The sequence below is a fragment of the Peromyscus eremicus genome, chromosome 5, assembly GCF_949786415.1.
Source record: "Peromyscus eremicus chromosome 5, PerEre_H2_v1, whole genome shotgun sequence".
Classification (NCBI taxonomy): Eukaryota; Metazoa; Chordata; class Mammalia; order Rodentia; family Cricetidae; genus Peromyscus; species Peromyscus eremicus.
In genome coordinates, this window is record NC_081420.1 from 54,608,802 (window position 1) to 54,752,980 (window position 144,179).

The following is a 144,179-nucleotide window of genomic DNA, read 5'->3' on the forward strand; positions in this document are numbered from 1 at the left end:
CAGACCACTACAGTTTAATTTATTTCATTCTTCCTGCGAAGTAGAATATTAAGTATTTGCACATTATATATAAAACAAAGTTGAGAGGACTTTTTGGAGAGGATGAAGTCAGATAGGCTAAGGATCTCAGCACCCTAGTAGTGAAGGTGGTAACATTCTTGGTTTTCCTATTTTCTGATAGATATTGCTTTCCTTTTTTTATGGATATCAATAATCAAGCTAGCTTTTTTTCATTCTTTAAATATTAATGATTACAGACAATAAATACCCCTATAAGAGACCTGACTAAAGCAGTATTGTAATGAGAGAAGACTTTAAGACAACAACTCTATTTCTGCCAAATATCATATAAAATATATATATATATATATATATATATATATATATATATATATATATTAATAGGTCAAGAAAGCAATTCTAGATGAATATGAAAATATGAACCAAACATATTATGGAAGAAAACTATAAAGTCAAATATCACAGAACATTACAAAATAATTAAAACCATCAATTATAGTACAGGTTCCCACCATTCATATTTTAACTACCAATACTATGAGAAAGCAAATTAGCAAGACTATAGTAGAACTCTGTACAGCACTCTCACACCCCATGTAACTTAATTTTTAGAACACCCCAGGATAAACAACAGGATCTATATTCCTCTCAGGTGAGCACTGAAAATAAGGCTGATTGTTTCCTTGGTTTAAAACCATTGAAATTATGAGTTGGGATCAAACTGGAAATCAATAGCACAAAAATAACAGCAGAGTCTCTAAACAGCTGGAAACTATACTTCTAAATAACCTGTGGATCAAAGAATACTCAAGGGAAATTAACATTTTCTTTGGACTTAATGAAAATGAAAATGTAACACAGTGATACAGGTGAGGTAGTGTTAAAGCAACACAGGATGATAGTATACAATGCAAACAGTAGACTTCAGCAAAGAGGAAAAGGCCAAAATCAATAATCCAAGATGACACCTCAAGGAAAATAACCCCCAACTAGCAAGAGAAATAAAATCAGAAAGATCATGGCAGAAATCAATAAAATCTAGATCAGAAAAATAATAGATAATAATCATGAAGTGTTAGGGGCACTGTAAAAAGCAGCAAAAACTAATAGCAAGAATGACAACAGAGAAGAAAGGATATATTGGAATATCAACAACGAAACAAAGGCCAGTGCTACAAACTCTGAAGCTATGATGAACAAGGAATACTCTACACCAATCTGCACCCATGACTGAGGAGACAATTCTGATAAAGTGAAAACCACATGGTTTACAATTTATTCAAAATAAAGTAAGTCATTTGAACAGTCCTGCAAATATAAAGGAAATTGAATAATTTGAAAACTCAATACTAGATAATGTGTAAGCCTACATTTCACAGGAGAATTAGACAAATATTTGTAATGTTAGCACAAATTCTACATGGTCTCTTTCAGTAAACAGTGAATAAGGCTATATCTCTTGTTTTAGTTTACCAAACTAGCTTTACAGCAAAAGCAGACAAAAAATACAAATTTGAAAACTAAAGACTACCATCTCCCATGAAGACACATACAAATTCTGAAAATATTAATAAATAGAATTTAGCTGTATGTTGAATGATTATGTTTATTACCATAATAGTAACCCTGAAAAATCATCCAAAAGACAAAAAAATCCATGATTTTAACAATTGTAGCAAAAAGGAAGCTATTGATAAAATTTATCATCTAGTCTTTTTTTTCTTTTTTTTAAATTTTATTTTATTTTATTTTATTTTACAATACAGTTCAGTTCTACATATCAGCCATGGATTCCTTTGTTCTCCCCCCTCCCTCACCCCTCACCTTCCCCCCAGCCTACTCCCTATTCTCACCTCCTCCTGGGCAAAGCTTCCCCCGAGGACTGAGATTAACCTGGTAGACTCAGTCCAGGTAGGTCCAGTCCTCTCCTCCCAGGCCGAGCCAAGCAACCCTGTATAAACCCCAGGTTTCAAACAGCCAACTCATGCAATGAGCACAGGACCCGGTTCCACTGCCTGGATGCCTCCCAAACAGATCAAGCCAATTGGCTATCTCACCCATTCAGAGGGCTTGATCCAGTTGGGGGCCCCTCAGCCATCTAGTTTTAATTAATAGCTGTAAAGAAAAGCCAGAAAGATGCCTCCAAGGCTAAAAGCACTGATGGCTCCTGCAGAAGATCTAGGTTCAGTACTGAGCACTCTTGTGATAGCTCAAAAATAACTGTACTCTAGATCCAAGTGATCCATGGGCACCTGTGCACTTGTACACACAAACACACACACACACACAGACACACACACAAACACACAAACACACACACACACACACACAAATGCACATATACACACACTGCTGTGGGATGGTCTGTATGTCAAATTGCTCTGATTGGTCAATAAATAAAACACTGATTGGCCAGTGGCCAGGCAGGAAGTATAGGCAGGACTAACAGAGAGGAGAATTGAGGAAATAGGAAGGGAAGAGAGACACTGACAGCTGCCACCATGACAAGCAGCATGTGAAGATGCTGGTAAACCACAAGCCACGTGGCAAGGTATAGATTTATGGAACTGGATTAATTTAAGCTATAAGAACAGTTAGCAAGAAGCCTGCCACGGCCATATGGTTTGTAAGTCTCTGTGTTTACTTGGTTGGGTCTGAGCGGCTGTGGGACTGGCGGGTGACAGAGACTTGTTCTGACTGTGGGCCAGGCAGGAAAACTCTAGCTACAACACACACATACACATTAAAAATAAAATAAATATTATTTTTAATTCTAGAAAATACAATCCAGTTAATATTACAGGCAGCATCCATTCAGTTGAGGTTGAAAGAGATGAACTGCACAGTGCCATAAAGAGTCATTCAGGGGAAAGAAAAATGTTTGATATCTCCATTGTAGTGATGGTTTCATAGAGAATACATATGTCAAAATTCTTCAAGTTGTGCAATTTAAATATCTGTCAAGCACTTGACATAAATTATACCTCTGGCACCGTAAAATAATAAAAATTTCACCTGACATACAGTTAGCTCACTGAAGCAAATTATGGTTTTACTCTGTAACCTTTCAAGTGTTTGAGTGAAAACTTAGCTCAGGAAGCTGTTTTAAGAACAAGATTATTCCTTCATGTAATAAATTCCTTGGGGTTGCTTTTGGCATAATTTTCTATGGTGTAGTGCTACTTAGGATTCTAATGTTGTCAATTGTTCCTCAGAGAGGTATTGTGACTTTACTAATATAAAAGACCTGAACTGAAAAATGGAAACTAAGTTGTTTCCACTAAACTTTAAAAATGAGTCTTAAGACATGAATTAAAACTACATACACATTCAGTTAAGACAACAAAGGGATGAAGATATTAAATGTAATATCTAATGAATGAGAGAGTGAGTGAGTGAGGGTCACAGTGCTTCGCTTGCATGGTAAGTACCTTCTCTAATAAGCTAAGATTGATTTAAATGTGTGAGATACTACAATGAATAAAATAAAGGTGACTTGAAAACTTAATGAAACCTTTTCTCAAAATAAAAAGGAGTGTGGATATTGCTCAGCAGTAGAACATGAGACTATCACATGTAATACCTGAAGATATCATTTTTAATACTTTGCTCTTCTCAGAGAGAGGGGAGATCTGTATCTAGACATGTGTTGGACACACACTATGGACTAAAGTGGCCCTTATGTATTGACATCTGAATACTCCTGACATTTTGGGTGTGAACTAACCATTAATGACTGATCTTCCTCTATAGCCCTTAATAATCTTGTGTCCCTTTCTTACAGAGCATTACCTATGATCTAAGCAATAGAATGAAGCAAAACTGAGAGAAATCCCTGATCATAGATGTATGTTGATAACATCTCAGACTGGGTTGACTTCCAACTTGCTAGAACACATTTCCCTTTTGGTACTTGAAGAAACAAGTTTTGAACTATTAAATAGGGAGGACTACAGAACCAACAGGTTACAATAGTTGATATTGTGCAACCAACAAAAAAATGTTAATCTTATGACAAAATCCTCTTAATAGTAGTGGTGGCTAGCAACTGCTGCATATGAAAGCACACCCTTCCCCGGTCCAGACTCAGATGAGATCACAGCTCCAACTGAAATATTGATTATCATCCTGTGGCTTTAGGGTAGGTTATCCAGGCTCCATAACACAGAGCAACTGCCAATACTAAAACTCTAGATAACCAGGAAAGTGGCATTTATTTCTGAGTGCCTATGCACTGATACACTAGGCTACCCAATGCTTCATGCTCACTCATTTTAGTGTTTCTTAAAGTTTCCTGTTTAATTTTTCTCCCCTCTGTGGTTTCTTCTACATTAATAGTTAAGTGGCTGTGCTAGTTCCTTTTCCTGTTGCTGTGATAAAATACCTCAGCTAAAGCAACCAAAGAGAGAAAGGATGTGTTTTAACTCACAATTCCAGAACACAGGAACTTGCAGCAGCTGGTCACATTACTTCCACATTAGGGAGAAGAGAGCAATAAATCCATGCTGGCTAGTATTCATCTCATTTTCTCTACACTTACATAATTCAAAATTGGCTTCCTAGGACCCATAATCAAGAAACTTAATCAAAGTTATTCTCCATAGACATATTAGAGATCTGTATTCAAGGTGATTCTAGATTCTGTCAAGCTGATGGTTAACACTGATCATTAGATTAGACTAAACTGGGGAAGAGTTATGGAAAGAAATTAAAATTGTAACATCTATTCTCATCTATCCAGATCCCAGTCACTAAGTCACTATCTATCTATCTATCTATCTATCTATCTATCTATCTATCTATCTATCCATCTATCTATCTATCTATCTATCTATCTATCTATCTATCTATCTATCTATATAAAGAGAGATAAATATATTGAAATATATAATTTATATAAATACAAATGATATATATTTGTCAAAATTTAACAGTAATTTTAGATTATACTACTCTTCTAAACCTCTCTTGTAGAATAGAGTTTAAGGATACATAAGTATCTTTATCCATTATCACAAAACAAAGTATTCTAATTTATTGAAATAAAGTTAAACAAAGCTTTAGCACAAAAGATGTTATATTGGTTGCTTTCTATTTTCTAGGTAGTGTCACAAAGAAATTTGTACAACACAGCAACTCTCCCACCTGCCTCTGTCTCTCTCTCTCTACCTGTCTCTGCCTCTCTGATACTGTCTCTGTGTCTGTCTCTGTGTGTCTATCTTTCTCTGTCCCTCTGTCTCTGTCAGTCTGTTTCTCTCTCTCTTACACATATATCACATACATACATGCACACAAACACAGAGAACACACACTTTTAGTCTTTCTATCTCCTCCAAAATGTTTATTTCTGATTCGTGAGTCATGAGTCATCTTTCAGTTAAGTGTTTAATTCACTACTTCTCTGAAAACAATGGAGACTGTATGGAACCAAAGTCCTCTAATGCCAGCCATGATTATCCAAAATATTTGGGATGGCTCTCTAAACTTAAAAAAAAAAAAAAACAATGAATGATACTATTCTCCCAAAATTTTGCCACAAATTAGATAAAAATATTTCTTAGCATAGAATTTGATATATTATTACTTTTTAAAATGGTGGGGCTTTACTGAATTATTTAGTGGCATTTTAAAATGAGATGTTCATTTTATATCTTTATCACTTACCACTTATAGCTAACATTCCATCACATTAAATGACAATATGACACAAAATTTTGATGAACCTTCAAATCTAGGTTTCAAGTCCCTTTTCTGTGAAATTAGAGTAGGACTAAGGCTCCCAAGATTGGCTAGCAGCTACAGGAGCATGATGGAGAAGTAGCAATAGCAATCCCAACTATTCAATACAAATGAGCAAGGATTTGCCCTCAGGCACAATGCCATTGAGAATCAGTTCTAAGTTATTACAGAAGAAGATGGTGGGTTTTGTATTGTATAATATGCTTTTCTGAATGTCACATTATCAAAATCTCGTAAACTTTAATCTTAATAAATTATTTTTCACAAGAAAGCCAGCTTTTAAATTTTCTTGAAGAGTTTAAGAGGTTCCATCTCTACCACAATGAGAGATAGAATTTTCATTAAATTTGATGTTTAGATATATAATGTCCAAGTTCTAAAACTTTTCCTGAAACAATACAGATGGGGCTTCTGAGTTCTACTGTTCTTCATTTTCACTGTTATCATCCTTTACAAAGATTAGTGGAACTTAAAATCTACTCTCCCTGCTTTTGCAAATCAACCAAGACTTACCTTTAAAAAAAAATCCCTTTGTTGGCCATTTATTGCTACTAATTTTACTCTTCATTCCTCCCTAATTACTTTTAGAGGTTGTTTTCTTTGATCATTCAAGAAATTGAAGTCTTTTGTTCAACATGACAGAGTTAATACAGAGATAACTATGCCACATCTAAACCATGTTCACTGAGATCATGCCAGGTGAGACATTACAGGAAACTGTCAATCAATGTCTACATGCTCACACCTCCTCTATAGTCCCTCTCCTTTCTGAATTTTAATAATACAGTTACAGAAAAAAATGTAGTCAGGGAAACCTATGTGGGGTAACCAATCAGAGCTGTGCAAACACAGTCCCCAGTCCCCATCATTGTTTTGCTATGCAGCGTTAGTGATATTGTTTATTATGTTCACATATTACCTCCTATGAGCATCCCTTAGGACAAATCTACTTAATTCCAGGACCACTAAATGTAGTATTTATCCTGAATGATTGGCCTGCTTTTAACCTAACAGACATTATTAATTAAGTGGCTTTTCCTATAATATAATTGCCAAAGCTTCCTCTGCATTAGCTGCCCGGAAGCTGAGAAACAATCTGTGTTCTAACTAAAACAGTGCTTCCTCAGCTTTATCTGCAGATTAAAAACACATTGAAATCTCTGAAAGAAACTAAGATGGGAAAGAATCAATCCAGTCATATTTTCAGTGGAGACAAGCCTGGGTCTCAGTATTCTTTAGGCCATGCAATTTATTTTAATCTTAAAATATGGGAAAAGAGCAATGTTTTCATCCAAGCTATACATTGTTGAGGTGAGAATATGCTTTATTAGTCAAATCATGGTAACTTGTGTCTATCCTTTTGCTTTACAATTTATTAATACTTATTCTTTGAGAATCCCACATATGTATACAGTGACTTTTGATAAGGTCCACTGCTGTGGAGTATTTTTTTTTTTGTACACTGTGAAAATGTGTCACTCATATTAGTTTAATAAAAAGCTGACCAGCCAATTGCTAGGCAGGATTTTCAGGGCAGCAGGGATGCTGGGAAGAAGAAGGCAGAGTTGCCAGCCAGATGGAGAGGGTATATGTAGCAGGAATCTTAAAGAGTCTTATTAATAAAAACAAACCTGGAGCCAGGTACTGGGGTCAACGCTGGAAGATCAGAGAAGCAGAACAAGCCACAGCTACCTCACCTTGCCAATTCCTCAGCTGATCCTGTTTCTTTAGACTGGAAGCCTCTGAGTCCTCACCTACAATGAATCTCAGCTGAACTGTGCTGCTCAAAAGCCTAAAAGCTTAACCAGTCTAGTTCCTGGTTTTCACGCCTTATATACCTTTCTGCTTTCTGCCCTCACTTCCTGGGATTAAAGGCTCACTTTCTGGGTTTAAAGGTATTTGTCACCATGCCTGGTTGTTTCCAATGTGGCCTTGAACTCACAGAGATCCAGATGGATTTCTGTCCCTGGAATGCTAGGATTAAAGGCATGAGTGCCACCATTTTCTAGCCTCTGTATCTAGTGGCTGTTTTGTTCTCTGACCCCAGATAAGTTTATTAGGGTGCACAATATTTTGGGGAACACAATTACCACCACATTTTCCCTTTTTTGTCTAAAATTTAAAAAAGCTTATAACTAATACAAGAAAAACTATCCAATAAGTATATATAATATATACAGTCAAGAATACATTAACGATGTCTAGTCCATTAACATTTGACAGATTCAGATAAAAACTCCATTATATATATTAACAATGTCAAGTCCAGTAACATTTGACAAACTTAGACAAAAAATTTTATTACTTATCCTATTTAAAACAAGTAGTTCCTTTTTAAAAGTAGATTCAATAATCTCCCTTTTTATCTTATTATATCTATAGGTATAAGACATGCAGAAGGATAGGTAAATGTCACAAGTCATGTGGCAGCACATAGATGAATAGAAATGGGCTAATTTAAGTTATAAAAGCTAGTGGGACAAGCCTAAGCTATCAACCAAGGTTTCATAATTAATATTAAGTCTTTGTGTGATTATTTGGAAGATGACATGTGGGACAGAAAAAGTCCACCTACAAATGGTGTCCAATATGGGGACACATATTTCCACATAAGATCTTAGAAAGCTTAACAAAAGGTTCCAAACACACACTTGTTTAAGGTATTATACCTATGCTGCTCAATTAACAATGTAATTTTTAGTCCTTGAAAATTATTATTACAAACGGTTTAAGATAATTAAAAAATATAGGTTAGTAGTGAGTCATCTATAGCAATAAATTTTTGGCCATGTTAGATGTGTTTTCAAGGTCAAACAGAGATATGTTTCAGACAGACAGATGGTCTTCAAATACTTCACAGATCTATAGAATATTGTATTTAAGGTATTTTAATAACATAAGCCTTTTCATGACAATGAGACATGTCTACTCCTGACAGCCAAAATCTACTTCAGAAAAGATAATGGGCATCAAAGAATCTCCATATGGAGTTTGCTTTCCTTTGGAAAAGACTAGACACTGGATAAAGAAACTGCCCTTGCCTCAACTGATGACAGTGTGCTATCTAAACTGGACAAGCATGACACAAAAGAAAGTGACTGCCAAACTTTGCCAACACAAGGTAGGACTGTCCTTCAAAATTCCTGCTTTAAAGAAAAGTCTGTCAGATATTCTAGGCCTGTAGGCAGAAGATGGCTGCCCCAACATTACAGAGGAATAGGTATCAGGTAGCCAGCTATTTCTGTCATTTCTATAGTTTTGGAAGTTGTTTGCTCTGAACTTTCAGTTTACTCAGGTAATATTGTATCCTTCTTGGGTCTTTGATAGAGCTGAAGACTAAATAGTTATAGTTTTCCTTGATTACAGTAGAAGATAAATTATGTACAAAATTTTGGACTCATCAAGAGAGTCCAAATAATGGAGTATTTTCTCTAAAGTTGCCAAATATAAATGGACTGGTCATTGTAAGTGTAATTCTTACTTGATCATTGTTTTTATTGTATATAGTTTTATTTGTTAAACTTAATACCTTTCCTTTCTATTTAGACAATATCTGATAATTGTTCTTATTGTATATACTTATACTATTTTATAGTTAAGAGGTAAATGTTGTGGAATATTTTTTGTACATTGTGAAGATGTATCACTCAGATTAGTTTAATAAAAGCTGAAAAGCCAATAACTTAGACAGTATTTTCAGGGCAGCAAGAATGCTGGCAAACACAAGGGCACCCACATATGTAAAAGAAACATTATTAAAGCTTAAATCACATATAAAACCCCACACATTAATAGTGGGAGACCTCAACACCCCACTTTCACCACTGGACAGATCCCCCAAATCGAAACTTAACAGAGAAATAAAGGACTTAACTGATGTCATGACTCAAATGGACTTAATCGACATCTACAGAACATTCCATCCTAACAAAAAAGAATATACCTTCTTCTCAGCACCCCATGGAACCTTCTCTAAAATCGACCACATACTTGGTCACAAAACAAATCTAAACAGATACAAAACAATTGGAATAACCTCCTGTGTTCTATCAGACCACCATGGTCTAAAGTTGGATTTCAACAACAACAAAAACTACAGAAAACCTACAATCTCATGGAAACTGAACAATACCCACCTGAATCACCAATGGGTTAAGGAAGAAATAAAGAAAGAAATTAAAGACTTCCTAGAGATCAACGAAAATGAAGACACCACATATCCAAACCTATGGGACACTATGAAAGCAGTACTAAGAGGGAAATTCATAGCACTAAACGCCCACATAAATAAGCTGGAGAAATCTCACACTAGTAACTTAACAGCACACCTGAAAGTTCTAGAACAGGAAGAAGCAAAGTCTCCCAGGAAAAATAGATGCCAGGAAATTATCAAAGTGAGAGCTGAAATCAATAAAATAGAAACAAAGAGAACAATACAAAAAATTAATGAAACAAAGAGTTGGTTCTTTGAGAAAATCAACAAGATAGACAAGCCCTTATCCAAACTAACCAAAAGACAGAGAGAGAGAGCATCCAAATCAACAAAATCAGAAATGAAAAGGGGGACATAACAACAGACATTGAGGAAATCCAGAGAATCATCAGGTCATACTTCAAAAACCTCTATTCCACAAAACTGGAAAACCTAAAAGAAATGGATAATTTTCTGGATAGTTACCACATACCTAAATTAAATCAAGACCAGATAAACTATTTAAATAGTCCAATAACCCCTAACGAAATAGAAACAATCATTAAAAGTCTCCCAACCAAAAAAAGCCCAGGACCAGATGGTTTCAGTGCAGAATTCTACCAGATCTTCAAAGAAGAGTTAATACCAATACTCTCTAAATTGTTCCATACAATAGAAACAGAAGGAACATTACCAAACTCCTTCTATGAGGCTACAATTACCCTGATTCCCAAACCAAACAAGGATACAACAAAGAAAGAGAACTACAGACCGATCTCCCTCATGAACATTGATGCAAAAATACTCAATAAAATACTGGCAAACAGACTCCAAGAACACATCAAAACAATTATCCACCATGATCAAGTAGGATTCATTCCAGGGATGCAAGGATGGTTCAACATACGAAAGTCTGTCAATGTGATACACCATATAAACAAACTCAAAGAAAAAAACCACATGATCATCTCACTAGATGCTGAAAAGGCATTTGACAAAATCCAACACCCCTTCATGATAAAGGTCTTGGAGCGATCAGGAATACAGGGAACATACCTAAACATAATAAAGGCAATTTACAGCAAGCCAACAGCCAACATCAAATTAAATGGAGAGAAACTCAAAGCAATTCCACTAAAATCAGGAACGAGGCAAGGCTGTCCGCTCTCCCCATACTTATTCAATATAGTACTTGAAGTTCTAGCCAGAGCAATAAGACAACATAAGGAGATTAAGGGGATACAAATTGGAAAGGAAGAAGTCAAGCTTTCCCTATTTGGCAGATGACATGATAGTATACTTGAGCAACCCCAAAGATTCCACCAAGGAACTGATACAACTTATAAACACCTTCAGCAACATAGCAGGATACAAGATCAACTCAAAAAAATCAGTAGCCCTCCTATATACAATGGACAAAAAAGCGGAGAAGGAAATCAGAGATACATCACCCTTTACTATAGCCACAAATGACATAAAATACCTTGGGGTAACACTAACCAAGCAAGTGAAGGACCTATATGACAAGAACTTTAAGTCCCTGAAAAAAGAAATTGAAGAAGATGTCAGAAAATGGAAAGATCTCCCATGCTCATGGATAGGCAGAACTAACATAGTAAAAATGGCAATCTTACCAAAAGCAATCTACAGATTCAATGCAATTCCCATCAAAATACCAACACAATTCTTCACAGACCTGGAAAGAATAATACTCAACTTCATATGGAAAAACAAAAAACCCAGGATAGCCAAAAGAATCCTGTACAATAAAACAACCTCTGGAGGCATCACGATCCCTGACTTCAAGCTGTACTATAGAGCTACAGTAATAAAAACAGCTTGGTACTGGCATAAAAACCGACATGTGGACCAATGGAATCGAATTGAAGACCCTGACATTAATCCGCACACCTATGAACAAATAATTTTTGACAAAGAAGCCAAAAGTGCACAATGGAAAAAAGAAAGCATCTTCAACAAATGGTGCTGGCAAAACTGGATATCAACATGTAGAAGGCTGCAAATAGATCCATATCTATCACCGTGCACAAAACTTAAGTCCAAGTGGATCAAGGACCTCAACATAAACCCAGCTACTCTGAACCTGCTAGAAGAGAAAGTAGGAAGTAGTCTTGAACGCATTGGCATAGGAGAACACTTTCTAAATAGAACACCAGTAGCACAGACACTGAGAGAAACAATCAATCATTGGGACCTCTTGAAACTGAGAAGCTTTTGTAGGGCAAAGGATACGGTCAACAAGGCAAAGCGACAGCCTACAGAATGGGAAAAGATATTCACCAATCCCACATCTGATAGAGGACTGATATCCAGAATATATAAGGAACTCAAGAAATTAGACATCAAAATGCCCAACAGTCCAATTAAGAAATGGGCTATAGAACTAAACAGAGAATTCTCAACAGAGGAAACTCAAATGGCTAAAAGACATTTAAGGAATTGCTCAACATCCCTAATCATCAGGGAAATGCAAATCAAAACAACTCTGAGATACCACCTTACGCCTGTCAGAATGGCTAAGATCAAAAACACTGAAGACACCTTATGCTGGAGAGGATGTGGAGCTAGGGGAACTCTCCTCCACTGCTGGTGGGAATGCAAGCTTGTACAACCACTTTGGAAATCAATATGGAGCTTTCTTAGAAAATTGGGAATCCATCTCCCCCAAGATCCAGCTATACCACTCTTGGGCATATACCCAAGGAATGCTCAACCACACCACAAGAGCACTTGTTCAGCTATGTTCATATCAGCATTGTTTGTAATAGCCAGAACATGGAAACAACCTAGATGCCCTTCAACTGAAGAATGGATAAACAAAATGTGGTACATATACACAATGGAATACTACTCAGCAGAGAAAAACAATGACATCATGAGGTTTGCAGACAAATGGATGGACCTAGAAAAAATCATCCTGAGTGAGGTATCCCAGACTCAGAAAGACAAACATGGTATGTACTCACTCATAACAGGATACTAGATGTGGAACAAGGATGACTGGACTGCTACTCACATCACCAGGGAGGCTACCTGGAAATCAGGACCCCAAGAAAGACACAGGGATCGCCCAATGACAGAGAAATGGAATGAGATCTACATGAACAGCCTGGACAGGAGTGGGGGTAGTGAAGGGCGAGGGTCGAGGGAAAGAGAGCTTGGGTGAGTGGGAGATTCCAGCTGGATCAACAACAGAGAGGGAGAACAAGGAATAGGAGACCATGGTAAATGAAGACCACATGAGAATAGGAAGAAACAAAGTGCTAGAGAGGCCCACAGAAATCCACAAAGATACCCCCACAACAGACTGCTGGCAATGGTCGAGAGACAGTCCGAATTGACCTACTCTGGTGATGGGATGGCCAAACACCCTAATTGTCGTGCTAGAAACCTCATCCAACTACTGATGGATCTGGATGCAGAGATCCATGACTAGGCCCCAGGTGGATCTCTGGGAGTCCAATTAGCGAGAATGAGGAGGGTTTATATGAGAGAGAATTGTTGAGACCAAGGTCGGATAAAGCACAGAGACAAATAGCCAAACAAACGGAAACACATGAAATATGAACCAATGGCTGAGGGGTCATCAACTGGATCAGGCCCTCTGAGTGGGTGAGACAGTTGATTGGCCTGATCTGTTTGGGAGGCATCCAGGCAGTGGCACTGGGTCCTGTGCTCATTGCATGAGTCGGCTGTTTGAAACCTGGGGCCTATGCAGGGTCGCTTGGCTCGGCCTGGGAGGAGGGGACTGGACCTACCTGGACTGAGTCCACCAGGTTGATCTCAGTCTGTGGGGAAGGCTTTGCCCTGGAGGAGATTGGAATGGGAGGCGGGCGGGGGGGGGGGGGGAAGGTGAGGGGGGCGGGAGGGGGGAGAACAAGGGAATCTGTGCCTGTATGTAGAACTTAATTGTATTGCAAAATAAAAATTAAAAAAAAAAGAAAAAGAAAAAAAAAGAATATAGAGAGGGAGGGAAAGAGGGCTGGAGAGAGAGAAAGGAGGAGGGGACAGAAAAAAAAAAAGAAGAAGGTGGAGTTGCCAGCTAAATGGAGAGTGAGTAAGATATGCAGAAGGACAGATAAATGTTACAAATCATATGGCAACACATAGATGAATAGAAATGGGTTCATTTAAGTTATAAGAGCTAGTGGGACAAGCCTAAGCTATTGGCAGAACTTTCATAATTAATAATAAGTCTCTGTGTGGATATTTAGGAGATGATAGATGGGACGGAAAAATCTGCCTGCAGTCCACTCCCACAATTTCCTCCAACTTCTCCCAGATTGTTCCTATGTTCCCCTCCTGATTAAACTCTCCCTTTTTATTAAAAAAAAAATTGGTAAACGCAAAAGGATTGCTATCCAAATGCACAAATGTGTGAAGCTATCAATTTTAGCATTGCTAGCAGACCTAGAACCAACTTCTTGAAAAAAGAGACTGATTCTTCTTTCTCCAGCTACTATCAACTGCTTATATCTCCTCTGTGAGGGGTAGACACTAATGAGCCTCTTTCTCATCCATGCTGGAATGCTGAAGTTATTGATCTTGTGCAAGCATCCACAGGTGCTAAAATTTCATAAGTACAACAGCTCTGTTGGTCCAGAAGACAAGCACTGTTTTTTTTTGAAATCATTCTTGACCTCTGCCTTTTAAGTTCTTATGGTATTACCTCCACTCTTCTGGGATGTTCCCTGAACTTATTATTAATTATGAAAGTTCTGCCAATAGCTTAGGCTTGTCCCACTAGCTCTTATAACTTAAATGAATCCATTTCTATTCATCTATGTGTTGCCATATGATTTGTAACATTTATCTGTCCTTCTGCATATCTTACTCACTCTCCATTTAGCTCACTCTTCTGGGATGTTCCCTGAGTCTCAAGGACAGCATATGATAGAGATGTATCATTCTCTACACATCAACAAATAAGTTTTAATGTTTCATCTTGTGCTTTTTTATGCAACTTTATGAGCATTAATTCCCAAACCAAATGAACTATTCCACCTGATGAGTTTAACTAGGGAGAAATGTGTTAAATAGAAATGTAACTCTTAAACCTTAAATTGTGAATATAGAGCACAAAATTCTCCCATGCTTTCTTAGCTCTCAATAAATTAACTTCAAAGATAAATGATTTGATTCCAGTTTGAATTTTGGTATACTTCTTCAAGCAGAGTAATATTTATTAAATTCTAAAATATAAACTATAATCATTATGAGGTCCTTTCTAATAAAAATGGAATTAATAGACCATAACGAGATAGAATTGCTTAAGACAGAAATATCCTACATTTGGATTTTGAATGTATATACTTGGTGAATGATAGCCTAGCATAAATTAAATTCTAGCTTCAGTTACTAACAGCATAAAATCAAATGTAGTGATGCATGACAGCAATACCAGCAGTTAGGTGGTAAAGGCAGGAGGATCGGAAGTTTAGGTCCTCCTTGGCCACACAAGTTTAAGCCAGCTTGGGTAACATGAGACTGCTTTTAATTTTTTTTTTTACATTTAATAACTGGTACAAGCATTTAAAATGGCTCAACGATTACCAGTAATCTTAATAACTTGTGCTCCCTTCATAGTATCTGTGGAGTTGTTTTTGTTCAAAGATGGCCACATGGGGGACTCTGTAGATTAGAAATGCTTCAACTTAACAAATCATGAAATTTATGAAAACAGAAAACCAGCACCTAAGCAATATGCCTAGTTAATATTCAATAAATACTTATTAAAGGTAAGAAAGACTTTCCACTAGCTTGGCTGACCATCTCTGTATGTTTTCCCATCATGATCTCGAAGTCCCTTGCTCATAGAATTCCTCCTCTCTCTCTCATCGTTTGGACTCCTGGAGCTCTGCCTGGTGCCGGGCTGTGGATCTCTGATCTGCTTCCACCGGTTACTGGATGAAGGCACTATGATGACAGTTAGGATATTCACTAATCTGATGACCGGAGTAGGCCAGTTCAGGCACCCTCTTGGCTGTTGCTAGTAGTCTGGGGCGGGGGGGGGGGTCTTCTAGATAGGCAAGACAGTTATTTAGCTTGAACTGTTTAGGGGACCCCCAGACAGTGAGATTGGGCTCTGTCCTTTGTGCATAAGCAGGCTCTTTGGAGCCCGGTGCCTATGGTGGAACACCTTGCACAACTTTGGCGCAGGCAGGAAGGGCTTGGACCTGCCTCAACTGAATGGTCCAGGCTCTGCTGACTCCACATGGGAGAACTTGCCTTGGAGAAAGTGGGAATGGGGGGTGGTTTTGGGAGAAGACTGGGGTCAGGAGGAGGGAAGAGAGGGTGATCTGTGGTTGGTATGTAAAATGAATAGAAAATTTCTTAATAATAAAACTAAAAAATAAAAAAAAAAGAAAGAAAAATGAACAAGCCAGAAAGCAGCCAGTAAGCAGTGTTCCTCTGTATGTTCTGCTTCAAGTTCCTGCTTAAGTTTCAGTCCTGAATTCCTTCAAGGATGGATTGTGACTTAGAAGTGTAAGCTGAATAAATTATTTTCTCCCTGAAAAAAAAAAGAGAGCCCAAGGTATTCATATTTTATCTATACAACATGAATGCTAAATACTTATTTTTATGTAAGTGTCTTTAAACTTAGATGCAGACACATGCACACAGAACAAGGAAGAATATTTAATCAATTAGGAATGGAATTGAATATACTTTAAAGTGATTATTTACACAATGTGAGTAAAGGAATGATATTTTTCTTTCATATTTCTTGGTGTCAAAGTTACTATTTACTGTTTTAAAGTTAATAGAAAAATATTAATTTACATGGTCTAGGTTTCCTCCATAAAATTATGTTACCAGAAAAACTATACTAAGCAAGATAAAATAGTTGAAGGATTATACCCATCCATTAATGGTGCTTTAAAGATAATATTTGCATGGGGGGGGGTGGTTAAAGAAATATTGAGATCCTATTTCAGGCTAAAAGCCCATTTCATATTCGACTGCCACTTCATAAAGTGGCCTTGCATCAGTAAATCTGAAAACATTTGAAGTTGGTTACATTTCACTCCTAATGGACCTGGATGCCAAACGTTCTTTACTCTGTACTTGGAAGGCTTCCAATAGAGTGATTTAGGGTAGTCGTGCTTCAAACACAATGCCTCCTTGCTCAGATGCTTGGCAAAGTTTAAAAAACAAGCTTCCAAAATAGGAAAAGAGGAAACAGAGAGAGGGAGAGAAAAAGGGATATGGGAACATGAAGCACAAGATGACAAGAGAAAAAAGGAGAGATGAGGATGAGAAGAAGGTGGGGAGAGACAGGAAGCAGGGAGAAGAGGAGGGGGGGACAAGAAAACTATGAGTCAATTTATTTTTATAGTTTTAATTGAAAGGTTCCTTTTATGGAGAACTGATATTAAACATATGGTCCTTTCATGTCAGAACATGAAATCTAACACCGGGGGAGGGGAGAGCTTTTTTGAGTTTATTTTTCAGTCAAACCACGTGTGTGTCCGTCCCCTGAATTCCATGCATGTCCTCAGAATTTGAAACAATAATAGTGAGTATGCACTAGAGGGACAAAGTGATAGCTATTATTTCTATATAGACAGTGAGCTAATCTCCTTTTCATTGCTAATGTCAGTGACTTTTGGGCTAACTCATGATTAGCATTGAAAAGGGTGTTTTCTGATGCAGTGGGTATTTCTGTAGATCTACCCATTGCTGTTACTCTTTTTACAAATCTGTCTTTTAAAGGAGAGCCACTCTGTCTTCCAACGGGAAACAATAATTCTAGTTAGTTAATGGCATTCATAGACACTACACAGACCACAGAAATATGATGAGTAATACATACATTGAAATATTTTTAAGCCAAGCAGCTCAATCAATTTAAAATGCTCCAGGAAGTAATATAGTGTAGTTTGAAAAACACTGTGACAATGGCATAATTTGCATAGCACTTTTAAAAAATCAATAAAAAGGTAGTGTTTCTCATTTCTGTTAAATAATTTCTTGTACAAAATAATGATGGAGATTATAATCTTTTTTTTTTTTTGCTTTTGAACTCTGTCAAAGCAAAGAGGTAGCATGTGGCAATATCATGTACAAATAAGCACACTGAGACTCAATGTTTCTCAGAAGGGAAGACTAGCATGTTTGGAAGAAAAACAAACTCACCTGGAAACAAAATGGAAGAAGATGCTATCAAGTTCAACTAGGAACTAAAATAATTGATTAAATGTTATTTGGATATTTAGTTTAAATTCTTAAGTAGAAATATGAGATGTTATCTTTTAACAACATTAAAAAGATAAATGTTATGTTGTTTGAAGAACATAGTTTTGGTTAAATTTTTGTCTCTGAATATTTCATTTCTGTATATGCTTTATAGTCCTACAGACCTAGGGTCATGTAAAAATATTTTCACAGGCAAAAGGGGTTGTGAATGCAATAAGTTTAAGAAAGCATGATCTAGAAGGTCTGTGCTGTACCTATGTGTATATGCAAAGCAGCATTTATTCCAAAATTGACAAAATCAAAATGTCAGTCAACTCAGATAAACATTCAATGTGTGTTGTGCTTTAAAGTATCAAATATTCAGCCAAGATATAGTATTATTTACATTTAAAAAAAAGCATGCCTGTGGTTCATATTTATGAAAATTTATTTTTTGCCGTTAATAAGTGGTAAAATTATATGCATACCAAGGAACTGTTTTAAATTAAACTCCTCATTATGTATTTTCAGCATATCTTTTCTATAAGCTTATATACAATGAATAATGGGTTCCATCTCATGAAATGGCCTTAAATCCAGTCATATATTGGTTGGTTTTTGACACTGTTGCACTAGGATATCTTGCAGGCACATAGAAACATAGAAACCCACACATTCATACACACAGATCTTTGCTCTTTAGTTGTGTCAGATATGGCCATCTTATAGTATGGGCCTAAATCTAATGTTTAAAACTACTTGGCTGCTCCCATAAGAAACCAGTTTATCTTATAAATGGTTACTGTTGTGGGTATCAGTGATTGTAGCTAAGTTATATTGATGATTACTTTTTTTTCGAGTATGCAGAGTACCTTGCAGTACTATGAATGCTAATCAGTAAGGGTGACATTTCTAGTTGGGGTTCTACTCTATTACCCCATGCTTGATAACATTAATGATGTCTTTAGTCACCGCCCCTTACCATCAGGTTGTGGGAGAATAACTAGGAGCCTTGGCAATAGACTGATATTTTGAACCTTTTGGCCAACAAATTAACAATATGTCACCGTTGCTGGCACTGAAGGTTTTACTTGGTGATATAAGATGTCTAGTTAGGTCATTGTCTCCCCATTGTATGACAACTCCATTTAAATTTCTTTTGTATAGGTATATATTTTAGGAAGCTTCCATAGTAGTAAGTTTCAATACGGTTTTTCAGAAGGACTTTAGTTTTAGTTGTATCTCCCCACGTTCTCTCCTTTGCCCTGCCCTCCCATATCTGTCCCCATTTAATCTTATTCTAGTTCCTCCCATTTTATCTTTATAATATTATACTCTATTTCCCCTTCCTCAGAGACTCCTCTTCCCCCATCCTGGTCCTTTTCTATGTACCTAACAATCTATCTCAAGTTCCAGCTGTACCACTATTGAACCTGTGCTCACTATTCTAGTTCCTCCAATTTTATCTTTATGTTATTATATTCTACCTCCCCTTTTTCAGAAGATCCCCCTCCCCTCACCATGTCCCCTTCCTATGTATCTAACAATCTATCTCAAGTTCCAGCTGTACCACTATTGAACCTGTGCTCACTATTCTAGTTCCTCCAATTTTATCTTTATGTTATTATATTCTACCTCCCCTTCCTCAGAAGATCCCCCTCCCCTCACCATGTCCCCTTCCTATGTATCTAACAATCTATCTCAAGGTGCAGCTGTACCACTATTGAACCTGTACTCAAAAGACTCTACCTCTAACTACAGAGACACCTGCTCATCAGTGTTCATTGCTGCTCTATTCATGACAGCCTGAGACTAGAATCAGCCTAGGTGCCCATCAACTAAATAATGGATACTGAAAACGTGATACGTTTAAAAAATTGAATATAATTCATCTTTAAGGGAAAGGCAAAACTATTAAATTTGCAGGTAAATGGGTGAAGGTCGAAACAATCATCTTGAGTGAGGTAACCTAGACTAAAAAAGATAGACATGTCATGTTTTCTCTTACATTTGGATGTTAATATTTAGGGTTTCTATGTGTGTGTTTCAATCTGAGAATTGTACTTTTACATGAAATTATGGCAAATTTCATGCCAATTTCTTTGTATATTCCTGAAAGAAATGCTCTTAGGCCATTATGCATTTAATTTTTAGTATTATATTTCATGTACTTCAAGTTTTCAGTCTTTCCCCCATAAAACATATCAATTGGGCTTTAACAAAGCCAGCAATGTGACAAATTGTATTTGATAATTTATCCAAATTTACTTTTTACTCTTTTTTAGCTTAAAATTAGTTTCTCAGAAACTATATGATCATGTTGTTATTCTATCACCATTGGCCTCTAAATAAAATAACATCAGATGGTTTACAATAATGTATTTATTTTAGGATTTTATTTTCAAAAATTCTTATTTCCTTGGTAAAAGATGAGGACAACACAGATAAATTTATCTTCTTTATTCTAAAATACAGTAGTATAGTGCTAGAACAGTCACTAGCTTTGAAATCCCATGTTAATTTGTAGGGTCAGCTCTTTTGTCTATAGATAAGTATGAAATTTTCCGTAGATAATTTCAGGCATAGTGCCTCCCACATCAAGATCACTTAGTTAATACTAACTGTTATTACCAGAGATTAGAGAAGCAGAAAGAAGCCAACCACGTTCTTACCGCTAGGAAATCCTCAGCCAAAGAGAGAGCTACTTCCCGTATACTCATGCCTGTATCCCTTTCTGGGTCCTGCCATCTTACTTCCTGTCTCTGCCCAGCTACATTATTTCCATTATGAAGTGATTATCTGCTTTAATATCTTAGAGTGTAGTTAAAATATTTTTCAAGCATATTTTAAAGACAAAATACTACTTTTAAAAATAAAAAAGTTTAAATATTTTATTATGATCATTGACAAAGGGATAATAGTGATTATCTATTCCCTGAGCTTTTGTGTTTTTAATCTGCTCCAGAGATAATGTTCACAGTATGAATAATGGTTAACATAAAGCAAAATAATGTTTCATTTAGACATTGTGACAATATTCTTCTTATGTTTAAATCCCATCTAAGTGGATGAGAAAATATCAAAACTACAATAAAAAAGCTCCAAGTATTAAGATACAATGTGTATAAGAAAAGACAAATGATAAATAAACACATAAAATTCTATGGCTTTAGCAATAAAAGACACAGATTAAAACAGCAGTAAAATATGACATTCACTGCCAAACCAATGTCATTAAAAAGTCTAATGCCACACATTAGTATGAATGCATATGAACATACATTCTGTTGGTAAACGGACTATTAATAAAAAGCTTACGATTTGTCTTTTTTAGTGTCTATTGACACATTAAACATACAAACACTTTGACCTAGAAATTAATTAATAAAATGCCTAATAGCAACTTCATTACACAAGTTATGATAAAGTCAAAATCTAAGAATTTTTGGAAAACTACATAATGTGCACTAGAAAAGACAGATGTTCAAGACATAATAACATAATGTGCATTGGAGTCTCACATTTAAAATGTGAAGGTGGATGTCTTGTTCAATCATGGGAATCAAACTAGTGAATTCTCTAGTCAATTATAGCCCTGAACAGGGATAACATAGAGTATTTTCCTCTTTTCTTTATACTTTTTTGATATTAAGAAAACATTCTTTGGAGCTAGAATGGTGGTTCAGTGGTTAATAGCATGTGCTGCTCTTACAGAGGACCTGAGTTTATTTCCCAGAAATCACTCCGGGCATCCTATACCTACAAGAAAATTAACCTACAGAGAAATCTGATGCCTCTGAACATTGATAGCAGCTTCACTCATATGAACAAATCTAAACACAGACATGCACATATACATAGAATTGAAAATAATAAAAGTGAATCTTTTTTAAATAGAAAATACAGAGGAAAAAACATTGCTGGAATCATTAATGGTCTCATTTGTGCATATTTATTTTAAGAAATGTTTGCTAAAATTCAGGAAGCTTTAGATTCTTCTGAAGTGTAATAAATATTTAAATAATGCAATGTGACTTTACAACATTCATCTGATATGAAGGACTTAATAGGTATGGTGCTTAAGATATTTGAAAGCAATCAACAAATTCAGGAAGGACTCATAACAAAAAAAAAAAAACAGATAGGCTTCCTGAAGACCTTCTCATCTCTCTCTCTCTCTCTCTCAAAAAAAAAAAAACCAACTTTCAATCACCAGAAATGAGGAAAATAAGATATTCCATGATACAGCCAAATGTAAACAATATCTATCTACAAATCCAGCCTTATACAGAGAGGTAGAAAGTGTCAACATGTAGAAGATTACAGATAGATCTGTATCTATCACCATAAACAAAACTCAAGTCCAAGTGGATCAAAGACTTCTACATAAATCCAGTTACACTGAACCTGACAGAAGAGAAAGTGGCACAGGAGACTGTAGTTGGAAGCTTTCATGTTTCCCAGCCAGCCAGTGGTTGGGACAAATCTCTTTCACTCACGTACCTCAAGTAAACACACAGAGGCTTATATTAATTATAACTGCTTGGCCATTAGCTCAGGCTTATTACTGACTAGCTCTTACACTTAAATTAACCCATAATTCTTATTTATGTTTAGCCACATGGCTTGGTAGATTTTCTCAGTTCTACCTTGTCTTCTTGCTTCCTCTGTGTCTGGCTGGAAACTCCTGATGCCTTTCCTCTTCCCGACATTCTCCTAGGCTGCTTGCCCTGCCTATACTTCCTACCTGGCTATTGGCCAATCGGTGTTTTATTTATCAACCAATCAGAGCAACACATATTAACAGCATACAGAACAATATCCCACAGCAGAAGACCACTTCCTGAATGCAACACCAATAGTACAGACACTAAGAACAACAATTAATAAATGGGACCTCCTGAAACTGAGAAGCTTCTGTAAGGCAAAGAACACAGTAAGTAAGACAAAATGATAGCTTACAGAATGGGAAAAGATCCTCACCAACCCCACATCTGACACGGGTTGATCTCCAAAATATATAAGGAACTCAAGAAATTAGACATCAAAATAATGAACAATCCATTTAAAAAGATGAGCTACAGATCTAAACAAAGAATTCTCAACAGAAGAATGCCAAATGGCCGAAAAATATTTAAGGGATTGCTCAACATCCTTAGTCATCAGGGAAATGCAAATAAAAGCAACTCTGAGATGCTATCTTAAACTTGTCAGAATGGCTAAGATGAAAAACACTGAGGACAGCTTATGTTGGAAAGTGTGTGGAGAAAGGGGAACACTCCTCTACTGTTATTGGGAGTGCAAACTTGTATAGCCACTTTGGAAATCAGTACAGTGACTTCTCAGAAAACTGGAAATCATTCTACCTCTAGAACCAATGATACCACTCTTGGGCATATACCCAAGGCATACTTGATCATATCACACAGATACTTGCTCAAATATGTTCATAGCAGCATTATCCATAACAGGCAGAATCTGGAAACAGTTTAGATGCCCCTCAACCGAAGAAAAGATAAAGAAGAGCTGGTACATATACACAATGGAGTATTACTCAGTTGTAAAAACCAATGACACCATGAAATTTGCAGGCAAATGAATGGAACTAGAAAATATCATCCTGAGTGAGATAACTCAGACTCAGAAAGACAAACATAGTATGTACTCTCTTGTATAATATTAGAGGGACCAGCCTTAATATTATACATCCCAGGGGCTCAGGAGAGAGAACTACTAACAGCAAGGACTATTTTTGGGGAAACAGAATCTCAGCACACCAAGCTCTATAGTCCACCTGCTTTAATTCCTCTGGTATACCATCCTATATACAGAGCTTCAGTTCTGTTCTCATGCCTAGCTCCTTTCTTGCCTGATTTCTCTCTATATTTATCTACTGCTCCCTCTAAGTTCTATCTTAATTCTCTCATCTTAATTCTGCCTCATCTAGGTCCTTTTCATCTTGTTCTTACCCAGCTAGTGCTTCCCCATCTGGCTCTTCCTCATCTTCCATCTTGTTCCTCTAGTACTCTCTTCTAGCCCTTCAATCTAGTTCTTCCCCATTTCAGTTTGTTCCTCTCAAGTTCTTACCCATCTAGTTCTTTTATTCTCTTTTCGCTTCTCTGTCCTGTGCCCTGGAAGTCCTGGTATATATACACTTACAAACAGTAATCCTTTGGCAGTGCAAACCCAGGCTTTCAGGGTCAAATGAAGGGGTGATAAGAATCAGAGAGAGGCAGTAATAATTAATTATCATTTGCAACCCAAAAGGGAAGTGACTAATGGGGAAATTAATTAACTAAAGGCTAAATTCGGGTAATATCTAAGAAGAGGGATTTTATGTGCTCTACTATAGTCTTAAACATGATTGGTAGAAAATGTTAAGACTCTGTAAGTTGCTAGGTCAATGGGAGAAAATAAAACTGCCCTCTTTTTTCCTGTGGCTCCTATCTGTCCAAGCTATCTGCCATTTTTTTCTGCAGGGTAGGGGAAAGTGTGATCGGTCGCTAGGCAACCTGTGTACAGCTAGATGCCTCTGGTGATAGTTAAAGGGAAATCTGGAACTAGAGGTAAGATTTGGGAAAGGAGGAAGTTAAGCTTAATTGGCATATCCACCAGGCCTTCTCAAACAGGTAGTCTGGATGCTTAAGTCTGTTCTTAGAGAGTACAGAGATATCTCTGATAAGGTACTTTCCTCCATCTGGGGGAATGATGATAATTACAGGGAGGCTTGAACTGGGGTTCAGGCTGAGGATAGCTGTAGCAAAGAAGGTTATCTAAATATTCCTAGAAGTGTAAGGAGTTAGAGGTCTATAAAGTTAGTAAGATTGTAAGAAAGGTGTGTCCAAGCTAAATTGTGTAAAGCTATTTCTTAACATCCACCTGACCTAGTCGATGTCTCCTTGGGGAATTTACTTTAAATCCGGAGACTTGCATGTGGACTGTTATTACTGTTAGTCCTTGAAAGTGGCTAAGGGAGATATCTGATTCCAGAGGAAGCCTTTCCTGAGGCTGTTCTCCAAATACTTTGAATGTGTATATCCAGAGAGTCATCAGTCCACACTGTTAGTCCTTCTTAGAGAAAAAAATCAATGGGAAAAACTATGAAGGTGCATATGATTTTCATAACAGAATACAGCTGATATATAACAATCCAAATAACACCAAAAGCTCCTTGGAATTTGGCTTCCCCTGGAGGAATTCCTTGATCCCTCCAGATAGTGACTTTGCCATAACCAGCTGAGTTCTTATGATATATTCCTGTAGCCTGCAGCAGTACTCACTCATAAGTGGATACTAAATGTAAAGCAAAGTATAACCAGACTACTGCCCACAGCTCCAGAGAAGCTAGCTAACAAGGAAGACGCTAAGAGGGATGCATGGATCACCCTGAAAAGGGGAAATAGATGAGATCTCTGGAGTAAACTGGGGGTGAGGATGGCAATAGAGGGGAGGGATTGGGGGATGATATGAGGGAACAGGATGGTTGAGTTGGGAGAGGGACAGAGTGGGAGAGCAATGAAATAGATATCTTGATAGAGGGAGACATTGTGGGGTTAGGGAGAAACCAGGTGCTAAGGAAATTCCTAGAAATCCACAAGGATGACCCCAACTAAGACTCCCAGCAGTAGTGGAGAGGGTGCCTGAACTGGCCTACCCCAATAATCAGCTCGGTGAATATCCTGTCATCATAGAGCCTTCATCCAGTAACTGATGGAAGCAGATACAGAGATACACAGCCAAGCACAAGGCCAAGCTCTGTGAGTCCAGTCAAGGAGAGAGAGCAAAAGGATTCAAGGTCATGATGCGGAAATCTACAGAGACAACTGAACCAATGAACTGAGCTAGTAGTAACTTACGAACTGTAGACCAACAGCTATATGGAGGCTGCATGGGACCAGACTAGGCCCTCTGCATACTGAAGACAGTTGTATAGTTTGGTCTGTTTGGGGTGCCCTGGCAGTGGGATCAAGATCTATCCCTGGTGCATGAGCTGCCTTTTGGGAGTCTATTTCCTGTGGTGGGATGCCTTGCTCAGCCTTGATGCAGGGGGACAGGCTTGGTCCTGCCTCAACTGAATGTACCAGGCTTTGCTGACTCCTCATGGGAGGTCTTACATTTTCCCTTTTGGAGGATGGTATGGGAGTGGATTGAGGGGGAGGCTAAGGGGGGGGAGTGGGAGGAGGGATGAGGGAGAATATGTGATTATTATGTAAATGAATAAAAAACTTCTTAAATAAAAAAAGAGTGATAGAAGAAAAACGATACCCATGAAAACTTGCAGAAAATAAATAATCTCACACCAGTAAAACCAAAACCAAAAGAAGGAAATCAAACACACACACACACACACACACACACACACACACACACACACACCAACAATAACAACACCCCATCACCATCATAAACAAAATAATAATACAAAATCAAGGTTCACTGATACCTTTCAGTGATATCAGTGGTCTCAATTCTCCAACAAAAAAAAACACAGACTCACAGAATGTATGCTAAAACAAGACCAGTTCTGCTGCATCCAAGAAACACTCCTCAACATTAAGGATAGAAATTACTTCAGTATAAAGTGTTAGAAAAAGATCTACCAAGCAAATAAAGCCAAATATATAAGAAGCAAGCTGGTATAGCCATTTTAATACATAACAAAGTACACTTCAAACTAAAACTATTTAAAAGAGATAGGAAAAGATACTATATACTCAGCAAAGGAAAAATTTACAAAGATGACATTTCAATTCTTAACATTTATCCTCCAAACACAAGGACACCCAAATTTATAAAAGAAACACTACTACAATGTAAATCACACATTGACCTTTATACACTGATAGTGGGAGACTTCAATACCCACTCCAACCAATGGGCAGATCATCCAGACAAAAACTAAACAGAGAAATATTAGAACTAAGAGATGTTTTAAACCAAATTGTCCTAACAGATACTTGCAGAATATTTCACCCAAACACACACAAACACACACAAAAAATACCTTCTTCTCAGCACTTCATGGAACTTTCTCCAAAGTTGATCACATGCTTGGACACAAGCAAGTCTCAGTATTTACAAGAAAAATGAAATAACTCCCTGCATCCTTTCAAATCACCATGGATTAAAGTTGGATATGAACAACAGCAACAGACGAAATCTTACAAACTTACAAAAAATGAACAACCCCACGCCATATGGAAAATGGGCAAGACAGAAATAATAAATAAAATTAAAGATTTTCTAGAATTCGGTGGATGAATAGACAGCATACCCAAACTTATGGGACACAATGAAAGCAACACTAAGAAGAAAGTTCATCGCAGTAACTACCTACATAAAAAATTGGAGAGATTCCATACTGCAGCTTAACAGCACACCTGAAAACTCTAGAACAAAAAACAGTGAGGATGCCCAAGAGAAGTAGATGGCAAAAAGTAATAAAACTTAGGGGTGAAAACAATAAAGAGAAACAAAGAGAACAATTCAAAGAATTAATGAAATAAAGAGTTGGTTCTTTGAGAAAATCAACAAGATAGACAAACCCTCATCCAAACTAACTAAAAGACTGAAAGAGAATATCCAAATTTGAAAAATCAGAAACAAAGGTGGGGACATAACAATAGACACACAGGAAATCCAGAGAATCACAAGGACATACTTTATAAACCTGCATTCTACCAAATTTGAAAATTTTAAAGTAATGGATAGTTTTCTCTGTAGGTACCATTTACCAAAGTTAAATCAAGATCAAATAAACAATTTAAACAGACCTAAATGCCTAGTGAAATAGAAGCAGTCATTAAAAGTCTCACAATCACAAAAGAGCCAGGTCCAAACGGTTTTAGCACACAATTTTATCAGACTTTCTAAGAAAAGTAACACAAGTACTCTTCAAATTATTCTACAAAATAGAAACAGAAGGAATATATTGACTACTTCATTTTATGAGGCCACAGTTACTCTGATACCTAAACCATATAAATACTCAACAAAGAAAGAAAATTACAGACAAATTTCACTTGGAAACATTGATGCAAAAACGCTCAGTGAAAGACTTGCAAACTGAATGCAAGAACACATCAAAGATTATTCACCATGATTAAGTAGGCTTTATCCCAGTGATGCAAGGACGGTTCAGCATATGAAAATCAGTAAACATAGTTCACCATATAAACAAACTGAAAAAGTAAAACATGATCATCTCATTAAACACAGAAAAGGCCTTTGACAGAATCCAAACTCCTTCATGATAAAAGTCCTGGAGAGATTAGAGATACAAAAAACATACCTAAACATAATTAAGGCAATTTACATCAAGCCTATAACCAATATAAAATTAAATGGAAACTCAAAGCACTTCCACTAAAATCAGGGACAAGACAAGGTTGTCCACTGTCTCCATATCTTTTCACTAAATACCTGAAGTTTTAGCTAGAGCAGTAAGCTAACAGAAGGAGATAAAAATTTGGAAAGGAAGAAGTCAAAGTATTACATTTTGCAGATGATATGATAGTATATATAAGTGACAAGAAAAAAACCTACCAGGGAACTCCTACAACTGATAAACACTTTCACTGAAGTGACAGGACACAAGACTACCTCAAAAAAGCCAGTATCTCTTCTATACACATAATGACAGACTGAGAAAGAAATCAGGAAAATAACATCTTTCATGATAGCCACAAATAATACAAAATATCTTGGGGTAACTCTAATCAAGCAAGTGAATGTCTTGTATAATAAAAACTTCAAGTCTTTGAAAAAACAAGTTGAAGAAGATACTAGAAGTTGGAAAGATTCCCCCATGGTCATGGATCAGTAGGATTAACTTAGTAAAAATGGCCATCCTACCAAAAGCAATTCAGAGATTCAATGGAATCGCCATCAAAATCCCAACACAATTTTTTACAGACCTTGAAAGGACAATTCTCAATGTCATATGAAAAACAGAAACAAAACAGGATAGCTAAAACAATCCAAAACAATGAATGGACTGCTTAATTTATAACCATCCCTGATTTCAAGTTGTACTACAAATCTATAGTAATAAAATCTGTATGGTATTGAAATAAAAATACACACACTGATAAATGGAATTTGCCGGGCGGTGGTGGCGCACGCCTTTAATCCCAGCACTTGGGAGGCAGAGCCAGGCGGATCTCTGTGAGTTCAAGGCCAGCCTGGGCTACCAAGTGAGTCCCAGGAAAGGCGCAAAGCTACACAGAGAAACCCTGTCTCAAAAAACAAAAAAAAAAAAAAAAAGATAAATGGAATTAAATTGAAGACACAGACATATTTTTATTAAGACATTTTTAATCATTTTACATACCAATCACAGATTCCCCTCTTTCCTCCTCCCACCCCTCCAGCCTTCCTCCACACACTCAGTCACCCCCATTCCCTCCTACAAGGCCCAGACTTATTTTTAAAAACACACAAACACCTGATTTTGAAGTCAGAAATATACACTTGAAAAAAGACAGCATCTTCAACAAATGGTGCTGATCAACTGCTTGACTGCATGTAAAAGAATGCAAATAGATCCACACTTATCACCCTGCACAAAATCCAACTCCAAGTGGATCAAAGACTTCAACATAAAACAAGACACACTGAACCTAATAGAAGAGAAATTAGGCAATAGCCTTGAACACATTGGTATAGGAGATGACTTTCTGAAGAGAACATCAATAGTGCAGGCACTAAGAATCACAATTAATAAGTGGGACTTCATGAAAATAAAAAAAATTCTGTAAGACAAAGGACACCATCATTTGGACAAAGTGGCAGCCTACAGAATGGGAAAAGATTTTCAATAACTCCACATCTGATAGAGGACTAATATCCAAAATACATAAAGAGTTTTAAAAACTACATATTTAAATACCAAATAATGTAATTAAAAATGGGATAGAGATCTAAACAGATAATTCTCAATAAAAGAATTTCAAATGGCTTAAAGAAGTGTTCAACATCCTTAGCCATCAGGGAACTGTAAATCAAAACTGCTTTGAGGTTCTATCTTACATTTGTCAGAATGGCTAGGATCAATAACACAATAAGACCGTTCCTCAGAAAACTGGGAATCACCGGGCAGTGGTGGCACATGCCTTTAATCCCAGCACTCGGGAGGCAGAGGCAGGTGGATCTTTGTGAGTTAGAGGCCAGCCTGGTCTACAGAGCAAGATCCAGGAAAGGCACAAAGCTACATAGAGAAACTTTGTCTCAAAAAACCAAAAAAAAAAAAAAAAAAAAAAAAAGAAAGAAAAGAAAACTGAGAATCGGTCTACCTCAAACCCAGTTATTTCACTCTTGGGCATATATCCAAAGGATACTCCATCCTACTACAAGAACACTTACTCAACCATTGTGGCTTTATTAATAATAATCATAATAATCAGAAACTGGAAACAACGTAGATGTCCCTCAACAGACAAATAGATAAAGAAAATGTGGTACACTTACACAATGGAGTATTATTCAACTGTCAAAAAAATGACATCATGAAATTTGCAGACAAATGGATGGAACTAGAAAAAAATCATCCTGAGTGAGGTAACCCAGACTCAGAAAGACAAAAATGGTACGAATTCACTTATAAGTGGATATTAACCATTGGTAAATGATAACCAAGTTACAATCTGTAGACCCAGAGAGGTTAGGTAAAGAGCAAGCATCTAGGTGGACCTCATGGATCTCCCTGGCAAGAGAAATAGAATAGAATTTATAGGTGGATTGGGGTGGGTGGGAAGAAAGCTGAGAGGGATCAGGTGGGAGATAATAACATGGAAGGAAGGGATTCCGAGGACAGACAAGTGGAATTGGAGGGCATTTGGGGGTGAGGTGTGGAAACATACTGTAATGTAAACTTCTGGAATCTATAAAGGTGATCCTAATGAGGACTCCTAGAAATGTGGAATAAGGTGTCTCAATTGTCCATCTCTTGTAACCAAGAAAGGCTTTCAGTAAATAATGGGATGCAATCAATGGAGTTTTTGGCCAAGGGAGTCCCATGTAAATCCCCAAACAACCCAGGCTGATGCTAAGGAAAATACTTGTTCCCCACAAACTGAAAGCAAGGCCCCATTGTCAAGGACAACATCCACACAACTCATTGAAATGGAGAAGTCAAGCCGGTGTCTACATGGAGCCTTTATACCTATGTTCTAGTTCTTTGGCGCAGAAAGGTACCATTCAGGCTACTGAAAGAGAAACTTGGATACCAAATTAGCCAAAACAAACAAAAAACCCAAAACAACAAACAAACAAACAAAAAACAAAACCTTTGATCTTCAATCTGTCCAGCCTACAAAATATGTTGAGGCAATGGTGGCATGGAATTTGTGAGAATAGTCAACCAATACCTGATTTGATTACAGCCCACTCCACAAAAAGCAGCCCATACCTGACAGTTCTTGGCTAACCAAGAACCAGAGACTAGATAGCCCAGAAACCTAGGGTAATACCAAACACTACTATTCTAGGAAAAAAATCATTAAAATGGTTCCTAATAATCTGCTATACTCATAGATCAGTGCCTAATCAATCATCATCTGATAGGCTTCCTTGAGCAGCAAATGGGAAGAACTGCAGAGGCCCAAGCCAGACATTATACAGAGAGAGAGAGAGAGAGTCTAAATTGGAGGTCTCCATCAAATCCCTCCCTCATAGGTCAGGAAATCCTGTGGGAGAGGAGGTGGAAAGATGGTAAGAGTCAGAGGGGATGGAGGACATTAGAACACGGCCCTCTGACTCAACTAAGCTATGCATGTATGAGCTCAGAAAAATGGAAATAGCAAGCTCAGGGCCTACATGGGTCTACACCCGGTCCTCTGTGTATATATTATAGCTGTTAGCTTACTATTTTTATGAGACCCCTAAGTGTGAGAACAAGTGGATCTCTGACTCTTGGGCCTGCTCTTGGTACCCTTCCTCCTGTTGAGTTAATATGTCATGTACAACTTCTATATACAGGTTTTGCCTAATTGTATTATATTTTATTTTGTCATGTTTGGTTGTACTTGTATAAGCCTGTTCTTTTCTAGTGAGAAAGAAAGGGAGTGGATCTAGAGGGGAAGAGAGGAGGGGAGATACTTGGAAGAGTAGAGGAAGGGGAAACTGTAATCAGGATACACTGCATGAGAAAAGAATACTTTCTTCAATAAACCTCTCACTCCCCAAAGTATAGTTCAATAAATAAAACTGGAAAAGGCTTTGCTTTTCCTGACAGAGTGTGTTATTAACTAGGCTGTATCATTAATAAAAATTAGAATTGCTTCCACACCATACAACAAGAATCAAATGAAGTTACAGCATTAATAAAGGCATCCTTTTGTGGTAAAACTAGTTGGACAGAAATTTCATAAGATAATGACTTAGCCTAGCTACACAACACTTTTTAAACTCCCAACAGGATCAACTTTCTGGCATTGAGTAGGCGATGAGAATAAACCTCCAGGGCAAAGCCTTCCCCGAGGACTGAGATCAACCTGGTAGACTCAGTCCAGGCAGGTCCAGTCCCCTCCTCCCAGGCCGAGCCAAGCGACCCTGTCTAAGCCCCAGGTTTCAAACAGCCAACTCATGCAATGAGCACAGGACCCAGTCCCACTGCCTGGATGCCTCCCAAACAGATCAAGCCAATCGACTATCTCACCCATTCAGAGGGCCTGATCCCGTTGGGGGCCCCTCAGCTATTGGTTCATAGTTCATGTATTTCCATTCGTTTGGCTATTTGTCACTGTGCTTTATCCAACTTTGATCTCAACAATTCTTGCTCATATAAACCCTACTCTTTCTCGCTATTTCTTGATTACTTTCCCTGTTTGTGCTGCTTTGGCTGAATATTATCTATGCATAGGCTATCTCATTCATAAGAGATTAAGAAGGAGATACTAACATGTTTGGGTCATATATATTTTCCTGGGTCTTTAAGTATTTCACATCACTTGTTTTACTTAATATTCTTACTTTTAAGGATATTAGATATCATCATAAAATCAGATTCTTTTGCAATAATAGGTCTTATATCTAACAACTTCTTAATTTCTCCATATATAAAATAGGGGTAACAAGCCCTTACATTGCATCAGATTAAATGCAGTCTTATGAGATGATATTAGCACGTTGTCAGTTTTACAAGGATTATCCACTCTTAAAATCATTTAGTTGGCATTTTAAAACATCAAGTTATCCTTTCCAATCCATAAAACCATCCAGTGAACAATAAAAGTGATCCTCATAGAATATTTAATGTTTTATTTTACTATACTGACGCATGAACGACTTTCATAAAATGGAGAATGTTTAATACATATAAAGAATCTTCTCTCTCTCTCTCTCTCTCTCTCTCTCTCTCTCTCTCTCTCTCTCCAAACACACACAAACACACACACACACACACACACACACACACACACACACACACACACACCCTTCAGAGGGTAAAAATACATTTTTGAGGAGCTGGGTAATTAATAGAAACCACAGCTCATCCAAGCAGAGTGAAGGCTCCTGTGGGTGGGAAGCAGTGATTTGAGGAGAAAGAATAGGAATGAGAAACAACAACATAAATTATCAATAAAAACATCATAAATAAATCTATTATTTTGCACACTGATTAAAATAGATTAAAAAATAGTTCAGAATCTACCAAGCTATAATTTGCAGTTTCTTCCCCAAAAATGTTTAAGCCTGAGTTGCTATTGTCAGAAGCCATGTTTGGAATTATTTTTCTATATCTGCTCTAGACTGCATTATTACAAAAATTGGTTAGTTCATGCTCATTATGTTTTTCTTAGAGTTGAGTGTCAAAGAGAAATGGGGCTGTTAGTTATATCATTGTTTTTAATCTGCCATAGGAGGAACTCAAATTAATTTTTGTACCTCAAACAGTAAGCATTTATCAAGCATCTTCTACAGCAGTTTTCTAGCTTGACAAGCATTCTATCAATAAGGATATTTATTTATAATTCAGCAATCATTCATCATTGCTGATGTTGTAGCTTTCCCTTTAATGGTGCGATGGAGAGGTAAGGAAAAGAATGTTGATGGGTTAGAGAAACTGACTATTAAAGTCATTGTGTTCATAGCAATCCCATAGTGTCCTCTCCATGACTCTCCATAATAAAGACACTTCAGAACTTTTATTTTTTATTAACAGGCAGCTTCCCTCTATGAAGGTTGTTACAAATATGGACCACCAAAGGGTATTGTATTAGTTACTTATTGTTTGTTGCCGTAACCAGACAGCAGATGAAGGCAATTTAAGGTAAGGCTTTTTTTTTTCTGTTTTACAATGGGAGGAGTTCATTTCTTCATGGCAGGAAGACATGGAAGGAGGCAGATCAGGCATGATTGCTGAAAGAAGAGGCTAACTACTTAGCCTGCATCCAGCCTGGAATCACAGATGGAACAGAGAGTGACACCAAATTGTAAAACCTCAAGTTCCTGCCCCAGTGGCCAATTTCCTTCAGCAAGGCCTCACCTCCTAAGGTTCCACTACCTTACCAAACAGCCCTAGCAGCCAGGGACGATGTGTTCAAACACGTGAGCCTGTGGGGGCCATGTCACATTCACACCACAAAAGGTTACTAAAAGGAGACATCAGACCACTGCCTGACAGTGCAAGCCCACGTCCAAATAATCACATGGTACCTTTGGCAATCTACCAAAACCTTGTGTCAAGCTCCCCAAAACAGAAACAGAAGTGTCTACCATTCCTCCTATACAATGAACCAGTGAGGAAAACTGGGATGAAATGAGAACTAATGCTATTGCTTGCCCTTATGTGGTGGTAGGGGAGAGGTGGGACAAAGGATTTCTGACGTCCTCAGAACAACTACTAGAGTGCCAGCCATTGTTATCACAAGCACCATATCCCCTCTCTGGAACTGTATATCCCTCATATAAAATTTCCAATAATATGTTCCAAGAACAGGTCTTTTATTCAGGAAAAACATAATAGTTCAACCTAAGTAGAAAAATCTCAAACTTTCATTCAATAATAAGGCATGAAGTATTGCACTCGCTTAGAGAAATTTATGCGCAGTTTTAATATTACTGCTTCTGCAGCCTACTGGTGTTCTCTGATTCATGAGGCAATTCCAAATGCGACAAAAAGAGTCTCTGTTGTTTCTAGTCACGGCAAATAGTATTATAGCTAACAATTAGGTAGTAGAATCAACTGTCATAATAAAAAGAAATAGCTATTATTAGTTCCCCAAATGTCTTTGTATGTACTTTCCATCATGCACAAATAGCTGAGACAAGTACAATTTTAACACAAAGCTATTTGCAAATAGCTAAAGACTACACCTTTAAAATTACTGTGGCTTAATGCAATGTCTTATGTATTATAAATGCTAATTTTATTATTTGAATAGAAGATGCCTGTTTTGTTGCATTGTTTCTATTTTGGCCAATGAGCTTTTATTTAAAGTATGTAGTTATGTAATAATAATTTACAAATATCATACATTTTTTGGAGAAGTGGATTTTATTGAGACAGGTTATAATACTTCTCAAACTACATAGAAGAATATAGTGATTTTGTAAATTCTTTGTGTGAAAAGAATGCAATCTAACAGGATGCAACTGGTTTTCATTCTACCACATGTACAGTCTAGAAAGTTTCTTTTTTCTTAATCCAGGACACAGTATTTATAAAACAGTCTCTTAATGCTCGTAATTCTTTACTACTTCTTCCCAAAATATTGATGGCATACATCTAGATCATCTACAGGTCATTTCTTTAAAATAATAGAACAGTGATTCTGAGAATTAAATTTGTATTATTATACATGTGGCATTTTAGCAGCAAAGTGTGTTTCTGTATGTGTGAGAGCAAGAGACAATGACAGAGGAACAGATGTGGAAGGAGGCATCACAGTAAACTTAACCTAACAGATGTATGGAACTCAAAGCATGTTCAACTCTCATACCCACTGACACATGACATTACACTAATTGAAATTTAAAAGTTTACATCAGTCTATGATGTGATATTTACTCTTCTCTACTCTTGGACAGCTGTATTCTCTACATTATGTACCCTTTAAAGAAGTCATAAGATAATCATCTACAATATAAAAAAACAATATGTCTCCAAGCTACATAGAGAAAAGAGAAAGCATAAAATAAAATTGTATCATATACTTTATCAACCTTTAAAAACTTTCATACCAAAACTCTTAAGTCATCATGATGGTAGTCTATTGCATAAATTACATCTACCATACAGAAAGTATAATCAATGCCATTTAACCTAATTTTATTTAATCACAGGACACCTAGGACGTGGCTTGGATATCTGTTCTTATTTCTCTATGCTTGTTTCCAGTGAAAGTTACTGATATTTGTAATTAAACATGCAAAGACAGTAAGGGATTAAAAAACTTCCAATGAAAGTATTTAATAATAATATTGAAATTTATCTTCTTTGGTTTGTTTCATAAAAATGTATTTTAGTTATCAAATAAGGAGTTATAATTCAGGGGCTGGAGAGCTGGCTCAGTGATGAAAGGCAGTGGTTGCTTTTTCAGAGGACCAACAAGTAAAATTCCCAGCACCCACATGGTAGCTCACAGCAATTCTTTTCTCGAGTAATGACAGCCTCTTCTGGCCTCCATTGGAAGCAGGTACACAATAAGACATACATATGTGCAGGCAAAATGCTCATATAAAATAAAATAAAACAAAAAATCGTTTTAAAAAGAGGAAGAAAGAAATTATAATGCCAAATCAAATATACTTTGCCAGCCCATATCATTTTTTAACTTTCAGATTAAGTATGAAAACAGCCCAGGTATAGATTTCTTTATCAAGCTCAACACTCACATTCATTCTTGAGTATTTTTCATTCTTTCTTCTATTTAAGTGCCTCATAATGTATAGATTACTATATCAAATTTTTGTTCATTTTAAAGTAGCAATTTTAAAGGAGAGCATAGCAATGTTAAAATTTCAGGTATATTATTTGTTATTTAGTATTGTGAACAACACAAAGTAGTCTCAATATTTTTATATGCAAATAGGGAAAGCTTGACTTCTTCCTTTCCAATTTGTATCCCCTTAATCTCCTTATTTTATCTTATTGTTCTGGCTAGGACTTCAAGAACTATATTGAATAAGTATGGGGAGAGCAGACAACCTTGCCTCCTTCCTGATTTTAGTGGAATCGTTTGAGTTTCTCTCCATTTAACTTGATGTTGGCTGTTGGCTTGCTATAAATTGCCTTTATTATGTTTAGGTATGTTCCCTGTATTCCTGATCACTCCAAGACCTTTATCGTGAAGGGGTGTTGGATTTTGTCAAATGCCTTTTCTGCATATAGTGAGATGATCATGTGGTTTTTTTCTTTGAGTTTGTTTATATGGTGTATTACATTGACGGACTTTCTTATGTTGAACCTCCCTTGCATCCCTGGGATGAAGCCTACTTGATCATGGTGGATAATTGTTTTGATGTGTTCTTGGAGTCTGTTTGCCAGTATTTTATTGAGTATTTTTGCATCAATGTTCATGAGGGAGATCGGTCTGTAGTTCTCTTTCTTTGTTGTATTCTTGTTTGGTTTAGGAATCAGGGTAATTGTAGCCTCAGAGAAGGAGTTTGGTAATGTTACTTCTGTTTCTATTGTGTGGAACAATTTAAAGAGTATTGGTATTAACTTTTCTTTGAAAATCTGGTAGAATTCTGCGCTGAAACCATCTGGTCCTGGGCTTGCCCCAGGTAGAGCTCCAGGAGTAAAATTGGCAATAAAGAGGGGGGTTTGTATGAGCGAGAATTATTGAGACCAAGGTTGGAAAAAGCACAGGGACAAATAGCCAAACGAATGGAAACACATGAACTATGAACCAAGAGCTGAGGAACCCCCAACTGGATCAGGCCCTCTGGATAAGTGAGACAGTTGATTAGCTTGATCTGTTTGGGAGGCATCCAGGCAGTGGGACCGGGACCTGTCCTCAGTGCATGTGCTGGCTGTTAGGAACCTGGGGCTTATACAGGGACACTTGGCTCAGCCTGGGAGGAGGGGACTGGACCTGCCTGGACTGAATCTACCAAGTTGAACTCAATCCTCAGGGAAGTCTTGGCCCTAGAGGAGATTGGAATGGGGGGTGGGCTGGGGGGAAGGCAGGGGGGGAGCGGTAGGGGGGAGAACAAGGGAATCCGTTGCTGATATGTAAAATTAAATTAAATTGTAAAATTAAAAAAGTAATATATTAAATACAAAAAATATTTTATATGGTTTTTAGTAGTTTTAATTTGGTATTTTTTGTCTTATTGGGTTTTGTTGTTGCTGTTTGGGTTTGTTTGTTTTGATTTTCAATTTTAGGTTCTGTGAAATTGTGTATATGAGAAAATTTGGTGTGTATAATTTTAAAAGGAAATAATATTTTAGATTACTTTCAAATGTAATGTAAGAAGACAATGAAGGAAAATTTAGTGTGCTTTCTCTGCTACAAAGGAGAAAAGAAAATTGGTAAAAAGAGTTTGCCTTTATAAAATATATACTGACTTCCTATGCTATGAATGCTAACAGAGATAATCTGGCATTGAAAGTAACTAGTAAACTATGCTATGAATGCTAACAGAGATAATCTGACATTGAAAGTAACTAGTAAACTTATTATTTTTACTTTTCATTGAACATTTTCATTGTAGGTGGCACTGTGCTACATAAAGGCATTTTCGTACAAGTATAGATTGTATAATGAACCTATGTTCCTCACAGTCCTTGATCATTCCATCTCTCCTCTCCTTCCCACTTGTCACTTATGTTCCCCTTGACAGTTTCTCTTATATCTTTATGTCCTACATGTACACATGACTGTATGTGACTGTATAAAATCTAGGGAAGAGATATTTGTTTTTCTGAGACTGGCTTAATTTCTTGATATAACTCTCTCCAGTTGCATCAGATTTCCTATATAAATGTCATAACTTGTTGTTCTTTATTACTGGAAAAAATGTATTGTGTAGGTACACTTTTCCTTTATCCATTTCTCATGAGTGCTAAGGTTGGTTCTGTCATTTAGCTATTATGAACAGTGCTGCAATAAACATTTGTATGCATATTTCTCTGTGATATTCTGATGTTGAATATTTTGGTAAACTTATCCTTAGAAAAGGAAAGAAGTCAAGAGAGAGCTGGAAATGCTTGATGTCATTTGAAGGGAGAGCAGGGATGATGATGCAAGCATGGAACTGATTACAATTGAGAGCAACCTCAGAGTAGTATCCCATTGGTAGACAGAGTCTAAGTCCAAATGCAGAAAGTCAGGCTTACTCAGCATTCAAACACATCATTTGTGCCCAAGGTGTTCTCAGCAGCACCAACCACCTGTGCTGAATTTCCATATAGAAAGTGTCAGTCACTCTTACTTCAGACACCAAAAATTGCTGAGCAGTATTAAAACATCAAAGTAGCCAAATTCATTCAAAATACAGTAGACAATAGAGAAAAACATTATCTTTGTTAACATTGAAGGAAGGAATAAATGAACACACCCTCATGAATTAGGGATGCTATCTAGTTCTCTGACAGACTCAGTTCCCAAGTCATTCCTTGTATCTCCTCTTATGTGACCTGAAGTAGTGATGATCAAATGTTTTGTCATTGAAAATAGGATCATGAGGGAAATAAAAAGGGGACACATTTAATAATTATGCTAAGAGACTAGACATAAATGTATATCATCTCAGATATTTTGAGATTCCTGGAACTTATCCTCTAACTACAGGACATAAACATTTTTTGGATACAAAGTATAGCAATCCAGATATAACTTTTATTTAAGATAGAGTCGGGAAAGTAGACAGTAGCTGAAGTCTCCAAGATAGTATGAAAAACACTTCAAGAATCACTGATTTCAAACCTACTGCAAAGCTGCATAATGAAAGCAGTGTACAAAAACGACAAGGATGGCAAATGCTGCAGAGGAGTTGAGCTCCATAGGCAGCAATTACATATATTACAAATTAATGTCAACAGAATACCAAGACAATACAATGAACAGACATTTGGAATGAATGACTCTGTTAAAATTAATGTCCATATGTGAAATGATGAAGTCTGACCTTAACTCAAGTTTTCTTTTTTTCTTTAAAATAATTACTCTATGGGTATGTTTTGCTTGTGTGTAGTACTAGTGGAGGCCAGAAGAGCAGGTCAGATCCCCTAGACTTGAGCTATTATATGGGTACCAGCCAGAAACCGAACTGATGATCTCTACAAGACTAACAAGTGCTCTTAATAGCTGAGGTAACCCCAGCCCCTCCTCAGTGTTTTCTGTGGTAATAAAAGAAGAACCAACTATGACAAAAATAGACAAGTGGAATATAAAGATCAAAGGTATCTATGCATTGAATAACTATATGTGTTTCAATCTGCGAAATACTTTACATGAAAATATAAAGAAAAGAGTGTTTTATTTAGCTCATGGTTTCAGAGGGATCAGTCCAAGATGTGTGTATGTAAAGCTGTGTGTCTGTGTGGTGTGTCTGTGTATGTGTGTCTATGTGTCTGTATGTGTGTCTGTGTGTGTGCATGTCTATTTGTATGTCTATGTGTGTGTTTGTGTTTGTGTGGCTGTGTGTATATATGTATGTATTTATGTGTATTTTATATACATATATATGTATATATGTGTGCAATATACATTCATATGCAATATATATAAATATATATTGCATTGTGATGGCAGGTAATTGTTTCAGTTTTTGTTTCACTGCTGATAAAACAGAGAAAGAACCAGAATTCAGGAAAGGTAGAGAGTACATTGTGGTTTCACCTACTTCTAATCCACCTGGGAAGCAGAAAGAAGGGTATCTCTGGAACTCAGGGGCAAGTCAGATGCAGGTTTAGTGAGAGGCCTTGTTCCAAAAAAGAAGGTGAGTGAAAGTAGTGGAAGATCCAATATCCTTCACAAGCCCTCACACAAAAGTGAGTGCACCTGCACACACACACACACACACACACACACACACACACACACATACACATGCATAATAACTGACACTCACAAAGTCAGAAAGCCCATGAACTGTGATCTCTACAGGAAGGAGCAGTGCTACAGATTTTTCCATGGTGAGACATATTTAGAACCTCTGACTCAGAACTGTACGATAACATTTATTTTTGCCATGAACCCCTAAATTTTTCTCAATTTTATACAGAAACTAAAGGAAGCTACAGAAATGTCAAGCATAATTTTTGTCCATGGCTTATTTTGACTTTATTAACTATTTGGTTTTAATATTTGCAAACTTTTAAAATAAATCTCTCCCTATCATGAGGCTATTAAGGTCCTAGATACTTTAATAAATTTAATGGATTTTCCACTTCTAGCTTCTAATGTTAAATTACTCTGAAGGCCTGAGGCTGAATTCTTCAGTCTTCTTGGAGCCTGCATGCTATTAACCTCCCTACTCTATCCATATTTATCAGCTCCTTGATTAAAAATAACTTCATAAAATAATTAATACAATATAAAATGACAATACTTGCTCAATGAAAAACTTAATATCCTGACAATTATATAATTTGTTTCCCCTACAACAACCCCTAGCTTAATTTTGCATTATTTTTATAATATAAATAGTTGGTCTTACTTAAATTACATTTATATTCACTTAATATTAAATAAATGCTAAGAAAATTGTCATACACATACATGTATATTTACATTTATAAGTAGATTTTCAATTTATTTAATTTATAAAAAATATTTACCTAGAAAATGTTTATTTATTTATAATAATACATTGTGTATTTAGTGTTTTAAAACAAATACACAAAATTTGACACAAGGGTCTGGAAATGGCAGTCTACAAACTCAAATGTTCTTGCTCTTTCTAAGCTGGGCAAAAGTATACACGACATAAATAAACTGACATCGACTATGAACTATTTAACTTAAAATACCATAAAATCATGAGACAAAAATTGCAGAAAAAAATGTCATAATAGTTTCACAAGTAACTAGTGTTTTCATTTAGAAATAAATTAGACAAAACAGTAATTGTAATAAAATGCGCCATTGTCATAAGAACAAATTCACAGTAGAAAGTTGAGAGAATTGGATTTTTAGGGAAATAAAGGTTACATTGTGCCTGTAAGATTATAAAAGTTTTCATAGTTTTACTCATAAAAGACATAAAATATAATATTGAAAGATTATTTTTCACTTATTTAAAAATTGAGAAAAATAAAAACCTACAAATGTTTAAGGTCTATGTAACAGCATAATATCTTACATAATGCTCATTGAAAAGTGGGCAGGGGGAGGGCAGGGGGGCAGGAAGAGGGAAGACAGGGGAATCTGTGGCTGATATGTAAAATTAAATCAAATTACAAAATTTAAAAAAAGATAATCTAAATTATCTCTTTTTTGACCTAGAAAACTCCCTAGTAGCCTACATTAAACTGCATGAAATTTCCTATAAACTGCATGAAACACTGAACATATAAACACATATGTAGATTGATTAAATAATGAAAAATGAATGTTACCGTCTCTATTTCTGTACACAAAAGCCATTGTTCAGAATAGGATGTATAAATTTGGGGGATTTTGTTGAATGGATGTATTGCTGTGGTTTTGTTGTTGTTGTTGTTTGTTTGGCTTTGTTTTTGTTTTTGTTTCAGCTCAACACAAGTTGTAGTCTGATCTGAGAAGAGGAAACCTTAATTGAAAACTGCCTCCACCAGAGGCAAGTCTGTGTGGCATCGTTATGTGTGTGTAGGGGGGGTGTGACCAGCTCTCTATTAGTGATGCCACCCCTGGGCAGATTGTCCTGAGCTGTATATAAAAGACAGCTGAGCAAGCCATGGGAGCAAGCCAGTAAGCAGCACACCTCCATGTCTATGCCGAATCTAAGGCTTTGGGTGCCTTCTTCTGCTTCTGGCCTGTCCTCCCTCTGTGGTGGACTGTGGTCAGGATGCATAAGACAGACATAAGACCCTTTCTTCCACAATTTGTCTTTGACTATGGTATTATCACAGCAATAGAAAACACATTAGGATAATGAAATTATTTGAGCCCCAAGTCTGAATGCTACTGTCTCCCTACAGAGAAAGTTCCGGGGAAAGACAGAGCAGGAGTCCCCCAGTACTGAAAAATGTTTTAGTTACTGAGTCTCAGAAAAACACCTTCTCTGTCACTGTGGAAGCTTCCAAGAAAGCCCCTAACATCCTTTCTCTACACCATGCAGAAGTTGTCTGTGTATCTTTTCATCTGGACCTAAAGGAGATTTTCTCCCATGATATGGGAGAGAGATCAAATTTTACCCCATATTAGCACATAAAAATGTCTAATAAGTGTTTAAATTGTGCTGATTGGATAGCTGTTTTATCATCAAGTCATATAAATGTGTCAGAATCTTCCCATTATTTCAACAATATTCTAAACGGAATGCATTCTTAATTAATGTTTGGCCAGGATGATACTTTGTTTATGATCATATGGCCACTCAAAGCACTCCTCTTTAATTAATATACAATTCCATTCCAAAGGAAAAGCTTTTAACACAGATGCCTACTGAAAATATCACTTGAGTTAGGGTGCTAGCTTGGCTGCATGTTATTTAGTATAGCTAATAGTCATTTGAAGAATTAAAATCAGACATGTATTCTGAAAGAGGTAACAGGAGCCTATTGGAGCCTCTCTCTAGAGACATTGCATTAATGAGAAGCTGCAGCTTATGACTCTCAGATTTCTAAGAGAGAATTTGGAGTATTAAACATGGATTCTTATTTTTCATTCCTAAGTCAACACCCATCAAGCTTTGAAAAAGTATTCACATCTTGCTGCCCTTGAACTGACAATGTTGTGCGTAGCTCTGTGAAACATGGCAATTTTTGACATTTGTAGAAATAGCAATTACCCGTAGTAAGAAACATGAAAAAGCCCCAATCAGCTTGTCTTATTTTAACTATGTCCAATGACATGACTAAAATTGCTACAGAAACACAGTTACTCAAGTGGATAACTGAAAGTAATAAACTTGAGTAGGAAAAAATCCATCTTTGCTGAACCAAGTAGCAGCTAAACATGATGCCAACATTGTTGCAAACAAGCAGAGATTTACCTAAAAAAAAAAAAAAAAAAAAAAAAAGCAGTGACTGTCAACATGTTATCTGATATTTCCTTTCACACTATCCCTTGCTAAGTTATGATGTGTTAGAAATAATGTGGCCACATAGGTAGTCAATGTAGATGCAATATCTTTCACCAAAGACCTAGAAGGTACTTAAAGTAGGTTTTGTTTTCCAATTAGCACAGACATTTAAAGTGAAAAGGTTACTAGGTGAAACTTGAAATCACATGTCAGCATTCTATAGTTTTGACTTCAGTGCAATACTCAAGGTCATTCTTATGAAGAGCTTGAGAATACACTGTCCATCTGCACTGGGCATGTTACAATTAAATATTGAGTAAACTCAGAAGGGAAATGCCAGAATCATGCTACACATTGAATCTATATTTTCAAAACCAGTCTCTCAATATCATTCCACCTGATGTCTCTGAACCTAAGAGGAAGACTCAACAACTCTCCTGTGAACACACTCCTTTTTTGAAAGTTTTAAATCAATGAAAAACTCAAGATAAATATTGAGAAAGAGCTTTAAAAAATAACACCACAGGCATTCCTGAGGTTGGAATATTTAATTTTGGAGGCATCATCTATGAGTGACTGCTTTTGGACTACCCAAAGTGACCTATAAATGCAATCATTAGAAAGCTATAAATCTCTACTGTATTTTATGCTTTTTACTTTAACTTTGTTTTTCGGAGTTCATGTCCTTAAATGGTAACTCGGATTGTATGTCATATTTTTTTATTTTTTGTAATTTAAATAACAAAATATTTATATGCTGTGGAATAATCCTCTTGTACACTCTAAAAATTTGTCACTTGAATTGGTTTAATAAAATGCTGAATGGCCAGTAGCTGGGCAGGAAGTTAGGTGGGAAAGCCAAACTGAGAATGATGGGAAAAAGGAGGGCAGAGTCATGGAGTTGCCAGCCAGATGCAGAGGAAGCAAGATGAGAATGCAATACTGAAAATAGCTACTAAGCCACATGGCTAGACATAGATGAGAATTGTGGGTTAATTTAAGTGTAAGAGCTAGTTAGTAATAAGCCTGAGCTACCAGTTGAGCATTTATAATGAAAATAAGTCTCTGTGTGGTAATTTGGGAAGCAGCTTCTGTGTATTTGGGAGTTGCTGGCAGGACAGAAACTTCTGCCCGCATTTATTATTTATAGGAAGTTCTTGGAGTAATCAGGAAATGTATTCAATTTCAATTGCTCTGCTATTATCCACCCAATGGAGACCTTAAAAACAACACATGTTTGCTACTACTATGAGTTAAGAGTGCAGGCAGAGGTTGTTGGTCCTCTGTGAAGGGTCATTCAGGTTGTGGTAGATGTGGAAGCTGGGCTGCAGTCTCCTATGAAGGACAGATGGGGATTCCATTTGCAAGCTCATTTAGGATTTTGGGAGCATTTATATCTTATGGTTGCAGAACTGTCCTCTACCCTAGCTATCACACATGTATACACTTCTTAGATGCTACCAAGATCATTTGCCACTTGGTATTTTCCAGAATGATCTTTCTTTTTATCTAAGCAGCAAGAAGAATCTGTATGAAGAATGTGTCAAGAAAACTATAACATAATATAATGAGTCTTTTCACTTTGCTGTTATCTATTTGTTACAAGCAAGCTCCTCCCACACTTAAAAGAAACAAAATATTTACACAAATATGTAGTCTTTGAGTAGTCTTAGGGACCCTGAGAGGCAACTTCATGAACTCTATGACAGGTATGCTAAGAACTTTATACAGGTTATTAAATTAAATATACTGTAATTCTATGAGGGTGATACCAGCACTAAAAAGGAGGAAATAACGTATGTAAGCTACCCCAGGTCATATATAATAACACACAAAGTAGCTAAGTGCGAACCTGTTGATCACTTAAAAAGACCTTCTTTTCCCAGTCATTAAACATTTGCTCTTCCTTATTTTTAATGTTTAACATTTTATCTTTCTGTATTCTTCTAAATGTGTGGGATGTAAGACAAAGTCCTCTGTCCTTGTTTAAGCAAATAGAAAATTAACATCAAATATAATAAAAAATATGAATGAAGCTAATGTTAGCATGACTAACTCCTAATTCACTAACTGCATCCTTTTCATATATTTATTCCTGGTAAAATCTTCAGAGTAACCTCCTTCATTGTCCCAGGATATCTGTATCCATTCTATATATCACATTATTTTATAATGCAAAGCTCTACAAATGTACCAGTCTAGAAACTTTGGGTGTACTTTCATTGTCTCACAGTCTCTCATACTAAATATTTATAGAAGATAACTATTAAAATGCATTGTCATCTCTAAAAATGGTCAGAAAAGCAGATGTGTTGACTTTCCATTGCTGTGGCCAAATACCTGAACATAGAATGTGGAAGAGGGCAATTTGTTTTGGCTCATGGTTTCAAGGGTTTCATCCTGCAGCCAGTGGCTCTGCAAATCCTGCACAGATGGTGAAGTAGAGTGTCATGGCAGTGAATGAGATTCTCCACTTCATGGTCACCAGCAAGTAAAGAGTGATACAGGAAGGGACTAGGGTGATAGCCAGCCACAAATTCATGCTCCTCATGACCTATTTATTCCCTTCAACCAGTACCTACCTCCTAAGTCTCCACCACCTGCAAATATAACACCTAGAAAGAGACCAATTGTTCAGCACATGAGCCTGTGAAGGAAGCTTTCTATTTGTCATAACATCAGATATTGCTTTTTATTACTTTAAAAGAAAAATTCAATGTCATATTTATTTTAACAGAAAACTGTGAGACATGTTTCTACGCACTAGTGTCACCATGAAAAAATATTTCATATTAGTAATTCCCTTGAGCCTAGAAATTGCAAACTATATATAAACACATCTTTGTAGAGCAAATTTGACAGGAAGAAGTATCTTTAATGTTTTGCTTTGAATGGCAGGAAAAATGTAATAAAAGTTATCTGTCACTTATAAATGAAGAAGAGTCAAATTTTGAAGTAAGTTATTCATGAAAAAAATTGAATAGCAAGCAATATATTCTTGGTTTAGTTCTCTAGAAATAAATACTTCAGTGCTTTAGTTAGCATGAGAAAAGAAAAAAATGGTGCATAACACAGAGACTAAGCAAAATGCTTTCATACTCGAATGACTTCATTCCAGCTTTGCTTTAATTAAAGTTGACCCTCTACAGAAAGAGAAGCTTACATTATTGTCCAATACATACTTTGATCAAAAGGGTATAATTTACTTTGTATCTATGTTTATATTTAAAAGAAAAATCTTAAACATTTTTCATATACATCATATACATATCTCATATACATCTAAAGGGAAATAGAATCACCAAGCCGGTGGGAAGAACATGACAAAGGTTATCTTCCATATGGTGTGGTGAGTTTCTAGGTCAGAAATAGTTGCCATAGTCTTCCATACTCAAGCAAAATTGGATTGCACTGCATCCCATTTGATGAGGGTTTAACATCTGTATTAGTATAAGTCATCTGCCATGATGATACAGGTATGCCAGGATAGTGGCATATTCTTTCTCAGAGAACCTAAATATTCAATGATAGGAACCATATCTTATTATTTCACTGTTCTGTGTAATTCTTTTCTTTTGAAAAATTGGCATGGAAAGATGTCTATATACCTTAAAATGCAAGTGTAAGGACGTATATTTAATTCCTAGAATCCTCATAAAAATCCATGTGGTGGCTTGTAATCACAGTGCTGAGGAATGAGAGCCTGATGGAGTACTGGGACACACTGGCCAGCCATCTTATCTTAATTATTGAATTCCACATAAAAGTGAAAGATTCTGTTTCCAAATGCAAATTAGATATACTTGAGGAATAGCACACAAGGCTGATCTCTGGCTTCCACATCTACACATACATACACATCTGTTCATTAAAATAATATATATGCATGGTATATAAACTGATATTTAGATTTACATATCTCAATATACATAAAAATTACCAAAATAAGATACACTATTATAACCCATAATCTTATGTTGCACAATAACTCTGTACCATAGGACTTAGAAGTTAATAGTTCAAAAAGGCCTGAGTTATAATATCAACTATTGAAATTCCTTATTCACATTTACCTCTCTTAGAAGACGGACTCTGCCCTGTGGAAGCAGAAGGTTATGCCAAATGATATCTTTCATCAAGTACCTTGCACAAGCTCCTTCCATGAGGAGTCATGATACCGTAGTTTGTGTTCCTGCTCTGGTGCACATTCAGTATCTGCTTGACACATACAACACAGTTCAGTTTCATGGTCTGAACTGGGACATCATAAAAGGGACATCTTCAAAGTTCAGATCTGTCATGCCATTCCTACATCCCTCCTGGAAAAGTACTTCCCAATATAGTTTTCAGGTGCAAATCTTTGCCTCCCACTCAAGTTACTGGCAACCCCAAACATACACAGGACTTTACCCGTGAAAGGACAATAAGGTATTTCAATACTGTTTTATAAAGAAGAATGAGGAATTAAGTTGAGGTAAACTTCTGGGGCTGACAGTCTTCTAAAGACTGAGCAGCTGTATACCTAGCATAGAGAAAAACTCCAACCTTCCAAGACAAGTTGTTAAGACAAATTTAAGAATCTTTAGAGAAAATAAACATGTTTATGATGTCATTGTCAGACTGCTACAGATCAAACCTGAAGACTTCCCAATGTTGTATTATCATATGTCATATTACTCTGAGTAGGAATGAATTGCTTATAGTTGAAAATTTAAAATACAATCAGAGTTTTGATAAATGGCATAACAAATGAACAAAATGTTTAGATATCATACTTTAAATAAATTTTATCACCCAAATTAATTTCACCTATTTTCTTTTATCCTAAATTGTTAATTGAAATAAAATTCACAATTATATGCGATGCTCTCATTTACACCTTGCGTTTTCTAATGAGTGCTGTTGTGCTTTATGTCTGTCTTTTATGTAAATATGTCTCCTGCTTATATAGGAAGAAAAACCCAGAATTCTTCACTATCAGTGTGTTATCAAGAGACCACGTATACTTTGTTCCTTTTGCTTGAAAATTTTGGTGGCAAATCCCTGAAGTATTTAATTTTCTTTTCATTAGATTTTAAATGCTTCCTTTTATTGCGACCGAAAAGCCATCTTTGTAATCAGTTGCTTCTACTATAATTATTGGGACAATGTGATTTTTGTAATCATATAAAATTAAGATTTAGAATCTTCAGAGGATTCTTTTTTCTCTTTGAGTGAGGCAAATGCATAGACCAAAACAAATTACCCTGAAAATTTACATTTAATAGAAAAACACAAGCAGAGGAGATTGCTGAGTGGGTGAAATATTTACTGCAACTGCAATGGAGGACTGAGGGCAGAAACCCCAGCCCCTGTTAAACTGGACAGATACCTGGCTTCTGTAATCTGAGGCTATTATGGAGAGACAGAGAATATCCTAAAGCTCGAGGACCAGTTTTGTTGGCAGATACAGTAGTAAAAATCCAATAGACTCTTTCTCAAACAATGTGCAAGTTGAAGATCACTGTACCTACACATAGGAATGCATACACATGTGCATGAATGTATACAGAGAGAGAGAGAGAGAGAGAGAGAGAGAGAGAGAGAGAGAGAGAGAGAGAGAGAGAATAATAGAACAATAAATTAGAAATGTAGGTTTGAGTTTCTACTGTTTTAATATGTAAAAAGATTTATGAAACATAATATCCTCTTTGTAAAGAGTGATGGTACAGGACAGAAAGAAGTGAAAAGAATTAACTCTAAAATGCACACACACAAAAAGGAATTTGCAATGCTTTTAACTTCTAACACCCAAGCAATTGTATATTTGCACTGTCACTTGATTATGTTTAAAGATTTAAATGTCAACCCTAAAGACTCTCCAAATACATCTTTCCATTTCCCAAGTCACCCTATTCTGAAGGCTAAGCTATGAACACACAAAACTCATTGCCTGGTTTAATAATAGCCAGACTTGTCAGAGGAGAGGGCTCCTTTAGTCTGGAGGGCTAACAAAGTTGATTTAATTTAGCTCTCTTAATTGCTTCACGTTGTAAATTCCAGCTCTTTCTAGTGATATTTCCTCGAAAAGTCATTGTTGTCATTATAATGTGAGGTATTTTCTCTTCATTTTTCATTCTTAGAGGTACTGAATTTGTGTTCACTTAACATCACATGATTAATGATCCTGTTGGCTGCATGCTTAAGTTTAAGATGAATAAATGCAGACTACCTAGCTTTAACAAAAATAAAAAATAAAAAAATACTTTCTGATTAAAGTAGTTTATTTAAGTAATAAGCCATGAAATTCCCAAGCTGCCTTTTATTTCCATGTGGCTTAAAATTCTTTTTGCCTCGTTCATCTCCTATTACAGACATGCAGCACATGTACACACATGTGTGTTTTATTTCTTGAGAACCAGTGCATTGTTTCTTGAGACTCGTCATTCTTGTTGGTATGAAAAGCCTTGTTATGTGATCATGAAAGCAATGCAGTTGAACAGTCATGTCTCCTTCACTTATAAAATATTATTCCATGTTTTTTCAAAAACATCTTTATTTTCCTTGACACTTAAAGCTAATTTCTTAGAATTCTGTATTCCCAGAATTGTCACAGATCACCAAGGAAGTCTTGTTGGTACTGGATGGCACGGCCACATGACAATCAATTGCATAAATTGTGCCTTATGAATCTGGTGAGGATTTTAACTAACAAGTGAAACCAATTAAAAGGAAACAGCACACCAAAGTCAGAAGTACATGCATAGGTATGTATGCACATTTCTATAAACCCCCTCTTTACACTATCCTCTAAAAGTTAACAGAATATGCATGGACATGCATGCACATTTCTATAGCCCCTCTTTACATTATCCCCAAAGTCAGCAGCACATGCATGAACATGTATGTATGTTTCTGTAGCTCCTCTCACTGACCCTACTCATGTAGTTATTTGGGAATACTGGGGAGAAGAAATATGAAATCACACACTACAGCCACCACTCACTGAGGGGACACTATTCTCCATGTTGGATGTGCTGAATAGTCATAGGTTAAAATTTTGCAAATAACCAACAAAAATATGCTTAACAGATAATCATTCTGTATTTTATCAAGCTCTGGAAAAGAATATCTTTAAATTTTATAGTTTTAAAAAGTTTATATTCTTCCTATAAGCCATTATTTTGTTCAGTTCATGTTATTTTTGATGATTTTCCATATGCAGTTTCTCATTTAGCACATTTAACCAAATATAAGAGAAGACATGTATTATTTAATTATGTACAATTATTCTGACAATATTTCATGTGAGCTGTAGCTATAATTCATTCAATAGCTACTGATATAATGTACCAAAGAAAGTTGTTAAGCAGGCATAGAAATTATGATCCAGCTCTCTGTAGAATCAGGACAATGTGCTAATAAAGACATGAAAAAAATTTATTTTTGTATTCAATTTTATAAGAAAAGTGTGTAATTCAACAACAAATAGGTTTTAACATTACTTTTTAGTGTAGCATGATATTGCAAAGTTAGTTTTATGGTTAAGGGAATTCTGTATGTTATATTAAACTTTTAAAATATGTTTATAAAAAAGGTGACATTTCCTCATAAATAATTAGGAACGGTTTAGGACAATTACCATTGTGTACCAGAACTCCAGCTCTTACAGTAGTTTCTTACTGTTTCTCACAAATGATAAAATACATTGTAATTGGATCATATTATTTAAATAAATGGAAAATATATTCATTGCACTTGTGTTTTTTTAATTATTTTGTGTCATAGGCCATACACACATGTGGGTGTAGGAAAACAGCTTTTGAGAGTCTGTTCTTTCCTTCCACCATGTGAATACTGTGGATCAAACCTAAGTTTTCAGGCTTGCCAGCAAGTGCCTTTACTTGATAATTCTCTAGGTCCCAAAATATTTATATATTAAAGAGAAAAAACATTTAAAGAAAAAAATTCATCTATATGGTCTCACCATAGGTCCTAAACATGTCTATAAATACATGCTTAAATAACAGTTTCCACTCTGTTTTCTCTCCTTCAGTTTTTAAACTCTTAGGTGGTCACTAGAAAGTGAAAAATCCTGTTTGCATTCATTTGCACTTAAATCAAATGAATGTGTCTTTATGAGAGTGTTAGATATTAAGGAATCCTACTGAGCCCGAGAAACAGATTTGTCTTTGAATAATCACATTGTCTTTGGCCAAGCACAAACTTCAAGCCCCAGTGGCTTTTTATGAAAATCATAACATTAGTGTAATAAATTTCTCTATGGGAAAAATACATGTATTTTCTATTTGCATTACAATGATATAAAAGAATGACTTTCTTAACAAGTGGGTCATTTATATACTTTCTAATTTGATCATAGTTTTGTCTTGTTTTGGGTTATACTGAGACAAGGACTCACATATTCCAGACTTTCTTCAAATTCACTATGTAGCCCAAAATGACTTCTGATCTTCTTGCCTCTACCTCCTCTCCAAGTGCTGAGATTGCAAATACCCACTACCATGCCTAGTTTATGTGGTGCTGAGCATCAATCTGAGTACTTTGTGAATGCTAGGTCAGCACTCTGCCAACTGAGCCTCTATCTCCCTGCACATTTACCTTTGTGGTTACTTCAGCAGATGATGTTCTCTTCTTCATATACAGGCCAAAGACTTGTAACTTGAAGTTTCCCATTTAGCATTTCACATAGTAGGTGTTTTATAGCAGTTCAGTTTTATACTGGAAGTATATTAAGTCTCTCTACATTTTGTTCTATTATTTCTTCCAGATTTCATACAACATGTTTGGATCTTCCTCATCCCCTTCCCCCAAAGCTTTTCAGATCCAGCCCCTTCCCTGCCCACCCAACTTTGTTTCCTATTTGTTTTTAAATCCTTCAGCACTAATTTATGTTGCACACATATTTTTGGATTTGTGGCCTTCTGTTGAAGAGTGGTTGAGATGACTTACCAGAGTTTATACTCGTAGAGACTCTCTTTCTTAACACTTTCAATAGCTCCACAGCTAGGGATAGGATTTTGTGCTCAACCCTCCTATCCACGCTAGGATTTGGGTTTTCTTGGATTTGCACACATCTTGTAAATGGTGTCCCAACTGATATGAACTGCATGTAGAGAACATAGGATAACCTCGGGTATCATCCTAAGAAATGCTATTGCCTTCTTTGATACTGAGTCTTCCATTGGCCTGGAGCTCACAAATTAGGCTAAACAGGTTACTCACCATCTAATTGTCTTTTTTTTTCTTTTGGTGGCAGGTGGAAGGGGGGTTATGGTTTCCAGAAATTGAGCTCAAATCTGTTTGCTTTCTAGGAAAAGAGCAGTGATCAGGGCACTCTTAAAATTTGCTATTATATTTTTAGATTTTACATAGGGAAGATGTTGCAAATGTCTTTATTGTGCCACATTTCAAACACCATTTAAAATCCTTAACTACATGCATCATGGAAATTTTCAACATATTATAAATATTTGTGATATCTACCATGCTAATCATTTTGTGCATCATTTCTAAGTCTCATTAACAATGATGGCTTTCATTACTATGCTACAAAAGAGATTTGTTCAGGAAATATCTCCAGCTCAAAATGGTAAATTGGTTATTGATAACAGGAAGGTTCTTTTGACTCTAAATACCCATTAGACTCTGAATATCAGTACTGATATGATGTCTGTGTTGACATTATTTTCACATAAGAGAATATTTGGTGAGCTGTGGAAGATATTAATAGATGAAAATCAGATTCTTAAAAATCTTTTTATTAATGGAAGAAACATTTCCTCCTTAACATTTCACTGCTTCCTCATAATACCACTTTGAAATGTAAAGCAAATAATTATACCCTAGTCTGCTACATACATAATGCTCTAATGCAACCTGAGGCTAAACTATATCTCTTATTTCACCAATGCACTTAGTACTCTTGTCTACTTTGACAAAAACCCAATTCAAAATTCAGACAAATAGTTGTATTTGCATAATATGCATCCTCAATATAAAGAAAAATAGGGTGATGGAAAGATTGCTCCATGGATAAAGATATTTGCCACCAAGCTCGAAGACCTAAGTCTGAGTTCAGTCACACATGGTGAAATCAAGAACTGACCCAATTGCAACCTCTCCTCTGAGGCTTCATCTTTGCTTATGGTTTTGTAAAGGCAAAACACTCATACAAGTGTTGTAATTAGAAATAACAACATACTTCCAAAAGCAAATCAGAAAAATTGAAGCCTAATTCAAGCACCAATAGCGTTGATACTGCTATAATTTGGATGCCGGAACATCTTCCGACAATAGAACATGTTGATATTTGCTCATGGGGATACATTTATAGCTCAGCTCTTTTTAAAAATCTCCAAATATTTATTTACAAGCAAACATGCAAAAACATTATAGTGAGTCAATAAAGCCAAAATCAAAATGATTTACCAAGTTAATAAGATTCATTGTTCAATATTAAGTAGCTCAATAACACATTGAAGGGCTGGAGAGATGGCTCAAAGGAAAATGTACTTGTCTTGCATGCATGAGGACGTGAATTTAACCACTAGTACCCACCTAGAACATCTGAGCATGATAACACATGCTTATAATCACAGTACCAGGAAGCAGAGATTGGAAGATCCCTGAAGATCTCAGTCAACTCAGCTCAGTCTACCTGACATGGAAAGTTGCAGACCAGTGAGAGACCCTGTGTCAAAAAATAAAGTGGATAGAGTCCTGTGACACAACAGTCAAACACACACACTACACATCACATTCAAACACACACATACACATACAGAGAGTGAGAGGCAGACAGACAGACAGAAACAGAGACAGAGAAACAGAGAGAGACACACAGGGAGACAGAGATAGACTAGAGTTTACATGCATTTTCCTCTCTGTGGTTCATTGATGGAGTGTTAGGTTCCTGGATCTCAATGTGGCATTGTTGAGGTGCTGGACACTTTGAGAAGGGGTATATGAGGAGATGACTGTGTTATGATAGTAAATTTTTCTGTGAAAACTAAGTATGTAAGTTAGCCTAGCTGTTACCCACTTTCTGACCACCCTTCTTACATTTAATTTAATCATTAACAATTGTATACATATAAAAACACATTGTTGTATCAAATATACATATACTATTCCGATCTATCAATTAAAATCACTATTAATAATAAGAGGCATAAATCTGGTCGGTATAGTACTACGACTGAGCACTTGAAGAACAGGCTCTGGATTTCTTTGCCGGCACCACAGCTTAACACAACCAATCCAATCTAAACTAAACATAATATCTGCAGCACAGAAATACAGCATCCTTTTAATATGGCTTATTGCAACTTATGTAGTCAGTAAAGTTTTTATTTAAACACATGCCAAATTGTAAAGGGCATGCTTATTTTTAGCATAATTTGTATATAATATAATATACAGAATCTAATAATATAATTTGTATTTACAGATTTTAATGCACTGTAGTTTTAGAAATTTTACAACTGTGTAAACATTTCATGGTTATATTTTATTTATATATTTTTAGGAAAATTTCTCCTGTTAAGTATTTTGGGACACTTTTATTCTGTTATATGTTCTTTCTGTCAATAAACTGTGGAATGCCTTTAAATTATGGTGTACAAATTACCTTCATGTTGAATGTAGTAGTAAAGATGGATTTCATGACTACAGTGACTGCATTATTCACATGCATTGTCTATCAGATACTGTAAAGTTGGATTCCCCTCAAAACGTATCTTTAGGAATTCACATGCTTCTGGGGAAGTAATATCTTGGCAACAAAGTGAATTATTTCAATATAATCATTCATTGAGGATAAACCAATAAAAAATTCAGCGCGTTTTCCATAATGAGTACAATTCATGAGGGCCATAAAATAGTGTGTGTCAAGAAATTAGCTTTGTGTCGTTGACATCAATGTGGAATAGTGTATAACTAATGAAACGAGTGACAAGAAAATAATGAAATATCAGCGAGAATTAATATGCTGCCCTTCCCATTTCTAAAAGCATTTAGGAAGAAGGCCGAAAGTCTAATGGGTCATGAGGGTGATTATTTCCAGCTTGTAATTTTAAAATAACCATTGATCATGTGCAAGGGGTCTGATGCAAGCCTTGCCTTTATAGAGTTACCAATCGCTTGCACATGCTGACTCTGTGGCACGCCAAGTTTCAACAGCCAGTTATGCTAATCCCTGACAATAAAAACTACCCAGTGTGAATTACTGCACTGCTTCTCAGGGCTCCTCATCCTCTCTCTTCACTGATTGTTCAGACTTTGTTCTGGTTTGTGGAGAGCTATTCAATCTCTCTCTCTCTCTCTCTCTCTCTCTCTCTCTCTCTCTCTCTCTCTTCTCTCTCTCATACACACACACACACACACACACACACACACACACAAACACACACACACAAACACACACACCCTCACTATCATTACGCAATTGATGTGAGAACTTCTCTAAAGAAGTAACTACACACTACTCATGACAATTTGTAACTTATTTCCTAAAAACCATTTCTGCCTCATTATTCTAAATAATTAATGATTTGAAAAATGAGTATGCAAGTTGAAAATTAGTAGAATACACTCTGGTGCAGGGTATGTTCTAGGAATCACATTAGACTCTAGGTTGAAAAATTAATTTCTGGCTCTTTAGACAATTATGTAGAGATGAAACTGGTCTCATTGTTTCTATATTTCTAAATAGAAATTTATCAGGCCCTCTGAATGGGTGAGACAGTTGATTGGCTTGATCTGTTTGGGAGGCACCCAGGCAATGGGACTGGGTCCTGTGCTCATGGCATGAGTTGGCTGTTTGAAACCTGGGACTTATGCAGGATTGCTTGGCTCGGCCTGGGAGGAGCGGACTGGACCTGCCTGGACTGAGTCTACCAGGTTGATCTCAGTCCTGGGGAAGGCTTTGCCCTGGAGGAGGTGGGAATGAGGGGTGGGCTGGGGGGAAGGGGAGAGGGGCGGGAGGGGGGAAACAAGGAAATCCATGGCTGATATGTAGAACCTAATTGTATTGTAAAATAAAAGAAAAAAAAAAAGAAAAATGGAAAACTTTAAAAATCAAACACGTGAAAAAAAAAAAGAAATTTATATTATGGGCTCCTGAGATGGTTCACTGGGTAAAAGCACTTTCTCCAAGCCTGGGTTCACTCCATCAAACCCACATGGTATAAAGAGAGAAATGATTCCTATGCTTTGACCTCAACATGTGCGCTCTGCCATACAGTGCCTCCAGTGCCCAATAAATAAATAAATGCAACAATTTTAATTTCATCTTTTTTATTTTATGGCTATCTACTGAAAAGGAAATTATTTTCTCCAAGTAATTCTATTTACCAGTTGCTTCTCAATTTATTAATTTTAACATTTCTTTTTTATATATGTTTTTGGTTTCACACAAGATATCTATTTATTGGCTCCTTTGAGCTTATGAATAATTGGATAAGTGTAAGTTGAATTTTCTTGTCCTCAGATTTTTTTAGTCATTTCTGTCTGTCTAATTCTCCTAAATCAAGTAAGATTTCAACATTGTTCAGTGAAATAGATTAAGAAGTAATTATTAATAACATTATTTTGCCACAAGAAATTCTGACAACAAATCTGTAAATGTGATTTCTACATTTCCAGGTGATGAACAATGTTTCTAAAATCTCACACATATGTTAAAGGGGACCTTAAGCATTAGTGTACAAGAAGAAGCTTGTTTGGGGATTTAGTTTGGTTTCAGCCCATGGGATATTGCTTCACCGATTTTGAGTGTGTGTTGGGAGTGGACAGCTGAGGAGTCTATTCAGCTCATGGCTGCTGGGAAGTGAATAGAGAAGCAGAAAAGGGCCAGGACCCCAAGATCACCTGAAAAAATGCATTCCCAGTGATTTAACTTCCTTCTACAGGACTGACCCCTAATGATTCTATCACCATTTTTGGTAGCCCTCAGCTAGGTACCAAAAACTCAAACATTTGGGACTTTTGGAGATATTTAAAGTCCAAATAACTTCAGTGGACAAGGTCAGAAATAAAATGAGCACTTGGAAAATGTGTCCATTCTCTTTGTTATGGCACAATAAGTGATATTTAAGAACTCATAACAGTGCAATAATGTATGTTAAGAAGTGACTGATTGATTCATAATAATAGCCTTTGCTCCTGATAAGATTATAAAAGAAGCTGGGCATGGTAGAGTGAACCTGTAATCCCAGCACTCAATGGGCAGAGGCAGAAGGATTACCATGAGTTTGTAGCTAGCCTTGCCATATAACATGACTCTGTCTCAAAACAAAAATCTTAAGATTGAAAATATGTTATGGATAGGAACACTATACACCAGAGCTGAAAATATAAACTTGTACAGGCATTATGGAAATAAAGGTTTTCTCAAAACACTAAAAACAGAACTGAATTGTCGTATGAGCCAGCTATGCTGCAATTGTTTATATATGTGTGTGTGTGTGTGTGTGTGTGTGTGTGTGTGTGTGTGTGTGTGTGGTGTGTATCAAAGAGATGTGTCAACATATCATGGAGATATTATTATAGCTGCAATATTCATAGTGGCCAGATAATGGAGCAAGCCTAAATGTCCATCAACATATATAGTGTGTGTTTATATATTATATAATTATATAATATGGTGTATACATGTAGTAGAATTTTATTCTGATACAGGAAAAAACAAAATGATGCCATTTGTGTGAAAATAGTTGAAAGTCAGTACGTTATGAAATAGCAACCAAACTCAGAAAGAAAAAATGTTTCATCTCATATTCAAAACCTAGATTTAAAATTCTCTCTCTCTCTCTCTCTCTCTCTCTCTCTCTCTCTCTCTCTCTCTCTCTGTGTGTGTGTGTGTGTGTGTGTGTGTGTGTGTGTGTGTGTGTGTGTATAAAAATATAGGCATATATTAAATAGGGAGAGATAATGGCGAATGTCTCTGGAGCTCTAAAAGAAGATTTTAAATATGAAACATTGCAGAATAGAGGAAAACAAAAGAGAACATGGAGAAAAAGTAAGACCTGTAAATTTAAATACCTTGGAAATGTGGAGGTAGAATGTGAAGAAGACAGTAGGTAAAACTAAAGGAAACTTTCTGAAATCCATCCTATCTAATTTGTGCTGTCCACACATTATTTTATTTATTTATTTTCTTTTATGTGTATGAGTGTTTTGCCTGCGTGCATCTTTGTGAGCCATGTACGTGTCTGGTGCCTGAAGAGAGCAGAAGAAGGGATCAGAATGCCTAGAACTGGAACTATGATGGTGGTGAGCCACATATGGGTGCAAGTAACAGACCCTCAGCCCTCAACCAGAGAAGCAAGTACTCTTAACCAGTGAGCCATTTCTCCAGCCCTGCCCTTGGACATCAGATGAGTCCTTTTACTGGAACTGACCCACCAGGGACCATGTCCTTAAAAGAAAAAAATGAACTCTTCCTCTCCCAGAAGTCATCATCAATAGCATCTCAGTTCAGGATGGAATTTCCTACCAAATTCCCCTTTCTATGCAGAGATTCTGGCTGGCAGGAATTGGAAGAGAGCAAATATGATTAAAATACATTGTATGTTTTTCTTGTGTAGTTTGGTCTGTTTTTGTGGGACTCCTAGCAGTGAGATCAGGACCTGTCCCTGGTGCTTGAGCTGGCTTTTGGGAACCCAATTCCCCAAGCTTGGTTGTCTTGCCCAACCTTGATGCCTGGGTGAAGAGGGGAGGGGAGGGACTGGATGAGATTGGACAGGACTTGGTCCTGCCTCATCTTGATGTGCCATGCTGTGTTGACTCCAATGGGAGGCCAGTCCCTTTTTGAATGGAGAGTGGAAGAATGGATGAGGGGAAGAGGTAGAAGGGAGGTGGGGAGGGGAAAGGAGGAGTGGAGGGAAGAAAAACTGTGATTGGTATATAAAATAAATGAAAAATTAATAAAAAAATATATTGTATGAATTTCTCAAATAAAAACAAAATGAGAAAAAAATTGAAGTAACAAGCAAACAAAAGACTAAAACAGTTATTTTCACTTGTCTTCATGACTTGTAGCTCATTTGTAGCTATACAACAGATTTGGCTTATTACAGCACGATTAATAAATATTTATGTTAACTTTTTAAGTTGTTTCACCCTGAGAGAAGTTGTAAAAATGCTACAGACATTTACAAAAGCAGTAACAAGGGAACTGGAATATCAAGGGACAGTTTATCATACCAAACATTAGAAATATTGGCTGGAATGAAACCCAAATTCAGACATCCTATGCATCAGGTTTAGATCATCACAGACTCCCTTTGCTTCTACTACTATCAAAAATATAAACATGCTAGAAACTCAGGAGCTTCCTGCAGCTGTTATCACTGTTCCTTTGCTGAGAAATTAGTCCTGCATTACAACATAAGGGTGTGTGAAATGTTTCTTGAGCAATGGGGGTGAGTTTAAGTTTACAATTGGGTGCATTGATGGATGTTTCAACAGCCCCATGAATGACCCAGGCAAAGCCAGTTCTCCACACTGCCACTCTTTACTCAGTATCACATAAGAGATGTATGCACATACATGCAATGGCAGGAGGAAAGACTCCAGACTCTTCCTCTCCATTTTATTCTTTAAACAGAGTCTCCTATTAAACTCAAAAAGTCATCATTTCAGTTCTGTTGGTTAGCCAAAGAATTCTGCCTCTCTCCCCACCATGCCCTTCCCAGCGGCCATGCAAAACTTGAGTTACACACACACAAACACACAAACACCCACACACATGCACACGCACGCACACACGCACGCACGCACGCACGCATGCATGCACTCACCTGACTTTTACATGTTGCTAGGAGTTGATCTTCTTGATTTCATAATACGCACTCTTGCCCGCTAATCCATATCCACAGTACCAAATTATTATTCTAAAAAATCTGGTTTTGCCATTAATTAAAGGAGAACACTGATTCTTAGATGAAGCAGAAAGAAAATACTTGCAGGCTCAGACAATTTACTTGGGTTCCTAACAATACCGTCTTGAGTTTTAATCACAGCTCTTTGTTTCTAAAATAAAGTTAAATAGTGCTTCATAACAACTTCCAAGTTCATTTCTGTGAGTTAGTTAATCTATAGTGTTTTAGCAATTGCCATTAATCACTGCTTAAATATGGATATGGAATAACAAAGTTATTCACCACCGTTATTTCAAAAAGGAAGTTTTTGCATCTGTGACCTTAAAATGTCTTTGTACATGACATTTTATTGTTTCTACTAATGTGCTTTCCTCCAAAATATAGAATTTGAATTTTGGAATTTGTGTTCTTCTTTGGTGGGCTTCCACTCAACAAGTTTAGAACTCCTGTTTGGAAATTGGTTGATTTACAGGAAATAGGATCATTGTAGATGTAATAAAACTGACAATAGTACACTCTGTATATGCCTATAAACACTCACAATTACCTCTTGGCTATAGTGATTTGCACCATAAACTTGTATAGGCAATGGCTTTTACTGTTGAAACTAGTCAAGATTGTGCCATAGTATTTGGCAGATTAGAGGATGTGTCAACCATTTATTTCCTCATCACTCTTTCTCCTCATTTGACTGGGTACTTTATTAAAGAAATGTGCTCTTGAAGAAAAAAATACAGTAGATTCATTTTGAGATAGTATAATTGACTTTTATTTCACTGTTTGGCTAAGCATGGAGTTTTAATGGTTAGATGTGGTAGATGATATCCCAAAGTTTTAGCAACCACCAAGAAAAAAAGAAGTTACACTTAAGTTCTAATGAACACAAAAACACATTCTAGGAATTTAAACACGAAGCAAAATTACAGGGCACTATCCAAGAAAACTAAACAGAATATCCCTTGTTATTCCTTGGTATTAATCTAGCTGGACAGACTACAATTTCCCTTTGCAAAAAGATGAAAAGAAAGTTGAAAGTTCTCTTGACATGTGCTGATACCCTCTTGCAGAGGGGAGTGGCTGTTATTTGAGTATCTCACCAAAGTCAGCACATCTATAATCACAGCTACACCTCTGTATGTGACTTTGACCTGCAGGATGAGAGTTCCCGGATCAAGGATAATGTACAAGCTTTGAAGAGGATGGTTAGAAGGAGACAGTGGAGCATGAGTGGTGCTGAGATCTAATCCCAGCTGTAGGTCATTTTTTAGCCTTTGTCTGACTCTGAAGATTCAGCCAAAGGCTTCCCAGGATCATAATGGAAAGGAGGGACCACTGAACAAATTCGTGGATTCTGTATTCAGTGGAGGCATTCCTGAGGTTACTATGTCAGGTATGACCTTGTATTCATGTCACTGTGCTATTTACAAAGGTGACAAATAAGGAGATACAGTCATGTGTTTATAACCCTGTGAACTAAGGCTTGGAATATGACACTCTACAAGTAATGTGGATTGAAGGACTTGCAGAGACTTTGCTATCCATAAACTCAGTTGTTCTTAGTTGTTTCTGGAATCTAGTTCTCTCACAGACTAAAGTTCTATGAGAATATTTTCATAGATCAATAGAGAAATTGGCAAAATAAAAACATTTGACACTTAATAAATTAATAAATAATAAAGCATCAGTTAAAGAACCTAGGGCCATTAATTTAAAAGAGAGCAGATTCGGGGGTGGAAGGAAGGGGTCATGGCAATATTTGGAAGTAAGAAATGGAAAGTTGAAATGGTATATTTATAATTAAAAAATAAGAAAACAATGTTATGAGTTTGAAAAGATATTCTTTGAGGATAACACTAAGAATTCTTTCCAAAAATTACACACCGTCTATATTGTGATAAAAAAAAAGTCATCCTTTTTCCCCAATAATGCCCATTAGAAAATAGTAGTTTTGTGTTTTCAACATCCTTACTTGGTATAATACTAAATTAACAGTATTAACATTTTCTCCAAAATTTGTTTAATGAAAGATATTCTTGTCTACCATATACAAAGATGGATGTAATGTATAATTTGCAGGATTCATAATATGATAACATTTAAAATGAAAAATATCAGATTAAAAACTTAAGAACATTCTTACCTTAAATTATCTAGAATCCTCCCTTTTCCTAGAAAAAAAAGTTTCTATAGAAAATATTTGATGCCAAGCATGTTGACTCACACCTTTAATCCCAGCACTTGGGAGGCAGAGGCAAGCAGATCTCTGTGAGTTCAAGGCCAACCTTATCTACAGAGTGAGTTCCAGGGTAGCCAGGGCTACACAGAGAAATCCTCTCTCAAATAACCATATATATAATAAAAAAGAAAGAAAATATTGAATGCTATTTTTGAATGTATATATGTTCAGTATGCTTGATAGGAATCAGAAAGACATGGTTGGTATAAAATAAGACGTTTCCATTATAAAATTGGCAGCTGGAAGATACTGAAAAAAGACAAATAGCATGTCAGGCATGGCGCCAAACTACAATCCCAGCTTTTGAAAGACAGAGACAGTCGGCTCTCTGTGAATTTAAGGTCACTCTGTTCTGCTTAGTTAGGCCCAGGCTAGCCAGGGGATATGTAATGAAAGCCTAGATACAAAAGATGGGGGAAGAGGAGGATGAAAATTAGTAGACAGTCCAAAATCAGCTGGATCCATTGGCTCGGCCTCTGCTGAGTGTAGTACATCATGACAGATGAAAGAGAGCCAAGCGAGTGTATGGCTCCACAATTCCTTTTCAGGGCATTCACTCTATTACCCAAAGTTATCCCACTAGACCATCAATCCCATGGTATCATTTCAAGGATCAAACTCTTAACACATGGGTCTTTGGGAGGATGTAGAACCAATCCATGAACCATATAGAACCGGATTTGGAGGGATATTTGAACCACAGCAAATTCTCCCTCATAGGAGCTGATCCAACCTGTTGCAGAAGCTTCCTTCTGTGCAAACAATTCCCACCCAGTAGAAGTAGTGGAGACTCAGAGAGAGGGGATTATAAAAATAGATAGGCTGAGAGAAAAATACCTGGGAACACAGCACATATAAAGAGTGACACATCACACCAGCATATGCTGAGATGGTTTGTGCAAGGAATTTGAAACAGTGAACAGTATGGATTTCTAGAACTTCCCTGGGGGAATAATTGCTGGATATTTGTGGAGTCCCCAACAGTCTTGTGAGAGCTGCAAGAGCTACCATTCTAATTCTATCACCAGCAACATTTTAAAGAACTTTTGGCAAGCCTTTAAGGAAGGAAAAGCTTCATTCTGGGAAACTTCTAGAACACAAAGGAGAAAATGTGATAATTCATACTTTCTTGTAAAATTGACTTAGCCAAGACTAAGAGCAAGAATAGGACACCTTAAAAAATTAACTAAACACCTGACAGTAAAATCAAGAAATTAAACAATGTATCGACAACAAATTCACCTCGGAAAATTTTAAAACAATATCAGCTGAGTATATACTATTATAGAAATTATGGTTGAATGTTTTAGTATGTATTATTTACCTCCAATAGAAATCCTTTGAAGAAAAACGTGTATAACAATTGTACAATGACCATCTTCCATTCCAAGGAATGAAAAACAAATCGAGGACAAAAAGAAGAGGATTACATTTAAGATTTTGAAACAGTAGTCCTAGAGTATCAGAATCAATACTCAGGCTGTCACAGGACAGAAATTAACCAGGTCATTGTGGGCAGTTAATCTTGCAGAGATTTTTTTTTCAGAGTTTTGGGTCCAATGGTCTTTTGTGATAGTTACAGTCATCAGGAACATTGGTCTCAGGCCCATTGCTTTGCAACCTCTCAACTTCCCTATGTTTTGCTTGTTTATTTGTTTATTTATGCTTGTTAGAGTTAACAGAAGGTGAACAAATTTCGATCCAAACAAATTTTGTAGATTTCATGTATTTTTAGAAAGATGAATTAGAAAATTTAGGAAAGGGAACTGCAAAATATTGTGAAAATAGGCTCTGTGCTATACGCAATTTCTCATTGTTCAATTAACTTGGTGTCCAGTTTATTACATGAACATCATTTTCATGTCTCAGGCATTATTGTAGAAATCTGCAGTTAAAATAAAGAATAATACTATATACTGGGCCATAGAAAGCTTGATATTAAGTGGGAGAAAGAAAGCACTTCAAAAACATGCAGTTTACAGCCATAGTAAGTGCTGCCAAGCAGGAAACCTGATGTCAGCACAAGATATCTAATATGAAGATGGCGGTCAAATAGAAAACAAAAATGGAAGAGAAAACAATCTAAATTGAGTTTAATTAACCTATCACCATTGTCTAGACTCCTACAGTCTTAGGAGTTAAGGTAAAAGTAGGTAAGACAGAAAACAGGTGATGGGAGGAAAAAGATAGCATAGCAGGGTGATATCAAAATATAGAACTACTATCAAGACAAAAAGAAAACAAGAATATGAGCCATGTGTACATTCATTGATGCACACTCTTGTTCTGTCATTAACAGTAGAATTAATGAAATTCTAAGCATCCCAGAGTCTAAAGCCTAAAGAATAGGGCATATTCAGATGTCAACACCAATGCAGAGCAGAATAAAGGTGTGCTTTAATTATATTTGTTGCTTGAAAACCATAATTCTGGTCTTCTAATTCTTCATTTCATGAACTTATTTTTATGGACATTGTTTGGAAACTAAATCAAAAAGGCTCATCATAGGACCACTGGTGTAGAAGATATGCAAGAAGTGTACACAGGTATCTTCTATCTTCCCAGAAGCTGTCGCAGACAAAAAAGGGGGCTGCCATCATCAAATAATGTTGTATCTAATAAATATTTAATAACCTTGGGTTATTAACATAACCAAACTGTATAGATAATGATCTTCTGCATAAGAAAGACGGAGATAAATTACTATGGCATTTCAGAGGAGGGAAAGATGCAGCTAGTGGGAAGGGCCATAAAAACTACCTCCATCATCAGACATGTAATTAGCCCTGGAGGCTGGGTTTCAGGAGGCCTGAATGGATCGTCTGATGCTCTCCATCAAAGTGTGCAGGTTTCATCCTCAATGTATGGTAATCTGATTAATTGATCCACTGAGGATTTGCAAAACTATTTGCCTTAAGTTTTATTAATTTGGAAGTGCTAATCTCTTGTACTTCACAATGTATGAAAAACTTATGAGAAAGATCATACAGCCTTATGATGGATATACAAAGATGTATATTTCCCCTCATTTTCTTGTATTTTAAGGGTATTTTTTATATTTATTGAATGTGTTTATGCCAGGGAGTTTCTATGTTTCAGTGTGTGTGGACATCAGAGGACACAATTCTCTCCTTCCACCATGTGGATTCTGGGAATCAAACTCCAATCCTCAGACTTTGTGGCAAACACCTTTATCCAGTGAACCATCTCACTGGCCCTTTTCCATCCATTTTACTTAATCAGTCACTTAAACAGTTTTCTAGATGTAGCACAGCTGCCTAGAAGCTTATAAAAGCTTATGAAGAATCTTCTTAAAGCTTAACCAGGGCTCTAGAGTACTTCTCAATCTCTAAGGCAATCTTCCAGATTCAGGAATTGTTTAGAGTCAAGTGAGCATTTATATGAAGAGAGGGGAAAAAAAAGAAAAACCACACTGTCTCTTTCTCATAGTAGTCATTGCTGCTGGTTATGGAGATGAATTCATTTGCTCTTTTGAGTCATGAACAAGAATATATAGACCTTTGCCTGTCTTCCTTCATGTTTGTGTAATGATATACCAATGTTTTCTTACAGATAACTCCATAAGAAACCAGACATGGTTTACACTTCTGCAATGGTCATGAATGTATGTCTATTTTCACTTTAATTCAGAATATCTGGTTAATGCACTTTGAAGGTCATAGTATCAAGTTGTTTTAACATCATTTTTACATAAAAACCAATGGAAGTATTGACCAGTATAATTCAATGACTTTGTTAAATTAATGACCCAATTTTTAATATGTCTCATAAATATATAATTGATATTCATTTCTCTTTTGGAATATTTTGAACCTATGATTAAAAAAATAAACTAGGACCTGTTCACTGGAGATTTCAAATATATGCTAATAAGACATGACCTGGAGGTAACAGTCATGAGCACATTTTTGCATATTATCGGTTACTTTGACTCACCTTCAATATGAAAATGTAAATAAGTAGGCAAAAGAAAAGAGGAAAGACCTTCTTGTGTAAGCCAATTTATTTTTAGCTACTTAAAACTCCAAACTGTTTCACCCTCTGCATACAGACACTCAATGAGCAGACACATGCTAAACAATCTACCGCAGGAAGAAAGCTGTAGAAAAGAATGTAATTTGTAAGTAATTGGAATTTAAGGTTTTACAATAACTCTGCATGTGTCCTGTGATATTCAATATAAAAGTATTAATTAATGCAAAATTATTCCCATGTATAATTAACCTTACAACTGAAGTTAACTATTAAATCTCTTATTTGCCATCTCTTCAACTCTCTACCCTGCTCTAAACATATCTTAAACTAAATTTTAACTGGGGCTTAGGGCAGATGCATTTGTGTGTTTATTTGCATATATGTATGTTTATATTTAACAATGATAATCTTAAAAAAATAAGAGATCATGAATTTGAGAGCAAATGCGGGAGTGAGAAGAGTTATAGGGAGGAAGGAAGAGATGATTTAGGTGTGTTTTATTTAAATCAAGTTTAAAAATAATATTTGTGAGATATTAAATATTTCTATAACTTAATATAAACCATCCCATAAAAATTATTCATATTAATATGCAGTTTAGTATTATAACACACAATTTGAAATAAAAAAATCTCATGCTGTCATAGGGAAAATTCCATATTAAGAGTTCATTTCTTTCTCACACCCCCTCCTCTATCTCTTATAGATATAGAATCTCTAATGGTGTACAAAGTCCAATTGTGACTCATCGCAACTTCAGCCAGAGCTTCATATATGCAGAGATAAGTGTGGGTTCTTATAAATGGGTCATTCTACCTTTGGTATTTATTCATCAATATTAAGTCACACCTGAGAATATGAAGTTGAAGGAAAGGGAGATTGATACTGATCTACCCAATGATCTGCCTTAGTCCCCTGCAAGACATACTTAAGTTGTATTTATGGAAGTATTTAACTCCTTAATACAGATCTATGTGGGAGCACAGGAAAGAAGGGAAACTCTCAAATTGCTTTCATAAATCAGGTGAAACACTGGTCTAAGGCCTTCACAAAAATTGTACTAAGGAAATTTCACATTAATCTCACTTATGAATATTGATACAAAAGGATCTTAAATGAAGTGTTTGCACCTAGAATCCAACAGCACATCAATCATGATTACAAGCTGTGTTTGTTTTATAAAAAACAAAACCAAATAATCCTCTTGTCTCTACTAAGGATATCAAAAAGAATTCCCTAATATCAATAGTCTTATTTTCATTAAACAAATTATTAGATTTGTTTTATTGTTTTAGCGTAGCTGATTATCTGCAATTAAGAATAAATGCATTGCCTGCTTTACTGTGAGTTTGGGTACATTTACTGTTTCCTAATTCACTCTTTTTCTTTATTTGCAAAACAGGAGACCACAACAGTATGATGGTTAATCTTCACTTCAGCTTGACTGGATTTAGAATCACTTAAGAGTGACTGAGAGTGCATTGCTATGTAGGGGTTTGTGAACGTGTTTTCAGAGATTAATTGGGGAGGGGAAGACCCATCCTGAATGTGAGTGTCTAAGAATCCAGGTAGAATCAAAATAAACAAACAAACAAAAAATAAATAAATGAAGCCAGCAGAGCCCCAGACTTCTCTGTTCTCAGTTTTACTGCCCCACCCCCAGCCCCATATCTATGTTCTACTATACTGTGCTCTGCCCACCAAGATGGACTGAGTGGTCTGAGTCCATGTGACAGAAAAAAAAAAAAGAAATCCTTTCTCCTTTTAGCTGTTCTGTCAAATATTTGATCAGAGCAATACAAAATAACTAACAAGTGTGTGTGAACAGTGCCCATACCTAGAATTTTGCCAACCATACTCTACAGCTGATTTATTCATTTGTTTATTTTTAAATCCACTTTAATAGTCACGGGCTGGGACGAGCCTTTCCACATGTGTTTCCTCTTAGTCAAGTCACTGCCTGCCACTGATGCTTCTCCCCACAGGGAGCAGCTCTCACTTCTGCTCGCTTAGGTGTTTCTTCATCTATTTCTAAATCATATTTCCACCTAGTTATGACTAACTTCATTAACTTCATATATGAGCCTTAACTTCCTATTTAACTCTTACTTGTTTCAACTCAAGACTGCCCTTCATTACGTCTTTAATAATGTTTTTAATAATGGTTTTTACCTCAAAAGAAATTTGCTTACATTTTGCCACTACATACATTGTTTATAACTGAGCCAAATATGGTACTGTATGATTTTTTTTTCATTGTGGAGTAACTACTAATTTTTCTGATCACTTGATTCCTACTTGGTTGTCTTCATTTGAATGTAAAGTTAATATATTTACTCAGACAAGTAAAAGCTACCATACTCTCATATTTTTATTGTCGCTCCTGAATTCTTTTGAGTAGAATAAGGTGAGCCTTGTAATGATCAATCATGAAAGTTAACTTGATGAGATTTAGAAGCATCCTGGAAACAAAACTATTGAGTATAGAGCTCATGAGTTTTATAGATTAGGGTAATTGTAAGGGGAGGACACACCCTAAATGTGGGCAGTATCTTTCCATGGGCCTTGGTCTTGAACTGAATGAAATCATGAAAAGGAGCTGAGCATCTTAATTAGTGCTGTTATTGTAAAAAGACAGCAAGATCAAGGCAACTTATAGAAGAATACATAGAAGAATACACTTAGTTGGGGGTTTTCTTATAGCTTAAGAGTGTTTCCTCATTATCATCATAGTGGGGAGCACATTGCTGCAGGCAGGCATGGTGCTGGAGATGTAGCTGAAAGCTGTATCTTGATCCACAGGCAACAGGCAGAGAGAGAGAGAGAGAGAGAGAGAGAGAGAGAGAGAGAGAGAGAGAGAGAGAGAGAGAGAAACAGTGGACCTGGGGTGAGATTTTGAAACCTCAACTCTCACTGCAATGGCACACTTCCTCCAACAAGGCTACACCTCTTCTAACAATGCCATACTTCCTAATCCTTTTCAAACAGTTCCTCTTTCTGGTGACTAAATATTCAAATATATGTGCCTACAGGGGCCATTCTAATTCAAACCACTACACTTTCCTTCTTCAATTTTTATTCTGTGAGGTATTTTGTCTCAGTAACAGAACAAGTAACTAATACAGTCCTGACCAATGTTCACCAAATCTACTTAAGTATTGAGAAATATGAATTGCAGCGTTGAAATCAGTAAAGAAGGATAATTTTGAAGTTTATTATCATGTAAGAATATTTATGCGCATTCATATCTCCACAAATGTGGAAAATTGTATAATTGATCAAGGATGACAAAATTTACAATCCTGTAAAGTGAGAATTGACTTGCAGAAGCTCGTCAGAATATTGATACAGTGCTATGACTTAAAAAAAAATCTTTTCCTTTTTTACTAAATCATTCCATTCAGTATCTAAAAATATTTAAAAAGAATAACTAAACCACTACTGACCACATTACAGCCTCTACCTATTGCTCCATCCTCAATTCTTCCTCTTTTCACAAATGCATTTCAACAACAAACCTCACTTGAGACTGTCCCAAATGTCCCATTCAATGTGCTTTTAATAGGGTTATGAAATCACATGGGCATTGTTTATCCTTTTGATCTTTAACTTTCCAATAGTATTCACCATGAGCAGTCACATGTCCTATATTAAGAAACATTGCAATTGCTTTCAAAATCCTGCACTGTGCTGGCTTTCCTTAGATGTCCCTACAAGCTCCTTCTCCCCTCTTGCCTGCTTCTTATATATCCCCATTAGTCCTTGAACCTTTATCTTAGTCTACTTTCAATTATTCTCTTCTGGCTATATTCAGATTAAAGACTTTGGGTTGATTTCACATCTATTTTCATCTAAGGCAGAGTATTCATCTACTTTTCACAAATAACCCGCCTAGCTTTACTTTCGCCCTTGCCCAAGATTTCTCAAAACAGCAGTCAGTGTGAACCTCTTCAGAAGGAAGTCTTGGATCAAAGCCTCGACATAACTTATCTCCATCAGAGCCAGTGCCAAGCCTTAGGGTGCCTGGGACCGACTGAGTCTGTCCATCTGTTTGTATTCTAGTCAGTCACCCTGGCCTTCGAGAGTTCTCTGCAGCATTAGTTTTTTTCTTGTCCTACCCTTTCTGCTCCGGACCATGTTTTGGTAAATTCTCTAGAACAGTGCCTAAAGCAGGAGTTCAATAAAAATTTGCTGGAGAAAACACTGAAATATGAATGAATGAATGAATTGCCTTTTTTTTTAAAGCATCGATCGCTAATTATTTTCAAACTCTTCAATATAAATGCAAAATACCTTTTGATAAGGTCAAACACATTAGGCAATCTATCAAATTCAGTTTTCTTTCTCAAGACGGAATGAAGATAAATAGAAATGTGAAATCTCTCATGCTTATCCATAAGTCCCTTTTCTTTTTCACTATCCCAACTCCAATTGATGCCATTATTTTATAGCTAAGATAGAAGAATAAGTGAGTGATGTCAGATATGAACACCATACTTAGAGGTTTTCTTACAGTTTATATGGCTCTGTCAGAAAGTTCACAGCACTGGGACATTTTATCCCACATAAGCAAAGTCTTATATTTTACTTACAGTCTTCAGTCACACAGTGTACTATATATAGAATAATGTGGTTACAAGAAAAAAATAATAAGCCTCTTATCTTCCAAACACATCCAACTATTATGTTATACATTCTATTTAAAAAACAGTACATACCTCTCACAGAGTCCTTAAAGAGACAAAGTTAGGGTAACATGTTTACAATATCTGTACCTATATTTTATATCTATAAAATGAAAAGTTTGAATTGCTGAAGTCTTTAATTGGCTTGCCAATATAGAAATCACTAATTCAACTTGAGAACAACCCCCTGAACTAATTCAGCACATTCTGTTAGCTTCAATTTGAACAGTAAAATATCTCAGCTTAAATAACATAGGCCACATGGCTAAGTAAAAGGATTCTATTTAGAAACCAGGTCTTACAGACAATTAATTCTATTTAAAAACAAAATATGTTATTTATACTATAACCTATGATTGGATAATGATGATAAAATTGTAGAGAGACTACTCAGTTCAATGTAGAAAAATCATTGAGTGATCAATGAACTAACATGGTACCAGTTGGCTCTGAATGATTGAAACTGAAACTAAGCAGGGCTTATCCACCTAAAGATAGGGGGAGCCAGTAAAACCAATGTATACAACAGGTAGAATAGTCAGCATTTCAAATGAAATTCAAGCTTCTAGATGCTTCAACCACCCTCAAGAACTGCAGAGTTATGCCTAATGATATCTGAATGAGCAAGTGATGTTTGGGATCTTTTCATAGTTTCAACCTTCAAACCCACATGTAATATAAATGTATGTCAGAAATGAGGTTCATGTGGTTAAGGAGTATGCATATGTATTAAGAAATATTTCCCAGGTGTAGGTGTTAAGTTCTCAGTGTTTGATTAAACTTCGAGATAATTGTGCAGGATATGATAATAGTCTATAGGTTTGGCAAGCATGTCTTACTGTCTGCCTTCCAGGCTGATAATGCATGGTCCAAGTATATTTCAGAACTTGAAATTATATGCCTGGAATTACATAATTTGTCTCACTCTGTAAGCCACACTAGTAGCCTCAGAAAGAGAGGCAGACAGTACCACTCCAAAGGATACTGGTTTGAGAATTGAGAATAATCACTTCCTACAGTGTGCTTTGGGTAACTTTCCAGAAATGAGGTCACTTCTTTTAACATTCACTATATGCCACACAGAAATGGAAGGGAGCTAAAGCACAAGAGTTCACAGTCCTGTAAAGATTACAAGGTTACACATGACGCAACTCTCTCAAGGAAAACAAGCTGTTGACAAAATCAGTCCTTTGATTTAAAATAAGTAGTTGGACATGAACTTGGTGGGGTGGTGGTTGTTCTCTTTTTTTTTCTTGTTGGAAATTTTATATCATATTTTAACATTGTGTTTAGTAGATACAACTAATACTCTGAAACAAAACTATAAGTTTTGCTAAAAATTGTTTTATAATGCTGGGAATTAAAATCAAGGCTTTGTAAAGGCTAGCAAGTAATATATTGCTGAGCTAATTTATATACTCACCTAAACAAATTTTTATTATTCAAATGTAAACAAATATTTTAATAGAGTGAGTAATAAATACTTTCCACTAAGTTAGGATTTAACTCAATGAGAAGAAATTATAATTTACCCCAAAGATCAAGTTATATATTTTAATTATAATTTGTATTTATTTATTGCACTTACAAGAATCAAAGGACAACCTGGTAAGAGTTAATTCTCTCCTTCCGCCAGAGTATCAAACTTAGGTCATCAGTCTTGATGGAAGATGACATTAACCACAGACCATCCTACCTTCCTAAATGTTCTTATATTGGACAGAAAAAAAAATACTATTCAGCCTTTAAAATATTGCAGAAACTTAAGCTGGGGCTTAATGTTTGACTGGCATGTGGGAGGTCATGGGTTTGGTTCTCAGCATCACAAACAAATAATCAAATAAACATATTGAATAATGTGTTAATTATATATAATTACGTTAACAATAATATGATAATTATAGATCTATAAGTATTGTCAAGGAAAAACAAACGTTATTTAAGCATGGAGCTTACAAAAGTGCTTTGTACAAGTGAGTGTATTGCAATCTTATTTCCTATTACAATAGATTATTTTGGTGGAAGAAATTATATAATTATAAATACCATTGACACAATGGGGAAAGAGCAAGCACAGTTTTTGGTGTGTTAAATCAGAGTTTATGCATTTAAAAATGAAGCTGTGTAAATCAGGATACAAAAGTCATGAAGATTGTCTTTTTATGGACATTGATAATCACAGCTATCTATTAAGTCTTTTCTGTGCATACAGCACACTGGTAGGTCATGTGTTTCTGATATACTTGAACCTCTGAGCTGGTAATGTGGAATTCCGGAGGCTCCTGAAGTATGACCCATGAAAACAGGGCTCACAGAGAAAGGCAGGCAAATATCAATGGGTATCTACATTCACAATAAACTTCAGGGTAGAAGTCACCTTTGAGAGTTATTCAACAGAATTTCTTTTTCTCAGTGGGAAATTCTATTTTATACCTTGTCACTGTTTCACAGACAATAATCCTGTCAAGATCAATGTACGATCAGCACAGGAAATTACAAATAGAGTTAGGATTGCAAGTCCACCACAAGACAAAAACAAATTTGCTTTTTTTTTGTAGTCTATTTCTAGACATGACCTCCCATTGTTGCCAAGGTGGATAGGAAAGTTATATGACTATGTTGAAACTCAAGCTTAATTGTGGTTTCTAGGTTTTGATTTTGTTACGTTTCTAATTTCAGTGATCAACTTTGCTTATGTTTTTATCATAAAAATTTATGTTTATTGGGCTTTGGAAAGCAAATATTCAATTTATGTCTTCAGAAGACTGTTAAGAATCCATTTCTAAGTCTACTCAATATGTTGGAAGAACATAGCTCCCTGTGTTTCTAAGACTGGCTTCCTGTTTGCGGACAGTTTGCTGGAGGCCAACCTCAGCTCTTAGAAATACCCCAGGTACATCATTATGTGTTTAACTAACTTAATCATGGCAAATCAATACTTCTAGTGCTTATATATTTTTAATTTTCTTTTCAAATTTCAATCAGAAAAAAATTAAATTGCTTTTACAAACACAAGCACATACCCATGCACTCACAAACACACACACACACACATACAGAGAGAGAGAGAGAGAGAGAGAGAGAGAGAGAGAGAGAGAGAGAGTGGGAATCAGAAAGACAGTGGACATAAAGTTGTATGGGTGGGTAGGGAGATGGGGGAGGATCTGAAAGAACAAACATGATCAAAATATTTTGTATGAAAAAAGTTTTTACATAAAAAAACAACACCAGCTAGCGATCTCCCAGACAACATCTTCCAGACAAGATTTCTATGTTAAAATCATTTGCTAATTTTAATTACATCTCCATAATCTTTCTTTGTAACATAATATTGTAAGGTTAATGCGAGGTGACCAAAACTATGTAAGCTGTCTTAGAATTCTGCCTATCCCAGCCACATACAGTTTTCCATGCCCATGTTCCAATTTGCATTCTTCATTCTTCTCCACCCAACTTATCCACGTTGTCTTCCATGTAGTCAATAAATCACTTTCTTCTTTTATCTATGTGAATGTGTATAGGTGCTCTCAGAGGCCAGAAGAGGTTGTCAGATGCCAAGGTAGAGTTACAGGCAGCTGTGAGGGGTCTGATGTGGGTTCTGAGAATCAAATTTAGCTACTCTGGAAGAGTAACAAGTTCTCTGAACTGGTGAGTCATCTTTTCACCACAATTAATCCCTTTCTTGAGAGCCCCTTCAATTCTTTTGGCATTTTCTTATGTACATACATGGCTGGCAAGGTTCTAACTCAATTACCTTATATCTCTGCCCACTTTAGCTCTATATTAAACTGTTGAAAAAATATACATGCCTCTCTCTCTGCATACACACACACATGTATACATATACACACATACATATGTATATACACATACATAGATGATAGATAGATAGATGATAGATAGATAGATAGATAGATAGATAGATAGATAGATAGATAGAATAAATATGAATAGACTAATCTTGGCTTTTTTTTTTTTAGACAAGTTTTCTCTCCGTAGCTTTGGAGCCTGTCCTGGAACTCACTCTGTAGACCAGGCTGGCCTTGAACTCACAGAAATTTGCCTGCCTCTGCCTCCTGAGTGCTGGGATTAAAGGCATGCTCCACCACTGCCCAGCTCATCTTCACTTTTGACTCACAATCATCCAGAGAGTTTTAGCTACAAAAGGAAGATCCACTCTGAAAGTAGGTGGCATCCTCCATGGATTTAGGGCCTGGACTAAATTGAAAGGAGACATGAGTAGAGGACCAGGATATTTCTCTCTCTCTCTCTCTCCCTCTCTCTCTCTCTCTCATTCCTGCATGCACATCACAAACATTTTCCTCCATTTGCCTGGGAAATGCAGTCAATCACTAATCTGAATATGCAAAATTGGTGTTGCATTTGTGGGAGCAGTCATTGAAAACAGAGGGTTAAAACAAATGAAGTGTACAAATTATTACCTATTATATGGTGCAATACCTACCTAAGCACACCTTCATTGAACTTTAGGGTTAAAAGATATAAAAATAAAAATAGGCAACAAAAATAATTTAAAAACCCAGGGAGTCACAGAAAGAGCAACACATCCTTGATTCCTTTTTTCCTTTTTCTTTTTCTTTTTTTCTTTTTGAATCAGAAAACCTGCAGAGATTTTTTTTTTTTGCCCCTGATGTGTGCACTTTACACAAATGGAGAAACTAAAGAATAATCCCACAGAGGTAAGAGAATTCAATGTTACTTCATAAAAAATGGCTTTGTTGACACTATTCTCTTTGAACAGTGGGATTACTGAAAACAGGCTCCAGCACATTTCGTTCTTAATGTCACCAAAAATAGTTCCTTTGTCATCTGTCTTAATGGAGTGAGTAAGTCAGTTCCATAGAAATTAATAGTGAGGTTGAAAGCTGTCTGCCCGTCCTTGCAGACGTACACCTGAGTTCAAATGCAGTCTTCTTAGTGTGACTCATTGGCTGTGCTCAGTATAGCATGAGTGAGGGATTTTGAAAAGTCAATCTCATACCAAAGAAACAGAAAGAGAGTTGAATGAAAATAAAAAAGGAGCTTGTCTCTTCCACCTCCTTTTCATCCTAATGTGAGGTCTCATTTCCCTTCTTGCTTCACTAGCCAACATGTCAGAGGTAAAAGCAGGAACAACCTAGATATTTCTTCTAACAGCAGTTACAGCAAACTGGTGAGTTTTAAATGTTAATGATTTCCATTTTTCCATTCCTTGCAATATGAAAAGCATTCTAAATCTTCTGGACTTTTTTTTTCTTTTTTTTTTTTAATTAATTCATGTGTACCACAAGGTAGAAAACCTCCTGTTGTGGACATAATTCACCTCCCATTTAGACTTAGTACTGAAATTTACTGATACCAGGGAAATCAGGGTCCCTTCCTGGTATTACTAGTTTCTTTAATCAAAGAATTTAAGAACATACTCAAATGGAAGCTTAAAGGCAATGTTATTAGAGTTTAAAAGACAAGCTATAAAACTTAGTAGCTGCCCAGAGGGGGCAAATGGAGGAGAAAATGAAGAGTCATGGTGTTTGAATTAAACAAGCATTGAGGTCAGTCACATGGTAGGCAGTCACATGACAAAGGGGAAGCTTCAGAGGAAGAGGAGGGAGACCAAATTACCAGCAAAAGCACACTAAGGCTCTGGCCAGCATCCAAAAGAAAGATAGGCAAATTCACCAGAGGCTAACAGTGGCACAGTGTGTAGGGTGGGACTGTGGTATGTGGCAGGAATTCTGGAAAGGAAAATACAGTATATCCTTAACAGGAGAACTGGTCTACCTACCTCTTCAGCATGACTTATAGTAAACCTGCCTTTCTAGAGGTGATCTCTCTTTCCTACGTGGTAGTTCATTAGGCAGATTACTGACCCTGTCCAACTGAAATGTGAGGTCCCTACCCAGGTCAGAAATTCTCTTCTTCCCTTTACAGTCTTTTATTGCTTACTCTAACATTACCTATGCAAAAATGAGATTTATGGTGAAGAAAAATTGTAGGAGTGGTTGTCTGTGCTTTACCCTGAAGCACCACCTCTATTAAACAGCAGGTAACTGCTAGGTACCTGACCCCACCCCCTGGGCGTGGCCAAGGGGAGACTCCTTAAGACCTGGAATGTGTATGTGCTCACTCTCTTGGCTACCTCTGGTCTTGGATGCTGGGCGCTGGTTCTGCAGATCAAGGCAGAGTTCTCCAGAGAACCATATTGGACCGCACCCCATCCTCCTGGATCCTGCAACCAACTCCCTTATGCTTATTGTAAGTTAACCCAGAATAAACCCCTTTTGACTATCAGACAGACTCCATGGAATTACCTCATTAAAAAAATCAACCCCCTTAATGGCTTTAAATGCCAAGCATTTCCCCAGCAAAATATTGTCATCTTAGAGAATAAGAAAGCTATAGACAAATGATACAAGGAAACGTAAGTCTGTCCCTTGTTTTATTTATGTGTTTATTTTCATGAATTACTGAATATTTCAAAGTATGTAAAAATACAACAGTAATGAACTAAAAACACAAAAACTTACGTATGCTTTTGTTTGATACCACGTCAGGAAGCCTCTGAGATGAAAGCACTATTACCTAAGAACTATAACAACATATAAATGGGCTTCACCTTCACCTTTCATTGCTGGAGATAAATAGAGAGTTCTGGGTTTCTTACACTTTTACTAAGCAAAGAACCACACCATTCACATTTACATTCTACTATCTGAAACAGAAATAAACAATATTGCTATTATTATAAAATGCAATACTAATATGATACTTAGCTACATCCTGTGTCTTGAACTTCCTTAGAGCACATTGGTCACTCCTAAGAGAGCATAGAAATCAGGAGAGAGAAAAGAGAAAGGCACTCTGTGTGAGGGAGGAGTACAAGGAGAAGGAGAGGCAGAGGTGTACTACTCTTAAGTAGTTTCATGAGGAAGGTTACATGGTTCAGTCCATAAAGTCTTGTTATTCAATATGGTGACACAATGTGATCTCTAGAATAGTCATTAAAAAGCCAGTAGTGGTGACCCATGTTTGTCATCCCAAAGCTGGAGAGGTGGAGACAGAAGGAAACATGATGCTCACTGGCCAGCCAGCCTAGCTCAATTAGTGAGCACTAGAATACTGTTACAGTAAAAGATATGGTACATGTATCCTGAGAAACAACATACAAGGTTGACATCTGGCCTCCAGATAGCATGTATGCATACACACACACACACACACACACACACACACACACACACACACATACGAGGGGGGGGAGAGGGAGAGAGAGAGAGAGAGAGAGAGAGAGAGAGAGAGAGAGAGAGAGAGAGAAGGGGGTGCACACGCCAGCACACACACTAATAAACAAGTTCATAAATAAAAAAGAGAAGCTTCACGAGTCAGAGAGCATCAGCTTAATATCATTATTATTATCATTATTATTTTCCTTCTGGCCAAACCACATTCCAGCACAAAGAAGTTAGAGTTCATCTTATGATGGATAGAAAGTCAAAGAATTTGCAGAAGTATTTTAAAACTACCTTAGCAGTGGTAGTAAGTGGAAAATTGAATAGAATCTAAATTCAAATGCCGTACCCGGGACATCCGACTCTTTTCAAATCAGCAAATGTTGGTTAGTGGAGCTTTTAAATAGAATTGTAGCTATTTTTAACTTGGTGCGTTGGTATGTTTGCATGTTTTTCAAGTAAAATTTCAACATGTCTTTGTGGAAATAACCCAGTAGGGCAGCCACTCTGGAAGTGAAGCCATGAGACCATCGGTGATGGCAGTACAGGCAGCAAGGCACAGCACAGCAGGTACCTAACTCCCAAGGTCATGAAGACTCCAGTGGTCGGCCGAAAATTAGGCTCATGAGAATTCCACAAACCTCCTGTGCTTTTTTAAATTAAAACAAAAAATATATACTTCTGAGGTTGGAGAGATGGCTCAGTAAACAAAAACAAAACAAACAACAAAAAAGGAGTATTTGCCACACAAGCCTGAAGATTGTAGTTCAGATCCCCAGAAGCTATGTAAAGCCCAATGCATTAGTGATTAGAACTGCTGTCCTAGCACATTATGGTGACGTGGGAGGCAGAGACATGAGAATGATGAGGACCTAAAGGGCCACCTGGCCTGGCACACAGTAGGGAACAGCAAAAGACTGTCTCAAACATGGTGGAAAGTGAGGGGCTACCCCTGAAAGGAACCTCTGACTTCCGTTATCACTTTAGGCCCAGCACCCCAACTTGCAAACACAAAATGCCAGCATATACATTTAGAAAAAAATTGAAGATGGATATATGAGAGCGTTTGGAGGGAGAAAAGGAGGAAATAATATAATTATAACCTCAGATATTAAAAGAGGTAATAGAAATGATTATGCATAAGAAGAATTAAAGGCTTGGGAAGGCAGGTTTTGAAATATGGATCTGAGGCATTTCTGAGATGGAGAATATTTAGAGATTAAAAGTACATTTCATTCATGTGACTTTTATTCACGTTAACGAAGTCAGCACTTTGCACTTTATCTTAGCCAAAAGCCTGAGGAACATTTCAACTTATCCCACATTTGGAAGGACTGCTCATTATTATCTATAACTAGAACTTCTAACTACAACTATAAACAATTTAATAACTAAAATACATTATACACATCTAACCAACTCTAAAGAATTTGTCTGGAGTCAAAATGCCCACGGTATATATTTGGTATGTCAGTATTTTATTTACCCAAATTGATGTTGAGGTATGATTCAAGTTAAGGGGATAAGGCTGAGCCTTGTCACTAGAGGGGGAAAAAAGTGAAAAAACAAATAAAAAACAGTTTGGGGATATCTCCTTAACTCAGATCAGGATGCAGGTAGGCATGCTTGATCCTTGTTGGCAATAACTGTTTTCCTTATGTTCACAATTGGTTGTACTTTCATTTCCAGGTTTTCGTATCTACTATGCTTTTGTTTCTAAAAAGGATTTGTGATAGATGTCTAAGCGGCCTGCCTGGACTTTATTTGATTCTAATTGTTAGAGAGGTCCATGGACATTTCTAAAGCTAATGCTGCTGAAAATACTAATTAAAACCTACACACATATATATGTATATGTATGTATGTATGTATGTATGTATGTATGTATATTTAAATACTTCCCAGGAATTTCAACTAAACCTTCAGGTCCACACATTGTTAAACCCACATCAAAGAAACATCTGGAAGTAGATAGTAATTAACAGAGATCCAGACTGAACAGCATTCAAGCACAAGACCTATGTAAGATCAAGCAAGAGATAAAATTCCAGCACAGAGGAGGAGAGGTGTGCAAAATGCCCCACCCCTAGCCACGATGCTATTTCTAAATGATCTGCTGGGAAAGGAAAAATCAGTTTTCTCCAACAGAGTGACACTGGGTTTATTAAACACACTTTAGGGTAAGCCCTATGTCCAGGAGTATACTGACAGGACACTGTGTGTTTGTTTCTGCTTTTTTTGGTTTTGTTTTTGTTTTGGGATTGATTTTCCTAGGAGAAAGAAGGAACATGAAGTCGTTGGGGTAGGGTAGTAGGGAAGACCTTGGAGAGGGGAAAGAATATGATCAAAATATATTGTATGGAATTCACAAAGAATAAATAAAAACACTAAAAAAAAAAAACCTACTTCCCAAATTTGGAGCTTTTGAAATAAATCTGATGGAAATGCCACATAATTTAAAAAATACAAATGTCAATCACTCCTGTAAAGTGAACTTCAAGATTTAAAAGAAATAAACTAAAACTGAAGTTTGTCAGTGAGACAATTAATTGTTCATCTGTCTTCAACAGGCCCATTTCCTGCTGTCTTTCTCATGGTATCTTTGTGAAATTATCTCATGCTTTTAAGTCTTCTGTCTGTACACTTCACGGTTCCATCCTTGTAAATATGAACAGAATTCCCTCCACATTGACTACTGAATATTAAATTGTGCTATTTTTTGAACAAATGACTTTAGAAATACAGAATTCTATCAAAATCATCAGACTTTTGTTTATGGCACTTAGCAATAATTTTGGAGCATTTGTAATATTTGGACCAGGTAGAAACAAAATAAATTAGTACTAGAAGTAGGAAACAAAATATAAATAATCATTGTAGATCTGAGGGGAAGAATTTTTAAAATTATTTCTCTAATCTTTGGCTAATATGTTATTTCTTGTGATTTAAATCAAACTTCACTGTATGCATGTTTTAAATTCTCTGAGAATAAATAGCTGTTGTTTTATTAAAAATTCAACAAATAAGTACAACTGTAAATGCTGCCAAATGCTATGAAGGTGTCAAAATGGGATGAAAAGATGTGCTAACAGATTTTTAAAGGAAAGGATGACTGGTACCTATTAAAAGCTTCAAACAGTATCAGGCTCTGGTACAAGAGACTCTTATTTCCCATGTTTTACAATGAAGGGATGTATTTGTGTCGTTCTTTTACTGGAAGGGTAAATGCAGAATTGTTCTCATGCCATTGTTCCTAAGAAACGGGGCTTTCCCTCCAGCCTGCTCTGTTTATCTTGGAACCACCAACAGGAATACAAATGTATGTGTGAAGAAAGAGTTGCCAATATTGGTCATTGTTCACAGGGTAACATTCCTGTAGTTTTAATTGTGTTGCTTACATGTCCGAGCAGGAGCCTTGGGTGTATTTCAGTGCCACTATCTACACATATCCAGTTCTTATAGGAATATTTATTGAGTGTCAGGAGATGGCAAACCCAGGTTCAGGCATTAAGGAGTTCATAGACTAGTAATGAAAGCAGGCAACTCCATCATTGTGATACTGCATGATGAAGCTTGGGATAGACAAGGAATGACTTGGAGAGTCAGAAAAGATTTAAGAGAGAACACAAAGTCTCAGCTGAACCTGTAACAACGTCAGCCAAGAAAGGCACAGACTGCTCCTCAAAGTACTTCTAGATGTTCTAGGACAGAACACACTGCATCAGTGTGGGGCTTGCAACTTTCCTGCTGCGTGTAAAGACATCCCCGCTGTGAGAGATGTGGCATCAGAGCATAACTCTTGCTTAAACCATTGATGCCCTTTGTTCTACTTCTTCTAATGGCAAGGCTTTAACAAGTGAACACCCTGTGACCCTGACATTTTGGAGATTTGCAAAAACATCTCTATTTCCTTACCAAGTCTCCCATGAAACACAGGTGCTGTGTTCTTTTTTGTGTAGAACTTGGGTGGATCTGAAAGGGAGAAATGATGAGTGGCCTTCCCTACAACAGCATTTTAAGTTTTGGAAAGACTATTTCATTTAAATGCATGACACAAAAGCTTCCCCTTCTTCCTAAGTCTGTATTTCATCTTGAGGCTCTATTGTCCTTTTGTCTTCTTCCTTTACATTCTGTTCTGTGTTATTTCACTTCCAGATCACAGGCTGACTGTGTTAGAAGGTTCCAACTTAAGGAATCTTTTTATATACTTTTTAAATTTTATACATTTCTATATTGTATGTTATTCATATTCTCCTTCATACACTCCTTAAGGGGAGTGTGTGTGTGTGTGTGTGTGTGTGTGTGTGTGTGTGTGTGTGTATGCAAGTTTGGATATTCATGTTTGATGGATGGATATAAGAGGCAGAGACAGACAATGCCTTTCTCAGTCCTTCTCTACTCACTGTCCTTTCCTTTCTTTCTCTTTTCTTTTTCTTTTTCTTTTGAGACATGATCTTTCTCACTAGATTTGGAGTTTACCATTCACATAGGCTTGCTGGCTGGAGAGCTCCAGGGACAAATCCATCTTTCCACATCCAGACCTGGGGTCATAGATGTACATCACTGTGTTGAGCTCTGTATATGGGAGCTGAACGTCTTCATGCTTACAAAGCAGGCACTTTAGCCCCGGAGCCATCTTCCCAGCCCTTCAAGACATCTTTCTATTGTTAACTACAACCAGACTTTAGAATGAGTGGTTGATGATGATGATGATGATGATGATGATTAATTACTTTAACCTGATTGTGTTATTTTCTGAATCACGAAACCTGGTGCGTCATGACGGATGCCGGGTTATGTTATCTACTTTTTCAGCGGCATCCGTGCAGCTTCTACATAAATTGTAAATGAATGTTTTCTTTTCCTAACCTCTTCTGGAGGACGTGAAAAATACATTAAGATTCCAAGTGTCACGAAGTATTCTAGGAATGAAATATTAGATGGCTAGAGGAGAAATACAGCTTTTATAAGGGAAATCATGACGCATGCAATATCAACTCCTCTAACACTCACCAGTCTTACAACACAAAAATAACGGAGTTCAACAACATCTGTTTCCACCTCAAGATTAATGCTGGAAGTGAAAGTACAATGCAAAAGGTCAGTCCGAGGAAGGCAAAGCAGAGTTTTCTGGAAATATATTTGTTTGGATACTTGTATTTGCCCTGCAAGGCTGGGCACTGTCCCTTGGTTAATCTTTGGATAATTTTGGCAGGTGTCATCTGAAATATATGAGTGATCTAGATTTTGACTCCACAGATTGAGAAAGATGAACTTTCCCACAAAACATCCATTTCATGGGTGAGATGCTGGCTGATTACCATTCTATTCTGTTTCCTAAGGCCTAAATATACTGTGCAACCAAAAAGCTGAATTTCACTCATGTGCTCATTTTTTTATTTTTTGTTCTGTTTTTTTTAATATCTTCTTAGACTCAAGTGACATAGACATTGATGATAATTTCTTGTGTGATATGAATATCTACTTTCTTTTATTATTATGTGTATCAAGCAATTGTTTGGGGTATTCCACAAGAGCCTCTTCAATTCCACTGAGGTTTCAGAGTCAATAAAATGGGAGAGTCATTACTGTTATATGTTGCCTTTCAACATTAACATATTTCATCTCCCATCACTCTCATATTTCATCACTGAAGATTCTTCCAGAATGTTTCCATGCGTATGTCTTCATGAAACATGCAGAGAAAGGTGGAGCTAAGAGGGGACTGAGTCTTCTTAGCATCTCTTCACTTTTCATGAGGGTAAGGTTTTCAGGGCACTAGACATAAAGAAGACTTAGGTGACCTTGGAATGACTCAGTAAACGACGTCTCTGAAGTTCTCCTCACTTCAGCAAAGGCCTTTCTCACACCTCAGCTCACTTGTTAATTCTTATTTGTATACTTTACCTAATCCTCATTTTCTTCCAACAAACTGTTAGCTTTGGTAGTGACTCTATTAGCTCCATTACTCCAGCTTCCTCAGTCTAAACTTCAGGTTCCACAATGAGGCAGATTAGTAACCAGAATAATCAAGTTGACTAAAAACTGATGCAGGCACTTGTGTTCACACAACTGAAATGTGAAGTTTTAAAGTCTGTCTTTGGCATCCTACAAGGTCTGTCTGCCTGCCTTCTGAAGGGCTGAGGGTGTCAGCAGGAAGTGACTTTTCACATTAACTTTTCTTGACCAGATTCTTTATGAACTATGTGAGATGTTCATGCAACCAGAAGAGAAACTTTCTCAGCAATTACAAGGAAGGGATGAAAAAAAAGAGGAAAAGAAGATTGAGACCACCAAAAGGACAAATGTTCTGCTTTCAACTTTACTTTCTACAGATAAAGAGGTCTTCAAACACTTTCATTGGCTTTTATTCTAGAAATTTGGAGAGTGCATGCAGTCCTTCAATCAAGGTGATTTCATAAGTGACAAGATAAACGGTATACAAATTTGTGTATTATCTATCTGTAATGTTAACACTTTAAACAATGAGACACCGTTCATATCTACAAGGCAACAAACAATTATTTCCTCACAGTCAGTAATAAGAAAATTAATTAATAGGCAACTCTAGGAAGTAAACACAGAAGCAATAAGGACAGTGTCTGCTGCACCTCTGAAGTTGACTACAGCTGCAGGGACATTGCACACAGACAATGGCATCATAATGTCTCCTTCTTTCTGCACCCATTCATTTGAAACTAATAATTAAAAGATTATGGCACTCTGTCTCTTCCCACCATAAGGTAGAAAGTCTTGCTGGCTCCATCCTGTTGTGCTGGGCTTCCCACAACACTGAGTCATCCACAGAATTCAGGACACAGAATCTGCCAAAGGAGAAGTTTCAAAGTAGTTTCTTGTAAGCCTACTATAAGGACTTGTTCTGAATTCAAGTTAAATATTAGAGAAGTCTATCACCGTCTTTTGTCTGTTTTATTCAACTAAGATGCAGAGAAGGTTGGGAAGTTTCTAGAGATGAGGGCATGGATAGACTCTCAGGGACAATCTATACAAGAACATTGGGAATTACAGTAATATTTCTTCAATGCTATCAAACTTGCAACTAAAGTACAGCAAAAGTACAAACATTTAAATGTGATTTTTATTCTAAATAAATGATGACTATCAGAGTAGATGTATTGAATTTGATCAAACAGTACACAAGGCACATATGCACTGAAACAACATATAACATTCCTGTGGGTAGTATTTGATATTTACACTAGTAAAAATAAATGTAATTTAATATATAGGTGGTATATGATATGCAGAGACATGATGGATAGATAGATAGATAGATAGATAGATAGATAGATAGATAGATAGCAGACAGGCAGACAGACAGAGCTAGATGGCAGATAAATGAATGACTTATAAAGAGAGAGATAATACATAGATTGATAGATGTTAGATAAGCAGATATGTGTTAAAAATTAATAGATTGATATACAATACATGGGTTATTGATAGGTCAAAGATTTCCAGATATAAACATGCATTCATACATATGTACATCCAGAAAGAGAAAACAGAGAAATTAAAGAAAGTTGAAAAGGTTAGTCAATGTGCATGAGATCAATTTTGAAACATGGTGTCTACATAAGGTGCCTGGCTGTTTTTAAATCTATGCCTTATACTGTAGAGAACACCTATGTTCTCCTCAGCATAGCAAGTCTAAAGTCTGTGCCACTCGAGCTTAACCATCTTATTACATACTCACAGAGGAACACTGATATCAGAGTCTTTTCATCCATTCATTGGTCTCAGATTTTCGGTTCTAGGAATTATCATTCTTTAGTTCAGAATATTCAATTTACTCTCCAGTATTCTCCGAGGCTAGAGTTTACTCAGATGCAAATTTTCAATTACAAACCAACTTTATTTCCATTTAGATTGCTCCTGGTCTTTGCCAAAATGCCTAAAATTTCAGGTACAGTGGTCTGTATAGCAAAGAGTATCTTTTTTATGTCAATTCAGTTTCATTCCTGTGTTTTATAAAACATCACTATGGAAAAAATTTAAATAAACATATTTAATTTAATTCTTTTCACTATCATGAAAGCCTTAATGTGCAGAAAGGGCATCCTTAGAGAGGCTTTATTTAAATTGATGGATAAACAAGACTCTTCTAATAAGCAAAATGTGAAAGATATATAAATCCAAAGAATAATATTTTAAAATTTAAAATTATGTGGCAATACAATCATCTATTCCATTAGGATCCTGCATGTTTATTTTTAGTATTTACTCTATTTGTGTACATGCAAACGTGTGTGTGTGTGTGTGTGTGTGTGTGTGTGTGTGTGTACATCACATATGGAAAGGTTTCCCCAGAGCCCAAAAGAGGGTATCGAATTCTTTAGAGTTCAAGTTACAGGCAATTGTGAAGCACGTGACAGGAGTGCTAAAAGCTGAGAACTGATTCTCTGACAGAGCCAACCATGCTCTTGACTCCTGCTCCATCTCTCAGATAGCTCCATTACCCTGTTTTTTCCTCATTTACACTACTGTACCTCTCTATCGGCTGTAAAATAATAATAATAATAATAATAATAATAATAATAATTTTTCTGTGAATTCTCATCCTTCTGACTTGCTCCTTTCTTGGTCTCTTAATAACTCAATCACTGATGCATCCTGTATTGTAAACACTGTCAATCTGTTCTGCCCATCCAGGACTTGTTTTCCTTCCGATGGAGCATTTGGCCAAATGTTCACCGTATGGAACTCAATTTATGCATTGATCCTATGTCTTGTGTTATTATTATTAATTGTTATTATTATTATGGTTTGGTTTAAAGTCATTCTCTCTTTTATGAACACTAAGAATTTTTATGCAAAATATATATTATATGATGTAGAATATTTATTCTTCCAAAATGCTCAAGTTTGCTCCTTCTATCTCTTCCACAGTAGCTAAATTTTAATTTGTGTAAGGTTTGAGGTAGAAAAACAATCTACCTTTTCTTACACAAATAACAAACTTTCATTCAGTACCACTGGAAGAGTTGTGACTCATTTTACTTTTAATCTGCCAAAGGATCTTACTAAGTCCTTGACATAAATCCAATCTTAACTGAGTTAACTTTACTTTTGTGAAATTATTTGGCCTAATAATTGTAGAAATGGTTCATGGGTTATTAATGGACCATGTGAAGGCAAAGCCTCACCTCCTGTTCAGACAATAGCAATGAGCTACTGTATCGAAATCCTAGCGGACAGACAACTTTAGGGTTTGCGCTCCTAGTTTAGTTTCACTTAAAGTCACAGGAGTTATGGAGGACATACAAATTCATGGGAGTTAGTTTTCCTAGAGTACCTTTTGTGGTGACAGGGGAGACTTCGCTGAATTTATCTTACTTACATTTTCTCTCTAAGTTAGATTGCTCCAGAACATTCCAAAACACTTGTTAAGAGTACACAGAACTGATTTAATTATAGTGTTCCTGGCACTCTGAAAGTAGACCTTCCTGAGTTTCAGCATGGTGTATACAAACAATTGAAAAATATTTTAGAAAAATATATCTAAGGAGATTTAAAATAAAATCTCAAGATGGAAATTTTAAGGCTTAAATGATGCCACTCGTATTTTTGAAGATGAATTTACAGACAATGGAGACATGATCAGACTTGAAAACATTCTTCAATTAATTTTGTTTGTTTTTTGTTTTGCAAAGAAAGACAGTGGCAAATAGGAAACATTGTGAGTTTGCAATGAGCTTCCTCCTGGGCCACATGGCAGAGGTGGTGCTGGAGGAAGGGAGCTGCACCATCTTTTCCTCTCTGGTAGCCTGTACCCATTATAGTACTTACTCCTTTGGAACGGTGCTCAACTGTGGTACACTGTGTCCTGAACTTTATCTGTTCACTGCTGAAATTTATGAAAAGTATAGTTCAGAGGTAGGAAAAAGCAGAATTCAGAGCTGACTATTCAAAGCAACCTGCATTTAAAAAATATGCATACGATATGTAGGAAATAAGTATATAAAATCTAGTTTTATACTTTACATCAATATATATGTTGAATCATATTTTATATACTTACTTAACAGAACATATGTCTGCAAATAAGGCAGCCATATCAGAATGTTCATTCTTCACTCACAGAGACTTGGGTAACTCATTTTGGTTTTATGTTAGAACTATTGGCTTGTCCAAATTTTATTCAGTGATTTATTTTTTGTGTGAACATACCATGGGAAAATTATGTTTTGGAGATAAAAATGTAAGAAATAAGACATTCTTCTTTGAATAGTTAGAATTTAGTACAAGCCTAAGGTCCAAGGATCTTCTATCTCTATTCCAGAGAAGAAACAAACACACTAGCTACCGTTAACTCTGTGTAGGCTCCTCTGCCCTCTTCTGTCCGTTTTCTGTAAGGATTCAATAATTCTCGGCCTTTTGTTTCGTGGGTCTCCTGAACAATTTTGGAATTACAAACTTGTCTGCTGCATCCTTACAGTCTCTGAGGCTCCGGAGAAAAACAGAGAACACTCAGAAACACAGACAAAGTTAAGATACACATTGTTTATGTTTGTTTTATCAGTGTAATATAATCAGAATAAAACTATGGGCTTCATCCTTAGGAACACAAATAGAAATGAATAAATCTTCTAGCTTTAAGAAATTTCTACTAGGGAGCCTTCAAGATGACTCACCAGATAAAGACAACTGTCTCTGGGTCTGACCTGAGCTCCATCCCTGGGGCACGAACAGTGGAAGGAAAAAAAAGAACTTCTACATGTTGTCATCTGATCTCCAGTAGTGCTATAGTGCGCACACTTACTATATAATATACTTAATATACCAAATTTAAAAAGCTGAATCAACAGTCTTAATTTAGGAAATAAATAGAAATAAAAGGAAAAGGAACAAAATTATTCTGAAACAAATCTAATTTTGCCGTTTTACCCTTTGGTGGATCCAGTTCCATGAAGTTCATCTTAATCAAGGGTCACTGTTCTGCTGAAGGCTTCATTATATCCTGAGATACAGGTGTGACATGTTGGCATATGAAAACGTAGCCTTTAAGTTGCTTTCACTTCAAAGTTTTAAATCTGTTTTAAAGCTCTATGTTAATTGTTTTAAAAATTAGGTCATCTATCGGATAAATGATTCAAAAATTTATTGATTTAGAAAATGAACAGAAATGTGTTGCTTTCAAATATAACCCTGCATTGTGCCGGGTATCAAGCTCATATACCATCTCCAGAGTGTTTGGAGTGATGGGCAGAATTTCCTGCACCTTTCCCCAGACAGAATATAGGGTTGTCTTTGCCTTACCAGGGACTGATGATGCATTTTCCTGCAAAAAAATTTAAATAAATAAACTTTGAGGATCAAGTGAGATTCATCATGCAAAAAAGACCATAAAATGAGGAAGGCCTAATGCAGGGAACTGGCACCAAGACATCTTACTCCTACTGAATTTTAGTAACTGGGTTGGCTTTCAGCTTCCTTTCCTTTCACGGACAATTAAGTTTTAACCAAGTACATAGTGGAAACATCAATACTGGGTGTGTTTTAACTGGAAGAGTCACTAGTGCTGCCTGTGATTAATGGACTTCAGAATAGATATTTGATCTAAAAAGTGATAATATCTCCAATGCACCATTTACTGTGGATTAACTAACAATCTGTTTACACTCAAGCATGTCAATTGAGCAAAACGAGGTTTTAAGAGACAGAAAAAATGTGGCTCTTTTTTTCCTGTCCAAGAATATGAGAATATTTACATATATTAGTATAATACCTATGGCAAGAAAGTTTTCCTATTTTTTTGTTTGTTTGTTTGTTTTTTATAACTTGACCACCATAGTCAGCTGCTTTTGTTTCTCAAGATAGGTGCGTACCATAAAATCTGATACATTCAGAATGACAGGCTGGGAGGACTTTCAGAAGTTCAATGCAGAGGGCTAACAGCAGAAGGAGTCTCATGTGGATCCCATCAGCTGTATGACCTGTAAACAGGGGCTCCTGCTGGCTTTGCAATTCTCTGAAGAACAGGGGGCAGCTGGGACAATATAAATAACTGGTACAGACCCTCAGGGAGGAACTAACCAGATGGAGAGAATCTGAAGGGGCGTCAATGCTTTCTCCCATGTATGGCAAAATGATCAGTGGTAGCAAATATGGGCAGCCATTACCACCCTGGGACCTAAAGTCCTAAAATATTGGTGAAATTATTAAGACCACTCAAAGTAGTTAAAAGGGAGGTTTATTAGTGGCATAACTTACAAATGAAGGGATAGGTAGGTTGTAGGGTCTGGGGAAGACGTAGCGCAGTCCAGCAGTGTTCTCTGGAGAACTCTGTTCGGTCTAACTCTAGCGTCCATGGTCCAGGAACCATGCATCCAGATCTCGGGTCTTTAGGGCCCTCTCTTGGCCCCGCCTTGTAGGCATGATAGTTACCAAAGCCTCAATGGGGGTTGGAACTTCCAGATCAAAGCTGGAATGGCTACCCACTACACTAAAACTTTATAGACTTATCAAAGTAAATATTTCTCTCACTGGTGCTGTATCTCCAGAGGACTAAAACTATGGCAGAGCAGTCAAGAGGGAATAAGATGTCTGTGTCTCTTGTTTCACCTGTATCTTTGGACACTCTCCATTGGGATGCCAAACATCTCAAAGCTTAAAGAGTTCAGCCTGAGAAATCAGTGTCATTGACCACAAATTACACAAGAGAGTGTGGATCATTAACTCATACACATAGAGGTAAGACAGCAGAAAACACAGTATACCCATATTCATACCTATTCAAAGCTATCAGTAAAGGTCTGCCTGAACCTTTGTAGACTTCTGTGAACTCATGGTCTATACACTTCTTCCCCCTTCACTCTTCTAGTCCCATCTACTTATTTCCTTCCTCTTCATTTCTTCTCTCTCTTTTCTCCTTTACTTCATCTGTTTTTCTTTTTGTTGTCTTTCCTCATCTGTTTTTCCTTCTCACCTATCTCTTACTCTCTCTAGAATCCTAGTTGACCAATTGGAATCAGGATTCCCCTCTCTTCTGGCTAGGTGTGTTAAGCAGATGAGGACACATGCACTATGGATCAGGGATGCTGCTTGCTGAATGTGGTCTAAGAGCTGAATTTTACAATTAAATGGCATAAGAAAATGCACAACTCAATGTGCAAAATTTCATACTAAAGCACCAAGGTACTTTTTTTCTAATTCAAAGTAAGAGTTTGACTACATTATTCTTGATGAAAAAATATTTTGTGAACAAAACAGCCAAAGACAAAGGCATGCTGTTCAATTAATTAACCAAGGCTGTATTTCAGATAGAAATTCATATAGAAAGTCACTTTATGATCTGCATATTGGTGATTTTATAAGTGGTTGTATTTAAAGAGTCCATAAGCCTAAGACTGACCTCTCCTGCTCTGTGAATATTGAAATAAGATTTTTATAATTGAAGGAGAAAAGTGAGCTGAGAAGGTAGCTCTGTTGGTGTAGAGAGCCGTGCATGGCCGCGCCGCAAGGATGGCACCGGCATCTGGCTTCTGCCTTCCCGATGGCAGATGCTCCTTATTTGGCTAAGGCTAGGATCTGGCTTGCTTCTGTGCACCTGGACCTAATCTGGCTTGCTTGCGTATGTCTGACCCTATCGGCATTGTCCACGTGGCACTACGGGGTTGATTGCCCAGTGGCTATAAAGGGTATGGGCTGGCTTTCCCAGTGCAGAGAGTGAGTATGAGTGAGAGAGTGAGAGAGTGAGAGTGAGAGTGAGAGAGTGAGAGAGTGAGAGAGTGAGAGAGTGAGTGAGAGTAAGAGGAAGAGAGGAGAAGATGGCTTTCCCCGGGGTCAGAAGATTGTTCAAGGTTCCTGAATAAACTGTTTGGAGAAGAGCCTGGGGTTGCGTCTTCCTTGCTGGTCGAGGCGGATGCGACACGTTGGTAGAGTACATGCCTAGTATATACAAAGTCCTCAGTCCCATCCCTAAAACCCCATAAACCAGACAAGTTGGTGACATTTCTAACCTTGCAGTAAAGAGATAGTGCCTAGAGTGTCAGGATGTCAAAACTAGTTTCAGCTACATAGTGAGTTGTATACCAGCCTGAGCAACAGGAAATCCTTCCTCAGCAAAGTGAACATACAGTTCTGTTACCATACCAACTTGTTCCAATACTTTCTATTTTTTTCTTCAACTTTCTGAAAAGCTACTGTTCTTCAGAAAGTACAAGAGAGAACTAACTGTATGTGTGTACAAGTAGAGCTGGCTACATGAACCAACTCTACTCCATAAGCTTGTATGAAGTGAGCCTCTCTCCAAGGCACCTCTTTGGCTTCCTCACTGATCCAAGTAAATGGTCCCGAGGGCTTGTTTCAGTTCTGGTCTTGTGACTCACAGGCTGAGCATGAAACTCTCTTGCTCTGCTCCTGTCTTTGCTGTTCATAGTACTGCATTGAGCACCTCTCCTGTTCACATCTGTGCTAGCGCCAACAATCCTATACTCTTCCTTATCTGTTCTTGGATGACACATGGATTATCTCTTGTGTCTGCTGCATTTACCAGTATGCCTTGGCACCTTTGAATTCCAGCAAATGAAGTAAGCTTGAACTTATATGACTCTGAGAATAGAGTTGGCTTAAATTCTCTATTACCAAGCCTGGGTCACAATCCAGTACATTCATAAGCCAGGATGGTCTGGGTATTGTTGAAGAATACAGTCCTTGCCTTCCACTCAGTCTCCATTTCTTTCCATTAAATCACATGCAGAAAGACACATGCTCAAATAAATGAACATTGTTTTTGCTTAAATTTTTATTTAACTGCCACTGTATCATTCAGAAAAATAATACTTTATAGTAGTAATGTGCTAAGTGATGAGATGTCTCAGTGAGTTTCCTTATAGCTTCACAGAAATGATCCTTAATTTGGCACTCAAGAGTTTTAACTGAAAACTTTAAAACATTTTTTTTATTTAAAAAATAAGTCTAAGTAAAATCACTTGGAATAACTTAAAACGTTTCTGGAATAAGAATGACACAAATAGGCATTTTTTAAAAATAACTCTCTCAGCCACCTGCATATGACCTCAACTATCCTATTTTTTTTCCCCTCCTCACATTTACGGCTTCTATCAATGTTTCCTGGATTTTCCTCTTCCTGTAAACATAAGCTGCCAGACCATTTAAGAAAGTTACACAGAGCTTACTCCCCAAGATCCCAGTTTTCAGAAGAAAAAGCAAATCCTTTGCCCTACTTCATTCCTGTCCCCCACCCCCACCCCACTCCACACCTCATACCAAATCCAAATAGCTCTAGAGACAGGACAAACTCACTGTAAGAAGTAAACACTTCACAGGATGTCTCACATAGCAACAGTCTCCAGGCATCAGAGGCATGAGTCATGCAGAGCACGTGGATGGCTGCTCCTCTCCTGGGTTTACCAAGCTCTGACTCAAGGGCGGAGTCCAACTGCAGAGACATTTCACAAGGCTCAGCACACTGGTGATGTCAGCTGATCCAGTTACAGTCAGGGGATCAGCGGGATTCAAACAAGAAGAGTGTTCATTCAGAGTTCCAGTCAGAGATTCCAGGGACCCTTCCAAGTAAATGGTGGTGGCACGGAAAATAGACACTGGTAATAGAAAGTACTGGAAGTCCAGTTTAGCCATGGCCCTGGGAGCAAACAGATCTCTGTGTGATTTGTCACTGCAGGGTAGTATGTCCAGCATCAGACTAGGTTTCACTGACGGCTTCGGTTGACTTTCATCTGTTAAGGGATCTGCTGGAGAAAAGGGTCTATTTTTAGTGATCATTACTTCTCCATCTGTTTTGCTATTTTCTATAAACAGAGTTAACGTCCTGCACGTGAGCCTGTTTTAATCAGTGAACTAGGCAGAGCAAAAGAGTAACAAGATAATAATGAACATTCTGATTCACAAGCAGAGCTTGCAATTGCTGAAGGATCTTCAAGTGATTCAAAGGATGACGGCTTTAAAAGAATAACCCTGAAAGAGCATTTCATTCACCCTGATGAATCTGTATATATATATGCTTGATTATTTTAAGCTCCTGGGGAAAATAATGTTCTCGTGAAATCCTTACCATAGACACTTTCCTTTGCTCTGTTCTCTTTCTATATGATTTAAAAGCAATTTAAGAATAAAAGCCCACGACAATGTTGAACACACACTGATTACACATTCGTGAATAAAATCCTTGTATTATCCGTTCTTTAAGTTGCTCATACAAAAACCCAGAAGGAAAGTGTCACAAACTAAAAACATTGTTGAAAGGACAATACAAAGTCATGTGAAAAGTATATAAAAATTGCTCGAATGTGTCAAATTGTGCTACAATGAAAGTGAAGTGACTTTTGCAGAAAAAGCCATCACCACCATATAAATAAATGAGCACCTAAGACCCTGCTGATTCAGCAGCTCACTAGCAAATGAGTGTGTAATGTGTGTCTTATGAATTTTGTTATGAACATAAATGAATATTGTTCTCTCCTATGGAAATTAATTCCTGTGTCTAGAAATGTCAGCATCTACCCTTCAGTGGTAAAGCCTCTATTTCCATTTCACAACTTTATTGTTGTGTCTCAGTCAGCTTTGATAGTTTATTTTTATTTTAAAAATTTAGCTTACACAGTAACAGGATTGTACGTGGGAACTTCGTAAGTATCTCATTTAGGTTGAATCTCCCACCGACACTCCTCTCCCATCTCCCTGTCCTCCCTTTCTGATCTACAAACTGATATCTGCACAAGTAACACACTGTCTTCAATATTCTACCTCTGAAGTCAGTCATTAAAGCAGTTTAACCACTTTAAAATTTAATGCAATTTTCATCAAAACACCACCAGGAATTTTTGGTATATATATTCATCTAACAACAAACTATAAGTGAAAAATAGAAGGAACCAGAATTGCAAGATAAATTTAAATAATAATTTGACATTCTGCTGTACTTTATTTAAATAAAAATACATCATGAAATTGATCACTTTAAAGTTTACATTTCTATGCTTTTCAGTACATATAATAGACCTGTGCATTCATAACAACTATAAATATTTGAATATTTAGATTACACAAAGGGATCTCATAGCTACTAACAGTAACCCCTTTCCATTATTTTCTCTAAAGCTCTAGCTAATTAATCTACTTTTGCTTATGGGCATACCACTTGTAGCTATTTATATTATTTCTAGCATCTTTCTCTTTGTAAAAAGCATTTATTAAATTTTATTTGTTGATCCAATCTCTTCATTCCATTAGATCACCCACATCTTTCTCCAGGATCTAACACAGTTCAGCTCCTTGACCCTCTCCATCCAGGCAACCTTCCCAAGCCCCAGATCTAGCCAGATTTCACATCCACTTTCCAGACCTAGTCTGCCACCCTTCCACCACCTACAACTTGTGCTACAACCAAGCTCTAGGCTTCCAACAGGATTCAGCCTGCCTGTCCCACAACCCACAGGTCCCTCCTACATCACACCCAACCTTGAGGAAAATAAATACTTGAGAAATGCCCAAGGAAACCGAAACTTAAGGCTCACCGAAAGCAGGAAAACAATCCAGGACTTGAGTATACGTATATAGTTTAAATGAAATTTTCTTGTCTGAGCTGACAGTGCTCTCTATGAAGGGCCAAAGACCATCAAATAGAAATCCCAGAATCAGGCATTAGAAGCCCTCTTTTGAACTGTTTTTCAGGGTTGTCCAGGAGATTTCCAAAACATTACAGGCTATTGCTATATCCTTTGGTTGTACCCCACTCCCACTCCAGAGGTGGGTAACGCTTTTTTGCTGAAAGCACCAGGCACTTCAGAAACAGGGCCCAGAGGCCCCTAAGCTAAACTGATTTGAATCACTTCTCAGTGAGAATTAGCTTCCATGGTGCCAGAAGGTGCCTTGCAAGTTCCAAAGGAACGGAGCGGAACATCCAATAATCCTACTGAGCTATGAAGTTTAAGTACAACAACAATGACTTGCATGTCATGATAACCCCAATAATGTAAGAGTGGCATGCATATCTTGGTGATAACTAACAGCTCTTATTGGACTTAGGACCAGCTCAATAAGAGGGAAATCATACCTGGTACTGGAAACCTATCAAGTAACCAGTGATTCTGAAGTCATAGCTATGGAAGAAGAATCTAAAATTGCCACTTTAATAAACCAACATAATTCTTAACTACATTCTAAATATTTGCATTTATACCCATAGATAAATGAAGTTCTCATCTCTCATGAAGCAAATTACTCTTTGAAACAGAGACAATCACAGAAAAACAATAAGGAATCAAAATACAGAGTTAGCTCAGTCCCAATAGATACACCTACAAAACAACACCCACACCTAAGGCTCGAGGAACACTGCAGAAGGAAGTGAAAGATTACAAAAGCCAGAGGACCAGGAAATTTCCTGTGAAATTTTATCTCCTAGGAAAGTCAGAAGCTATGCCCATAAAGCTTCACTGACATAACTGCCTAAACATGAGCTGACAAAGAACAACAAAAATAGAAAGGTCAAAGTGGATGGGGGAAAGACCAGGAAGCCTCAACTCTATTAAAAAAAAAATTTAAAAAAAAAGCTTGAGGATGAGAGTGAGAGAAATGGTCTTCCCCAAGGAAGAACTCAAGAACTCACCACTTTGTTATCCAGCACCAAATGGTCATCACTAAAAACATACATACAAATAATACATACGCGTGTGTGTGTGTGTGTGTGTGTGTGTGTGTGTGTGTGTGTTCATATGTGTATATGTAGCAACAACTAAAGAAAAATATACCATAGATTTGGGCGAGAATAAGGAGGATGTGGTGGTTTGAATAGGAATGCCCCCCCATTGGCTCAATGTTTGAACACTTGGTCATTAGGGCATGGCTCTACTTGATAGGGATTAGGAGGTGTGGCCTTTTTAGAGGAAATGTGACACAGCAGGTGGGCTTCAGGGTTTCAAAATCTCAATCAAGGCCCAGTGTCACTCTCTCTGCTGCCTGCTAAAATGTAGAACTCCCAGCTCATGTCTACCTGCGTGCCACCATGCTTCTCACCATGATGATGATGGACTAAACCTCTGAATGTGTAACAAGCCTCAATTAAATGGTTTCTTTTATAAGAGTTGCATGATCATGCCCTCTCTTCACAGGAAGAGAACATTGACAAAGACAGACAGGTATACGGGAGGGTTTGGAAGGACAACAAAAGGGAAGAAGGAAATGATGTAATCAAAAGTAAAAGGAAATATTAAATTATTCATTTTGTTTTAGTTTGTGGTTTTCCTGCATATGTTTATATGTACCATGTATATGGCTGGTACCCTTGGAGGTCGGAAGAGGTTGTCAGACCCCCTGGAATTGGAATCTTAGATGATTGTGAGCCACCATGTTAGTTTGGAAAACCAAACCCTGATCCTCTGCAAAAGCAAAAAGTGATCTTAAGCACAGCCATTTTACAAAGCTTTTTAAGGTCATGTTTTAACATATGCAAGAGTTTCATTTACTTTTATGAGTTTATGATATCACATGGCATGCCTTTATAAAGTTTAGTTCGGTAATCTACCAATTGATAGACTTGGAAGTTACCCCATTATGACTACTATGAAAATGATAACAGTAATTTCTTGGTATTCATTTTCCTTTAGGCACTTTTCCCTATCTCTTGGGCCTTTAAGAACAGGATTTCTTTGTCATACGTCAACTCAAGGTTTAAGCAGTTGACAAATACCCAACAGTTTTTCAAAATGATTGTGCTGTTAGATGATGTCAAATGAAAGGTTTCCAATCTTCATGCCTTCACAAACACTTCATATACATCTTTTTTTATAATTTTTCGAGATTATAATATAATTACATATTTGCCCTTCCCTTTTCTCAATCTAAATCCTTCCTTTTACTCTCCTCATTGCTCCCTTTCAAATTTTCTTTCTTTGTTTTTACATATGTGTATATGTATACACATATACATACATACGCATACACACATATGCTTTAAATACATAATACAACCTGTTTTTTTTTCCTTTTGCTCTTTGTTCTTTGGGGGGCCACGATCCACCTCCCAAATAAATACATGGAGAGTTATTCCTACTTATGAATGTCCAGCCTTAACTTGGCTTATTTCGAACCAGCTTATCTTAAATTATCTCGTCTACCTTTGGCCTCTGAGCTTTTATCTTTTTCTAGTCTATATTTCTTTCTGACATTAATTCTTCTATCCCATGAACACATAGTATATATATATAAACATTTTGCGATCTCTTTAGACAATATTTTATATTATCAGTGCCTAAGTATCACACTTCTTTTCTCAAAAATATTTAAAATTATTTATTTTTTATAAAATCAAATGGAATTGTTTATTTAATTCCAATTTCAAATTTTTCCTTTTATTGTTCATAAATACAACGGGTTTATGCCTATTGATCTTGTCTCTTGTAACCTTGTTAAATCTACTCTGTGACATTTTTATGACTTCCTTAGTACTTGCTACCTATAAGAGCATGTCAAATAAAAGTACAGAATGTTTTATGGGTGTTGCTTATATCTTTTCCTTTTCTAATTAGCATTGCTAGAATTTCCTTTACAAGATACAGTAAGCATATTGTTAGCCAGAATCTTTCTCTGTTTTCTTGCTTCTAGAAGGAATATTCTTTGAACATTATATGAGGTTGAATAAATCAAATTTATTTCTAGTTTACTGAGTGTTTTAATACATTCTATTTTGTCCATTTTTAGGTCTGTTGATCTGTAATAAGTGTTTTGTGGCTAAGGTTAATGTGTGTTATGTTGCCTCATAGTCATGGGGTAAACTGACCCTGAATTTCTGAGGTAGTTCTAATAGTCACAGTACATAAATCTATCTATGTGTTATTGTATTTGTTCCATAAGGGATGCTAATCTATATAGATTCTTCTCTTATGAGGTACATTTTTGTATTAATGATATATTAGTTGCAACAAGTGGGTTAGAGAGTGTGTCCTTTCTTTTTTCTGGAGAAGTATGTGAAGTTATGATACTAATTCTCCAAATATTAGATACAAATCAACAATGAAATTATTAAAGTATGGTATTTTTGTGCAGTTTTAAGTTATAGCTTTTACCACTTCTTTATGAAGGCCTATCTGATTTTCTTTTCCTTTTTTAAAAAAACTTTTTTTATTAATAGATGTTCCATTCTTTCCTTCCCATAAGGTCTCTATGATTGTCTTACTTTGTTACAGTATCTGTCTCTGTCTCTGTCTCTGTCTCTGTCTGTCTCTCTATCTCTGTCTCTCTGTCTCTGCCTGTCTCTCTGTCTCTGTCTCTCTGTCTCTGTCTCTCTGTCTCTGTCTCTCTCTGTCTCTCTCTCTGTCTCTCTGTCTCTGTCTCTGTCTCTGTCTCTCTCTCTCTCTCTCTCTCTCTCTCTCTCTCTCTCTCTCTCTCTCTCTCTCTGTGTGTGTGTGAATTTGTGAATTTCTTAGTCAGCCCTTCAGGTTAATATGACAAAATTCACACACTGTGTTTTCAGTGTCCATGATCAAGTGCATACATCTTTTCCCGTATTTCTGAAGGCTTGAAAGCTGCAAACAGGGTATCGGGATTGGTGGGTTATGGGTTATGGTTTTGTTGCTATTTCATAACATTAATTTTGCTACTGTTATGAATTGTAATATAAATATCTTATATACACAATATCTGATGTGTAACCCCTGTGAATGGGTCATTAAACTCCCAAAGGGGTTGTGACCCACAGTTGAGAACCACAGTTATAAGTGATAATTTTTAAATAATTTATTCTTTGATCTTTGCTTACTTAGAAATGTGTTTTGTAGATTTTATATATTTGAGAAAGTTTCATACTTATGTTATTTATTTTTAATTCTATCTCACTGTTATCAAAAATTATGACTTATAGGATTTCGGTACTTTTAACTTGAAAATGTTTTGTTTTGCATCTTATTTTATAGTCTAATCCAGGCAATATCTTGTGTGTGTGTTTCTTCTTTTCTTTTTTCTTTCTTTTTTTTTTCAGAGACAGAGTTTCTTTGTGTAGTCCTGGCTGTCCTGGAACTCTCTTTGTAGACCAGGCTGGCCTCAAACTCACAGAGATCCACCTGCCTCTGCTTCCCCCGTGCTCGGATTAAAAACATGCACTCCCAAAGTCTGGCACCTGTGTGCATTTTTTTTTATTAAGAAAATTTTTTCATTCATTTTACACACCAATCAAAGATCCCTCTACTCTCCTCCCGCTCCCCCAGCCTTCCCCTCCCAACCCACCCCACACTCCCCCTCTGCATTTTAAGAGCATATTCTTCCACTGCTGTGTGGATAATTCTCCAGATAGTGTTTAGTTCAGATTGTCTTATGGCACCGTTTGAGTCTTCTATTTTCTGCTTTAACTTCTATTTGTTCCATCAATTGCTGATCTGGATTTCAAAACCCACAATTATTAGTACTGAGATTCTGCCTTCAGTTATCATTTTTTTCTTCAAACCTCCTAACTAGAGCTCTGCTGTTAAACTAACATGTTTTCAGTTATATGTTTTTGATGAATATTGACCGTTTTTAATTATAACACAATGTTTTTCATTAAAGTTTTTTCCTTTAGTATGTTTTTTGAAGCAGCATGGCCACTCCACTTCTGCTAGGCATAATGCTGTTGGGTCCATCTGCTCTTTTTCCTTCTGAATCATTGTATTTCCACCCAAAGTGGTATCCCGCAGACAGCATACATGGCTAAGGCAGCATTCTACTCGAATTTTTCGATTTCTGTTTTGATCCAAGTGTTAATTTGTTTACATTTACTGTTATCAACCGTTAATATACAAGTTACACCTAGAGTTTTACTGTTGCCCATACATCTTATAATTTATATATTCCTCTATGTTTCCCTTGATGTCATCTTTCTGAATTAAATATTTTTCAAGTATACCATGTTGTCTCCTTTGTTTATTCTTTCGTTGTATTTTTCAAATACTTTTTCTGGGGTTATTTCTGAAGGCTACAGGAGTATAGTCTCCATTTATACCAATCTATTTGGGATTAGCAATAACATAATTTACACACTACACAAACCCTCTGCCGCTATGAAACTCCTTCCCTCTCCCATCTTTGGGGCCATTATTCTCAGTTGACATCTTGGTACATGCATGCTCTAGTAGGTTTACACATTGATTCATGCAATTGTTTTGTTTTTTTTTTCTAATGTGAGAATAACACTTGCAAAGAATGTGCATCAATACCTTTCCTTTTACTTACACGTATGATCATGTTTACAAGTGGTCTTTCTTATTACAATGGATAAGAATCTATAGCTACAGCCTGACTACTGCTATCAGGAGCTCTAGCTCTAGCGTGTCTGGTAAGCAAGATCTGACATCAAATCCTTCAGGTAGTTTTTGGAGGAAGTCTTATTTTCCATTTTATTCCTGGACAATAAATACTTTTTTATTTTAGTTTTTTAAATTCATTATTGAATATGCGTGAGTGTTTGGGTTTAATGTATTTCTGCACATCACATTCATTCCCTATGCATAGTCTTCAATCTTGTTTTGAGAATCAGAATTTAAAATAATGTAATGCATCAGAGCTGAAATTCAGATTCTGCTCCCTCTCCATATTTCTTCTCGTTAGCGATGCTTGCTGTTGTTACTGTTGGTTGCTAACGGGTTTTGTGAATCAATTCTGGGAAGTCTCTGTTGTTTGCCAAATGTGGCAGTAAAATTTCAGCTTGGGTAAACTGGTAGTCCCTTAATGATTCAGCAGAAGATTTTGTCTGAAGATTGTAAGTTTTATTGTCTGAAGGCAGTAAGTTTCCCAACCTCTACTCATGAGTTCTGTGTGTTTGGGTATACTTTAAAGACTTAGGCAGACGTGTGACTATCTGCCTGATCACTAATATTTTGCTTGAGCTGAGCATAGTAGTCATCAGGAAGTCAGGACATATGACCTCCTCATGTCTTTGCTGACCATGAACACATACAGGCACGAGAATGCATGTGACTTTCCACATTCCCATTTGTCCTCAACAAATATTCTGCATTTATTTTCCTGAGAAAGCTGTGAGCTAGGTCAAAAAAAGACAAATGTGCACATAAATTCTTCTTGGAAATACCAGACAATTAAAAAATTACATATCTTCAAGAATGACTGTGAGGCATTTCCCCAACCAGTGCCTGCCATGGGGCTAAGTTTTCTCATGCTGGGGAGCTCTAATTCCAAGGCAACACGAGACGGGGAAGGAAGAGGAAGGGAAAAAAGCATGCAAGAAACCCACAGAACATTTTTATCATGATTAAGATGTTTTAACTAAGTACTGGAGCTGTTACTACACAGGCTACTTTCCTAACTTCAGGGGAGGTTGCTTCTACTGACTTTGCTTTTTGTTTTGTTGGGGGGGTGCATATTCTCACTGCTTTTACTGAATAGAGAATTCTTAGAGGTCCCATTATGTCTTTTCCTCTGATATCCCATGGATGTATCTTTTCCAACAGATAAATAATTTCCTTATTTTATACTAATAGGAATCAAAGACAACAATCAGTATTAAAATGTTCCATTCTTAATTTGGCTGAATAACAAACAATGCATCACTCTGGGATAATGTGAAAAATCCAAGCTCCTTTCTTGACACTGGCAAAGCTGCATTTTGGGCAGTCATCAGTGTGATACCATTGATGGCAGTCAGAAATCTCTGCCCTTGCTATCACGGTTAAAGTGTAATTTATCCCCCTGGAATACCAAGCAAGGAAGAGTAGTCTGTTCTCTTCTCTTCCAGAAATCACTTCAACCAAAATAACACTGATAGTTCTTTTTCGCAATAAATTTATCTTTGTATCTTTGAATTCTCTGTGCATGCATTTCAGTATATTTCAAATCTATATTTTTTGAGCCTTTTATTAGGATGAGACAGAATATAATATATTATTCATATAATATTATACTTGAGATTTATTTGTAGTGGGTCAAATGCATTATGGAATCTGGTTTGCATTGGAAAATAGAATGTAGTTATCATTATCAGAGTATATTGTATGATTTTTTTCAATAAAAGAGTTTACAATGTATACTATATATAGGGCAAATATAAAATAGTATGAAATAAAAGCTTTTTTAGTATCTATTGTCACAGTCCAAATATGATATCTAGTATTTTCATTCATGTCACTTGTTATTAACAATACCTTCTTAAAATTAATAGATTTATATTTTATTATTTAGTAAATGGAAACATTAAGTAGTATAACTAAGCTATATAAGCAGCAATGAGACTTCAAAAGGCAATTTGTTCATTTCCTTTCTTATTAACAAGGCTTTCACTTGGAAAATAAACTAAATGTATCTTCCAATTTTCTGAATTTCTATGAAGATTGAAATAGTTTAAACTATTCTCCAATTATAAATATCTAGAGAGTATTTTATAGTTGCCTTTTCTGATAATAGCTGGAGGCAAAACCTTTGTTCATGATGCTATGGACTATAATTCAACAAAACCCCACAAGTAACAACTAGAAATCACTAACACTCAAAAGATAATAATAAATTCCTTGGTGTTTCTGTCAAAATAAGGTTGGAACCTAGCAGAAGTCTAAACTACTTTTTATTGTAGCATATGTTTTAGCTCTTTTAACTGCACTGTGGAATTCCAAAGCTGCCAGTATCCACTAGTAAATAATGTTCAAAGTCAAAGATATTGTTGTTGAAGTAACCACAAGTTGAAGCATGCGGCATCTAACACTGGCAAGAGTAGTTGCTGTAGAATAATTTATTCCTTATATCACACTGTTTTCACCAGGATTTTGATTTTGCAAATAGATAACATATAAATTTGTATTTCCAGATACCATTTTTATTGTTATATAAAAATTGCATCTCAGATTGTAACATTAAAAATATGCAGCAAGGACAGGTCCCGGCTCCACTGCCTGGGGGCCTCCCAAACAGTTCAAGCTAATCCACTGTCCCACTTATGCAGAGGGCTGGGTCCAGTTCCATGGGGTCTCCTCAGCCTTTGGTTCACAGTTCATGCATTTCCACTAGTTTGGCTATTTGTCCCTGTGCTTTTTCCAATCATGGTCTCAATATCTCTCGCTCATACAATCCCTCCTCTCTCTCACTGATTGGGCTCCTGGAACTCCACCTAGGGCTCAGCTGTGGATCTCTGCATCTGCTTCCCTCAGACACTGGATGAGAGTTCTGTCATGACAGCCAGGGTGTTCGGCCATTCATCACCAGAACAGGTCAGCTCAGGCACTCTCTCGACCATTGCCACTAGTCTACAGTGGAGGTATCTTTGTGGATTTCTGGGGACCTCTCTAGCACTCTGCTTCTTCCTATTCCCCTGGGGTCTTCATTCATCATGGTATCTCCCTCCCCATTCTCCCACTCTGGTATATGGGCTGGCTTTTTGGAGCATGGGGCTTATGCTGGGACACTTTGCTCAGCCTTGATGTAGGAAGGAGGGGACTGGAACTTCTTTGGCTAAGTCTACCAGGCTGGGCTGACTCCCCAGGGGAGACCTTGCCTTGGAGGAGGTGGGAATGAGGGGTGGATTGCAGGGGAGGGCTGGGGGTGGGAGTAGGAGGGAGGACGGAGGAATCAGTGGCTGATATGTGAAATTGTTAATTATAAAATAAAAATATATATTAAAAATACACAGCAAATAATACTATTGCTTTCTACCAGTATTCATTTAGTGGTCACTCTGGCTGACTTTGACTTCAGAGTGAATTATGGATTGGGTAGTAATTTTACCATTACACATCTCTCCACCTTTTTTATTAACAGGATCCATAGACACTGTATGACTGATCCATCTATCAGATTCTGAAATTCTTACTCTTGTCCATTCAAAACTCAAAGTCATTTTGTGACTTTCTAAGTGCCTTCATGGAGCAGAACATATCACTCTTGTTTTAAAACTTGTATCTTCATCCAGAAGTCTCTTGTAGCAGGTAGTGTGGTTTACTATTTGAATAATGCAACTGTTTATTTCCTTTTTGTTTCTTAAAAATTCTGAGTTATATCCTCATTGCGAAATGAAGAAGCTTCCCTTGTGATTGTTAGATTTTATAAAGATTTATTAATGTATGTAGATGAATGTTTTACCTACATATAAGAATGTACATTATTTGTGAGCCTGGTGGGCATTGAAGAAGAGAGGGTGAGATGCCCTGGAACTGAAGTTATGGATGGCTGTGAACTGTGACATGATGTGGCTATAAGGAATCAAATCCAAGTCCTTTGATAGAGCAATAAGCCCTCTTTACCCCCGAGGCATCTCTCCAGCCCCATGGTTACTATTAAAATACACATCAGAGGAGATAAAATAAGAATCTAGCTGATGTTTTCAAAATGAATTTAAACTTCAAACATATACTTTCAAAACTTGGGGAAGATTGCAGACTTCTATTAATAATAAGAAAGCCATAAAACATTTTAAATAGAGTCAGAGGGTCTCTGTTTGCATAGGAAAAAATGTTCCTTACTATAAATTGAATCTTTTCACATTTCATAGGTATGCAATGCAAATTAATGTTATCAAAGGGATTGTGGAGAACCCAGAATAATGTATTAAGATAAAATAATAATAAAGAAGATAAAGCGTTAGTTCCTATAATTACAACATTGCAACATCATTTATGTGTCTTCCTTTTTGATATGGTCAAATATACCTGCCAGATCAATTTTCCTACAAAACAACTATAAAATTTGGTAAACTCTTAAAGTTTCTGCATGCTGGTAACACAGATTAAACAAGAACAAGAAGAATATAGAAAAGATTCACTTTGTAAAACTGTGCATGAGTTAATATTCCTGTTTATAATGGCTTCAGACCGAGAGTAGGCTACAGTCAACACAGACGATGTCAAACATTAACAGAAAACCTATACTTTTCCTGCCTTAAAAACAGAGAGAGACGAAAGAAAGACAGCAAGGACAGACCATGTATGGTGGCACAACCTATAATTTCAGCACTCAGGAGGCTGAGGCAGGATAATCACAGGATTAAATTCAGACCAAGTACATAATGAGACAAATGCTAGTCTAGGTTACCTAGCAAGATGTTGTCTCTTAACAGAAATGACAGCCTCCACAGTAAAAAGTTCAGAGTAATCATTGCTTCTTCTAGACACTAAGACAAATACTCCAAAAAAGAAAGGGGAACCCAGATCTAATACAAAGATCGTGACCAATTAACTAGCTGTTCCTAAACCATGTGTGCCCAAGGGGACTTGAAGCACTTTGAAATGAGCTCTGAGACGCACACAAAGGACAATGTTTATGTTCAAAGAGTTACTCACTAACATTTAGAAAATCTGGAGTCTGTTTATGACCATAAAGAATGAAGAGTTAGTTGCCTTCAGAACACCCAGGAAACAACAGAAATTCCACCAATAAGTGAGGAAAAGTGAGGCTACGGACATGCTGAGAGGAAAGTGAATGAAAACATAAGGGAAATTAGCAGACAATAAAATAACCAGAAAGATCTTATTTTAACTATGTATGGGGGGCAAACTGAAAAAAAAACCCACATTCTCAATACCCAAGTAAACAAAAATATCATGAGAAAACCAAAATCTAGGAAAAGCTCCCAATGCAAATTATAATGTAAAGGAAATTTAAATGAACATGAATTGATAGGATTTAACAGCAGAAGGCAGATAATAGGGAATAGACTGATAGTACATTTTAAATAAACTGAACAAAGGTGCTCAGACTTGTGAAATGATGATTCAGTATCACCCATCCATGTAGCTAACATCCCACAGTAAGTCAGACAGAAAATGAGACATAAAAACTATGAGGGTTTACTACATACAAAGAAATAATTCAATTATTTTTAATTTATCAGAAGTTTTGGAGATAATGGAAAATATTGTAAAGTGCTGAAGGAAAAATATAACTTGTTAGCAATATACAGTCTATTTCTGGTAAATACATTCTGAAGAAATAAAAAGGAAAATATTGACATTTAATGTGTACAATACAGTATTCTAGAAGCAAATAAAGTGCTTTTTAGTATCACAATTCCATGGATGGAAATAGTATTCCCTTTAGAGATTTTACCATGTGCTTTTTCCTTATTTAACTTAATTTTTATTTAAATTTAACATTTTGTTTTTGTAATTTATTCTTAGAATATAGTTATATCACTTCTCCTTCCTTGACCTCTTTATAACCCCTCCCATATCTCTCCCCTTCACTCTTCACATTGATTATCTATTTTAATTATTATTGTTACTATTATCATTATTATTATTACACTATAAAACTTATACTGACAGATAATTGTAGTTCTTAGCCCCTCACCAAAGAAAAGAGAGCTTCTTCACTTAAACCACTGGAGTGGGGAGGCCCAGAAGATATCCATCCAAATAACTGCTTTTCTGAATGAGGACAGAATAGAGAATAAACTTCTATTGTTTATGAATGGCCTACCTCTCAGAGTTAGGACAGTCTACATTAGTAACAAAACCATTGCTGCTGACTGGTGAACATCTTTGAAAGTTGAAAAGAACAGAGGAGAAAAGCATTTAGAAAGAGAAATCCAGAAAGTCTGATGCTTCGATTCAATGTGAAAATACAAATTATCATGATCCAGTTGCATGAAATAATAATAATAACAATAAATCAATAATATAGGCAAACCATCTGTCAAAGTTACACTCTGAAGTTCATAGGCAAGTTTTCAAAATTTAAATAGAAAGTTTTTGAGAAGAGTCAAAATTTTCAACAAATTAGCAATAGAACAAAGGAATGAATGGACAGCTTATTCAGGAAGTTCTGATCAAAATTCAGAAAAATTTTGATTATATTTGACTAGGCTATCTAAACATTCAAAAGAATAAAAATCTGTCATTATCTAAGGGAGAGGGTAGATATATAAGCAGAGAGATGGCCAGGTAAATCACATTTCTATATATCCATAAATTACTCTATATCTCACTAACATGGATATCATCATTCTATAAAATATCACAGTGGTGGAACAATAAAGACAGGAATATGTCATAAACAAACTTTCACAGCTTCATCAGACAATAGATTTCATCAAATATTTACATGAAAAGAACGTAACCTAATTTTGAACTTTCCTTTAAATCCAATTTGAAGGGATAACTTTACCTATCAAGCTCTACGATAACACTCTTGTGTTAAGTGATGAGGAAAGCATCGAGCTGGTAAACCTCTAATGATAGATCTACAGACAAATGAGGTGACACATCAGAGACAAGTCCAGTTCTGTAAAGAGGTTTCAACATTTCTAGGCATCTAAGATGAAGCAACTCTTTCAAAAGAACCCTGCACTTTCTAAAGCACCTGGTTCAAGTTTGACTGTAATGCACTAAAGTAACTGAAGCTGGAACAGGAATGATCACACGGGAATTTTATAAGTGTCCAGCGAGTAGAACGCAAGTAAGTATCAGTCCATACTGACCTTAGTCACACACAGTAATTCCCCTTCTCAGTAGCTAAGCAAACACATTTCATATTCTCCAATTATCTTAGTGTCCTTTTTAAGCTTAACTGTTATGCATAATAGCAAGCATCCTCCAACATAATTGACACCATTGGGCAACATTCATTTGGAAAGACACAGCGGAGATGTGATGCTTGGTGTTTACAGGGGAGGAAGTCAGATATACCAAAAGAAACTTACTCAAGGCTAAGTCTGTTGACTTAGCACTGAAATACACAATGGAAAATCCCTGATACAGGGCCTTTGTTCCAACAATGACACCAATGAATCCTCATCTTCATTTGGAAAATGGTCATGCCAGACTGAAGATGATATCTGCATCTTTGTATTAGAGATTTAATTTTTGCTGATATTTGAAAGCCATGAGTCTGTTAATTTTCTAATTTCTTATACTCTGTTCATTGTACTTTCCTTCTACCAGTAACTAGAGGAGGAAAAGATAATTGAAGTCTTGATCATCCTTAAAATATTTATTTTCCCAAAGTAATATATGGTTCTTAGTTATGGTTAGATTAATTTATTTTTTATCAAGAGATTTGTGTAGTTAAGAGGGAAGTTACACAGTACTAGTAACCATGAAATCTCAATTGTATGTTTTTAATTCACTTTCCCAGTTAAAATCCATTCACAGTTGTAAACGCTCACACTAAAGTTTATTAACTATGAAATACCTAAATAGCTTTCATTTTCATTATTATTTCTTTTATTTTTGAGATCATAATATAATTACATCCCTTCCCTTTTCTCCTTCCAAACCCTCTCATATGTCCTTTCTTGCTCTTTTTCAAATTCATGACCTTAATTGTTCTTACATGCATATGTTGCTATATACATACAAATTCCTAAATATAATCTGCTCAGTCTATATACTGTTACTTGTATATATGTTTTCATGGATGATCATAAATGCCTTATTACACACAGAAATAAAAGATTGTGTCTACAGATAAATTTTGTAAAAGTAAAAATCTAAATATGTTACAGTCGGGAAATATAGTAGTATATTACCAAATTGTAGCAAATGTATTATTTTTTTATCATTAGAAAATATATATAGAGAGAAATTTTTAATAAAAATAGTAATCATCATCAAATATTAAAGATCTCACACATGGGGACATATACAAGGTGCTTGTCAAGATGAGAAAATAATAACTAAGCCAAACTTGTTTATTTTTGCTTAACTTTTGTGTATTTTCTTTAATATTCTCTTGTTTTCTCCTAGTAAGTAGATAAAAACAAGGAGTTGATTCTGGAATGTTCCTTTGAGCAGGTTATCACACTCAAAACTTTAAGTGTAATCATTATATGATAATTTCACTGAAATAAAATTTGTCTCATAGAGAACAGCATTATTGAGAAGTATTTGCAGAGTGGAAATTAAATTAATGTATGATTTTCAATATAAAAGGTACCTGGAAAAATGAAAAAGTTTCGAAACAGCAAAGGATATTTGAATATTATGGTTTAAGTGTTGAGATCTAGATACATGGGTAATGAAATATGCATAACATGATCTGAGATAACTTAGCTAACCTCTCCAAGATTAGTTTTATTTTATTGCATTACAGGTGTGTGTGTGTGTGTGTGTGTGTGTGTGTGTGTGGACTGATGGCTTAAAAGAATAAATCTAAACATAAACTGTATAAAGTACATGTTCTGGATGGAATACTTACAATGAAGAAAATGTGGGTGAGGTCAGTTGTGACTGGAAGAGGGAATTAAGGGCATTTTTTTTTTTTGGTTTGAGGGTTGTATTTTGTTTGTTTTTTGGAGTAGACAATACAAGTCTTCATACCTGAGATGCATCAGTTCATTATCTGCTCCTACAACAAAGTACATTGCTACTTGTATACAGAACTGTATTTGGTTTATCATTTTGGAGGCTGAAATACAGCCTTTGAAATTGAGCAGTGATTGGTCTGTCCTCTTGTGAGAATCTCCTTGGCTGTACCAGAGCATGGTGGTTGATACAACTCTAATACCAACTATAAAGAGGAGAGACCTCATGGTGAGACAGGAAGCCACAGAGTTGGAAAGTGCCAGAATTACTCTAGCAACTTACACTTGCTGGTAATAAATCCACTCAAGCAGCCTTAGTCTCTTTTAAGGGCAGAGCCTCCATTGATCTAATTATGTCTTATTAAGCCTTCCTTTACTATTTCTTAAGTTTGTGAAACTCTGTGTCTCATGCTACAGGCCAGGCTGTTCTTACATTTGTCATTATCTCTTCTCCAAAATGTCCATTTCTTCAGTATCATCCCCAGCTCTGTAGCAAACCTCCTGTTGAACCCTCCCCTTCCTCTCTGCTCCCAACTCCAGTAGATCACACAGATTGTATCCTCCAAATTTCCTTCCCCCTACTCATCCCATTATTCAGACCCCAACTCCATCAGGCATTCCCTGGAAATCCACCAGCCAAGCCTGTCAGAAAAATGAGTAGGCTACCAAAGCAGGTAGGCAAGCTTCACATCTTGACTCTCCCCTGTCTCCTCCACATAAAATATCCAGTCTCTTCCCTAACATTAGAGAAGACTACTGTCCTGGCCACTTCTCAGTCTCTGACCTCTGGGGACCACACTGACCAGGATCCCAGAAGAATTCCCTCCAGGTAGCAGCCACCGTACTCTCCTAAGAACCAGAAGAGCACATGCAGATGTCCTTGGTCCTTGCTGCCACCTGAAGCCGTGTGGAAGTCCATGATCTATGCTGCTGCTGGCTGCTATGGGCAAAGAAGCTTCTTTCGCAGTGGAATCGATGACTGTAGACTCATAACTGAGAATGAAAGACATTGGAGGCTTCTATGACAATCTCTTCCTTGCTCCAAAGGGGAAAAAATCTAGGAAAGAAGTTAATGAGGAGAATTCTTAATGGAAACTCCTTGGAATTTACAACAGTGACCCCAGCCAAGACTCCCAGCAATAGGAGAAATGTAGCATAAACTGGCCATCTCCTATAACCAGGCAAGACTACTGGTGGAGGGATTGGGACACCAACCCAGTTACATATGTGTCCTGCCTACAAGATGTTCTGGGGTAAAGGTGGAACAGAAATTGTGGGAGTGGCCAACCAATGACTGGTCCAGCCTGAGACCCATACATACATACATGAGAGGGAGCTCATCTCACCCCTGACACTGTCTGGAGGGCCAGGACCCAGAGCCCGGATAGCACAGGATAGAATCAAACATGACTGGCAATATATATACGTGTGTGTGTGTGTGTGTGTGTGTGTGTGTGTGTGTGTGTGTGTGTAATGATGCCAAATGATATCCGGAAATATTCATAGATTGGTGCCTATTGTCATCAGAGAAGCTTCATCCAGCAACTGATGGAAGCAGATGCAGAGACCCCACAGTCAAACATTAGGTGGAGTTCAGATAATCCTGTGAAAGAGGGGAAGAAAGGATTGTAGGAGCCAAAGGGTTAAGGACATTATAAGAAAACCAGCAGAATCAACAACCTGAACTCATAGGGGCTCACAGATACTTAACCGACAATCATGAGCCTACATGGGACTGACCTATGTGCTCTCTGCCCATGTGTTACAGTTGTGTACCTTGGCTATCTGATGGGACTCCTAACAGTGGGAGCAGGGGCTGCTTCTGGCTCTTTTGCTAGCTTTTGGGACCCTATTCCTCATACTGGGTTGCCTTGTCCAGCCTTAATAAAAGAGAAGGTGCCTAGACTTACTGTAACTTGATATGCCATATTTGGCTGATAGCCATGGGAGGCCTGCCCTTTTCTGAATGAAATGGAGGAGGTTTGGATGGGGCAGCAGTAAGGAGGTGATTGTGGGGAGGGACTAGGAAGAGAGAAGAGAAAATGTGGTTGGCATGTAAAATAAATAAATAAATAAATGAATAAATTTTAAATTGTGATAAAGATGCTGAAGTGTAGCTCTTCACAGTACATGGCTTCTGGAGGGGAAGGGAGGACTCACTTATCTTTAAGGTGCTGGCTGGGCACTGGGCATTTGACTATGCTCCAATATGGGCAACACAATTGGACTTGGTGTACTTGGGGGAGGGGCTCAAGGGTGGACATGGAAGGAATGGGAAGCAAGTGTGATTGGGGTGCATTGCATAAAATTCACAAATGATTAATAAAAATGCGATGGTGGGGGAAAAAAGAAACAGAGAGGACAACAGAAAGCAAGGAACAAAGCATTCACCCAAAGAAGACAAGAATAGACCAGATATCAGCACCTAGAATTACAATCTTCCCCATACCAGATGCCTAGACACCAGCATATAAACACAGGCAATCATACCAGGACAGTATGTCTCAACTAAAGCTCAGCAAGTCCCTGAATATTCCAGCACAGCTGAAACACAAGAAAAAAAAACCTTAAAATAGCCTTTATGGATATGATAAAAGTTCTTAAAAAGAGAAATGAATAAATCCTGTAAAGAAATCTATGAAAACACAAACAGTGGAAGAAAATGAATAAAACGTTTTAAGACCCAAGAGTGGAAATAGAATCAACAAAGAAAACCCAAACTGAGGGAAATTAGGAAATGAAAAAATTTAGGAGCTCCAACCAGAAACTCAGAGGCAAGCCTCACCAACAGAATACAAGAGACAGAAGAGGGGAACTCCAGCATTGAAGACACAACAGAAGAAATGGATATCTCAGTCAAAGAAAATGTTAAATCTAAAGAACTCCTGTCACAAAATATCCAATAAATCTGAAAAGAACAAATCTAAGAATAATAAGAACAGAGGAAAGAGAGAAAAAAACAGGTCAAAGGCCCCAAAATATTTTCAATAAAACCATAGAAGAAAATTTCCCTTACCTAAAGAAGGAGGTGTCTATCAATGAAAAGGAAACATACAGAACACCAAATAGACTGGAGCAGAAAATAAATTCTCCTCAGTACATAATAATGAAAATATTAAACATACAGAACAAAGAAAAATATTAAAAGTTGCAAAGGAAAAGTCCAAGAAACATTTAAAAGCAGATTTATTGGAATAACAACTAGCATCTTTTTTGTTTGTTTGTTTGACTGTGTTTATTTTTTTAATTTTATTTTAATGTATTTTACAATATAATTTAGTTCTACATATCAGCCACGGATTCCCTTGTTCTCTCCCCTCCCGTCCCCCTCACCTTCCCCCCAGCCCACCCCCCATTCCCATCTCCTGCAGGGCAAAGCCTCCCCTGAAGATTGAGATCAACCTGGTAGACTCAGTCTAGGCAGGTCCAGTTCCCTCCTCCCAGGCTGAGCCAAGCATCCCTCCATAAGCCCCAGGTTTCAAACAGCCAACTCATGCACTGAGCACAGGACCCAGTCCCATTGCCTGGATGCCTCCCAAACAGATCAAGCCAATCAATTGTTTCACCCATTCAGAGGGCCTGATCCCATTGGGGGCCCCTCAGCCATTGGTTCATAGTTCATGTGTTTCCATTCGTTTGGTTATTTGTCCCTGTGCTTTATCCAACCTTGGTCTCAACAATTCTCACTCATATAAACCCTCCTCTTTCTTGCTAACTGGACTCCTGGAGCTCCACCCAGGGCCTAGTCATGGATCTCTGCATCCAGTTCCCTCAGTCATTGGATGGGGTTTCTAGCAGGACAATTAGGGTGTTTGGCCATCCTATCACCAGAGTAGGTCAATTCGGACTGTCTCTCAACCATTGCCAGCAGTCTATTGTGGGGGTATCTTTGTGGATTTCTGTGGGCCTCTCTAGCACTTTGCTTCTTCCTATTCTCATGTGGTCTTCATTTACCATGGTCTCCTATTCCTTTTTTTCCCTCTCTGTTGTTGATCCAGCTGGGATCTCCCGCTCCCCCAAGCTCTCTTTCCCTCGACCCTCGCCCTTCATTACCCCCACTCATGTCCAGGCTGTACATGTAGATCTCATCCATTTCTCCATCATTGGGCAATCCCCGTGTCTTTCTTGGGGTCCTGTTTTCCAGATAGCCTCCCTGGTGATGTGAGTAGCAGTCCAGTCATCCTTGATCCACATCTAGTATCCTCCTATGAGAGAGTACACACCATGTTTGTCTTTCTGAGTCTGGGTTACCTCACTCAGGATGATTTTTTCTAGATCCATCCATTGGCCTGCAAACCTCATGATGTCATTGTTTTTCTCTGCTGAGTAGTATTCCATTGTGTATATGTACCACATTTTACTTATCCATTCTTCAGTTGAAGGGCATCTAGGTTGTTTCCAGGCTCTGGCTATTACAACCAATGCTGATATGAACATAGCTGAGCAAGTGCCCTTGTGGTATAGTTGAGCATTCCTTGGGTATATGCCCAAGAGTGGTATAGCTGGATCTTGGGGGAGATGGATTCCCAATTTTCTAAGAAACTGCCATATTAATTTCCAAAGTGGTTGTACAAGCTTGCATTCCCACCAGCAGTGGAGGAGAGTTCCCCTAGCTCCACATCCTCTCCAGCATAAGGTGTCTTCAGTGTTTTTGATCTTAGCCATTCTGGCAGGCGTAAGGTGGTATCTCAGAGTTGTTTTGATTTGCATTTCCCTGATGATTAGGGATGTTGAGCAATTCCTTAAATGTCTTTCAGCCATTTGAGTTTCCTCTGTTGAGAATTCTCTGTTTAGTTCTATAGCCCATTTCTTGGACTGTTGGGCATTTTGATGTCTAATTTCTTGAGTTCCTTATATATTCTGGATATCAGTCCTCTGTCAGATGTGGGGTTGGTGAAGATCTTTTCCCATTCTGTAGGCTGTCACTTTGCCTTGTTGACTGTATCCTTTGCTCTACAAAAGCTTCTCAGTTTCAAGAGGTCCCATTGATTGATTGTTTCTCTCAGTGTCTGTGCTACTGATGTTATATTTAGGAAGTGATCTCCTATGCCGATGCATTCAAGACTACTTCCTAATTTCTCTTCTAGCAGGTTCAGAGTAGCTGGATTTATGTTGAGGTCTTTGATCCACTTGGACTTAAGTTTTGTGCACGGTGATAGATATGGATCTATTTGCAGCCTTCTACATGTTGATATCCAGTTATGCCAGCACCATTTGTTGAAGATGCTTTCTTTTTTCCATTGTAAACTTTTGGCTTCTTTGTCAAAAATTATATGTTCATAGGTGTGCGGATTAATGTCAGGGTCTTCAATTCAATTCCATTGGTCCACATGTCAGTTTTTATGCCAGTACCAAGCTGTTTTTATTACTGTAGCTCTATAGTAAGCTTGAAGTCAGGGATCGTGATGCCTCCAGAGGTTGTTTTATTGTACAGGATTCTTTTGGCTATCCTGGGTTTTTTGTTTTTCCATGTGAACTTGAGTATTATTCTTTCCAGGTCTGTGAAGAATTGTGTTGGTATTTTGATGGGGATTGCATTGAATCTGTAGATTGCTTTTGGTAAAATTGCCATTTTTACTATGTTAGTCCTGCCTATCCATGAGCATGGGAGATCTTTCCATTTTCTGACATCTTCTTCAATTTCTCTTTTCAGGGACTTAAAGTTCTTGTCATATAGGTCCCTCACTTGCTTGGTTAGTGTTGCCCCAAGGTATTTTATGTCATTTGTGGCTATTGTAAAGGGTGATGTATCACTGATTTCCTTCTCAACCTGTTTGTCAATTGTATATAGGAGGGCTACTGATTTTTTTGAGTTGATCTTGTATCCTGCTATGTTGCTGAAGGTGTTTATAAGCTGTATCAGTTCCTTGGTGGAATCTTTGGGGTCACTCAAGTATACTATCATGTTATCTGCAAATAGGGAAAGCTTGACTTCTTCCTTTCCAATTTGTATCTCTTAATCTCCTTATGTTGTCTTATTGCTCTGGCTAGAACTTCAAGTACTATATTGAATAAGTATGGGGAGAGCAGACAGCCTTGTCTCGTTCCTGATTTTAGTGGAATTGCTTTGAGTTTCTCTCCATTTAATTTGATGTTGGCTGTTGGCTTGCTGTAAATTGCCTTTATTATGTTTAGGTATGTTCCCTGTATTCCTGATCACTCCAAGATTTTTATCATGAAGGGGTGTTGGATTTTGTCAAATGCCTTTTCTGCATCTAGTGAGATGATCACGTGGTTTTTTTCTTTGAGTTTGTTTATATGGTGTATTACATTGACGGACTTTCATATGTTGAACCACCCTTGCATCCCTGGGATGAAGCCTACTTGATCATGGTGGATAATTGTTTTGATGTGTTCTTGGAGTCTGTTTGCCAGTATTTTATTGAGTATTTTTGCATCAATGTTCATGAGGGAGATCGGTCCGTAGTTCTCTTTCTTTGTTGTATCCTTGTTTGGTTTAGGAATCAGGGTAATTGTAGCCTCATAGAAGGAGTTTGGTAATGTTCCTTCTGTTTCCATTGTGTGGAACAATTTAGAGAGTATTGGTATCAACTCTTCTTTGAAGATCTGGTAGAATTCTGCGCTGAAACCATCTGGTCCTGGGCTTTTTTTGCTTGGGAGACTTTTAATGACTGTTTCTATTTCCTTAGTGGTTATTGGACTATTTAAATTGTTTATCTGGTCTTGATTTAACTTAGGTATTCATTTCTTTTAGATTTTCCAGTTTTGTGGAGTAGAGGTTTTTGAAGTATGACCTGATGATTCTCTGGATTTCCTCAATGTCTAAACAACTAGCATCATAATGGAGACTCTAAAGCCTGAACAGATGTGCTACAAATGCTAAGAGATACTATACCAAGCAGAACTTTAAATCACAATAGATAGAAAAAATAAGACATCTCATGATAAAACAAAATTTAAGCAATATCTATCTACAAATCCAGGTCTATAAAGGCAGTAGAAGGGAAACTTCAACCTAAAGGGTTTTACATTCAAGAAAACAAATGGAATTAAATAATCTCAGACAAGCTAAGTCAAAAGAATGGAAGCACATACAAACACCACAACAACACAATAATAGAAATCGACAAAGGGCATGCATTGATATCTCTCAACACCAATAGTCTCTATGCCTCAATAAAACGACAGACTATCAGAACGGATGCAAAAGCAGGCTTCATTCTCTTGCATTTGAGAAACATACCCTTTCATCAAAGATTAACATCACCTCAGGTAAAAGGATGGAAAAAGATATTTCAAGAAGATGAACATAAGATGAAAATAAGCTGGTGTAGCCATTTTAATATCTGACAAAATATACTTTAAAACAAAACTGATCAGAACAGATAAGGAAGGACACTACATATTCATCAAAGGAAAAATTCACCAAGAGGACATTGCAATTCTTAATATCTGTGCAAAAACATAAAATGTTCCAAGTACATAAAAGAAACACTACTACACTAGAGCTTAAGTCACACATTGACTCTCACACACTGATAGTAGGATACTTCAATACCCTATCTTACGAATAGACAGGTCATCCAGACAAAATATAAAGAGAGAAATGTTGGAGCTAACTGATATTACAAATGAAATAGTTTTTGTTTTGTCTCATTTTATTTTATTATTATCCCTTATAAGTCTGTTCATTTTCTAATGAGGAACAGAAAGAGGTGGATCTGGATGGGAAAGGACGTGGGGAGAAACTAGGGGGAGTGGAGGAAGGGGAAACCACAATCAGGACATAGTATATGAGAGGGAAACACTATTTTCAACATAAGGGAAAAACAAAGGCTTGCATGAACTAGATTGATACCAGCATGCCAGGCTAAATCTTGTAGAGATTTACCTATAGAAGATCAACCACATTAAAACCATAGAAGAAGGAGACATGTTAGCCTAACTGAAGGGAATGAGAAAATACGAATCTAGGTTATCGTGGCATCAAAAGGATTGTAGATAGTGAGAATTGTAAGCACAAAGTCCCTGAGTCCAGAGTGTTGGCAGGCACTGAAGAATTAAGGTGAAATAGAGAACAGAATGGGTACTGGGAATGCTAAAAATAGATCTAGAAGGTTCAGAGACCTTGGACAGTTGTAACCACAAGCACATTGCTACATAAAACCTTACAATACTGCCTCTGAGGAAGTTTGGCAGAGTTTAATGGACAAGCACCTATTTGCTAAACATTAAAATGTCCTTTCCTGTCCTTGCAAAGCATCATGGACCAGGATCTTGCAGGCATCTGTCTTTGTTCTGATTCCTTCCATGTAAGTAAGTAATCACATTATATAGGACCAGGCAGAAAGGATCAAAGGTTATCATATCCAAACTGATCTGATGCATGAAATTAAAACCAATTATTATGTCAACTCATGTTCCTGAAATAAAACTTGGTAGACTAGTACCCTAAAGAAATTTCTAAAATGTAACTCCATATGGGCAATAATATTGCTAGAGTGAGCAGGATGACATTAGAGGACACTTGAGGGACAGTTACCTTTAAATCAGACACATCCATCTGGCCAAGTTCCACTTGAGCTGATGTATAACTTCTTACATGAATCAACTGAATGTCATAACTCAGATAACACAATACAAACTGCCTATGAAGTTGTTCAGGATTTACAAATTCCATGCAGCTTTATACTACCTTGCTATATGATAAATATGCCATCTGTCCAGGCTGTATGACTACTCATAACAGAACTCATAAACCTTGACACAAGAGGACTTTTAGTTGTATTTTCATGTCTAGTTCATTCATTCAATGAAAATAATGGCTCTTCTATACATTTCTTTTTATCTCCTACATGGACAGGCATGAGGCTGTTGACAGAGTAGATATAAAATGGCTCTTGGTTGATTGATAGACAGAGGTAGAAAATATACAAACATGTATCGGTGAACTGATGTAGTTAGCTGCTTTTCTTTGCTGATAACTTATAAGGTTATGTGGACTCTGGTTTCTAATACAGTGTCTGGTTACAAACACCATGAGGTTTCTCATTAGGAGTGGATTCTATTAATGGTGCTCAGATGATCATGGCGAGTGGACACAAAGACCTGAGGAGTGGTTCTTCTCCACCCCTATGCCTTGAGCTACCTGTCTCAACAATGACATTGCACCCTCAATCTGGTGAATCTTGTATTTGATATTAAAATTCACAAAATGACAAATTGTATAAAGTTTTCTTTAATTGCATTCACTTGTGAATGAGTACTGATCCTTCTGCACAGAAAAACTGTTTATTTTCTCATTTATCTGCATCCTGAAAGTATTGAATGGATCAGGGACTGGCCAGGGAGGAAATGCAGGTATTTGAAATAATTCTGTTTTATTTCCTCAGTCTCTTCGGTATAATGGTATAATGAGTTGATTCTACAACCACACCACCCAGAACGAACTCAGTCATATCTGCACTAGAAAGCTAAGCAGAGCCATGCCTTACTAGCACTTGGATGAGAGGAGAGTGACCTTGCCTTTCCTGACTACTCCATGAGCTCAGAGGCACTAGAGTTAAGGCCAACTTCAAAGCCAACTGTATGCTCTATGATAATACTTTGCTAATCCACAGGGCCAATGATGCATCAGAGCTAGAAAACATAGGACAAATGGAAGAATAAATGTCTACTCTTGTTTCATAAATGAGTCTGTAGTACATTAAATGAACCACGGAAATTATGTAAATTGTGTCTTAGCACCAACAGCATGACCAGGAAGGGGTTAGAGTTGATAACAGGGAGTAGCTGAACTCATTCCTCCCTTATGACACATGTCTAACTGCATATACAATTAGGAAGTGATTTGCAGGTGGGGCTGATCTACTTTCTAGCAGAAGAAATGAATTTTAAGTTTTGCTATACTATCTGTGGTGCATTAAAGAAACAAGTCAGCACAAGGACTGATCTTTATGAATTCATATACTTTAAAAGTTCTCTGGATAGCTGAAAATCAATCCACTTCTCTCCCTTTTCTCACCTACAGTCCTCACTTGTAGAGCAAGCTTGGAATATAACACCAAGATGTAATAAGGGACTAGCTAGAACAGTCATGCTTCAGACACTCTTCCTCTGGAACCAGGATTTCAACACTTTAGCCTCATTCATGTTATCTTGGAATACAGTACCCATGGCAGATTGCCTTTTGAGCTATGCAACTGTAGTATCGGTAAATGAAACTCCCTTATCCAGGGAGCTGAAACACAGGGGACTAACTCACAAATAATTCTCAGACTCTATTTTCCCTGTTGACAGCAATAAAACATGTAATTTGTTGGCAGCATAGACTTTCTGTCTCAGATGACTCAGGTAAGGGGCCAGTTGGTGTACACAAAACCTACTGCACTACTTCATGATTTCTATAGCATAAATACAGTAATATGCATGTTGTTATATGGACTAGCTCATATAAACTTAGGCTAAGGCCATAGGCAAGTCAGCCATGGAAAAATTTAACTCTAAGACAAATGCATGATTAGTACAAATAAATCTATTACTTTTTCTAAAATGTCTCATTTTTTGTAAAGTTTTCTTCCCTCGTTGGGGTCACTTTCATAATTTGACTATTGGAAGCTAAATAACTTTCTAGGCATCTGTTTACCCATCTGCAAATGACGTTTGATGACAATGTTAAGATAGAATGTTCTAAGAGTAATTTGCCCTCTAAAATTTCCAGTTCTATTTTATTTTGCACAGCCTCCTGTTTATTTTATACTTGATGAAAGGTTATCACACCCTAAATTCCTTTTGAGAAACCCCCTTTCCTATTCCTAGTGCACCCCAGTGTTCCCCAATATGAGTGAAAATGATGCACACAAGTGTAAGCCTTAACTTCCCTGGTACAGAAGTGAGAATGTGATTTTACAGAACCAGTATTCTGGAGACTTAATGTGGGCACTATGAAGAAGAGAATGGATCTCCCAGAGGGCGAGTGTCGAGGCTTCAGTGGCATATCACTGTCGGAGGACATCTGTTATGGGGTAAAGAATAGTCTGGGGTAAAATGGATGGGAGGATTTCTGTGAATTCCAGGCCAGACAGGGGTACAGAGTGAGACCCAATCGCCAAAACCCAAAACAACAACAGAATGTATGGGAGATAAAGCCAGACAACTCATTCTCTCTCTCTCTCTCTCTCTCTCTCTCTCTCTCTCTCTCTCTCTCTCTCTCTCTCCCCCCCCTCTGTGTGTCTGTCTGTATGTCTGTCTCTCATTCTCTGTATGTGTCTCTCTCTCTTTGACTCTCTGTATCTCTATCTGCCCCCCAACGTGTGTGTGTGTGTGTGTGTGTGTGTGTGTGTGTGTGTGTGTGTGTGTAAATTCCAGCTTGAGCTTGTTTGGTTAATATTGTGACTGATTTGAAAAAAAGAGTTGGTGGTCCTTGTAGCTAGAGTTTTCCTGCCTTGCCCACAGTCAGGACAAATCTCTGTCACCCGCCAGTCCCACAGCCGCTCAGACCCGACCAAGTAAACACAGAGACTTACATTGCTTACAAACTGTATGGCCGTGGCAGGCTTCTTGCTAACTGTTCTTACAGCTTAAATTAATCCATTTCTATAAATCTGTACCTTGCCACATGACTCATGGCTTACAGGCATCTTCACATGCTGTTTCTCATCATGGCGGCTGGCAGTGTCTCTCTGACTCAGCCTTCCACTTCCCAGCTTTATTCTCCTCCTTGTCCCGCTTATACTTCCTGCCTAGCCAATGGCCAATCAGTGTTTTATTTATTGACTAATCAGCAACACATTTGCCATACGGAACATCCCACAGCAGGTCCTTGATACATTCTCTATTCCCATTATTACAAAAGGAAAAAGGAACTGTGACTTTTGTAATGTCCTTAAGTTCAATGACAAATGTATCTGCCGATTTTGATATTCACTTTGGAGAAGTTGATCCAGAAGCTGGCACTGTCTGTGTTATGCACTGTGCCATGGAATCAAGACAAAGAAAGTCATAAAAGAAAAAACAAATGGAAATTTCGGGAGTCAATATTTATTTGTTGTGGTAATTAAAAGGGGGAATTCTTGTTGATTCAAGTATCATGAAATATCCAAGAAGATAACTTTTGTACAGCTAAATAGTTCAACTCACCCAAGCTATAGACAATCCCTTGTATGCTACCAATCCATCATGAGAAAATAATTTTCCATCTAATAGAAGACCGAGATTTTGAATTACCTAGTATTAGAGTAGAAATATAAAATAAGATGCAAATATACATGTTTAAAATTCAGTTGAACATATTGTTACCCATCAATTTCCTTGATTTGAACATTAGTACGTTGGGTTTGAAGGAGTAGAATGTTGTCTGCTCAGGAAATGAGGGTTTAAGATTCTGAGCAAAAAAGAAAAAAAATGAAGTGAGAAAATATTTCATTGTTCTAAGAAAATGAAGTGAATGTCTTCTTTTCATTATCTCAGGAACAATTTGAATTTGGACTTTATACATCCATTCTCCTTTCTCACTACCTTTTTTATTCTAAGTATATGTTTCAAACTTTAGTAAAATTTGTAGGTCTGGGATATGAAGGAACATGATGAGATTATATGTAGAATGATTATCAAGAATGGATTCTTTCCTAAGTCAAACCATTGTCATGAGTTTTTTTTGTTTAGTGAGTTGATCCTGTAACAAAAAACAATCTGTTCTCTTTTCACAAGCTAACCCTGTTCTCTAGACCTAACCCACATCAGGTTAATTAGCCAAGAACTACGTTATTATAACAGATGAAATTAATAAGACCATATAAGGAAAATGAGGAATATGTATTAAATTTCTTGTGCTTTTACTTATAGAAGATGATGTATGACTGAGTTCAAAGATACATAAGAGTACATGCATGGAAGTATGCACATACATGTATTCAAACACAAGCACTTACATAGATCTGAATGTTTCACTGAATCCCTTAAATATTAATATCATATAGTTAAAAGAATATATTAATATTTGCCTCATATTTTGATTGGCAGCAACTTCTCAATATAAAATAGAATGAGAGCACCAGGGAGTTAGCACACTTGGTATAGTGTTTGCCTAGTATGAAGGAAACCATGGGTTTGATCTACTACAGCACACAAACCAGACTGGTAGCACATGCCTGTAATCCTAGCACTTGGGAGGTAGATGAAGAATTAACAGAAGTTTAAAGTCAGACATGGTGGCACATTCCTTTAATCTCAGCACTTGAAAGGCAAAAACAGTCAGATCTCTGTGAGTTTGAGGCCAGTCAGTCTACGTAGAAGGTTCCAGGCCAGGTAGAGCTACATAGAGGTGTGATGGTATTGTGTTCCCCAAAATACTGTGCATGCTAACAAACTTATCTGGGGTCAGAGACAGAATAGCCACAATATTAAACGCAGAGGATAGGCAGTGGTAGCACACGCCTTTAATCCTAGCATTCCAGAGGCAGAAATCCATGTGTTCAAGGACATAGCCGAGCATGGTGACTCACGCCTTTAATCCCAGAAAGCAAGCCTTTAATCCCAGGGAGTGGTGGTAGAAAGCAGAAAGATGTATAAGGCGTGAGGACCAGAAACTTTCTAGTCCTCCATTTGGCTGGTTAAGCTTTTAGGCTTTGAGCAGCACAGTTCAGCTGAGATTCATTCTGGATGAGGACTCAGAAGCTTCAAGTCTGAGGAAACAGGATCAGCTGAGGAATTGGCGAGGTGAGGTAGCTGCGGCTTGTTCTGCTTCTCTGATCTTCCAGCATTCACCCCAATAATTGGCCTCAGGTTTGTTTTTATTAATAAGAACTTTTAAGATTCATGCTACATAGAGGGACTCTGTCTCAAAATCAAATGAACAAAAACAAAATATTCAGCTCTAAAGAAAAATAAAATACAAAAATTTCAAGGACATTAACGGACTTAAAATATTATACAAGGCCACACAATCCCAGAAAAAAAAAACCTCACTTTCTCCCAGTCTAATACATATTTATGTGTGTGTGTTTGTATATATGTACATATAGGGTATATTTAACATGGAAGAGGAGAGCAAGAATGGGTAAATATTAGGTGATGAGGAAGGACTGAATACAAGTAATGAACACCACAACAAAGAACTGAATAGGTAACTGTATAGAAGTTCACTGAGATGTATAAACTTCGGGTCTGATTAATTTTGGTGTGTTATTGTCATTTGCAAGGTCTTTATAATACAGTTATTTTTAATTTAAAAAGCTTAAGGTTAATCCAGAGCTACATAGAAAGATTAAAACCAGTGTCAACTACATGAAACTTCTCTCAAAGAGAAATAAGTTAAAGGAAAAATAAGATAGGAAAGGAATTCATGTTTTACACTTTGATAAGCATGATCTAAGGACAGATCAGAAAGTATAGGGGCTTTAGAACAAAAACAATACAAACCAAAATATTTTGAAAATACCAATGCAGAGAATAAAACTGTGTAGATAAATTTTCTAAAGCCAAAATAAAATGTCAATCAAGGTGTGAGATATGGAGGCCAAGCCTCAGAGTTAGCATGGCAGACGTTCTGAGAGCCAAGAGAAGTCTAAAGTGATTCTCACCATGGAAAAGACACATCGCCCTAGTAGATACCCTGTACACCTGGGCAAGACTGGCAGCCTTTCAAATGCTGCATTCAGAAGAGAGCCCTGCAAATTGCTGTTCACAATTCTAAGCCAGATGGTCTGTGTTGAGGAACTTCCAGGGCTGTCAAGCATAATAATGGAGGTATTGTTAGGCACTTGTTCAGTTATCCAACTTATTATAGGAACTAGAAGAAGTTTGCTGTTATTTCCAAGTTCTGAAACAATGTATTGTAAAATCTGCTGTTGTTTTCAGAGGTGTTATGTCTTTGTCCCCAGTGTGACTTACTGCTTTAGGTATAAACTAACAGCCTCTGATCCAAATACATGATAATTTAGATTTCCTCAGAAGTCAATTTCACTTCAGAAGAAATAAGATTTATTGAAATTACAGGAGTGTTGGAGACTTTAGAATCTATGTAAATAGTTTTGTACTTTCTCAATTAAAGAACACTCATTAAATTGGAACAAAACAATAATCTGAACTATAATGTATCCCTGGTTAAATAGACGTTTAAAAAAATATTCAGGTATCATATAAAATAAACATTTCCAAATGTATCTCATATTTAACAAATGATTATTGACTGTGTTGGAAGAGAAAATTCCTTGGGTTAATTATGGTAAATAGAGTTTATTTGAGCAAAGAAACAAAACAAAGCAAAGAAAAATTGAATCAGAAATGATTCACATGTTAACATGTCTCTAGAACCAGAGAGAACTGTGAGAATTACAGTTAACAGGGCTGAGAATGAAGATCAGTGGGTAGAGAATCTGAATCTGCCTTGAATGTATGAAGTTCTGGGTTCAATTACAGGATCACATAAACCAGACATGGTGGTGCACTCCTGGAGTCCCAGCACTTTGAAAGATAAGAAGTTCAAGGTCATCCTCCTCAGATACATATTGAGTTTGAGGCCAACTTAGGATATATGAGATTTTTCTCAAAACAAAACAAAATGCCAGTCAGCAAGATAGTCAGTCAGCATTCAAAAAAAAAAAACATAGACATGATACATAAGAAACAATGACTTATGCAATGAGCACAGGACCCGGTCCCACTGCCTGTGCAGGATCGCTTGGCTCGGCTGGGAGGAGGGGAGTGGACCAGCCTGGACTGAGTCTACCAGGTTGATCTCAGTCCATGGGGGTCTAAAACCCAATCAGAAAGCAGTTGATTATCCCAAAAATAATCATGACACTGTTTCATCAGTGGGTACATCTTGCCCAGAAAATTGGAACTGTAGTTTATGGGCTTAGCAGTTAGCTCAGACTGTTGATGGGTTATCTCCCATGACTTCTTGCATGGTACCTTCTGGTGTTGAGAAAGCTTATTAGCAAGAAGAAGCTTTGAGCTCAGTTCTTGTTTTATTTCTCTATATCTCCCACAACAGGCTCACATTATCTAGTTGTAATAACCAAGAATGTCATGAGCCTGTATTGTTTTTGAACCTTCTGAGTCTTCCACGACCAACAACTTACAGGAACTCATCCCACACCTGGTCATGGGACTTGTGTTTAAATATCTGATGATACACATGATATCTGCCTTCAAACTCTTTCTCATGACATAGTATAATATGTTTTAATATCACTTTTTATACAGTTTTCATTTTAGTTAATTAATCTCACTAAGCCTGTGTCTCCACCTTTACCCCTCTTAAACTTATTCGCCCCCAGTATTCACACATATATACTTTTCAATCATCTATCACCCCCTTGAGGCCACTGCCCCCAATACATCATTTATAGTTTCCTGGCATTTACATGTACTCCTAGTTAAACACATAAATCTAAAAATTTGAAAATACAGTCCATATGCAAGAGATAAATGTCGTGTTTGTCATTCTGGGTCTGGGTTGTCTTGGTAAACTTTACCAATTCTCTCTAAGCATGTGAAATAAATGTTTCTCTTTATAGCCAAATTCCATTGTGTATATGTCTTTTATTATCTATCAGTTGATAAAGATCGAAGCTTGTTCCATTTCCTGTAGTTGTTAATAAATAATAAAATAATAAAGCAGCCTAGGACATGGATGAGAAAGCCTCTCTGTAGAAGAATATAGAGTGTTTGCACAGCTGGCACATCTCATAGTGCTGTTTGAGAAGCTTCCACGATGATTTCTTTAGTTACTGCATCGCTGCTTTAAGTGCCTACCAACAGTAAATAATTGTTCCTTCTTTCTCCACATTTTGACCATTGTTTGTTATCATTGGATTTCTTGATGAAAGCTATTCTGACAGGTAAGATGGAATTTCAATAAGATTTTAATTTCCATTTCCCTGATTGACAGATATATCAAACATACTTATGGACCTATCAAACAGATAAGTAGCTTGTTTTGTTTTGTTTTAATGAATTTTCTACTTTATAGGTGTGTTTACTCACTATTCAAAAAAAAAAAAAAGAAAGATGGACTCCTGGCTTACTTAAAAAGGCAGAGTAATTGTTACGTGTGTGATCATGTAACACAACACCAGTGTCTTGTAATATATAAAGGACTTATACATCATCAATAATTTTCATCAGTTAATACAACCAGGACTAAAATGTTAAATGCATGCCAAGTTTTGTTTGATTCATTAATAAGAGAAGCTGGTGGAATGGGAAAAGTGGTTCACAGTGTATTTTAGTAGTTAAATATTTGTATATACTGTAGAAAGAAAGTCTGGAGGTTTGCCTATCCCATTGCAAAGTACAGAGGCACTGAGAAAAATGACAAAGCTCATGAATCTACTAAAGTCTGTTGCTTTTGTTGGTCAGTATGACATAAAGTCTCCAAAGGTCATAAGTTGGAAAGAAATAAACTCAAGTTCCAGGAAGGACTGAACCTATAGCTCATCTTCAAGGATTTGATTCCAGCAATATTGTGACTGTTAAAGGAAGTTACATGTGCCTGACCTGCTCATAAAGAAAGAAAAGCAACATATTCAGAAGGATTTGGAGAATTGGAGGCCCAGATGACTTCTGAACTAGAAAGGTAAAATGGCAGAACACCAATGGTGACCATTGCTACATGATTCAGGCAAGGTCACTGCGATAAACATTGGTTATTTACTTAACATGTACTGAGCTGGGACCAAAGTGGTCTATATTTAGTGTTAACATAGTTTTTTGCAAATTGTAGATTCTATATTTACAAACAGAAGTTTGGAATAGTAGATGCCCTCCTAGTTGCAGAAACAGGCACAAGCTATGTGAATGCTACAAACAGGATGTGAGTGTTGGCCCGACAGCTTAGAACTGCAAAGTCCAAGGGACTGTATAGCGCACAACCAACCCACCAGGTGGAAAGCAGGTGGGCCAAAGGCAGCACTACAAAGTTAGAAACCACACAATGTGATGGACTAAGCACAAGTACGAACCAAATGCACAGTGAACAGGCTGTTACCAAGGCACACTCAGGAATGGATTAGAAAAGACTTTAATTTACTTTTGGAGACATTAGAACCTTGACAGAGTGGGAGTGTTCTTTCTTGGGGCTAAGTGTTTGTTAAAGCAGCAGCCTCGCTCAGTCACTGGATGTGAGTTGCTGATAAACCATAGATTGTCTTCTAAATGAAGTCTGTAGTCCTCCAGCCTCACATGCTAAACATGGGACAGTTTAATATACCACAGATTCCACAGTTTAGATAGTTATGTAAAACTTATTTTCATATTGTAGGTATTGTGGGAAAAATCTATCCTGAATTAGTCTGTTAACTGACCCAATTTTCCAGCTCATTTCATGAGCAGCCAACAGGCCCCTTTGCAAGTACAATGTTTGAATTGGATTTGGAGAAGTGTCCCCAAAACACACTGGAATTCAAAATCAGTAACCATCATGAAGTGGGAAGCAGCTTTATGGAAGTCTGAGATTTCATCAATTCATAACTTAATAGATAACATAGAAATATGCAATTTCTATATCAGATCAGTTCTGGGCTATACCATTCTTTTGAAAGGGCTTATAATTTTTGTGAACTACTTCATTTTCTTTTTAGGTTGAAGGACATTCACATATGCATTTCTAGAATTCTAGATATTGCGACCAGGAAGATGATAATGAATGAATAAGTTTACGTTGGGAATATAGTATATATATATATGTGTGTGTGTGTGTGTGTGTGTGTGTGTGTGTGTGTGTGTGTATGTTTATAATACTAACATGTATATATGAATTAACTATGCATACATGTGTACATTGTATAAAGGATTAAAAACAGAAATAATAGTTATAGATGATCTAGATATAAAAGTGAAACTGAGAAAAAATAACCACCAGTGTGATAACTAGTTAATAAGTTAGTACTGAAGACAGACTGAGAATGCTATGTTTTTTTGCTATTCAATAGTCTTTTTTACTGACATTTTGTTTATCTAGACTATTGTAACCAATACAATAAGAGAAAAAGGACAAGGAGCAAACAAATCTGTAGAATATTGAGAAAATGAAAGCAAAAATCTTTTGACTAAATCATGGGTTTTATGTTATTTGTTTTGTTCTGTTTCACTTTTTTGAGGCAGTGTTTCATATATCCCAAGACACTCTTGAAGTTATTATGTAGTCAATTGTAGCACAAATTCTAATTAGTCTTAATAATAAAAACCCAGAGTCAGATATCAGGGTGAAAGCTGAAAGTTCAGAGAAGCAGAGCAGCCAGCCACAAGAAAGATTTCTTACCTCTAGGAATTCTCAAGACTGAAATGGCCCAGTTCCTGTCTCCACCCTGCCTTATCACTTCCTCTCTCTGCCCAGCCATATCACTTCCTGTTTCCTCCTCTCAAGTGCTGGGATTAGAGGTGTGTGCCACCACTGCTTTGCCTCTAGTGACTAGCTCCGCACACTGATCTCCAGGCAAGCTTTATTTGTTAGAGCACAAACAAAATATCACCATATTTTTATTGGTTGATGAATAAAGCTGCTTTGGCCTATGGCAGGGCAGAATATAGTTAGTCAGGAAAGCCAAACAGATACAAGGAGAAAGAACGGTGGAGTAGAGGGAGAAGCCAGCCATCCACCCAAAGAGCAAGATGCCAGCAGTCTGATAATGCCACGGCTACGTGGCAATACTAAGGTTAATAGAAAAATGTTAATTTAAATTGTAAGAGCTAGTTAGTAATAAACCTGAGCCATGGGCCAAATATTTATAATTAATATAAGCCTCTGAACGATTATTTTATAAACGGCTTGTGGGACCCAGCAAGATGCAGAAAAGCCTCCAGCTACGTCAATGACCTCAAACCCTTGATCCTCCTGCGTCCTCCTGGAGATTGCTGGAATTACAGGCATGCACTATGACCTCTCTTTATGTGGTACTGGAGACTGACCCCAGGACTTTGTACATTCTAAAAAAGCACTCTGAAAATAAAGCTGCATCTTATCCCTTAATTATAGTTTTTTTTAATCTAGAAAATTTGAGGAGTGATTATTATATAAATGATCTGTGTCTATGGAAACCAGTCATCCATTCCACTTGCTGCTATTTTATTTTTAAATTCTGGACCAAAAGTTGCAGATGTTAGAATCTACTCTTGAGCCTTATGTGGGCACTGCAATCATTCAGAGACCCCATGTGCCCAAATATATTCTCTTCCCTTTGACTTCCCTTACAGATTCCACAAGGGACCAGCAGAAAGCAGTCTATGAGCCAGTGAGTTGATGCCAGCTGGATGTCAAGGTGACTTAAACATAGATATATGGGACAAAAAAACAACCTTGTACTAAAGCTAATCAAGTTTGTTACTCTTTCTTTAATTAATAGACTATAGGCTTACAGATGATTGTGTCAGTAATTACACTCATTGCTGTGGATACACAAAATGTGAAATATACAATTAGGCATGAATTCAATAAGTATATTGGGGACATGTGCATTTTCTGGCTTGATAGCAGATATTAAATATTCTGAATTTTGTTCGTTGGTTAAGAGGAACCACTGAAGAATTCTGATTTTCAAATTTATGGAAGTTTTATTTACTTTTTTTTTAATTTTTATTTTGCAATACAATTCAGTTCTACATATCAGCCATGGATTCCCTTGTTCTCCCCCCTCCCCTTCCCCCCAGCCCATCCCCCATTCCCACCTCCTCCAGGGCAAAGCCTTCCCCAGGACTGAGTTCAACCTGGTAGACTCAGTCCAGGCAGGTCCAGTCCCCTCCTCCCAAGCCGAGCCAAGCGACCCTGCATAGGCCCCAGGTTTCAAACAGCCAACTCATGCAATGAGCACAGGACCCAGTCCCACTGCCTGGATGCCTCCCAAACAGATCAAGCCAATCAACTGTCTCACCCATTCAGAGGGCCTGAACCAGTTGGTGACCCCTCAGCCATTGGTTCATAGTTCATGTGTTTCCATTCGTTTGGCTATTTGTCCCTGTGCTTTATCCAACCTTGGTCTCAACAATTCTCGCTCATATAAACCCTCTTCTTTCTCACTAATTGGACTCCCAGAGCCAATGTGACATAACTTTTATTATGTGGTTTCACAAGGGGCAAAGGAATTCATTCAACTGGAAGTCTTCAAACATAAAGGCTGAAAAAAGCACTTCCTTTAAACTGATGTATATATGAGAAAAATAAAACCTAATTATGTATTCTAAGATTACATACTATGTACACCTGGACACCTATTCAGATTTTCAATGGGGAGAATGTGATCAATAGGAAAGTAGAGCAATACTCCATCCTAATTGGAAACTTGAATAAGGAATCACATCATAGATACTGAAACACCTCCCATGGAGGTAACTTGTCAAATGGATCATTCTTAATGATCTCTAGCGTCAACTCCATCATGTGTTAATGGGTTTTATATGAATATTTTATTTCTGTATGCAGCTTAAAATGATTGTCCTTGTTGGCCAAATGCCACTTGAGCACTCCACTATCTACCAAGCAATTGACACATGAGAACTCGGGGGATGGAGAAGTGACAAGGAAGAAGAGTTTACTCATCATGTGGTGAATCCAGGCCACTAGTCAAACAAGCAGACCAACTGCTCTCCTGGTTTATGTAATTACCATGTGCTAGAAGCAACAGAGGGACATTTTGTGAACAAATCTTATCTAAGTTTAAGGATAATATTTTCTTTCACATCCTTTAATGTTTCCCCTATTGCTGTTCATCATTATTTCACATGAAAGAAATCCTTAAATTTAAATTTTCTAATCATTGTCTCTGCCTGAATTCTGGGGTGTTTAGCCTATTGTTTCAATCTCCCCTGAAGGCCATAGTTTATGAAGCAGGACTTGCCAAAAGTTTGTTTTCAGTTTAGCTCCAATTCCAAAATACAGCACGTTATTTGTGATTAATATTACATCTATATTTAGAGAAATCAGCTTCCTGCATTTTAGAAATTCAGGGAAATCCCTCAAAAAGGAAATCCCTCAAAAAGGAGAACAACAGGAAAAGCCACTGCTGAGTGTCTTTTTATTATTTTTTTCTTTTCTTTTTGAGATGATTTTTCCAGGGCTCATCTCACTATTCCTGCTGTGTCCTTGTTCCTGATGAACTATATCTTGTGATTGAAATTTAGACATAGTGTGCACAGCTCTTGGACCACTAAAACAGCCATTTGATGCTATCTCAAGATGCCATAAGCAGTCTAAAGCTATACAGACGTTTGCATGTACATCAAGCTGCAGAATGTATGTGAATGCTGCCAGGCAGCCTGCAGAGTAGATTAAGGGTGTTTATTTTCAGGACGTTAATATCTTCAAAATGTAATTGGCAAGCATAAGGCAGTGGCGTGGGAGGATGCTGGGTTTATGCACAATTGTACACATTGATTCGTTAGCAATATGTGAGGCTTAAGTTGGCATGGTGTTCAGGCAAAGGTTACCTGTGGCAATGTGTTCAGATCTCGAATCCATTGCCCACACTATTTCCTGTGACTGACTATGAGCTATGGGTGAAGGTGATTAAGTAGTAAAGAATGTGGAAAGAACGCTATGGTGTCTCAAGGGAAATATAACAAAGGGACCTAAGTAACAATTTTACAGAACTCAAAGATAAACTGAACTCATCTTTGTTTTAAGAAAATAAAATTATTAGTAAATTTTGATGCAACTAGAAAAATTTGACTGTCTATATTGGATAAATATACAATCAGAAATATTCAATGTGATTGTATGTTTTTTGTCTAAGATATTTGGTTTATGGATACTAAGTTTTCTTCCTACATTAAATTTTCTTAGATTAGTTGTAAATTTTGAGTTTATGCTGCGTGATATTTATTAACTTTGTAATAAACACAAATTATAAATACTATGATATCAGGATTTTTCTTTCAAAACTACCCTAGTGATTGGGAAAATATGTAAGGGGCTATACAAAGTAAGATTGGTCTGGAACTGATTATTGTTGAAAATATGCCACAGAGTACCAATTGTTATAGTCCTTCATAGATTCAACAATTATTTTCAACAAATTTAAATGATTAATTCAACATGGCTTGGGGAACATTTATTGCTGGGATGATAGGTCCTATGAACTTAAAACTCACTTGAGAATTGACAAAACTGTCCCATGATATGTGAAGAGTTAATCTCATTATGAGGTTTGTTGGTTTGGGTATTTTGTTTGTTTGCCATGTCTATGAAAAAGTAATTATTCATTTAAAATTGTTATTTTTGTAAAATTTTGGAAATCTTTTTCCTTCTCACATGTTCCCTTCTGCTCTCCATTGTTCTCTTTTTCTTTCCCTCTATTCTCAATCTACACTTAGAATTTTTAATGGTTTGTATTTCCAGGGCCATCCCAGGAGTCCATTCTCTCATACAACTGAAAAAAGTCTCCCTTATCCACTCTGCTTTAAAGTTCACTTGTGTGATAATGCTACCAAGGTAGACAAATATGCAGGTGATGCTATATTGAAGAAACATAAGATTCGACTTTTTTTCATATTTTCTTACTGTGTTACAGAAAACAAAATTTTCAGATAGGAAAATGAACAAAGAGGGTACCAGTGTAGTATTTTTTGCAACAAATGTGACGATTCAGTGAATGAAACTTGAGTCAATTCCTATGCCTGCTGTCCCTGGATGTATGAACTTGACTTTGTAGTTCAAAATCTCTGAACATTATTTCCTTAAAAGGAAATTGGAAAATGTATCTCTCATTTATAAATTGTCTTAAGAACTGAATTGAAGGTGAAAATTAAGTAACGGATCTAGGGTTGTGCCTAATAGTTAAATATTAATTTATCATGAAATATTAATTCATCTCCATCTTCAAATCATTCCTAATTATATCCAATATAGAACAAGATCTTTAAAAATTAATGGTGTTAAATGCTGAATTTCCTGGATTCTGGAAGACAAGCTGAATGTCTTCTACCTTCCTTTTTCTTCTTCCTTAGAGACCACCTGGAGGATCCAACTCTCCTTCTAAGGTACATAACAGGGAGCTCCAGAATCCTGAAGCCACAGTTTCCTCAAGCTGTCAAATTGTTGAGAGAACAAGGTAGCTGTATAAAATGATAACATGACTAAACATAGCTATCAGACAGGACCTAGCCATGAGAGAAGTAGGAGCAGAGAGAAAGAAGGGGGGATGGAGGAGAGAGCATAATTGAAATAGCAGGGTTATAAGGAGAATGAGTAGCTAGGGTGAGTAGGTGGAAGCTCATGAATAGGAAGGAGTTTAGGGTAAGGGTGGAAGTGAGAAGAGCTAGGATGCTAGCATGGATTTTGAAATGTGTAACAGGTACTTGTAATTATGAGGGAGCCTGGAGGCCAGCACCCTCTTTGGTATGCTAATAGGCACTACATATAGCCTTTTGTCCCATCTGCCTTTTAGAATGTAGGGAAATGAAGTTTCTTTGGGTCTGACAGTAGAATTCAGTGGAAGAAAATCCATGGCTCAGAACCTCCTATAGGGTTTGCTTTAATAGTATGTACAATAAAAAGTAGAAAATAACAAAGAAGACTTGTAGGACCAGTGCATAAGAATGGCATGCAAATTCAGAAATATGCATAGCCTTGGTAATTCAGTTGACATGACTGACTTTGCTTAGCTAATATATGAGTAGGCCTAGTCATATCCACCCTGACTACATGGAGGGGCTAATGAGGCAGCAAATTTGTTTTTCAAACTGACTTCAGTTTGAAATAAATTTCTACAAGGACACAGCATACAATCTTAACACATTGTAACTACATCCTTATGATAAACTTAGACTTCTTAAGAAAAAGCTATGAATTCAAATATATAAAAAGAAACAATCAAGAAAAGAATTGAAAACCTCAACTAAACGATCCCAGAGTTGAAAAAGGAGACATGTCTACTGAGAATTTTACAACAGAAGCTAGATCTATCTATTGCTTTGAGAAAGGCACTACCTCTAATGCACTTAGATAAAACATGTCCTTTCTTGAGTTGTAGATTTTGAAAAAGCTTGGTGAGCAATGCCCAATAAAGAAGGGAAGACAAGTGAGACAATTAATAATGGTGTACTATCTTCAACTTGAAAAGTGTGACCTTTGGGCCTAGAATTTATTTGAATTGGACCTTAGAATAATCAGATGAGTGGATATTTACTATAGCAATAGTCCACAGGAAGTATAATCTTTCTCAATACAGTGTGGCATCATACTTAATAAAGCATTGGCTTTGTAGATTGGTCAATATTAATTAATGGAATTTGGAAAGAAGCAATGAAACTGGCCCTATTCAAAAGAGTACACAATGTTTAAAAATTTTAAATAGTTTTGGTTTTATTATATTGATTTTAATGTTTTCAAGTAACCAGCAAATGCATTTAGAATATTTATTTAATGTGACTTTAAAAAGCCTTGCTTAATACCAGCCATGGCTGCCTTTCCACTGCAAGCTCAGATCCCTCACTTCACTCCTCACATATGAGCAGGGATGAGAAATTTGTAAGAGCTCACTTCTGCTTGATGTCTGTAGTATATACGTCCCACTGTGATCTCAGCCTCAGTGACCTTGGATGGATGCTCAAGGTCATAGCCTTCAAGTTCCCAGACAAAAAACCTGGAAATTAGTGTCTCAATCATCTTTTTCTCCATAGTGCTCTTTCTTCACATGAGGATAGACTCCTACCTAGAACATAAGCCTGCTTAGAAAAAAGACTGGCATTCTACCTCAGGCTGACCTGATTAAGTACCTCTGCCTAGCACTGTAGGCTAATTATATTATCTTTCATGCTCTATGTCTACTGTCAAGACAGGTCAAACAAAAGCGGATTCACTGAGCCCCAGAGTTTGGCAGGCTATTTCATGGAGGATGGAGGGAGAAAGTGACACTGTTATAGGGCCCTGGGTTAATCTGAAAGGGAGCTGATTGGTATCCTTGGTGCTTGAGTATTTTGTGGCATAGCAAGAAATTAATGGGAAAGTGGCAAGCATCAATTGATGGGATTGGGAGAGGGATAGCACCAGAACAAGGGTCAACCTGAGTCTTTCAGAAATAACCACAGAGGCATTTCAGAGATGTACAATCAAAAGGTGATAAAAGTAGTAAATGTATACTGGATAAACCAAAGACTTAAAAATAATTGTGTATATGCGGGCTGAAATAACAAAGGGAATATCTAAGAAATATTATTGAAAGCACATTGTTCCCAAGAAGTCAGATTTGAAGCATAATAAACAAGGAAGACTAACCACACTGCAGCCAATTCATGGTAGTCACAATTTCATGGCCTAAAGGATTCTACTTATTACAACTCAGGGATTCTGATTTGGAGACTTGTTCCATTTCTGCATAGGGATGTGGTAAACAAAGCTCAGACTTGCTACAAAATCTCAGATCTCATAGCAATAAAACACAGAAGGACATATCTGTGTCTCTGAATAGAGCCTCTAGATGCTGAAAGTCCCTACATCTGCCTAGCAGAGAGAAAAACAGTGTCCTCCTCAGTCAGAGACCCTTCTATCTAACACATTTCTCTTTACCAGTGACATGAAGCACTCAACTTGTTTCATACCACCTTGGAAAACAGAGGAAGTAATGGAATTGTATGCAGTCAGCCCCTCAGAATCTTATCTTATATAGAAGCTGCTCAGAACATACCTTAATTTGGTAATAAAGCTAGTTGCCAAACTTTAAACTCAGTTTTATTCCCAGTCTACTCCTGTTTGCTAGGATTTGAAAGTTTAAATATGTAAACTGAGCTGTCCATGGAAATGACTCAGAATATATCTACATGGAAGTGAACACTGATACCAAGAGCAGGAAAAAGTGGGAAAAGGAAGTTATTTTTGCCAAAAATCCATGTTAATCTTAAAAGGTAAAAGATAATGTGGTCTGGGTGGGCGGTGCACATCTCAGAACTCTAGAGTTACAGGCTGAATGGTCATTCGTTTGTTTTCAGCCAGGGTTATGCAAGAGACTCTGTCTCACAAGAAGAATAAATAAAAAAAAATGATAAGAAAGAGGGTGGAGGACAAAGGGAAGGAAGGGCAAAGAAAGGAAAGAGGGAAAGAAGGAGAGAGGGAGGAAGGAAGGAAAGAAGGGAAAAGAAAATGTCTCAAGGTGAGACAAATTCCCTCAAGTCTTTCATCCTTTTGCTTGAGTGATTATGCTGCTTACACATTGCTATTTAATATTACATTATCTCTGAGTATAGTATTTTATTTTGAGAATAGATGATAAGAAGAACTTTGAATAGTCAGAAAGTCAAATTCACATTGATAACAGTAAACCAAATTACCACTTGGTAGACAGATAAGCAACACAATGATGATTTAAATATGGTTTGCTGAAATGAAAAATCATATCATTTTTAAGGCTGTCAGCATACTACAAGAAGATAGGATGAAGTAAATATTACTTTTCATAGCATAGTTGAGTAATTTGGAAACAAGAGATGTGAATAAAATATGACCACAATTTTCAGCTCCACTTACTTGATGTGAGAGACAGAAATACCAAGGCATCAAATGAAAAGGCTATTTCTTGAAAATTTCACCATTAATAGGATCATCACATTTGTAGAAAAAATGTACTTAAATTTCAATTCAGCAGCACTCAGTTATGAACCCTTTAAGTTGAGGATCTCTTAGCACAAATAACATCTTTGATTTCGCACACCAAGTGACTGGGGCATGTAGAGACGTTCTGAGGTCAGAGAAGATGGCGAGACTGCTTACCCCATGAAGCTAACTGACTGGGTCTGGGGAAGATTTCATGGGGTCCAGTAGAACAAAGAAACCAACCAGTTTAAAAGTAGTTTGGGAGATGGCAAAATGACTCATCAGCTAGAGGTGATTGCCTTAAGCCTGACAACCTGAATTTTATCCCCAGGACCCACCCATAAGGAGGAAGAAAAAAACTAACTCCCCAAAATTGTCCTCTGGTGCCCACACAGGTGCTGTGGGATGTTCTGTATGGCAAATGTGTTGCTGATTAGTCAATAAATAAAACACTGATTGGCCATTGACTAGGCAGGAAGTATAGGTGGGACAAGGAGGAGAATAAAGCTGGGAAGTGGAAGGCTGAGTCAGAGAGACATTGCTAGCCGCCACAATGAGAAACAGCATGTGAAGATGCCGGTAAGCCACGAGCCATGTGGCAAGGTATAAATTTATAGAAATGGATTAATTTAAGCTGTAAGAACAGTTAGCAAGAAGCCTGCCACGGCCATACAGTTTGTAACCAATATAAGTCTCTGTGTTTACTTGGTTGGGTCTGAGAGGCTGTGGTACTGGTAGGTGAGAGAGATTTGTCCTGACTGTGGGCCAGGCAGGAAAACTCAAGCTACACACAGGCACCACAGCAAGTGAGCACACATGAAACACACACACACACACACACACACACACACACACACACACACACGGGTGGGGGACACAGGGAGGGAGGGAGGGAAGGAGGGAGGGAGAGAGGGAAGGAGAGAATAAAAATAATAAAATGCATTCCCACCAGCAAGCTTGTACAACCACTTTGGAAATCAATATGGCGCTTTCTTAGAAAATTGGGAATCCATCTCCCCCAAGATCCAGCTATACCTCTCTTGGGCATATACCCAAGGAATGCTCAACCACACCACAAGAGCACTTGTTCAGCTATGTTCATATCAGCATTGTTTGTAATAGCCAGAACATGGAAACAACCTAGATGCCCTTCAACTGAAGAATGGATAAACAAAATGTGGTACATATACACAATGGAATACTACTCAGCAGAGAAAAACAATGACATCATGAGGTTTGCAGACAAATGGATGGACCTAGAAAAAATCATCCTGAGTGAGGTATCCCAGACTCAGAAAGACAAACATGGTATGTACTCACTCATAACAGGATACTAGATGTGGAACAAGGATGACTGGACTGCTACTCACATCACCAGGCAGGCTACCTGGAAAACAGGACCCCAAGAAAGACACAGGGATCGCCCAATGACAGAGAAATGGAATGAGATCTACATGAACAGCCTGGACATGAGTGGGGGTAGTGAAGGGCGAGGGTCGAGGGAAAGAGAGCTTGGGTGAGTGGGAGATCCCAGCTGGATCAACAACAGAGAGGGAGAACAAGGAATAGGAGACCATGGTAAATGAAGACCACATGAGAATAGGAAGAAACAAAGTGCTAGAGAGGCCCACAGAAATCCACAAAGATACGCCCACAACAGACTGCTGGCAATGGTCGAGAGACAGTCCGAATTGACCTACTCTGGTGATGGGATGGCCAAACACCCTAATTGTCGTGCTAGAAACCTCATCCAACTACTGAGGGATCTGGATGCAGAGATCCATGACTAGGCCCCAGGTGGATCTCTGGGAGTCCAATTAGCGAGAATGAGGAGGGTTTATATGAGAGAGAATTGTTGAGACCAAGGTCCGATAAAGCACAGAGACAAATAGCCAAACAAACGGAAACACATGAAATATGAACCAATGGCTGAGGGGTCACCAACTGGATCAGGCCCTCTGAGTGGGTGAGACAGTTGATTGGCCTGATCTGTTTGGGAGGCATCCAGGCAGTGGCACTGGGTCCTGTGCTCATTGCATGAGTTGGCTGTTTGAAACCTGGGGCCTATGCAGGGTCGCTTGGCTCGGCCTGGGAGGAGGGGACTGGACCTACCTGGACTGAGTCTACCAGGTTGATCTCAGTCTGTGGGGAAGGCTTTGCCCTGGAGGAGATTGGAATGGGGGGCGGGCTGGGGGGAAGGTGAGGGGGGTGGGAGGGGGGGAGAACAAGGGAATCTGTGCCTGTATGTAGAACTTAATTGTATTGCAAAATAAAAATTTTAAAAAAATAAAATAAAATAAAATAAAATAAAATGCAAATAATTTGCCTTCTGTTAGAATTTGGACAATCCAGCAATAGAAAAAAAAAGATTTCTAAGCATACAATATCCATTTTAGAGAAATTTTCATGGGTTCTATTCTGGCTCCCATAGAAGAATCAAGTTTTGTCATGTTTGACTATTGTCTCTTGGAGACCTGCTCCTTTCTGAAGGGAAATGGAGGGTGAGTGAATCTGGGGGAGAAGTAAAATCAGGAAGGAGCTGGGTGGAGCGGAGGAAGGGGAAACTGTGGTCAGGATGGATTGTATGAGAGAAGAACATATTTTCAATTTAAAAAAAAAGCAAATCAAGAAAAAAAGAGAATCAAGACAACATATGTAAACATAGATCGGAATGTTCTGTCTGCAGCACTTCTTCACTGGCCTATGACAATCTCCGTGCTAACAATTGAGATTTTAAAAAGAAATTTGGCATAATTCTTGCCTTTGCAGGAAAGCTTGTCTACAGAATGTTAGACAAATAAATAGAACTGAAACTGTAGCCCCATATCCCAGCCATTAGTTTAATGCTATGCAGGAAAGACTGTGGGGACTCTGAGCTCCCTAGGAGGAAATCTCCAGTGTAAGGGCACACACAGATAAAAACTGGCCATGTAGTGAAGGCATGGAGAATAACAAACAGATTGAGAAGAGGAAACAAGAGTAGCAGCAAAGGTAGAAGCATGGCAGGCCAACCAGTGCAAACAGAACTTAAGGACAGACTGGGTCTCTTGGCAGGAACCACATGCTGAATGAGCTATCATAATCACAGTCTGAATACATCTTGGCTTTTATTGATTCTGCAGCTCATTCATTATTGAGAGACAGTAAAAATGAACATGCTTTACAAAAGATTAACTTATGATTTTTTCCCCTTCAGAGGTACAGTTTGAGAGTGTATGCATCATTGCCCTAAGGGAAAAAGAGGATTCTGACCGTCTCTGTAGATGAAAGATTCAAATCTACAGAGCAACATGCAAGAGTCATTACTTAACTCTCTCCCTCTATACTAGCCAGGAATCCCTTAACACACATCAGCTTTCACTACAACCAAGGTGTCGCTGACAGCTAACTTGCAGAAGATACTATTCACAAGATGCAGGATGCAGTTCAAATGGAGAGTCACAGCAGCTGGCATATGCTTTAACTTGCTGTGTTGGCAGGCTCTCTGGGGAGCAGTTACCTGTGTGTTGAAGTAATCTTTACTGTCTTGGGGAGGGTGATTTGAGCCTCATCTCCTCAGGTCCCTAGTGACACTATGTCTGGTTGGGGTTGCCGTCAGAATTAGCAACTTTATCAGAAACAAATGAACCAATAATGAAAGCAACCTAATGAGAATATAATTGGATCAAAAACTAGTGAGAGGGGCTGGGGAGATAATTCTATCAATAAAAAGCACATGTCTTGCAAGTGTGAAGACTCCCATTCAGATTCCTAGCACCCATATAAAAGCCAAACACTTGAATAACTGTAACCACGGTGGAAGAAAGTGAGAGAGGCAGGCTGATCCCTGTAGCTCTCTGGCCAGGAAGTGTAGTGAACTGGTGATTGCTGGGTTCAGGGCCTGTGTTACTGCATCTTAAAAGACAACTTGGAGAATGAGGAAACTCGGCTATTGATCTGTATCTTACAGACACAAAAACACACACATGCACACACAAGCACACATAGGCATGCACACTCATGAACACATGAACATACATGCACAGGCACCTGAATATGCATACCCCACACATGTACACACATACACACAAAATGGGAAAATATTCACTGTCTAATGGGCCACCCTACAATATTAAAACATGGAGAGAGAGAAAACACATGGATTTAACAGAGTTTTTTTTTTTCAATTAAATGCATAAAAAAGGATATCCTATTAGCTTTGATCTGTGTATAGTTTGATGGAAGTTACTAAACACAAACTTCCCAGCCCCCTAGAAAGTTGTCTATGGATCACTCAGTATCACTAGGCTTTTCTATCCATTATGGATTTAACTTTTGCCTCTATTCCCTCCCCATCATGTAGTACAATTATTACCACTGGCCTTCCTCACCACAGCAGGCTTCTCCCTGACCTCTATGAATACAGCATGAGCTCCATGCTGTGACTAGAACACTTGAGGATGCATGTGAAGAGACCTGGGTTCCATTTCTGAACTCCAAGACCAGCTATGTGACCTTGGAGAATTCTTTCTGTGTTCTATGAGGAACCTGAAATGAGAAATGATGAAAAAATAATTAGTGAATATTAGTTTATTTGATCATGGAAAACCTATATATATATATATATATATATATATATATATATATATATATATATATATATATATATATTTTAACCAGAATGAAGTAAGGCAATCTATAGTATTAGATAGGAAATAAAACCTGGCATGGAACCTCACAGAAAGACTCCTTTGCCTTTACTCTTCCTTCTGTTCTCTCTTCTGTAGCTAGAGTTTTCCTGCCTGGCCCACAGTCAAAACAAATCTCTCTCACCTGCCAGTCCCACAGCTGCTCAGACCCGACCAAGTAAACACAGAGACTTATATTGGTTACAAACTGTATGGCCGTGGCAGGCTTCTTGCTAACTGTTCTTACAGCTTAAATTAATCCATTTCTATAAATCTATACCTTGCCACATGGCTCGTGGCTTACCGGCATCTTCACATGCTGTTTGTCATCGTGGCGGCTGGCAGTGTCTCTCTGACTCAGCCTTCCACTTCCCAGCTTTATTCTCCTCCTTGTCCTGCCTATACTTCCTGCCTAGCCAATGGCCAATCAGTGTTTTATTTATTGACCAATCAGCAACACATTTGACATACAGACCATCCCACAGGACTCTTCCTTTCATACATATGTGTAAGCACAT